This window comes from Pyrus communis, chromosome 17, assembly GCF_963583255.1.
Source record: "Pyrus communis chromosome 17, drPyrComm1.1, whole genome shotgun sequence".
Lineage (NCBI taxonomy): Eukaryota > Viridiplantae > Streptophyta > Magnoliopsida > Rosales > Rosaceae > Pyrus > Pyrus communis.
The window spans coordinates 10,378,482-10,522,660 of NC_084819.1; the positions used below are offsets into that span (position 1 = coordinate 10,378,482).

The 144,179-nt window shown below is 37.4% G+C and overlaps 8 protein-coding genes and 1 pseudogene across 10 annotated transcripts; 6 read left to right on the forward strand and 3 right to left on the reverse strand.

The window, feature by feature from the left end:
- Positions 1–9,144: 9,144 nt before the first annotated feature.
- Positions 9,145–12,894, forward strand: LOC137723533 (cytokinin riboside 5'-monophosphate phosphoribohydrolase LOG3-like). The gene is made up of 7 exons (XM_068462734.1): positions 9,145–9,267; positions 9,738–9,835; positions 9,944–9,974; positions 10,795–10,894; positions 12,070–12,140; positions 12,235–12,378; positions 12,513–12,894. Exons 1-7 carry the CDS (start codon positions 9,145–9,147, stop codon positions 12,603–12,605), a joined length of 660 nt encoding a protein of 219 aa, XP_068318835.1. The 3' UTR covers positions 12,606–12,894.
- A 1,924-nt stretch (positions 12,895–14,818) lies between these two features.
- Positions 14,819–17,670, reverse strand: LOC137721850 (BTB/POZ domain-containing protein At5g03250-like). Its single transcript, XM_068460874.1, has 4 exons — positions 17,612–17,670; positions 17,099–17,168; positions 15,685–16,908; positions 14,819–15,340 (listed from the first exon to the last, which is right to left on the reverse strand). Exons 1-4 carry the CDS (start codon positions 17,668–17,670, stop codon positions 14,819–14,821), a joined length of 1,875 nt encoding a protein of 624 aa, XP_068316975.1.
- Positions 17,671–31,638: 13,968 nt separating this feature from the next.
- LOC137721988 (uncharacterized) lies at positions 31,639–32,007 on the forward strand. The gene has a single exon (XM_068461000.1). It carries the CDS (start codon positions 31,639–31,641, stop codon positions 32,005–32,007), a length of 369 nt encoding a protein of 122 aa, XP_068317101.1.
- Positions 32,008–32,721: 714 nt separating this feature from the next.
- On the forward strand, positions 32,722–33,812 carry LOC137721989 (uncharacterized). Its single transcript, XM_068461001.1, has 2 exons — positions 32,722–33,271; positions 33,430–33,812. The coding sequence occupies exons 1-2, from the start codon at positions 32,722–32,724 to the stop codon at positions 33,810–33,812; spliced, it is 933 nt and encodes a 310-aa protein (XP_068317102.1).
- An 11,531-nt stretch (positions 33,813–45,343) lies between these two features.
- Positions 45,344–49,381, forward strand: LOC137722589 (auxin response factor 18-like). 2 transcript variants are annotated; one of them, XM_068461630.1, is made up of 4 exons: positions 45,344–46,074; positions 46,199–47,380; positions 47,925–48,841; positions 48,957–49,381. In XM_068461630.1, exons 2-4 carry the CDS (start codon positions 46,262–46,264, stop codon positions 49,030–49,032), a joined length of 2,112 nt encoding a protein of 703 aa, XP_068317731.1. In that variant the 5' UTR covers positions 45,344–46,074; positions 46,199–46,261; the 3' UTR covers positions 49,033–49,381. The 2 variants fall into 2 exon arrangements, with proteins under 2 accessions (XP_068317731.1, XP_068317732.1); XM_068461631.1 differs by having other exon boundaries at positions 48,963–49,381.
- A 23,432-nt stretch (positions 49,382–72,813) lies between these two features.
- Positions 72,814–74,680, reverse strand: LOC137723344 (ubiquitin-like protein 5). The gene is made up of 2 exons (XM_068462513.1): positions 74,354–74,680; positions 72,814–73,084 (listed from the first exon to the last, which is right to left on the reverse strand). The coding sequence occupies exon 1, from the start codon at positions 74,575–74,577 to the stop codon at positions 74,356–74,358; it is 222 nt and encodes a 73-aa protein (XP_068318614.1). The 5' UTR covers positions 74,578–74,680; the 3' UTR covers positions 72,814–73,084; positions 74,354–74,355.
- Positions 74,681–88,734: 14,054 nt separating this feature from the next.
- Positions 88,735–89,823, forward strand: LOC137722239 (uncharacterized; annotated as a pseudogene).
- Positions 89,824–103,460: 13,637 nt separating this feature from the next.
- Positions 103,461–105,780, reverse strand: LOC137723520 (uncharacterized). 2 transcript variants are annotated; one of them, XM_068462724.1, is made up of 4 exons: positions 105,551–105,780; positions 104,981–105,092; positions 104,438–104,509; positions 103,461–104,054 (listed from the first exon to the last, which is right to left on the reverse strand). In XM_068462724.1, exons 1-4 carry the CDS (start codon positions 105,682–105,684, stop codon positions 103,974–103,976), a joined length of 399 nt encoding a protein of 132 aa, XP_068318825.1. In that variant the 5' UTR covers positions 105,685–105,780; the 3' UTR covers positions 103,461–103,973. The 2 variants fall into 2 exon arrangements, with proteins under 2 accessions (XP_068318825.1, XP_068318824.1); XM_068462723.1 differs by having other exon boundaries at positions 104,024–104,149.
- Positions 105,781–130,116: 24,336 nt separating this feature from the next.
- Positions 130,117–134,120, forward strand: LOC137723095 (uncharacterized). The gene is made up of 4 exons (XM_068462253.1): positions 130,117–130,430; positions 130,634–130,772; positions 133,408–133,525; positions 133,638–134,120. The coding sequence occupies exons 1-4, from the start codon at positions 130,117–130,119 to the stop codon at positions 133,772–133,774; spliced, it is 708 nt and encodes a 235-aa protein (XP_068318354.1). The 3' UTR covers positions 133,775–134,120.
- The last annotated feature ends 10,059 nt before the right edge of the window (positions 134,121–144,179 follow it).

Genomic DNA, 144,179 nt, shown 5'->3' on the forward strand with positions numbered 1-144,179 from the left:
TAGCAATGCGATATAAGTAACAGTTGGAGAACACAGAGATATATAGTCTTAATAAAATGCCATAATTAGTACTAATGATTTTAGTGTATGTTTGTATGTGGGTGTGTGATATTCTAATCAATTATTTTTTTACTAACAAACACATAAAAACATGCCTTAAACGCGCATGCAAGCATGCACAAGGGTTATACATAGTATATTAGTATAAGCTCAATCCCCTACTAAGAATAGTAATTATGAGTTTATAATCTCCAAACATAGGGACTTATATAGGGAGGTGGGCAAAGAATTAAGTAGACAGACAAAAGAGAGAGGTGAACAGAAACAGGCAGAAAGGCCAATTTTGGGGATTAGGGCAAATACTAAAATGAAATATGGTGCTGCATATTATTTTAAGGGCATGGGTTCAGTTCCTGCAATCCTGACAATGAACAAAACTTAAAATATAAGCTTAACCTAATAATAGTTTTATGCAGCAAAAATTGCAAGCAGCCCACAAAATATGATCAGTAACAAATTAGCAAATGGAGTAACATTATAGAGGAAACTGTTTTTCTTTAGGGAATTGTTGTGTATATTTAAATTTTTGTAATGTTAGTAACAATTCTTTCTTTAACTCATACACGTTGCAAATTAATGCTGATCTTGATGAGTTGTGAATATAGATTACAAATTTTAATAAAAAAAACAATACAGTTAATGATTCAGATTTATAGTTTCACCTTATATTGCTATATAGTCTAGTAATAAATAACATTTTCCTATTTAGCAAATCAGTAATGTTCTATTGCCACAAGTATAAAGTTAGATAAATACTTATGATAATTCAGGTTTGGTCTAAATAACATAAGCATGTTATGCTTCTAAATAGTTAGTAAGAGAACACTTCTTTATTATAGAGTAACATTCTTATTCCATGATTAAGTTGTCAGATAAATACTTATGTCACAACAATACAGTCAATAGTTCAATTAGATTCACGATACAAAAGCATCTTATGTTGTGCATAATCTCGTAAGAGAACTCATTTTCCTTCAATTAATATAAAAATGTGGGTTTATGGAGAAGAAGATATTCTATGGGAGAAGAGGCAATGCAAATGGTGATATTAGTGTAGATCGATGCGTATTGGGGACAGCATGCTTGGAGAAGTGAAGGGGGAGGTGGAGGTGGAGGGGGTGGCGGAGCGTGGTGGATATAGGGAAGGGGAAGGAGCGCGTGAAAAGAAAATTGGAAATGTTTCCTATGCTTACAACAAGTGTGTCGAGTGAAGGAGGGTTGATGGGGGCACAAGCTGGTAGGTCATAACCCACTAATGTTTTTTATTCAATCATATATGCACAATGCTCCATATATTTATCCACCACCACCATTTGCTTCTGAAATTGCCCATACTTTTCTTGTTACCTCACATAAATATACGTAAATGTTAAAATGTCATAAAAATACAATTAAATTAGCCAGTGATGCCCATCTTGAATGGTTTAAATTAATATATACCCCCCTGTGGGATTGTCCCTTTTTTGGCTTTTTCCTAGGTTAAAAAATGGATGTTTGTCTGTGTTCTTAAAGTTATTATCTTGACTAAAATAAAAGAGAATGGCCGCTCGCTAGATTGTTGTTAATTAAATGAACACTAGTGGATGGTTTTTAAATTAGGTTGGCTTTATTGTTTTAACATCTTTGCATTTTTGCCTAATCTAGAGTGTGCGACATTATTGGCATTACTATTTATGGATGTTTTAATCTATTTGTTTGTCTTAAGGAATAGAGTAGTTAAAGGTATTTTTTTCAAAAGTTCTGGCATGTCATAAAGAATGATGTGGTGAATGCTATTAGTTCTTTTCTCACCTCCAAAAGGCTGCTACGGGAGGCTTGTTTCACTCACGTTGTCTTAATTCCTAAGGTGAATCAGCCGCAGGAGATGTCACAATTGCACCCGATTAGTTTATGTAATGTAATTTACAAGATTGGGGCAAAGGTGATTGCGAACCGATTGAAGAAATTTTTTGATACAATAATTTCTCCGCATCAGAGTGCTTTCGTCTTAGGGAGGTTGATTTCTGACAACACTTTGGTGGCATCGAAAATAGGCCATTTTCTTCATAATAAAAGGTGGGGCTAAGAGGTATCTTTTGCACTCAAGTTGGATCTCAATAAGGCGTATGATAGGGTGGAATGGGATTTTTTAGAAGCTATGATGTTGAAGTTGGGGTTTGACGGTAGATGGGTGGCGGTGGTGTTGATATGTGTGAAATCGGTTTCATACTCTTTTTTGGTCAATGGAGCAGCACGTGGGTATGTGGTGTCGTCTCGCGATCTTCGTCAGGGTGATCCTCTATCTTCCTATTTATTTCTCCTTTGCATTAAAGGTTTGTCAGCTCTTATTGAGCACAAGGAGCAGCGGGGAGTCATTAGCGGAATTCGGATTTGTGATGGCTCTCCTAGTATCCATCATTTGTTGTTTGTCGATGACAGTTTCTTGTTTGAAAAAGCCAAGTTGGAAGAGTGTTCAGAGCTCCAACATATTTTGGATGTGTTCTCCCAAGCGTCAGGGGAGGAAATAAATTTGGGGAAGAGTAGCATCGCATTTAGTGCTAATGTGCATGGCCAAGAGCAGTAAGGACTTGCCAATTTTTTGGGAGTCCAATTGGTGGAGCGGCATGAGCGTTATTTGGGCTTGCCTACATTTGTGGGTAAGAATAAACAACAAACATTTGCTTATATCATAGAAAGGGTTCATAAGAGGCTGAGTGGGTGGAAAATGAAGTGTTTAAGTAGGGCAGGAAGGGAGTTGTTTATGAAGGTGGTGCCTCAAGCATTGCCTACATATGCTATGAATTGTTTCCTTTTTTTGAAGACTTTTTGTGATGAGCTACATCAGCTAATGGCTCGGCTTTGGTGGAGGTAGTGATCTAGATTCGAGGAAAATTCATTGGAAGTCATGTGATAAGTTGTGTCTTGCTAAGTTGGAAGGTGGCATGGGGTTCTGGAATCTTTATGCGTTTAATTTGGCAGTATTGGTGAAATAAGGTTGGCGCATTATCTAATATCCGGAGTTGTTAACTGCAAGGTTGTTCAAAGCTAAATACTTTCCCCATACTTCCTTTTGGGATGCTCCGATTCCCTCATCTTCGTCTTATTGTTGGTTTAGCATTCTCAAGGCTAGAGTAGTTGTAGAGAAGGGTTCGAGATGGTTGATTGGAGATGGGACTTCGGTAAGGATATGGAAGGATATATGGGTGCCTAGACCCTCGTCTTTTCGTCCCATAACTCGTCCGCCTCCCACATTAAGTGAGTTTTTTGATGAGGAGGACATGGAACATATTTGTGCGCTACCTATTAGTTATTGCCTTCCTCCGGATAAGCTAATATGACACTATACCGGCAGGGGACATTTCACAGTCAAGAGTGCATATTGGGTTGCTTGGGACTATGTAAAACCACCATTCGTGAGTGTTTCTTCCTCAGCGTATAACGGTAATCCGTTTGCTCCGTTATGGAAAGCTATATGGAAGGCCAAAGTCCCGCCGAAAATGCGGAATATGGTATGGAGGACATGTCAAAACATTCTTCCGGCAAAAGAAAATTTGACTAAGAAATGAGTTCCTTCGGATTTGATGTGCGTTTTATGTAATGAAGAACCGAAGATAGTGATGCATGTTCGTAAAGATCGTCATTTTGCAAGAGCTACATCGTTTGCAACCCCATGCAGTTTTCTAGTTGATTATGTTCCTAGCGGATCTCTTAAGGAATGGTTTTATTGCTGCTACAAAATCACCATTCGATGTTCGACTTTATGTGTATGGTTGTCTAGCATCTATGGCAAGAAAGGAATGATCGAACTTGGAAGGGGAAACAAGGGTCTCCTGGAGGTGTTGCTCTGTGACAACCCATTCCGAGATTTACAGAACAAAAAGGGCATTTTTGTAATTTCACTAAGTTTGGGATATTTTTTTTGAAATGGGCTTGCTTTTTGGTGTTAAATGGTGTGCCCAAGGGGCCAACCCCTGATTTTGGTCCCCTGACTCTCCCCTCTACTAGCTTGCCACGTAGCAGTACCCCATCTCATTCTCTTTTTCCCCCTCCAAGTTAACACCCTCTCTCCCTCTCTCAGTTCACTCACACTCTCTTTCTCCCCCGATCTACACACACGCACCACTTTCACACACCCACTGGCAATGATTACAACATCACCACCACCGTCAAGCAGACTCTGTCTATCTCCCTCGTCTCTGTGAAGCTTGGTGAGACCGAAAACCCAGGCCCGGCGAACTCGTGGTGTTCAAGCCTGAAGTCCGGCCACTTTGGACCATTTCACGGCAAATCGAAGGTACAAACCTCTTCCGCTATCTTGTATCTTCCTTTTAATTGGTAGATTGTAGGTTAAGTCATCAAATTACCGTCGATCGGAGCTTGGGAGGCTTCAGCCTTCGTTCCCGACAAGAATCGGGTCAATCCACCCACACCCGGAGCCCAAGCCCTTTAGCCCAAAGCTTTGGGCCAGGCCTTCAAACCCAAGCCCATTAAAAACCCAAAACCCTCTTTGAACCCTACCCAAAGCCAGGCCTTCGGGTCGAGTTGACACGGGCCTTAAGCCCAATGAACCTAGGCCCAACCTTGCAGCCCGATTCCTTAGATTCAGGCCTTCAGGCCGCTCCAACCTGGGCCTCTAACCCATTGAACTCAAAGATAGACTCAAGCCCAAAACCCTTTAAGCCCCAACCCAACCTATTAAACTGGTCTGACCCAAACCCCAAGCCTATTTGACCCGACCCGTGACTCGACCCGATCTGACCTGTTAACTTCGATCAATGCTAATCGTTGACTTTGACCGTTGACTGGTCAACGTTGACTTTTTCGGGTTTGGGTCGGGATCCCTTATAGGCTAATTTTGACATCATGTATCCATTTCCAACATCCGTTTTCTGAAATTCAATCGTTATAGTAGAGTTTTATTGATTGGACCCTTTATATGCTTAGGTGCGTTTATTAACGGCGTTTCCGTCATTCCTATTTCGCATGGCTCTTCGACGACGGAGTATGGTGAGTGGACCCTTTCTAAAATGCATGTTTTAATAGTAGAAATGCATACATGAAAAGCATGATTTAGTGGTTAAGTTTTATGAGTAAATTAGATTTACATCTTATGATTATCATGCTTTACTGAGAATATTTTGGAATACCATACTTTATTGAACTTATGTTCTTTGTAGTATATATGATGGATGACTGTATACTATTTATGAACGTATTTTTACACTTCTTTGTAGTATATATGATGGATGACTATATGCTCTGAAGATGTTCTAGAGATATATGTATTTATGTTAGAAAGAGTATATTCAATGTTTTTGTGTTTATCTAGTGGTCAATGTTCTGCCTACGGGCGATGATACTTGTATATTGGCTTCGGCCGGGAGATATAGATGTTGATTTTGGGCCAGGAGATATAGTTGTTGGCTTCAGGCCGAGATATATAGTTGTTGGCTTTAGGTTGGAAGATATAGTTGCTGGCTTCGGGCCGGGAAATATAGTTATTGGTTTCGGGCCAAGAGATATTAGTACTACAGGCGACCATGACACCACTACTTAGCACACTATATAGGATATATGTTTTATGAAGGTTTTATGGCATGCTAGGGTTTTCGGAAAACCTATTACATATTATACTATTGAGTTTTCATAAAACTTTGGGGGTTAGTATGTTGATAACTGTTTCAGTATTATATATATATATATATATATATATATATATATATATCAACTTGGTCCACTCATGTTTGTTTTGCGCCCCCTCAGGATTTAGAATCAAGGCATACAATCTAGGCGTCAAGGCACTTCTACATCAGCATCTTCGAGTCCTCTCGGTGTAAGACCCATTCCTTTGTTCATTCAATTTTATATTTTTTTTCTTTTTAATGTTCTAGTTAGTTTTATGCTCTGAACAAGTTCCTAAGTTGCATATTCATTGTATTTTAATTTATAAGTATTTATTTATATTCGTTAATCTCATGCATCCTAACACGGCTTCGTCACCTTCGGGTGACAGCCAACACGTGCCTACCCTAGTGTTCGGGGAATGTCAGGGTCAGGCGTGTCATCCTCAGCAGGCCGTGGCCTGGTTGCAGGAATTCCAGGTTGCGGTAGATCTCACACCTGCTGCTCAGCAACCGTTCCCCCGAGTTGGGTATGGGGAAGGTAGTGGTGCAGGGCATGAAGGGGTGGCGAAGGATTTGGTGAGATTGAATGTGGATGGAGCAACTAAATTGCAGGAGCGGGTGGGGGGGCTGATGCGGTACTTCAAGATGTGCATGGATCTTTTGTGGTAGCATCGGCATGTTTTCTTCCCATGGTGTTGTCGGCCCTTCAAGCTGAATTGTTAGCGATTAAGTATGGAGTTGCACTGGCTCAAAAGCTTGGCTATCAGAAGGTTCAAGTTGAAAGTGACTCCTCCCAAGAAATTTCCATCATTAATACTTGTGTAGATCGTGCTTCAGCTATGGATTTGTTAGTGGGGGATGTCTTATATATTGCAAATTTTTTTACTGCTTCTATTTCCATTTCTAGGAATAATAATGGTATTGCTTATTGTTTGGAAAAGGTAGCATTGTCAATTGGGACAAGAGTAGTTTGGGTTAAAGAGCCTTCTAGCGTTATTCTGGATCTCCTCATCCAAGAAACTTTGTAATCTTTACAAGTTAATGATATCGTATTCTCTTCAAGGAAAAAAAAAATGGTATTCATGCCAAGAGAAATGCTAGTGGATGTTTTAATCTATTTGTTTGTCTGTCGAGCATGCCTTACGAGATTGTACCTTGGCGAGGGCAGTTCGGTTTCAAAGTTTGGGACTAAGGGTGGAGATGGACCACGGGCTTCCTCTAGTGCATTGGATCTATCGGTTATCTTTGCAGCTTCAGTCATCTGGTTTTGAATTTTGTTTGATGTTGATTTGGGCTCTTTGGAAGCAAAGGAATGATATGGTTTAGAACAGTATTTCGCTCCCACCACATAAGGTCATGCTAAGAACTAAGGGATGGTTGATTGAGTTTCATAAATGGCATAAGGGGGCTGCTAAAAAGGCTAGCCGAGAGTTGCAGCAGTGGCAGAAACCTAAAGTTGGTTGGGTCAAGTGCAATTTTGATGGACCATGGAGTCGAAATGGTAATTCGAGGGGGCTTCAGGGTGGTAATTCGTAATCATTTGGGGGGAGTTTTTGGCTACTTCTGTAGGTCCTATTGAGATGATACAATCTACATTTCATGCGGAATTGATTGCTCTTCGAAATGCAGTTTTATTGGTTAAAAATAATTGTCCTATTGGCTAGAAGATTATTTTTTAAGGAGACTCTAGCTTGATGCTCATGGCAATGAAGGATCAAGGGGAAGATTGCTCATCCTTGGGTCCTGTAATAAACGATGTTAGATTCATCCTCAAAGGGATGGCTCACTCGAGGTTTACCCATGTGCAGCGGGAGGGCAATCTGCAGCTCATTGTCTTGCTCGTATGGGCATTGGGAGTTCTCAAGAGTTTATGTGGTTTGAGGAGCCTCCGGATTTACTCCAAGATGTTTTAGTTGAAGAGGGAATGTAATTTTTTTATTGTTCAGCTGAGGATAGGTTACATTGTTGTGCAGGATACTTTTTTTCCCTTCAATCGGGTTGAAATCCCCGGCAAAGTTTTTATCGAGGACCAGTATGCACATTATCCTCAGGTTTGTACGTATTCTTTGTTGTTTAATGAATATCGTTCCGTTTCTCAAAAAAAAAAAAAAGTGAGATTGTTCATGGACTCTCCGCCGACTTTCCGTCACCTCATCTTTGTGGCACAATTCCCATGCCAATATTATAAAACAATGTGCCAAAAGAATGATGTGGCAAAGAGTCCATGAAGAGTCTTACTTTGTGAGAGTCTCCTTAATATTTCTCTTCATGCTAAATGTTGGACCATTTGCATATAATCCACATGATTTTTTAAATTAAAACAAGAATTTATATGACGTAAAGCATGATGTGGTGTTGGATAAAATTCCTCTAATTAAAAAGGTCAATATATACTCGCACGGAAAAGTTTTAATACAAAACTCACTCCCTCTCTCAATCATGTTAAACGCTTCCATAATCCTCATGCACGACATACATTATTGAGATTTAAGCTTAGTTTGGTATGGATGATTGGACTGAAACGGATAGATTATTATTTTCAATGTTCGTAGAAGGAAGAAATGAAAAAATTGTGTCCAATTTAGATATATTGGATTACTCATGAAAAGAAAAAAAAAAAAGTTTGTAATCCTAGAGACCAAACGAGGCCCTCCCATGATAATGATTTTAGGAATAATCGTTCTTCTCTAATTAGTTTCGTAGGTTAATGAACCGAGCATTATTGTCATTAATCTCAAAATGGGTTTTACACTTTACAAGGGGCGTTGCAGTAGCTATTGACTAATTTCCCATCGCTATGTAGTTGTATTCTTATCATAACATAAGAAAAGAGAAACGCAAGAATCGAACTTTAGTTGCATATGTGTGAGTCCTCTACACGTTGTAAGCTTCCAAGTTGTAACAAGTCAAACCCTTCAATCCTTGTGTATAAAGAACGACCTCTCTTGTATAGTTGATAGTTCAGTTCATTGACAATCTAATAGCACTCTCATTCTTTCTATTTTACTTTCAATTTTCAAACATTACTCCGGAGAAAAATAAAACAAAACAGATATTTCGTAAATAAAAAATTGGGACAACTTTATTTATGCCCTAATTTTTATGATCACGAAATCAACAAAGGGGTGACATTAAAAAATGTAAAAAAATCAAGAAAAACACAAATAAAAACAGAGTGGTCCACGCGTGCCAATGTTTGTAGTTGTGCACTTGTGTGTGTGTGTGTGTGTGTTTGCAAACGGTGTGAGCTTCAAGCGTGCTGAAGAGGCACTCACGTGCGAGGGGGGCTTATAAATACGCATGTAGAGAAACGGCACCACCAACACAAAGTTGGGAGGTTTTTCTGAGTTGAATTTTCTTTTTTCCTGGAACACAGAGGTCAGAAGCAAAACAGAGACAGAGGAACTGGCAAAAGGAAAAAGAAAAAGTTGTCTTAAATTATTCATTAGATTTTGTAAAGTGACTGAAAAAGTTGAGAGAAATGGAGATTGAGAGTGAAATGCAGCAGCAATCCAGGTTTAGGAGGATTTGTGTGTTTTGTGGGAGCAGCCAAGGGAAGAAGAGCAGCTACCAGGATGCTGCCATTGAGCTTGGCAAAGAACTGGTATATAACGATGGCTTCTTCTTCTTCTTTTTCTTTTGAAAGGCGATAGGATATTATACATTTAAATTTATCTAAACTACGTGGAGAGTGATTCGAACTTGGGTTTAGAGGGGAGAGCATATAGGTTCAAATACATTTTTATGCCGGTTTCTTGACGCATGGGTTCTTGGAAAAGTTTTTTGAATTTTTCGCTCATTTGGATTTGAATGTGATTTGTGAGCACGTTTTTGTGTTTGTTTCTTGTTTTGTGAGATGGGTTTTGCTTGGAATTAGCTGATCATCTTTGTGTTTTTGTAATGTTTTCATGTTAACTTGTTCTGTTTTTATTGGGACAACCACATTATGATTTTAACTTGTCTGTCGCTTGGGTCATGAGAGTTTTGGAGAAATTTTAGCAGACTGCATGCCAAAAAAATGTTGCTCTCTCTCTCTCTCTCTATAAACTCATAACTTGAACATTTTTGTTGAAGGTTTCAAGGAACATTGATCTGGTGTATGGAGGGGGCAGCATAGGACTGATGGGTTTGGTTTCACAAGCTGTTCATGATGGTGGTCGCCATGTCATTGGGTACTTTTATTTTATCAAATCTCAGATTATTAAAAGAAAAAAGGGATTAAGAAAGAATTATGGTTGGTTTAGTTCTGCATTGCGTACTGATTTCGTCTCCCCCTGCAGAGTTATTCCCAAGACGCTCATGCCTCGAGAGGTATGTTTCCTCCAGCCACATAAAAGTCTTTCAACTTTCCGGTTGCAAAGAATACAATATATATATATATATAAACACATTGTTATATGTGTGTATATTTATAGGGATTAAGATTAATGCTCTGTTCTTTCTTTTTAATCACTTGCTTTGCTCTGTTCTTTCTTTTTAGTCACTTGCTTTTCTCTTTTCTTCTAAGTGGGGATGATGTGAGCACTTTTAGCTACTGTTTTCTGGTTCATTTTGTTTTTCTCCCTTTTGGGTTTTGTTTTCTTGCTTTTGGGTTGTGTTATTTTCTGTTTGGCTCCCTAGAATTCTGTTTCTTCTTCAATGGATGCTTTGGTTGGGGAGGCTTATCCATTACACACTCGAGTACTTGGCACTAGCCCAATAACCCTAATAATAATACCCCACATTTCTGATTCTTTTGAGTTTCTAGTGTACTTCCGGTATCTTAGACTCCGGGCGGGTTACTGTTAGATCATTGGTTAAAAGATATAATTACCAAGACCTAACGGCCAAATCAGTCGAAGTATCAGACACTCCGAAGTTGTATAAAATATTCGTCATGCCGTGCTCACTTGAGCTATAAAGTAACTTTGCTTCTTGTGCTTTTCTGTCTTGGCATTTTCTATGTATCGAACTTTGTTTAGTCTTACATCTCAAAACTACTGGCTGGGGTTCAAATTTTTGCATTGAGTCCATCATTTCTGCAACTCATCATTCCGTTGCTGCACAAACCTACAAATCTCCCTCTCCCTTCTTTCTCTCTCTAATTGTTTAGTTTGTTTGTTTTGTCGTGTGCATTGATGCCATTTTGCAGATAACTGGTGAGACTGTGGGGGAAGTGAAGGCAGTTGCAGGCATGCATCAAAGAAAGGCAGAGATGGCTAAGCACTCGGATGCTTTTATTGCCTTGCCCGGTTAGTATAAGTCCTCAACCAATCTCTCTCTCTCTCTCTCTCACACACACACCAGAATTCTTAAACATATCAAAAAACGTACGGTCCTTCATGGCTTTAATTTTACCAATTTTAGCATGCAAGTCCACTTTTTAGTTCTTGTGAATAGTATTGAGACGGAAAATTTTACTATACAAAGTTCAATGGTACTGTCGTTGGATATGCAATGCATAACAGACGAGAACTTATATCAGGAAAACTCGAATTTAGACTAAAAGAGATCAAAACCCAACAAACAAAATTGGAAATAAGCGGAAGCTTTTTATCCTTCCCGAACTGAGTACATGACAAAACATTGAAGCACAAAGATTTGGCAAGAGAAAATGTAAAAAAAATGTTGATAATTTACTGTTGAAACAATCTGTGTTTTGTGGTATGAAAGCACCGATAGTTGACAATGTTGATTGAGATTGTGATTGTATAAATTTGTAAATTATGAAAAATTCCTCTAACACAAAACCCAAGAAACACCCTGATTAAGAGAGCAACTCATCAAAGAGTCCCCAGAGCATGACACGTCAACATCTTACACTGAAAATTATATACAGGCTTTCTGAGGAAATCTGCCTCTGCTTGTGCGGGTTAATATCCTGTTTAGCTAAATATAGTCGTTAGCTGTATATATTGACTTGCACCAATTGGGTTTGCCAACGAGCACCTGCACCTGCACCTGATGCTCACCACTTCCATTCATACACCGACATCCGGAGTTTTCCTTGCATTTGAGTTTGAATTTTCCTCGGTGTAAATTTTTAGTTTAGGATATCCGTCTTTAAAATAAATAATAAAAAAAAATCCCTCTGCAAGCATATGTTTTTGACAGTAAAAATGTAACAGTAAAAGTGTAAGTATTCATATTCCATGGTCAAAACATTACACCAAGGTTAAAAAGTCCAGACGGAACAAGTCGGTATTTTCGAATCTCTTTTTACCCTTTCCTTGTCCTTATCCTAGTACTAGTTGTCTTGTTTTGCCCCTCTATTCCGTGGGAGAGAATCTTACCTATCCCGATTGTTTCTTTTATTGTGCTTATCTCTTTCATTACGTACGTGTTAACTTGACTATTACCAATGGAAGACGTGTGTGAACTGTGAGGCTTCTGGGACTGCAAAAGCTGATTTAGTTTTTCGCTGCAGGTGGTTATGGAACTCTGGAAGAGTTACTTGAAGTCATCACATGGGCTCAGCTTGGAATTCATGACAAGCCAGTAATTCCCTTTTTTCTGCATTTTTATTACTAGTTGAACGTAAAACTCGTCAACTTTTTAGGCTTATCCACCTATCGTTCTTGTCTGTGTGCAGGTGGGATTGCTGAATGTCGATGGATACTACAATTCCTTGCTGTCGTTCATCGACAAGGCCGTGGAAGAGGGATTTGTTAGCCCGAGCGCACGCCACATAATTATATCGGCACCAACAGCCAAGGAGCTGGTGAAGAAACTGGAGGTAATTTCAAAACACTGTTTAAAATACTCTAATCTACGGGATAGAGAGGGATTCGAACTCTTATGCAAGGGGACGGGAGCACATCGCTTGGCTTGAAAATTTGTTTTGATGTTTAGTTACTTTCGGTGGTGCAGGATTATGTCCCGTGTCACGAAAGAGTTGCTCCAAAGTTGAATTGGGAGATAGAGCAGCTTGGCTACACACAAGAATATGACATCTCCAGGTGATATTATGGGCTTGCAAGGCAGGCATTCAACCGCTAAAGCACTAAAGCTTGTTGGAATTTTGGAAGTTGAAGAGGCTAATTTGTAGAACTCTAAATTTCAGATATGGGAATCTATTTTTTTGTTTTTGTTTTTCCAATGTAAATTATTGGAATTGACCTCACTATGTGAAGCTTCAATATTCTATGTTTGTGGAAGTTTCCTTCCCATTTCTTAACTTGTAAGTAACCGAACAGCACTTGAGGCTTTTGTGAACCTTCCCCTATATTAACTAATTTATACATTTATTGTTCAGCATATATGCTTTTGTTTTCACTTTGTTGTGTCTTACCGCAAGCAGTCTGTAACTCAAGCGATTAATACCATGTATCTCTGCATTCGGGGTACCGTGTTCAATTCTCCTCCCATAATATTGCTTGTATCAGTGAAATGAGCAAATGGGTTGACAATGCATTAACACGTTGTTGGAAAAACAGAACCAATGGTCCCATTTAGAAGGACTAACAAAGAAAGAAGGAAAGAAAGAGGTTGGCAATTGTTGTTTGCAGACACAGATAGAGTCCCATCTTTTCAAGCAATGCTTTTCTGCTAAGGTTGGGAAGCTAAGGCCAACACCAAGAGCCAACAAACCAAAGGTGTGAGTCATTTGTCAAGTAAATGTTTGATTGGAATTTGGAGGAAAGGGGGCCAATCTTGAGAAAAACAAAGGGGTTCCCTATGCTGTCGGACGAATGGGACAATGACATGTGACTTGTGGCCTATGGAGGGCCACTTGTTATGTACATAGAAAAGTAAAAGGCCAATTTTCTGGGACAGTTAGGACCCAGTTTCTTCTAGGTGCCTGTGGTTGATTCCACTAACTGTGTAAGATTCTTACTTGTGAAAAGGGGATATATTCTCGTGTCGCTCTATCATTGATTTAGTAATTTAACTAGTAATTGAAAATATATCTCTTTTTTTCTCTCACTCATTATGTGACCCTGCTATTTCATTTATCTCGCTCATCACGTAACTCTATATTTTATCTTTCTCACTCATCACAAGACACCATACATGTAACTAGAAATATAGTCCTCTCTCTCAATGGACACTCATCATGTGGCACCATGCATGTAATTGGAAACGTATCATTCTCTATAACTAATGTGACCATACTACCTCTCTTTCTATCTTAATCATCACGTAACTCTATTCTCCACTCTTTATCTCACTTACCAAATCACACCATACAGTAACAAGAATACAACTCTTTTTCTCTATTTCACTCGTCACGTGTAAGAGAGAGAGGTATATGTCCGATCACATCCAAAGCTCTTGTTGATTTGAGCCCTTGAGGGGTCAATTTTTGGAGTTTCTTGGTAGAGGTTCTTTTTCAAACTTCCAGTGTGAAAAATTCAAAGATGGGACAAAGAGAGATGGTGTTGATCAAACGATGGTGGAAACATTAGGAATAAGAGTAAAAGGACAAAACTCCTACACTGCAGTCCTATCTGTTATGATTTTGCCAATAGGCCCAAAGCTTTATTGAAAAAGAGGGAAACAAGTGTTCATTTTTTGAGAAAGTTTCTCAGACCCAGTTAGGCTGAAAATGTACGAGAAAATCTCCAGGAAATTCAATCTATGACACCAGTTCGAATAGGACATTATCGGATTCCATTTCTACAGTTGTAGCAAGGACTCATAGATGTAAATCGTGTGAACCTGTGAGACGTGACACGTGTGCTGGGTTGTCGTGACATGGTGCATTGACCAATTCTTCAATATTTCTTTTCCTTTTGAAGACGAAGAATTATGATTTTGATCCATATAGTTTGTACTTATCTTCTATTTCGGGCCTCATAGGTTAGAATAACGGATTAGACCATGCAATGTTTGCAGTTTACCGTGCTAGTATCGGCCCAACTCAAGCAAACTCAACTTATATGAGGTAGCGAATTTCTAACATTTACAGTAGAAGTGTGAATAATAAGACTCAAGGTCTAAATAAAAGATCTTATGAAATTAAATTCTTTTTAATTTCAGCCACCTATGTTCAACAAGGTAAATAATTTGATTGAATTGAATAACAACCTAACTTCTTCTAAACAATGCACCACTTAATCCAATTTACAGATGCAAGAGATTAAGCAACTTCTACCATTCAAGAAATAATGGAATATATTGAATAAAAAATTTAAAACAAAAATTAGGGCTTGAGGTTGAAAGAGAGCCACTCACTAGCTGTTTTCATGAGTTTGTTGTCCATTGCAGCATGATGTTGGTACCGGAATCCGATCTGTGGGCTTCGATTCTTTCGGATTGCAAGGCTCCAACTTTTTTCTAAAACCTAACCTTATGGGAAGGATGCTCCAACTTCTCTTGGTCTTGACCAGCTTCTGGAGCTCCTTCTTCATGCTTGAACACTCCCTTTGAAGCTCTAATACACGTTCCCTCATGTCATGATGATCGAAACCCACAGCTTGGTCTTGTGGAGCGTCCACTTGACCGGACACATCATTTTTGGCGGGGAGCCCAAGGTTTACGCTGGGATTTTGTGAGTTCTCAAGATTGTCAACAAAGAACCAGCCAGAAATTGACGTGCGGAGTCGAAGCTGTTCAAAGAAAAGGACTTGAACAATTACTCGAAGAGGTAATCTCTCGTTCTGAGCTGCATGCGTACTGGCTTCCAGAGAAAGCTTCTGGCAGTTCATGAGTCTGCAGAGTTGCTCCCTTTCAGCATCTGTAAGCCAAGGATGTGCCTGAGGTTGTGAAAAATGCAATGTTGTTAGCATGCATGATCAGGACACCAAAGTCGTAGAAAAATATTACCCCAACAATGTATGTTACGCCTGGTTATAGTAACATATTAGTAATGTCCTAGTTTAAAAATTGGGAATTTTTCGAGTACTGATGACGGTCACATATGGACCGGCTGATGTAAAATTTACAGTGAAATGCTATTCACAGAATTCTAGCTAAATAGAAATCTAACTTCAGAAACAAGAAACCAGCGACATTTTCGCCAAACTATATCTAAGGTGAAACTAAATATCATTATGTCATGAAGATAAGTTCATACGCCATGCACTTAAGTTTGATTTACCTTCAAGAAAACATCGATTGCATGATATATGCCATCATCCACCGGCCGGGCATATTCAGGGATGACAGCAGCAAGTGCCTGAAATTTTGGTAACTTCAAATTAACATCTGGCGCTACCTCGGCAAGGTATCCATCCACCAGACTGGCTACCATAGTAATAGGTGTCAGTGGATCAGTGCCAGTCATTAGTTGCCCCTCTTCGATTATGCATGGGGAAGATGATGCAAGTGAAGCCTGGTTTACCGACATGAAATGATCAAGAATCCTCTGAATGCAGTCTATGTCGTAAAGAGTCTCTACAGAATAGCCCATATTTGGTATGAGAAGATCTATGAGCACGGCTTGGTCCAACTGGGCACCTACCCTTTTCTCCAAATTTTCTCTGCATGACGGACTTGCATGTAAGATCATAGCCGTTCGTAGCAGCCTAAGGAGAAACTTGGAGGATGTGACTCCTTTCTTATGAGGAAGTAACCCCATGATATCTTCAAGTAGAGCCCTCTGGTCTGCCTCAGAAATGTTAGAAATGGTGGTGCCTGAGTTTACATAATTTGTGTCATGAAAGCTCGACTGTCTATTCATCAAGGGGAGATACTTTCTAACATAGAATATGAGAGAAGCGGCAATACTCTCAGGCCTCATTCCTTTCAATTCGACAGCTTGAATCAATCGCTTATAGAGAGGTAAGCTAAGTAAGGATGCATCTTCATACCACCAATCATCAGCGAGAGGTTGGGGCTTAGCATCATCAGAAGTTATTCCGTTCCATGATGCTGTTGGGTTCTTCATGTCATTTTCTCCTGATAATATAGGCCAACTGAATAACTTTGGATCTGCACAAGCTTTGATAGCCAAGGAATCAATGCATCGTGAAGCAATGTGGAGCTCTTCGGCATATTGTTGAACTTCTTCACATGTTTCAAGAGCTACTATGGAGTCTCTCCAATTGCTGAAGACTTCAGTAAGGAAAACCTCTGTTTGCACAATGAGATTTCCTTGTTCGTAATCTTCAGTCATTTGGAGGTATTCTGCTGCACATCTAAGGATGACTACGTTCATAGCAGTCAGTTCTATTTTGACGCCATAGCAGAATTTGGTTACAAGCTCAAATGCTTTAGCTCCCCCGGGCACACCATGAAGTTGCAAGGCACAAGAAGATCCTTCCTCACTAGAACACTCTTCGATAAGCCTCTCTAGTAGCCCACTTTTAGAAAGCAACGGAAACTGCAGTAATGGCCAACATGAGTACTAAAATGAGAGCATAGCTCGCACCCCAATAAAAGTCCGACTAAATAAGAAAATTACAAAACAAGTGTACACAGAGCAAATGGAAATCAATACAATGATGCGCGTGCACAAACACACACAAAATGTTATTGTTTTCAACTGGCAAGATATATCAAACAAAATGCACCTTGTGGAGGTGAAAAGACATTTCCCCAACTTGAATCACAACATCGCTCGGAAGCCCAGTTGTGCAAAGCCTGAATGAGAAACACAAATCAGATCCATATAAACATAACTTAAATCACCTAATATAGTCATAACTCAATAGCATTAATTATCACAGAATCAAATACATTGCAGGAGACCTCATAATAGTCCTCAAAAGAATCCATCCTTGCTAGTCTTTATACAAACCCCATGTGGTCGGTAGCTAGCAGGACTCTAATCCAATAAATGGGTTCACTTCACGTTCATATAAACAAAACCCGTAGCTACTTTCTGTTGCTAATGAATTCTCTATCAAGGGGGTTTCCAAATTATACGTAATTAACACATGCATATATAATCAAAGTACTAAACTTTCTTGCTTCTTACATATTACCGAGTACAACAAGCAAACACCAGATGGGCAATTTCTAGTTCATCGATTATATCCATTGGTTTGTAATAGTGCACCAGAGCATATGGAAAAAGGGGTTACCAAGTTTGGCCTTCGCGATGGAATGCTTCAGACTTAGCTCCAAGCTTCATGCAAGCCATGAGTTCTGGTGGTGGTTTTGTAAAATGGGCAAGCTTGGAATCATGAAATTATTAAGTGAAGCAAGAAATGCCGATCAGATAAAGACTTCGGTGAAAATGTGAGCGACAGTGAACGTGGCATGCTTATCATTTGTGGAAAATACTTTCAAAGTTTAGAGAGAGAGAGAGAGAAGTAGCGAGTCTAAAGCAAGAAGTGAAGGGGAGAAGGAAGCGGTTCAAACAGTTACAGTGGCTCCAACTGGGGTTGCGATTTAGACTCACTCTTGTTTCCCTTGTGTTTTGCTGTCACCTTCCTTTCCACTCCGACTCGGCTTTTCGCCACGTCTACAAATGTTCTCAGAAAAGGCCATAAGTTTTAGCTTGGGCTCCAAAAAACTGAATCCTCTTGAACCTAAGTTGTAACTGTTTGGACGTCATGGAAAAGTGTGAGTTGGGCTTGGGTTGGAATTTTTTGAACTTGTTAAATTTTGCCGTTAGGGTTCAGTTGATGCTATGTCCGCCTGTACTTTGTCAATCTCAAATAAAATCACACAGTACAGACAGACAGAGCTTCAACATATAACTTGTCCACACCCATAGCAAGGCTTTGAAATCTTACATGTCCACTGTTGTTCATCCGTTGATTAATAAAGAAATGGCTCAACTGCATTTTACATTCTTAATCAATTTAGGTGATTTTTCAAAATGAATCACGAAATATTAATTTTCTTACATTAAATCCTGAGGTTTTGGAATCATATCAATTTATATTATTCATCTATTTTATTGTATGAATCCATTAAACTGATGATGTGGCAGATGTGAGACTTGTTTCTAGGTTGTGTAGAAGCTACACTTATACCATTGGAACCAAATTATGTGATTGGTTATAGTTTTAGATATGAAGCATTGATTGAGGAGAAACCGAGAAGCCAAATCTGCATGATGACTAGTTTTGGTCTATATGGTACAAGTGTAATTTTCACGTTAACTCAAAAATTAGTCTCAAGCTTCTCACATCGTCATCGTAACGCAAAACCGAACAATCAAATGTATATATGGAAAAGAAAATATGTTATATGTATATATTTTAAAAATCTCATAAGGCAATGTGCAAATATTGAAACTCATGACATAATTTAAACAATCACTCCGAACCAAAATGTGTAAAATGTGATTAGCACTAAAAAACTGTTTCCTCAAAACAGTGTTACGTCTAATATTTGGCTAATGCATAAAATAAGGACATCTTTCTAGCTATTAGATTATGTATGTACACTAAAATATTTATCGCGCCATAAGTTTGTATAAAAGTCGCGTGTTTGATTCCTCTATCCCCAATATCATCAAGAAAAGACATACATAAGCACTGAAAATATTGTTGGATAGGTGATAGATCAGAGTAGGATATGTTCAACTTTCAGGATCCTCCGCTATAACTAAAAAAAAAAACCAAAAATTGTTATTTATACTCTAAAATCTCATTTTGCATTTTGAACTTTCTATAATTAAAAAAAATAAAAAATACATTTGTGATGAGAAGTATATAATAAAATTTTTAGAATGCTAATAATAGTTTCCAAAAACATTTACATTAGCAAATGCATATCGAAAAATAAGTTATAATAAAGAGAAAGACATATATGTGAGACGTATGATGAAACGGGTAGCAGGGATTTTCTCTTCTACTGAAAGAGTGAAGGCAGCACCTAGCTAGCTAAGTCATAGACTCATATATAGGTGCGTGGTAATAAAAGAAAATAACAAGACCAAAGTTCCTTGAAACGATTAAAAAAATGGAAGTTTGATTTGAGCATGGGGTGGTGTTGGTTTTGGGGATGGGAACCCAGAAAACCCCCATAACCCAGCAGTCCCGCCAGGCCAGCTCAAGAATTTACTATAAATAGCCGTTTCGTGGACCATTTATATGAGTCTTAATGCTAGCCCATTGTTATGTTTTTAAATTTAATTACTTGAGAAGCTTTTACGAATGTTACAAATCACATCATGTAATCAAGTGGCTGCGCCGGCATCGGCAGCCCAGCCGGCTCTGCATCCGCCTCCGCCAACCTGTTCTCCATGTGTGTGACTTTAATGTTGTCCCCAATTAATCCATATATATATATATATATATATATATATATGTATGTATGTATGTATGTATGTATGTGTGTATGTATATTTTAGTATATATATATGTATGTATGGTGTATATTATTCAAGTATATCTAAATCTATAGTCTTTATTAGTATGTTTGAGCAGCCTGCCTGCCTTTGAGTTTGAGGGCCACCTGCATTGCATGGAGAGGATGCGACTCTAAACTCTAAAGTCGTAAGATAAAATGCATGAAAGATGTGAGCCCTCCACTCACAACTCAGTGACCACTCTATTCATCCCACTAAGACAGTTTAGATGGTTGACCCACTCATTACTAATTAGGCTGCACTAATTAGACTTAAGTCTAAATTTGTTAGATTAATTACTGATATTGTCTACAAATTAGAATACAAAGTTAGAAACAACATAAATATATAAACAATAATGATCTTTGATATATAATCTTTATATGTTATTGTTTGGGCTCAAAATATTATTTTGGGCCGAGCCAGGGATTATTCTCGGCCCAATGGCATTTATCTAGAATTTTCTTGTGGACCGTCCAGTTAAGATCGGTCGAATCCTGTTGCGAAGAGGATTAGTTTAGATAAAGGGTGAAGTAGTCAATTCCTAGTGAAACAAGGAGTTTTGAAGCCAATGGTGCTTGGGATCAAGAGATGAATCTGGTTTGTTATGGAGTTTGGTTCAAAGTCCTATTGGAGCTAGGATTGGCAAAAATCTAATCAAATTGGGTTGAGGACATCTAATCCAAGTACGATTCTAACTCGGCCATGAAGGGGTTTGCTACTATAAATTGAGGAGGAAGTGCATCATTCAAGGCCACCAATCCAACACACAAATTGCCCTGTATAAAGCTTCTCAACAACCTAAGATTTTATCCTTCTCCCCTTTCTTCCGCCAACACATCTTCAGTTTGGGTAAACAGTACTGTGAAGGCAATCGGCAACATCTTCAGTTTGGATAAACAACACTGGAGCCATAGAATCAGCTGATCAAGAAGCACCTTCATTTTGGATAAACAACACTGCTTCGAGACCCACTGATTACCTATCCAAGTCTCAATCGACAAGGATTTTCGAGTCCTTATTGGTAGAGGTCATCTTATCAACCTTCTCGGCGAAATGAGGTGTTACAAGTTACTAGGCTCGGCATGTTGAATGCTGAGTTGTTTTATGATTGGATATTCACAAGTACACTTTAGAGTTCAGCATTCCGACGATCGAACCACATTTACTATCAAGACATACATCTATTTTGAGTATTTGTGTCCATATAGTCTAGTACCAATTCGGCGTGCTTACACTTTCACAAATATAATCAATGTGACTGAACCCGGCGCTAACGATTTGTGAATTTCATAGAACTAGCAACCTTATCTTCAGGTTGTAGAACCTATAGGCCAAGACACGTTCCTTCCTCGACTGCAGTCACAGGATCAAGAAGTCAGCAACGTGCCCAACGCCCTATCAACATATTTTACTCCCCGGTCGAACTCGGCGGACGAGTTGGCATGCCTTGCACACAACCGAATGACGTAGTTAGCTTATTAGTTACTTGACCTACGCGTCACGTAGGCTTGGTAGTTTTTAGGGTTAACAGTTACATATCCACCTAGCTAGTTTCGCAGATTTAGAATCATAATTAATTTTGTAGTGAACTAAGTCACATGTCTCCTCTTAAAAGATTAATGTGAGTTTAACTAATTCTAGTTTGAGTTTGAGTAAGTAGTGTAAGAACAAGTTTATGACTTCTTATCCAAGGAACATGAATTCATCCAATTGAATCACAACTTATACAAACCTTTTATTGAACATACTCAAGAACCAGAGCCTTAAAACATACCTGCATTATTCGATCCTGATGAAGAAGCCATTGCAGCTTCTATGCTCAAAACCTTTTCCTCTTTTGCGATAATAATAGCTCTTCTAATCAATAGGTCTTAGAACAAAATAAGCCACTGATCGCAAGAATAGTAGTTTAAGCTATATATAGTACTCCTCCGTCCATTCCCTGTTATAATTAAACTAGGATTCAAACTATACAAACCATAAAGAATTATGAGACCTTACAAAGTTCCAATACTAAGTTCTCTTCCAAAACCAATTTGAACTTTTCTCTCAATTCTGTTATCCTAAAACATTGAGGACAACCAAATGGCTTTAATCAAGACTTTTCCATATCAATCTCAAACATTATGACTAGCTCTATCATGTATATCATACTTATAATCTTACATTCTCCCACTTGAGTATGAAACACAACAACCAGTATTTAAGATTTATAGAAGTGATCACTAAGTTTTATTCATGCCACATTCATACTCACATACTATATATATAGTTATGCATTTCAAAGTAAGGAACTGAAGAACCTACTATGTACATTACAGAAACCATTCAACAATAGGAACTGAAGAACCTACTCTGTACATTACAGAAACCATTCAACAATCACTGCATATTCAATTTGCAATCAACACTTATGTGAACCAAAGTGCAGAGTACAAAAATATATAACTCCCACTTATGTGAAACAGCTCTCAACTCAATAGCATTAAGCTCTTAGTTAATGACTATATTCATTAACCAAATCGATATATCAATAATTCTAATAAGTATACATCAATCAAAATCACAAAATTGATTTTCTAGCAAACTTACTATTATTGAACAAAACTTGTTTTTTGGAACAATTGATCACATTATTGGAAGAGTTGAACACTTATTGAAAAACCAAAATAAGCTATAAAACTTGCTAAACAAATACTACCAACTTCAAACAAACAAACTACCTAATTGTGAAGACCTACTGCCTCAATACACTAATGAAACAACAATCTTCCAATTTTGGAGGCAGTTCATTCCCATTGTTCAAAAGACTCTGCAGCCCCTATATGTGTAACATGCTCTTTGTATACATTGTTTGGCAAGGCTTTAGTAAGAGGATTTACAATCATTGCACCAGTAAATAAGTACTGAATATCAATCTCCCCTTTCTTGACCATTTCTCTAACTTTAAGGAACTTCATATCCATTAACCTTGAAGTTGAAGTTCTTTTGTTATTCTTTGAGAAAAATATAACAGCATTGTTGTCGTAGAACATCTTTATAGGCCTTTTAACTGAATCCACATGCTTCATATCAGCAATCAAGTTTTTGAGCCAAACAACTTGCTTCATCCCCTCAAAACATGCTACAAACTTAGCTTCCATAGTTGAAGTTGACACTATAGTTTACTTAGTACTCTTCCATGACACAGCACCTCCACTTAGCTTAAAAATATATCCACCAATTGATTTTCTTTCATCCACATCCCCAACAAGATCAGAATTAGTAAATCCAATCAACTTTAATGAATCACTAGGCCCATAACTACTAACATAAACCTTTTAGTTCTATGTAAATATCTCAACACCTTCTTGGCTGCCACCCAGTGAGCTTCTCTAGGATTTGATTGAAATCTTCCCAAAAGTCCAACAATGAAAGCCAAATCAGGTCTAGTGCAGACATTAGCATACATAAGACTACCAACTAATGAAGCATACGGTTTCATCTTCATTAACTTAGTCTCAAGTTCATTCCTGGGACATTGATCTCGAGAAAACTTATCACCCTTATTCACTAGAACATCAGCCTTGTTGCAACTTTCCATGTTAAACCTGTTAAGTACCCTCTCTATGTGGCCTTTCTAAGATAAACCAAGGAATTTTTGTTTTCTATCTGTCACAATCTCAATTTCCAGAACATAATGAGCTTCCCCAAGATCCTTCATTTCAAAGTTTCAACTTAGCATGCTTTTAGTCTCTTTCAATAGTTGCACATCTAAACTTACAAACAAGATGTCATCAACATATAAGACAAGAAAAATGAACTTGGATCCCTTGAACTTAAGATAGATACAATCATCCATCCTGTTTTCAACAAATCCTTGTGAAGTAACTACCTGGTCAAATTTCAAAAACCATTGTCTTGAAGCCTTTTTTAAACCATAGATCAATTTGTTCAATTTGCAGACCACATCTTCTTTCCTCAGCATAGATTGATTTGTTCTCTTTGTCTTAAACACCCGATTGCTATCAACTACTTTAATGCTAACTAGTAACTTTACTAAAGACCAAACATTGTTTTTAGACATTGAATCAAGTTCTTCTGCCATTGCTTGTTGCTATAGAGCTACGTGAAGACTCTTCATAGCTTGCTAATAAGTCACAGGGTCATCTATATCACCATAATCAAATTCTGTCTCTTGGAGATACACATAGTCTTTTGAGATCACAAGTTTCTTGATTCTGTTGGACTTTCTTAGTTGTGGTTGACCAATCAAATTCTCAGTTATTTAAACATTGAGATTTTGATCCTGAATTCCCACTTGATTCTCAATACTTGTATGATCAGCATTTTCATTCTTAAGTTCTACCATGTTTACATCAAGGCCAGCAATTTCTAAGTGAGCCATTTGAAATACAAGTACCTGATTATAGCTTAGTTGAGAAGAATTATCTGATTGCACTATTTCCTCAAAATCGAATTTATCTTGAGTCATATCTGATATATCTTCATCCTCCAGAAAAATGGCATTATGAGTTTCTTGAATCCTTGTATATGCTTGTGTACAATAGAATTTGAAACCCTTTGACTTCTCTGAGTAGCTAATGAAATAACATGTAATTGTTTTAGAGTCTAGTCTATTTTCACTTGGATTGTAGAATTTTGCCTTTGCTATGCAACCCTATACATGGAAGTGATTGAAACTTGGTTTTCTCCCATAGCATAGTTCAAAAGGTGTCTTGGGTACAGACCTTGATGGCACTCGAATATAATTTGCAGTCTTCAATGCTTCTCTCCAAAGAAAGTTTGGAACCTTTGATCTTGAAATCATGATTCTCACCAACTCCATAAGAGTTCTATTTCTCATTTCTGCCACTCCATTATGTTGTGAGGTACCAGGAGTGGTATATTAAGTCACAATCCCTTGACTTTCAAGAAAATTAGCAAATGGACCCTTTTGTTGCCCTGCCTCTATATGCCTGCCAAAGTATTCCCCTCCCTTATCTGATATAACAATTTTAATCACATGATTTAACTATTTTTCAACTTCACTTTTAAAAACTTTGAAACATTCAAGGACTGCAAATTTCTCACAAATAAGGTAAATATAACTGAATCTTGATAAGTCATCTATGAAGTTCACAAAATAGGTGTTCCCATAAATGTTTTTGACAGGAAAAGGTCCACAAATATCTGTTTGAATGATTTCGAGCAAGCCTTGACTCCTTTTGGCATCTAACTTTCTAACATTAGTCATTTCGCCTTTGATGCAGTCAACACATTCTGTAGCAGTTTTATTGTCTATTGTAGGAATCAAGTTCAATTTAGATAATTGAAAAACTCTTTCTTTTGAAATATGTCCTACTCTTTTGTGCCAAAGTATGAAGGATTGATTAGAAGCATGCATCCTCTTAGTTGCAGTATTCAAAACATGCAGGTTTTCAAAATCCAAATTGCATTGTATTTTCCAAAAATGCTTTTCCGTGCAAATATCTTATTTTAAAAAACTTGACACATTCAACATCTCCCATAAAAACATAGCCTTGTTTAACCAGCTTTGATACAGAAACCAATTCCTCCTCATTTTGGGCATATATAACACATCATTTAGTTGCGTTGTAAAACCAGTGTCTAATTTCAATTTGACAGTGCCAATGGACTCAACAGACACTTTGGTTCCTTCCCCAACGAAAACATTAAAACTGTTTTGTCTTCCTTTGTTCTTTAAAATCATGCAAAGAATTAGTAACATGCACCTGTGCACCAGTATCAAACCACCAAGAGTTTGTGGGAACATCAACAAGATTTGACTCCTCACAAACATAGATATCAGTTCTACCCTTAGATCTCAGCCAATCCTTGAATATTTCACAGTCTTTTCTATAGTGACCTTTAGTTTTACAATGATGGCATCTAACTTTTTCAATATTTTTAGTTTTCACCTTAAATTTGTTAGACTGAGGAGTAAGAACCTTTAGCAGGCACAATAGATTTATCATAAAATTGGGTTTAGAAGTTTTACCAACATTTGTCTCCTCCTTCCCTTTGGCAACTTGGACAAAATTGATAGTTTCAGATTCCTTCCCCATCTATTATTTATGTCGGTTCTCTTCTTGCACACATTGAACAATGAGTTCATCAACAGTCCAAGTTTTATCTTGAGTATTATAGGACACATTTAGTTGACTAAATTTGAGCGGCGGTGCTTGGAGTATCCTGAACACAAGTTGTTTTTCTCCAATGTTAACTTCCATGGAGTTAAGTTTCTCAGCTACATCAGCCATCTTCATAATGTGATCTCTAATTGAACCTTCACCTTCAAACTTGTAAGAAGTCAAAAGGGACATATATTGAGCAATCTCAGCCTTCTCTGATTCTTTAAATATATTCTCAATGGCTTGGAGGTATCCTTGGCAAAAGCTGACTTCTTTATTCCACCACGCATAATGTTTGTCATACCACTTTCTATTATGGATAAAGCCACTTTGTTGGCCCTAGTCCATCTCAAGATCAATCTTCTCAGCCTTAGTGCTTTTGTCTGTCAAGGCCTCAGATTATGGATTGTCAAGGGTAATGTCATACTCATTTAGTATCAAAAGCAATTCAATCTCTATTCTCCACTTTTTGTAATTGCTTCCACCAATGAGTATTTGCACTGCTGCTACGTTGAGTGATTTTAGTGAAACTGCATTAGACAACAATGAAATCAGCACTATGAATCTCAATGATTCTTGATTCAGTCTTTTCACTACCAAATTTGTCCACTGAATCAACTTATTCATATATATGATCTTATTTTCAAAGACATGTATAGAGTAAGCAACCCAATGATATTCTATAATATCTGCAAAAAGGTCAACACAGATTGCACAATATACACACATACATATATACACACACACACACATGAATCAACAAGGCAACTATTGAAAGTTTTCAAGCCTCTTGTATCAGATATGCTAGCGAAAGCATTTTATAAAGACAATCTGTTCAATTCGAATTATAAATGAATATGAATCTTGTTAATATTTTAACCCCTTATCATGATCAAGGAATCAATTTCCAAAATTAAATTCATGTAAACTCAATCTAAACATTATGCAAAATTTGAAAGAATTCGAATTTCAAAATATATATACCTTTTCGCAGTTAGCTTCTAAGATTTGTCAATTTTAGCATCTATCTTGACTCAAAACTATGGTTTAGAGAAGCAACCAGGAAGAAATAGGACCATCGAAGATGATGAGGGAGAACCCTCTTCGAAGAACATGATGAAAACAAAATCCCAAATTTCCCAACAGTCAAATTTTAGCTATTTAAACATCTTACGATATGACACCATTTTGCAACTTATTTTTCCAACGGCTCTATGATGAAAACGACACTGTTTCAAATTAAAGGTTTTAAGAACCCTAAAAACTCAGTCTGAAAACCCAGCTAGTATGTTTTCATGCATTCCACTTTAATTTTAGTTGAATTCAATGGTTGAAACCTAATGGCTCTGATACCACATGTAAGAACAAGTTTATGACTTCTTATCCAAGGAACATGAATTCATCCAATTGAATCACAACTTATATAAACCTTTTATTGAACACACTCAAGAACCAAAGCCTTAAAACATACATACATTATTCGATCCTGATGAAGAAGCCATTGCAGCTTTTGTGCTCAAAACCTTCTCCTCTTTTGCGATAATAACAACTCCTTTAATCAATAGGTCTTGGAACAAAGTAAGCCAGTGATCTCAAGAGCAGTGGTTTAAGCTATATATAGTACTCCTCCGTCCATTCCCCATTAGAATTAGACTAGGATTCAAACTATACAAACCATAAAGAATTATGAGACCTTATAAAGTTCCAATACTAAGTTCTCTTCCAAAACCAATTTGAACTTTTCTCTCAATTCTGTTATCCTAAAACATTGAGGACAACCAAATGGCTTTAATCAAGACTTATCCATATAATCAAGGCTTTTCCATATCAATCTCAAACACTATGACTGGCTCTATCACGTATTTCATGCTCATAATCTTACAGGTAGAAGAAACAAATGATTCCTACTCCAAGGTCAAGTCAAGTTCTAACTATTTTCTCTTGAATTTGAGACCTAATTTTTAGGGACTGACAATCTTTTTTTCATAGTCAAGTTTATGATAACTCATATATTTCGTATATTTATATCATTAATTTTTAGTCTCTTTGTGATGTTTTCTAGTTAAACTGGTTGCGTTATATTCTATTTCTGTTAGTGTGTAGTTACATGTATTTTAAGAAGTGAAAATATAATGTGGAAAGAAGTTTTGTGGCCTCTTTTGAAATCCAAAAAAAGTTGTTCCGTGTTTTAAAGTCCAAATAAAGTTGTTGCTTGTTTTACAGTCCAAATAAAGAATCTAAGGTGAATATGGCTTGTTAGAAAACCTAGAGCATAATGGTAAAGGAATTGGGATTGCTAGCCCGATTTGGAGATATCAAATAATGCAAAAACGTGGAAAATAAAAGCTAAGTTGTTGGGATCTCTTTGGAATATCTTGTAGCCTCTTTTACCCCATAAAAACTTGTCTTTTAGCCACTTCTACATGCCCTTTTTATTCTGACCGAATTTCATTTTAACTTTGTTTGGATTTTTGAGCTACTTTAGTTTTCAAAACAAAAATCCAAATCAAACTGTTATTTTTATTGTTTAATTAGGTTTCACTTAAAGCTAGTAATCCATAGAGGTCTAATCCGTCCATGTGGTTTGAAGCTCTTACTTGTGCCACTATACTATCCTCATATTTGCACTCAGAAAGAACACAACAATTTAAACGTTTAATTTTGGTGTGGGACACTCTTTACCTTTCGATCGGGTAGAAATCTCTAACAAAGTTTTATCAAGGCCCAAAATAAAGCATACTACCCTCCTACTTGTACCTATTCATTCATCCTTATAATGAATATAGCGCTTTTCTCAAAAGCAAAAAAAAACAAAGAAAAAAAAAAGAAGAATTTAAACTAATCTAACAAAAAGGTGTTTATAAAAATAAGAAAACCTATAGACATAATTAACCCCAACTACGACTAAAAGAGAGATTCTTCATACCCTTAACGCTGACCAACATAAGGTAGCTTCTTATAGCAGCAAGTGGTGTTCTTCGTCTTAAAACTAAGCCTTTTGTTTTGATGGGCTCATTTTTTTTAGTTTGTCTGTTCTTTGCAATAATTTTAGAAACTTAAAATGAGTTCGATGTATTTTGTAGCCTCGCTATATGTAATTTTTGGTCAATTTGTTTGGTGGCTGGATAAGAGATTTCATATTTCGTTGGTTACACATGATTCTTCACCGGTAATTTCATATATGTAATTCGACTCACCTCAAAGGTTATGTTACACTAGTCAATGAAAAACAATTACTCCTATTTGGGGTCATGTTTGCTCTTAGTTGCAATCTTATAAGCAACCTATTATTTTATCAAATTACATACCGATCATTTTAATAATATTATTATATCGATCATTTTAAAAAAAAAAATTAAACTAATTCATAAAATGGTATTTGGAAAACGAAACCTTTTGTAAATATAAACAAATACACAATATAATGTCTTTTACCATTAAATGTATGTTATACATTACGTGATTTTCTTATTACAAGCGATATTTTACTCTAATTTATCTTAGAAAAGAAAAAAGTATGAAATCAAGACGCATGAATTGAAGAAGAAAACTTAGACGCCGAAAGACTCCATAAATTTGGAGTCTGAGGACGCAAGAAGGGCGTTGCCCAGGAGCGTAAGATAGCGCTCGATTAAAGCCACAACTGAGGTGGAGGAGACTAGCCTTGAGAGGTCTCCCAAGTCACCATGACGCTCATAATATGGAACTGTCAAGGTATTATGGGTGATCTGACAATTGACAACTTGTTGGAGCAAAATAGGCTCCACACCCCTGACATAGTGATCCTGCTTGAAACGAAAAACAAGAGCAATCATTATGAGTATCTAAAGAAAAAAAACTAGGAATGGAGTTTATGCATGCAGTGGAACTTAGAGGGATTGGAGGTGGTTTGTGTTTGTTCTGGAGAGATGTTTCACAAGTTCTCTTGGTGAAATATACTGATTTTATGATTACAGTTAAGGTGTGGGACGAGGGAAAAAATTGTCACTGGCGATTATTTGCCATCTATGCTAGTACGGACAAGAAAAAGAGGCAAGATCAATGGAAGGTACTTAGCAATCGGATCGAGAAAAAGAGTGATTTCTGTCTCCTAATAGGGGACTTTAATGACATAATGTGCAACAGTGAAAAATAAAGGGAAATCATAGATCAGTGGCTAGCATTAGGGATTTCAGGGATTTTGTGGCTCAAAATGAACTGTTGGACTTGGGTTACGAAGGCTACCAGTTCACTTGGCAGAACAACAGAGACTCCAAGCCTATTTAATAAAGACTTGATCGGGGCTTGGCAAGTTCGGGATGGCATGACCTATACCTGGACACAAAAATTTTGCATGTACCTTTGGAAGGTTCAGACCATTCAACATTGCTTCTTACCATGAAGAAGTCAAAGTAGTGGAAGGAAAGAAGGTTTATGTACAATGTGAGATAGGGCAAGCTAGCAGGGTGCCGCAACCTGGTGGCTAAAGATTGGAAGGAAGAGGTCGGGGGCTCTTATGCCTTTCGATTCTGCAAGAAGCTAAAGTCCGTCAAGAGAAGTCTCAATGGGTGGTATAGAAAGAGAGGTAGAAACTCTAAAAAAACCATTGATAAGCTGAAACATGAGTTAAGGGAGGCTTAGCAATCAAAGGGCTTTGCCTCGGTAGGGGTGCACCTAAAGGAGAGAGAGCTAAAGAAAGCGCACAAGAAGGAAGAGACTTTTTGACGGGTTAAATCGAGGGTTCAATGGCTTAACGAAGGTGACAAGAATACCAAATTTTTTCATGCACAAACGATGAAACAAAAAAGATCAAATAAGATAAGAGGCTTGGAGGATCCACATGGGGTATGGCACACGGGTGAAGAAGGGATTTGTTCGCTCGTGGTGGACTATTTCTCTGACCTATTTCAGTTCAGTAAGCCATGCCGAATTAATGAAATTGCGAGCAGTATGTAGACCAGAGTTACGCACGAAGACAATCTGTTATTGATGACTCTGGTAACAGATGGTGAAATTTAGGAGGCTGCTTTCCAAATCCTACCCACGAGCTCTAGGGCTGGATGCTTTCTCTGGGAATTCTTGTTAAGACCATTAGGAGGTGCTGGGGATGGATGTGATCAACACAGTCAAAGCCTTCTAGCATTTGGGTAAGCTCTTAAGGAAACTAAACCATACAAATTTGGTTCTCATTCTAAATGTGCTGTGTCTGAAGAACTTGTTGCAGTACTAGCTTATTATCTTATGTAACGTAAGCTATAAGGTCCTTGCTAAGGTGCTCACGAACAGACTAAAGGGGGTGATGCCAAAGGTGATTAGCGACAATCAATTGGCTTTTGTGGCTGGGAAGCATATACAAGATAATATTCTTGTAGTACATGAGATTTTGTACTCCCTTATGCATCAAACAAAGTAGGATATGGTAGGTATGGCATTAAAGTTGGACATGGCAAAGGCGTATAATCATGTAAAATGGGAATTCCTCTTAGTCATGATAGCTAAGCTAGGGTTCACTCCAATGTTTTGCAGTTGGATAAATGAGTGTATTTCATCTGTATCTTATAGTATTTTGGTGAACGGGAACCCAACGGGGTATATTTTGCCACAAAGAGGGCTGAGGCAGGGAAACCCTATTTCCCCATACCTATTTCTTCTTTGCACTTAAGGGTTCTCTGCCCTAATCTGGAACAGCATGGAGAGGGGTGCCCTCCACGGGGTGAGGGTAGTACCAAATGGGATACCTATTTCGCACTTATTCTTTGCGGATGACTCGGTATTATTCTGTGATGCAACTGTTGATGATACGCAAGGGGTAAGGGACATTCTAAACACTTATGCAGCTGGGTCGGGTCAGGGGATTAATATGACCAAGAACTCTATTTACTACGGGTCAAAGGTTAAGAAGCGGGATAAGAAAATTATTGAGCGAACTTTGAACATTCAAAGTAAGGTAGGTTTTGGGAAGTACCTTGGGCTTCAATCAGATTTTGGTTACTCAAAAAAGGCTATCTTCGAGGACGTCGAGGAACGGATTGAGACAAGGATGGAAGGATGGGCCTAGCAGTTTTTAAACTAAGCAGGGAAAGAAGTCCTTATAAAAGCAATGGCAATGGCTATGCCAAATCATGCTATAGGTTGCTTTAAGTTACCAATTGGGGTCTGTAAAGACATAGAGAAAGCTAGCCGAAGCTAGTGGTGGAGGGGAAATGAGCACCGTAAGGGGGTTTACTAGGCCTGCTGGGATCGTTTATTGAAGCAAAAACGCCAGAGGCAGAGGTTCAAAGATATCTAGTGTTTTAATCTGGCCTTCCTGGCTAAGATTAGGTGGCGACTGATCCTCAACCCAGAGTCCCTGCTAGCCAGTGTGATGAGGGATAAATACTATCCAGGAAAGACCTTAAGAAAGGCAACTGAGGGGCGAATGACATCTTGGGGTTGGAAGGGAATTCTAGAAGCACAAAAGGTGCTAGATAATGGCATGTTCTAGCGACTCAGGGATGAAACCAGTATAAATATAAGAGAATACCCTTGGTTCCCCAAGTCCACCACCTTCAATATCAGACCAAGGGAGAATTTGAACGCAAGTTTAGTTTGTGACTTGATTGATCTGGTCTCGCGAACATGTGACGTAGATCTGATTGAGGCGGGTTTCAATTGTGATGTGGCGACTGTGATTCAATGCATCCCGATTAGCTGGACAGGTTGTAGAGACAGGTTGGCTTGGTTCCACACCACAAACGAGATATGTTGAGTGAAATCAGGTTATGGGGTCGATATGGAGCTCATGGAGAACGAGGCTCTCGGGAGGAAATGGAGAGGATCGTCGAGTGAGAAGACAAAGCATAACCAGCTATGGAGAAGTATTTGGAGTCTGGATGTACCCAGCAAGATGAAATTTTTTATTTGGAAGTGTTGTAACCATGCGCTAGCGGTGAGAAGAAATCTTAAGCGACGGCACATGAGAGTTGATAATGTCTGTGGTGTATGCAGGCACGTGGATGAAATGGAGAATCGTCTTTTTTTCCACTGTGAGCTCAGCCATATTTTCTGGTTCTGCTCACCACTTCAACTCAATTCCTTTGAGTTGGAAAGATCTGACTTCTTACAAAGTTGGGAAAGATTCTGCAACAGAGTTATCGAATTGGAAAATGCAGTGGATATTTTGCAAGAATTCATCTTTGGCCTATGGCGGTTATGGAAAAACAGAAATGATGTGATTTTCAATGGAAGGTACCAACAGCCCATCGAGATTTTGGAGGCTTGGAAGAGGAATATCGCTGAATATAGAAATGTGAAGGAGCAAGGGAGGCAGGAGGCACGGCCAAGTGAGTGCACGATAGCCTTGGCAGTGGAAAGAAGAAAGGAACAATGGCAGAAATCGTGTTTTGGGGAGATAAAGATCAACACAGATGTGGCTTGGTGTAAGGACACACTGCGTTCCGGGTTGGGATAGGTGGCTCAAGATTTTGCTGCTTTGCTTCAGGGCGCGAGTGGCTCGGAGTACTGTGTTTCCACTCTACAGCTGTGGCGGAAGCGGCATCAATTAGGGAAGCACTCAAGTTTTGCTTGTTGCAAGATTTTAACGATGTGATTATCAAGTCTGATGCAAAAGCAATTGTCCAAATGATTAGGAATGAACTAGCCCAAGATTTTAGGCTTGAATGTATCCTTGGTGATATTGAGTCTCTTGCACGTAGGTTGCAGTTTGTGTCATTTGACTTTGTGCCTAGAGAGAGCAATCACGCTGCTCACTCGGTGGCCAAGTTTGTATTTAAGGAGGAAAGGGCTTATGTTTGGGATTGTATTGATCCTGAATTCTTGTTTAATATCTTGGCCGAAGATATTAATCTTTCTCTCAGAATTTAATATATTCTATCTTTGACAAAAATAAAAAAAATCAAAGACTCCACAAATTTTGGTCCCAAAATCACTTGCAGGTTTTTTAGCCTTTAATTTAGTTTCGACGTGGACCAACCTTCAAGTAGGCTTTCTATGCACGGCTACAATCACATTTTCCCTCCTCTTTCACCTTTTCCCCTAACTCCCCTTAAATTTGTTTCCTTTTGATACCGGCATTGCACGAATGTTGGTCCATACCCAAAGGACTGTGGGGGTCACAACACCATAAAAAAAACACAACCAGTGGGACCAAACCAACGTCGCCGATCTATCTATCCTCCTCCTCATCCAAGCCAAAAACGACGTCACGTTGACGATAAAGATTCTGACACGTGTTAGATTCTTCTGGCAGACCCATGAAAAAATAGAAAAAAATACAGTCAATGTCTGAAGCATTGCCTGCTCTTGTTGATGTTGTCTTGTAGCTGTCAAGTTAGCGTACACCAGTTGCAAATCTCACTCCTTCTCCCTCCTCACTCTTTATGGCCTCCGGTAAATCCCATTCTGGGATGCCAGTCATTAGCCAGTCATGACATGCCACGTCAGTATTTGGGTTAAGAATTGTTGTATAGAGTGACTATGTCTGCACGCTTTTTTTGTCTCTTATCTATTTATATTAATTTTTATCATTTAATTTTCTTTAATTTATTCAATTTAACGGAAAAAGAATTCAGAATTATGTTAAAGGTAAAACAATTGTATAAATAGCATTACCCGTCAAGATATATGTGGAAATAATCTCAATGAAATGTCTCCACGATTGATGGGACGGGATGAACTGATTTCAAATGGTGCAAGTGCTTTGTCCTTTAGTCAATTTAATGTCCGTGTTTTCAATATAGCCAATCTATTATTATATTTTAACATTGTTAGCTAATGTTTGTTAAAGAAAAAAACACCCTTAACTAATGTGATCCATTTTAAATCATTACAAAATTTAGTTATTAAGAAATACTACCAATTTGGTATGCATGTGCTTAGGAAAAAGTTTGAAATCTTGATGAATAAATTGTGGTTGTACACTTATATATATATATATATATATATATATGGGAACGATAGTTGATTCAATTTTGTAATTGTAATTGTAGTTACACACTTAAAGGAAATGACACTTCGGACTATTTCCTCTGATATATTCAAGAAGTTGATGTCAATTTTTAAATTTATCCATATTTTTTTGTACTAGGCTGACAAGTCAACAACAATATTCTGGTGTCCAGAAACTTTGCGTTAAAACCCTCTTAAAGAAGAAAAAGGAAAATGCTATCTATGTTCAATATGTTGCAGTATTTCCTTTTTATAGGCAAATCATTGTTTGATAAGTGTGTATTTTTCTTATATAAATGTGTCATCTTATAATTTATGGATAAGAAAGAATGACTTGATTTAAGAGTCAATCAGTGTTATTAAGATAAAAAATTTAAAAAAAAAAAAAAAAAAAAAAAGCAACCCATTTTCATTTTTGCAATGATTTTGTTATGTTGGTGTGTTAGATAGACATGGGTTAATTTGAACAGTTATGTTCTCTTAGACCTCATGGTTTAAGAAAAGTATAGCTATCCATCGTTCGATCTTAATTCAACAGTTGATGGTCATTAAATTTTTGTCGTTGCAACCATTACATTAAAATCAAACGATAAAGTACTACAATTTTCTTGAATCTTAGAGTTTAAGAAATCGAGACTCTAGAGTTAAATGCGTTATGTCGGTCATAAATCGCAACTGAGGGACAAAAAAAACCCACCTAAAATGGACTTGTGACATATAATATATGGTGTTATAGGGTTACAACTTTATTGATGCAAAACATTAAAAATGTGGGGAAGTGGAGAGGATGGAATGAGCTGTGAAGCTCTGGTTTTGTAAATTTGGTACCCCCAACCACTTTCTTCTTGCAATTATGTAATTGGCCTTGGGTTGGTAGGTCCCCAATAGAGGTCATGTTTTTGGTTAGGAGGTCTCTGTCTTATGGTGTTTGAAACATTGGTCCATCACAACTAGTGATCGTGGCCCTAGTTTACAACATAATAACTACCAAAACGAAAGTTAAGAAAAAAGAAATACAAATATTATGTAATGGGGTTGTACGTCTTGTCATAATCGGGTCGTCTTGGAGGTGATAAATCGAAGGGACTTCTCCCACTCGATAGTGATCACTCAAAGGTAACAAGACTAGTTCTTCCTACCAAGTGATTGATGGCTCATAGTTTCACATAAACCATATGATGTCATAGTTTCATACAAATGATATGATTTTTCCAATAGACCATTAACTCACCCACAACAAAAGGCGGAGCTACAACTTCGCCCCCTAGGCAGTAGTTTAACCGAATGTTGGGAAATTTTTGTTCTTTAAAGCGCGCGTGCGCACACGCCTATACATACTTCTTGGTTTTTTAACATTTTGATATAAATAAATAAAAAATTATTTCCCTCACACCTTTGTTCTTTCTATGCACATTTTTGTTTGTGACTTGATTTTGGATTGAACAATTAAATAAAAAAATCAAGGGATATAAGTAAACATGGTCAAATATCAAGGACAGATCCACATAGGGACCTGGGGGGTCCCAGGACCCGTCGGCAATCTTAAATCGCTGCTAGAAATTTTCCAGGGACCCCTCGTACTCGAGCATGAGGTTTGTGCAGGTTGGAGGTTGCAGTGGTTGTCTTCTTCTCAGAGAAGATGACCGCGCACGGAGAAGAAAGAAAATATGGACCCTTCCAGCCTCTCTCCTCCTTGCTTCTGCCATGGTCTCATCCATCGGTGCCACCCACTTCTCCTCCAACCTTTCTTTGTTGTCTGGCAGGGCAGTACATAAGCCCAAATTTCCCCAAATTATTTCAACCACCCTAGTAATTTTTCTTATGGGTGAAATTTCCTACACAAGGTTAGTAAGATGGATATGATCTTTCATGGGTTGGTGAAATTTGGGGGTGGAGCTGCCATGGGGAAGGAGAATGGGAAGGGAGGCGGTTGGTGGAGGTATGGCAGCTGTGTTCTTAGTGAGAGAGAAGGTAGATGTTTGGAAACTAGTAAAAGAGAAAATTGGTGTGTTTGGTTAGAAAGATAGTGGGAGTTTGGGGAGAGTTTTATTTGACCGGTGTTTTAAATTTAGTAGTCCATATTAAATAATCAATAACTTAGGTACTCCGTAGTAACTTATGAAACCTCGTAATGGACGCTTGAATTATGATTTTATAATTTGTAATATTGTTTTGCATATGATTTTTTACCTTTATTATTGGGACCTCCCGAGTTTAAAATCCTAGATCCGCCACTGTCAAATATCATAGTGTAGGAAGTTTGCTTTTTACCAATGCATTATGGGTTCGATCTCCCTCATCCCCTAAATTATGTAATGGTTTTGTACATTCTACCCTCCTCGTAATAATAATAAATTTAAAAAAAAATATGGGTGTACAGAAAGAAAAAAGGGTGCAAGGTAATCATTTCCCTTTATATAATATAATGTTAGGTTTTTAATATTTTTCTTAGTTCAACTAGTCTTAGATATGTACACTCTTCTATTTTTAGTATTACTCAAAGTTAGTAAGAAACGAGATGGGTATTATACATGAAAAATACATACATATATTATTTGACAATTTTACTAATAATACTATGAAAGATTTGGCCATAATTCAAAATTTTAATATTTATATATATTTTAATAATTGGTTAAAAATACAAGTAAAATACATAAATTTTATATGTGTTAATGAAAATTGTGCGAAATCACATGTAGTAAACGTGAAATTACATGTATAATCATCTATTTTTAGTATTACAAATTTCTTTTCATAACAGTATAAATTTATAAAATTTGGCTAAATGATCAAGAAGTTTAATTACTAGCAATGGTTTTTGGTGTTTAAAATTAACGAGAGGTCCTAAGTTTGAAATGCTATGTGCATGTTTATTTTTTTCAATTTTTACAAATTTTTGTTTGGTTTTTAATTTATTTACTAGCTAGTAGCTATGTGGGTTGCTATTTTTAAATATCTGTTCCAATTCAAGTCTAATCTTCAACAAAAAATAATGTGTAGACTAAATTTTTAGACCAAATTTGCAAATGATATTACGTATCATCAAAATGTTTAATTTAGTGTTCATTCATTACTTATACATAACCTTAAAGACTCAAAAACATTAATAATTTTTTAGTCTTATACTGATGAGGTTAGTAAATAAGAAAAAACAACTCACGATTTATACAAAAACACTTTAAAAATTCAGATGGAAAACAAAACTCATATTCTATCTACTTGAAAGCCCGAAAGTTTTTTAGTTTCATTCTCTTGATACAAAATAAATTAATTATTCCGTATTTCTAAACTATTGAGTTTGAAGTGTTTTTCTAAATATAATTTTATCAATGTTTTACGTATGAAAACAAATATTTTTTTTTTATATGAAATGAGGACACATTTTTTTACGTCGCTCCAAGCTTCAAAAATCTCTGGACCGACCATGATAACGTGACGTACGCCCATTTATAATACGTTGGGGTTTTAGAAGTGTGCAAGTTAAGAAATCATTGAAACGTGTACAACCAACGAAAGTGTTTTTGACAAAAACGTATGTACGTGTACGCATATCATATGCAAACCTACTTATTAGCTATTACCTATTAAAGAATAGTCATATTTTCCTAATTAATATGCATATTAATTGCATCTTTGATGTTTAACAAATTTAATTAGGGAATTATTATTAGCATTCCAAAAATCTCATTTGGCACTCCAAACTTTCTATTATTAGAAAGAAAAACACACTTGTGAGAGAGTGTAAAATTAGATTTTTGGAGTGCTAATAACAATTTCCTTTAATTAATGTATTCCTTTTTGTTTTTTTTTTTTTTTGGTCAAACAAAAGATTTTGTTAAATTAGATTTTAAATTAATCACCAATGAGATTTGAACTCATACCGTCATACAAGGGCTTAATATTTTTCCACCACTGTGGTAAATGGTTTCTTCGGAAGCCTTAGTTTTGTTGAATTATATAGCAAAAAGTTCCCCCACTCATAATAAAATTTCTAGTTCTATCCTTGCTAACGACAAATATATATCGGCATCTTCGAATCTATATATCAAATTTAAGAACTCATCCAACTAAGTAGAGATAAAAGTGCCTCTGATGAACTAATCATATGTTTTTAATTTCAAGATCTTGAGATAGGTAATTACCCATGTATCTATATGGATGGTTAGGGTTTGAAAGTCGAGATCTTTTTTTATTTATTTTTAACAAACGATATTATCTACACTAAAGGAAAGGGGTGGGCTTAGCCTTACCATGAGCTAACAATAATGTAGTTCAAATTCGCCTTTGGCGAGAATTAAACCTAAGACCTCTCACTTACAAATGAAGAAGAATATCACTAGACCGTAGTACTAAGTGACTTGTAAGTCGAGATATTGAGATAGGTAATTTACCCTTGGTCTTCTCTACGTAAATTGAAAAGTACGTGTTAGTGTGAGACAAAGATCGCACTTCATCTTAGGGTTAGTTTAGGGTTGTTGTGTTGTGAAAAGAAAAAAAAAAAAAAAAAAGCGTTGTTTTCAAAAGCAGGAGTAGAGTTGCTTTTGTTTTTTGCTATTTTGGACTTATGATTTTGACAAAAAAACATTTCTTTTTTCATTTACCAAACACAATTTTAGCCCAACTTTTTAAAAGAGCTGCATTTAAAATAATTTCAACAACACCAAACCAGCCATTAGTCATTTGTTTCTTCTTTGTTCAAACGAAGCTTATATATTAACAAGGATGCAACTAAGTTTTCACAATTCATTCAAACCCTCATAGAAAATATAACTGAAAGGGTTCATTAATTCTACATTAACTTTGTATTAGTGACATCTGAATTTGATTTGCACAAGCCAATTAATGGACTTAATTGGAAAAATTGAGAGACTTTCGATATTGGAAAGTGTTGTAAGATCACAATTAAAGACCACTTGTATTGATGTTCATGGATTTAAGTGAACTGGCATTGTCTTGTCCATTCAATCCACCGCCCCCTAAAAAAAAAAAAAAAAAAAAAAAAAGTCTTAACATAAATGACACATTTAGAGCCCTTTTTAAGATTAATTAATGCCCCTTTTTCATTTAAAGTTGCTTGAAAAAGTAACGCACATTTAATCATATAGACGTGGTATATAGTATTTAGATTAAGTGTTATTTTCTCACCTCCATTGTCTTATTTTCTCACTCACTTTTAATCAATTACAAGTTTGTGTATTTGTAAAATGACCAATAAGGACCTTAAAAGATATATAAAAATAATAGGTTGAGCACAAAAAGATAACAGGAGCCCCAACTTACATTGGGTCATAAAGGAATGAACAATATTAAGCCGAATTCACACAAAAGACATAGAGGATGATGACAGAAAAAAATTCTGAAACGAAAAAATGTGGATGCTTATTCCAACTAGAAGGTGCAAAGCTAGCAACTGATGATGGTTGAATACTGATGGCAATTATTGGAGTGCATAATCACACAACAGCAGCAGAGCATTTAGAGGGTCATTCATGGTAGATTATTGTCGCAGGAGGCTTCATTGTTGGGAAAATAGATTTTTTATTTTTTAGGAATAATAGCGGGTGGGAAAACAACATATTAGAGGTTATTTTAGGAATAATAGTTGGTCAAGAAATAACATTTTAATTTTTTAACTTTTTATGATGAGTGAGATTATAATATTGGTGGAGAAATATGACAATGGGTGGATCTAGTAGCTCTCTTTTGAGTAGTGCACGATTAGATTTTTGAAGTGTCAATAATAGGTATCTTGTCAACGTTAGCACTTCAAATATTAAATTGTGCACCCCCAACTTTTTTCTAATTGAAAAAAAAAAATTTTATAAGCAGTGCACACGATTAAATTTTTGGAGTGCCAATAATAGATCTCTTGACAATTTAGCAGTGTTCTTTTCAATAGTGCGATAATGTAACTTAATCTAAATTACACGTTAAAACGAGGCCTTGTGTTATAATTTATCAATATCGCTTGCATATAAAATAATAGTTAAATATAAGAAGAATAATTTGAACCTGAGTATTTAGTGGAGATGCACTTTAACAGCTTGGTTGCGCTCACATATGCAATTTAGCAATGTTTAGGTTCACTAGCCTTGGTTGTTGATTTAACCAAATTCAACAGCTCAGTGTTTGTCTGTCAAGGTAGTACTGTTAGGGGTGTTTTTCGGAAGAATTGGATTGAAAATTACGTATTATATTTCTTACCCAAAATTTCAAAGTCATACTGTATATTCTGTTAAATACTAGGTTTATTATTTGGCTTCTCTTGTCAAAAAATTGTAAATGTTACCACACATACTCATAATTTAGAGTTAAGGTACAATGCTGATATGGGATTTTTGCTGGAATTAATTCGTCAAAGCACCTGCCATCTTCACTATAAAAGGTTTGAATCATACATTTGCATATGCAAGTCAAGCTTATATTTCCAGAATCCTTTTGTCTAGTGTAGTCGTCTAGTCAGAATTTTCGTCTGTTTTTCCAACTTTCTGGGCACACAAAATAAGGATAGCACACATGGGCCATCTGACACTTTTTCCCGTGCATTGATCTCTCAACCTTGATCTGGAAATGTCTCTTTGGCTCATGACACAAGTCTCCTTGTTACTTTGTCTAAAACATCCATATATTCCATTATAAGGGTTTTCATGGTCTCATTTGGTTTTGGTTAGGATTTTCCATTTTCAAGAAAATAGTGCATTTAGTCTAGAGCTACCTCTTAAAGCTTCCAAACCGAAACCCTAGCTACAAAACCATCTCATGCACAAATACCCAATCATTGCATATTAGGGTTGCATTGTATTCATGGTTTTGTGTTAAGTTCTTAGTCTAATCTTCAAAGTTTCATATCTTTCTTAGACTAAGCATTTGAATTCATGTTAGGTTCTTCTTCAACTGTTTGACTAGAGAACTTGACTAGTCGTTGAATCCTCATTTCATGAGCACATCATAACATCATATCATTTCATTGATCGTGTTGATCTCGGTGCCACAAGGTGATGAGCTTAGGAGGAGATGGCACTTCGTGAAGACCGAAGGAGTCCATCTCGTGTAAGGCAAGGTTGCACAAAGGTAAAGCTGCTCCTTAGATAAGGTTTAGGAATTGAGATTTGTGTGGATCTTTGTATGAGCCGTTGTTTACACTAGTGGATTGAACTCAGTGGAGAGTCCCCAGTTTTTTAACCCAGAGATGGGTTTTCCGGCCAAAAACTTTCTTGTGTTCAATACTTTGCAAGTTACCTTTATGTCCAAATAATCATCGTTAGAGTTAAACTTTATAGGGTGTGCTAGTATTGACACTTTGTTAACTAAGTAAACTTAACTTAAGAACAAAGGCTAAAACAATAACTGGAGTTCATTCGTCTTGCTTTAGCATTATTAGTTTACTTGGTTTATATGCTTGTGGCTATCTAACAACATGTACTTAGTTGACTAGTTCATTTGACTAGTCAGTACAGTTGCTTCTAAGTTTTTATTGTACGGTATTCCACCTGGTACTAATTTCATGTTTTATTTTAGAAATTTCAGAATCGGAGTGACTCGGAAATTTTATAACATAATTCAGAAATTCATGTATTTTACAAGTTTTTTAATATTCTTGCTTTTTTATTACCAAACCAGTATGATTATAGATTTTAACATATAGAAGTATGTTTAATATAAAAACATTGAACAAAATATATCTAAAACTAACACTAAAATACAAAAGTTGATAACAAAATACAAAATTTGAGTACGTAACAATAAGAAATTGTAATTTTTTGAGGAATATTTTTAATCAGAATAAGTTCGGAACAATTTTAAAAAATTTAGATGGAAAATTTGGGACGTTCAACGTGGGTATCCAACTAGAAGGCAACCCATACCAAGAGGTAAATTCCACTATGCCTATCTCAATAGAACGAGGTTTCAATGAGTTATTGAAATGGCTAAATGCATTCTGATTCCGTTCCTAATTTTCAAAACATATTCAGATCCACAATTTTCACGTTCAGATTCGAAAATTTTAACCCATTCCAACTTGCACCTTTGAGTATAGTTTAATATTATTCTTCTTCATTTGTAAGTGAAATGAATCTAGTTCGATTCTAATGGATGATGAGTTCGATACTCAATTCTCCCTCCATTTTCTCCTCCGCACACCCACCCTTAATTCCCTTTCCCTATACATTCCACCTAAACCTTCAACACCTCCAGCCTGTGATGTTTCACACACAAGTGCAACCCACCTTCACCTCCCTAAGTCAAAACCCAAGTCACCGCGCGATCTAACTCAGGCCAACTCAGCCAGCTTGCCCCTTGATCACACCCAGATGTAAGGGAGTGAACCCATCGCAATCCAACACCAAACCCAGATCTGGGTTGACCCGCACCAGATTTTCACCATCTCCACTGACCCTTTTATCGCCGCCAGGTGAAGAGGCGAAAAGCCGTGAGAGTCCAGCTCGGCGGCGAGTTCGAGGTTCCGACTCAGCAACTCTTTGGCAAAGCAAAGTGCCCCATAAGCTATGAAGTGGAGATGGTGTGTGGAGAAGGTGTGCAGAGGAGGGTTAGAAAAGGGAGGGAGAAGAAGAAGATGTTCAAATGAGGAGGCGGTGACAAAAGTTGGGTGGGTGGATTAAGCGGATTGTTGGGTGCGTGGGGTGCGGCGAGGGGTAGAGACTGGTTGGGCGATGTCGACTGACATTTTGAATTTGCATGTATGGGTGGTGGTCAAGAAGGGAGGGACAGTTGGGGGTTGATGAAGAACGGCTTTTTTTTTCATTTTATTTTTATTTTTTTTGTAATTTTGTAATTTTTTTAATTTTTAATATCCATGTGGGACTCTTATTGACATGTAGCGCCTAGTCGTTGTCCACTTAGGCACCACGTCATCAGTTAACGGAAAACTTAACAGTCAAACTAACGGATGTATGAGACTGTCCCAAAATTAACACTTTAGGTATGACTCTGAGACAAAAAAAACTTCATGTACCAAATGTTAAAAACCACGAAACTTAAGGATAGTAAACTGAAATTTACCCAAAAATAAACAAGTAACGTGTGTCATTGACTAAACGAAATTGCAACCTTTGACCATAGATGGAGTTTGGACTCTAACCATAATTAGGTGTGAACAAGTGCCTTGCCTTGATTTTACAGCAAAACAAACTGCAAGGCGAACACTTAACCCACACTCGCGAGACTTTGGATTCGAATTTCTCGCGGGACACGGAAATCCATGTCCTTCTAATCACAAAAAATTATTAAAACGCTTAAAATAATCACCCACTGTTTGATTGCTCGGAGCGGAATTAAAAAAATAGTAATTAATTGGTGGGAATAGAATAAGAGGAAAGATTATAAAAGTATGGTTTCCTTAAATCTTTGTTGTTTTGCTGGCTTCCCAAGATACACACTGTTTCTTCAGATCCGAAGAAAAAGGTAACAAATATGAAATTGTATTAAAAATTTGATTTTAATTTTGTTAGCTTTGCTCCAACAAAAATATATAAGGTAATTATTTACTGTTCACTTGTTACTGTTGGTAGAGTCTTAGACTGAAAACAATTTAATCAATCTAACAACACATATTCTTAGGAAATAATAAAAACGAGATTGATTTCACATACAAGAAATATTGTAATATTTTAGTATATTTGAACATGGTGTATTGATACAACACGTAAAACACGCTGCTTGCACACGGGCATCATAACTGATAGTCAAAATGTCAAATTTTAAATAGTGAATTTCAGATCAAATTTACGTGTAAAAGTTACCAAATAAGTGCGTCCAACACACCATGTCATCATGTCACTTTTTAGATAAATTTAATGTGCGAGCGATATAACGTGTCATGATTATGTAATGGATGAATGAAACCCATAACATATAGACACGTCTTAACGTTGATGTTATAGCGCCAAATTCCAAGTGTGAGATATTAGACCAAGTATACGGTACACGAGTAAAAGTCATTGATTAAGTCTCACATACCAGCACATAAACATATGTCATTTTTTAGTTAAATTTTACTTGCGAGTTATACAACGTGGCATGATGATACTATGCATAAAACATATCATATATAGCGCATGATAATCCCAATATCTAAATGTTAAATTCTAAATAGTTGCCACCAAACCAAGCACACTAATACAACGATGACTATAGGTCAAATTTTACGCGGTAAAATCCAGTCCAAGTATACGTTCATACGCTACCGAGTAAATTCGACACACCACGCCATCCGTGAGGCGTACCGACGGAATACGGCAGGTAAGTTTGAAAAGGGCAAAATATTTTTTATTGAATTTACCAATCGTGGTAAATGCTTTTGACAAGAACAGTGACACTGACTACAACCGCTTCACATTTGCAGCAAGTTAGTAACAGTTGAAACTTTTGTGTTTATATATTTTCATTTATTTATTTTATTTGTTTTTGGTGTTTTATTTGCTGAGTGAGCTTTTGGACTGTTGCAGAATCCGAAAGGTTGCTCTGTTCTCTCTCCCTCTCTCTCCTCCTTCTGTCTCTCTCTCTGTCTGTCTATGGCTTTTTATCTTCTTCTGTGTTGGCCAAACAGTCGTTGGTGATTGAAATCTCTCAAACCAACAAAGACGACGAAGATTCCTGAAAGATTTTCGACGCCGACGATTCTCCTTCCTCTTTTCCGTCGGAGGCTTTTTCTTCTGTGAACTTCCCGGCCGCTCGGGAGGAGCTCCGGGCTCTCGATTTTCGCCGGACTTGGAAAGTAGTGCCTCGACCTTCGCCGCAGATCTTCAATTTTTCTCCGACGGCTGAGCTTCTGAGGGCTCTGGGGATTGGAATTTCCAGAAGAGTAGAGTGCTTCTCCAGTTTTTTAGTCTGAGTTTTTGTTTTTTGGGATTTTTGGCTGAAAAAAAACTGGTGGGTTTAGACTGATTCAGTCAGGAGAGAGATTAGGGTTTGGGTATTGGGAATTCAGTGTTGAATTGAAGCTGCTTGTGATTAGGGTTTTGTAGGTGGGTTTAATGGCGTGCCAGAGCAATTGAACCCCTCTGATTTTTCTGATTTAAGGAAAAAAAAAAAAAAAGGATTTGAACTTTGAAGTCCAAGTTTGGTTGTTGGGAAAATTTGATTTTGTGAATATTTCTTAGAGAAAACGTGGCAAGAAAGAAGCTTTTCGGGTTCGAATTCATGCCTTCTTTATAAGGTAAGAAATTTATGAAATGCAGTTCATTTATTAGATTGATTGTTTCTGTATTGTTGTTGTTTGTATGGTTTGATTGAATTCTGTGAGTAGGATGCCTAATTTGTGTGGTTAATGTGGTTTGCAGCATTTACCGAGAGCAGGAAGGAAAGGGTTTTGCAAATTTTGTTTATTTATTTGAAGAGTTGATATGATTACGTTTATGGATTCAAAAGAGAAATTGAAGGAGGCGGATAGGTGCTTAGATCCACAGCTATGGCATGCCTGCGCCGGCGGCATGGTTCAAATGCCACTGGTGAATGCGAAGGTCTTCTACTTCCCTCAGGGCCATGCTGAGCATGCCTGTGGACCTGTTGATTTCAGGAATTGCCCAAGAGTTCCTCCCTATATACTTTGCCAGGTTGCCGCCATTAAGTTCATGGCCGATCCTGAGACTGATGAGGTTTATGCCAAGATTAGGTTGGTTCCTTTGAATGGGGGCGAGGCGGGCTACGAGGATGATGGAATTGGAGGGCTTAATGGGTCTGAAACGCCGGATAAACCCGCCTCATTTGCAAAAACATTGACGCAATCCGATGCAAACAATGGTGGTGGGTTCTCTGTTCCGAGATATTGTGCAGAAACCATCTTTCCGCGATTGGATTACTCTGCCGATCCCCCTGTTCAGACAATTCTTGCTAAGGATGTTCATGGTGAAACTTGGAAGTTTAAGCACATTTACAGGGGGACCCCTAGGCGGCATCTATTGACCACGGGGTGGAGTACCTTTGTGAACCACAAGAAGCTTGTTTCTGGGGACTCAATTGTGTTTTTGAGGGCAGAGAACGGTGATCTCTGTGTCGGGATTCGTCGAGCAAAGAGGGGAAGTGGAAGTGGACCAGAGTCATCTTCAGGGTGGAATCCAATGGGTGGGAATTGTACTGTGCCATATGGTGGATTCTCGGCGTTTTTGAGGGAGGATGAGAACAAACTAATGAGAAATGGCAATGGTAATAGCTCTAATTCGAATGGAAGTCTAGTGGGTAAGGGGAAAGTCGGGCCTGAATCTGTTTCTGAAGCTGCAACACTTGCTGCAAATGGACAGCCCTTTGAGGTTGTTTACTACCCTAGAGCAAGTACCCCAGAATTCTGTGTGAAGGCCTCATTGGTGAAAGCAGCATTGCAGATCCGGTGGTGCCCTGGAATGCGATTCAAGATGGCCTTTGAAACTGAGGATTCTTCCCGGATAAGTTGGTTCATGGGAACTATATCCTCTGTTCAGGTTGCTGAGCCTTTGCGCTGGCCCGAGTCACCTTGGAGGCTTCTCCAGGTACTACTACTCTCTAATTATCGTGCTCTAGTTTCGTTTATAATTTTTAATTTACTTTATCTATCTTCCCTAGTAGGCCTGATTTTCTTAGTCTGAGCACATTATGTTTCATCGACAATTTTCCGATCAGAATTACGAAACACACCTGCATACTGTGCCATAAAACATTGGTTCTTTGATCTTCATTTGCATTTCTTTTCTCAACTCCTTTCAATTCACTTCGCCATATGATTACTCTGTTACAGTATAATCTGCGTTTATTCGAGCTTAGTAGTTTTTAGGTTCCTGTTTATACTTTCGTAGTTGCAATTTCTTTGGTGTTCCAGGTTCAGTTTTCATTTTCTACTCTATACCTACTAGCTAATTTTGATCAATTGTGCTCTTTCCTGGCCAATTACATCTGGGAAGAGCCATGGTTTTTGGCAGCTAAACATTCAAGAAGTTCATTTCCATAGTATGGTTGGGACTGTTGGGTACTTTGAACACACAGTAGGAGTGTTTTTCTCTTTAATTTCCTTTGGTTTTCTGAAATCTTGTGTTGCAGGTTACCTGGGATGAACCCGATTTACTTCAAAATGTGAAACGCGTTAGCCCATGGTTGGTAGAGTTGGTATCCAACGTACCCGCGATCCATCTGACACCTTTCTCACTGCCAAGAAAGAAGATGAGACTACCTCAATACCCAGATTTCCCTTTTGAAGGCCAACTTCCAATGCCGACTTTTTCCGGCAACCTCCTTGGACCCAGCAGCCCCTTTGGTTGTCTGCCCGACAAAACTCCTGCTGGCATGCAGGGAGCCAGGCATGCTCATTATGGTCTATCCTCATCAGATATGCACCTCAATAAACTGCACACAGGTCTATTTCCGGCTGGTTTCCCGCCACTTGATCATGCTGCTGCACCCACTAAATTCACCAATAACATGGTGATTCATAAGCCTACTATAAGCGAGAATGTTTCATGCTTATTGACTATGTCACATTTTACCCCGACGTCAAAGAAACCTGATGATTTAAAGCCACCGCAGCTCATACTCTTTGGTCAGCCAATACTTACTGAGCAGCAGATCTCTCTGAGCAGCTCTGGCGATACAGTCTCACCAGTTCTTACTGGAAATAGTTCATCCGATGGGAATGCAGATAGAATGGTAAATCATTCTGATAATTCTGGATCTGCACTTCACCGACAAAGTGTACAAGAGCGCTCATCTTGTGAAGGTTTCCAATGGTACAAGGATACTCGAAATGAAACCGAACTAAGTCTGGAAACTGGTCACTGTAAAGTCTTCATGGAATCAGAAGACATAGGTCGCACTCTTGACCTTTCACTTCTGGGGTCTTATGATGAATTGTACAGAAAACTGGCAGATATGTTTGGCATAGACAATTCTGAGACACTGAACCATGTGCTCTATCGAGATGGTACTGGTGCAGTTAAACACATTGGAGATGAACCTTTCAGGTACGGACAATTCCCATTGAATCGTGTAATGGCTCCGAAGGACGGAGGTCCTTGTCCTTTTAATTATCAAATGAGTGGTTAGTAAGGTAATATATTGATCAAATTATTGTTGAAGTTGCAGTGACTTCATGAAAACGGCAAGGAGATTGACGATTCTAATAGATTCAGGCAGCAACAACGTAGGAATGTAAGGAAAGAATTAAGCCTCGATTCAATTGTACAGCCGGGGATAAATCCTTTGTTCGCCATGCTGACCTTTTACCGCTCTTGAAGTTGTTGGAGAAGCCGCTCTGATTCAATTTTTGAGCCTTCATCAGTTTGTTGGTTGTCTTTTTTTTTTCTTTGAGGTTGCTTCTTTGCAGCCAGATCCTGTTTGTAGGATTTGGTATATGTGTTTAAAAGGCTTTACAAATGAATGAAGTCTTCTAAGAAGGCAGTTTAAATTAAGTGGAAAATGTACATCAAATTTGTGTAGAAAGCAAACTCTGTTTTGCCTCATTTGCTTGGCCTTTCTTACTTGGACGCGTTTTTTTGTTTGTATTTTCCCTTCTTATGTTAATACCTAATCCATTGAAGATGTAATGTAGGCATCACAAATTGCAAGTATTTACTTCCTACTTGATGGATCAAGATTATAAGATGTTTACTTATTACAATATTATTTTCGATGTTTCGTAGCTTTGAGTGGTATGAAAAATGATTGGTTGAGTTAAAACAGTTGGGGAAATCAAATCTAACAGCTAAAACATTCGTAGTATTGAATGTTATGTAGAATTGCAGTCACACATTACTTTTTAGGCGTTTTGTACTTTCTTGAATTGATTTTGAATCCCCTTCTCTTTAAGGGAGAATCTGCATCATTATATACTTATAAATACAATATGTCTCCTCATGAGTGAGAGATAGAGTTAAAAGCGTATAAACATGTGAGGGGATTGAATTCTCTCCCTATTCAAATACTCAAATGTCATTACCGACCAAAGAATTTCTACAATACACCGATGTACTAATGTTTGATCAACTAAATCGAGATTTTCAAAGAGTGCATGATTGTACATTCCACATTTTCGCCAATGAGAAAAGGATCCCGAACTTCTGGCTCAAAACTAGTATATTTTGAAAGAGGCGGCTTCGCATCACAGAGAAAAAGATGGGTTTAATTAGTTTTGTGCATGACTAAGGAAAGGAGTTGGTCAAGGGTCTAATCAACAATTTTCAAGTGGATTTTGACCTAATTCTTCTCATAATCCTCTCATTTGTTAATTGAAATCAAATGTTTTACACGATAACAAATTCTCAGAGATTATATTAATAACCAAACAAGAAGAAGCTTTATTTATCACAGTACTATTAGAGTTCAGATTTCAGAGATAATCTTAACTTAACTAATTAAAGCATGAAAGTAAATTAATTGTCTCGATATTTGATGCCACAAAGTGAGGTATTACTTATTCCTAGTAATTATTATTAATATTAATCTACCAACTAATTAGGCGAGCAATTTTTTTAATTTATGGGGATTTTAAAACAAAATAATAGTCAAGGAGAAAGTCAATAAGTAATACGTGGGGATAAACAAAACAAGCAGCAAAGGTGCTGGAAGGCAGAAGGAACAAACAAACAAAAAACACATTCTGTCTGGTTAACCTAATCTGCCGCACGTGAGAACTCGGCGGTGGCCCACACGGCGTCTGTTAAATAACGCAACGTCAGCTCCGAAAGGGATGCATTTGCCCGTGTTGCGCCGTTTCGTTGACCGCGCTTTTTTCCTCTGTTTTCACAAATCACAAGTTTTTATTTTTATTTTTGTTTCTTTTTTTTGTTGTTGACATTTTCAAGGATCTTTGAATAGATTATTATTAAGTCAGATTAGTAACATCACGTAAGTCGGATTAGTAATACCATGTGACACATATTGTTAGAACACCAAATCACATACACAAATACTATTAGGGATTTTGGCATTTTGCATGTTAAGTAGTTAAAACACTGATAAAATCATAGAGTTACCGTCGTACTTAAAATTTTTAAGTGGTTTGAGATATCAGTAACTAACAGCAAATCAGTGATGGTCCAGCGCACCGACTTGTCGAGTTGGACTCACTACAAATATATTGGTAAAATTAATTCAATTTGGCAATGGTGTAAATTGAAGAGTTAGTTTTATATACCATATTTATGGAGACAATCGTGCAACTAAATCGTTTTCGTATAAATTAATAGGAGGACCAAACACAGAAAAATTTCAGATATATAGACAAGTCTTTGGTAGACCCAACCCAACATAAAACCTGTCTTTTGATAGTATTGTTGAAAGTGTCAAATTTGGGATCTTTCCACCATTTTAATCTCATCCCATTACCACTTAACTTGTATTATCTAGAGTTTTTGTAATATCCAAACAGAAAATTAGGATCCTTAGCATCTTTTTAATACTTTTTAGATCAAACATTGATTCTATTTTAAGGTTTAATTAAGCCGCCTTAAACAATAGCCACGTTAGCATTTTTATATTTACTTAAATTACATATCATTATTGTATTTTTTTTTTAAATTAAAATGCTAAATATTGAATTCCAAATATATCATTTTACGCTGATATTTCTTTGTACATGACCTTTATTTTAGGAAGTAGTTTCTGGTTTGTTGAATTTGATGAGAATGTGGATTTCTTCTCCCACGTTTGATTTTGTGATCTCCATTTTTGAATCTTGAATGGGTTTATCCAATTCAATTAGTGGTTGTTTTCACAATTTTATCTTGTTATCATTTGAGATAATTAGATGTATATGTGATCGATTATTCTACTGTTTCACTCTCTGCTTTCAGCAGCTTGACGTTGGTACGTTGAGCAGGTTTCATCAAGATTCTATACTGTTTCAGGTTTTATCAAGAAGGTTGTGGAGAGGGTTTTTTATTCTGCAATTTTTTGGGGGACATATTTTTTGAATTTTGAAATTCAAAGATAGATGATATGTACCTCATTAGTTTTCCAAATTGCAAATAAAGATGATATGTATCCCATTAATTTTTCAGGTTTTGTAGGCACTCTCTTTCTATTTGGAATGGAGTTGGAACGTTGGAATCCCTCCTGAAGTTGCCCCATTTTTTGCAGCTACGTATCTGGAAAAAGAAAAAAAGAAAAAATGGCAAAAAAGTTGGAGGAAGTCAAAGAGCAAAAATTGCCCCGAGCTGTTTGTGATCAACCAAAGAAGCCTGAATCAACTATGCTTGCTGCTGCAATATAATCTTGCTGTGATATTGTTGTTATAGTTTAGTTTAGTACGGATAAGGAGTTAGAGACTTATATTGAATTGTAATTCGTGTATGTCTGGATTAGGAGTATACAAAAATCTGTTCTTCATTGTATCTTTCAGTTTGTTCTTTGATCTTTTTTTTTTTTTTTTTTTTTTTTGTTGAAAATAAATATAAACATACCGATAATATATAAACGTACCAAGAAGATATATAAAGTAACGTACTAAATTTGTTTTTTTTTTTAAATAAATATAAATGTACCGGAAAATATATCAATGTACCAAATGCATACGAAAAAGAAATATGAACATACCAAATATGTACCAAGAAGAAATATACGTATCAAACTTTATATGTGATAACCCGTCCCTAATTCTACGATTTTATAAATTTTTAAAAATTATGAATTGACGAAAAACACCCCTAGTGGAAGGATTGTTGACTTTCGTTGACCGCCATTATATGACGCATATGAGCTATTATTTTATCGTATTCTTGAAGTTCTTGACGTTATGAACGCGTAGGCACAAGCAGAAGAGGATTTGGAGTTACGAGTAAAATTTTATAGAACTACGAACGTGAAGGGTATTTTGGTAATTTCACGTCGCGGGGATATTTTCTGTTTTGTCTTTTGTGACATTGCATTGTGCAGTAGTGGGGCCCACAATCCATTCTCTCCCCATTCCCCCGTGTCCCCTATCTCTCGGACCTCACCCCCTCTTAAATTTTTTCAAAAGTCCCTCAACTCGCTTCACCACTCAATGGTTGCCACCTCACCTTCTTCCCCTAACCCTCTCATCTCTCATCTCTGTCTCTCTTGGTGAATCACCACCGAGACACCACAACCACACAAACCTTTCGCCATACCGACGAACTCTAGACCATCACACCACCGGACTATTATTAGCTCATCCTTACAAACTTAACCCCAAGTTTGGGTTACTGGAATCGAGCCTTGGAGCTCAAATGGAGCTCTGTTTTGGATATGGATTCCCGGCGAGTTTCCATGAATCCCGACCAAGGTAAGCATTAGGACATCTCTTCCCACTTACCCTTCTCATTGTCAATGAACGATCTCAAGGTTTGGATGCTTTTTGTTAGGGTTAGAAGTTGTTTAGATAAAGAGGATGATTTTCCAGATTTCTAGAAAATTTGGGTCCGTGGCCATCCGACCATTTTCAAACAAAATTTTTGTCAACACGGACCACGATTGAGCTTCCAATAGGTATAGGCATGTTCTCTACATTTCTAACTTGAAAATGACTTTTGAACCATCGAATTTGGTTAAGTATCGAGCTAGAAATTTGCTTTCTCTACATTTCTAACTTCAAAATATATTTTGAATCATAGAATTTGGTTAAGTATCAAGCTAGAAATTAGCTTTGAAAGTTAGGAAGAAAATATGGGAAAATTTTGGCCTCGCGAGGAAGGCAAGTACCATTGTACTCGCAGGCGCGTGGGCGCATGTGAGGGAGCCACCACAAGTGGCACATGCGGCGCATGGGTGCCAATGCAGCCACCTCGTAGTGACGGTGCGTGGAGGAGCCTAAGGTCCCTCCTTAGGTTTCTCGAAGTGCCAGACCCGAATCCGCCCTTCATTTTCTGAAATTCAACCATTTTAAAATAGTTTCTTTACTAGCCGTATTTTGTACAAAAACGTGTTTATATGTTAGTATGTTATGTATTTACAAAAATGGTTTTGTTTCTAGGCGAAATGCATCACAAGGACTCTTAATGTTATGAGGCGGGTTCGACTCAAACACATGATCTATGAGTTGGTCTTTAATTTTAAATATTACATATTATTTAGTTTCCAATTATATATTTTACAATGAATTTCCTACGCATTCCTAGATTAGACTAATGCTTATAAAAATTAGTGAAATAACGGAAAATTAGGAAATTATCAAAAATCCCACGGGATGCACAGGTATGCATACTTTTATGGGGTTTTAATTACAGCCATGAGTAATATCTTATTTATTACTATTATGTCGATGTGAATTATCGAATTATTGTGGCACGACCATATTTATGTTATCTGCTTATCGTTTACTGCACCGGTGTTAGTACTTGTCTGGGCCAGGACTAGTCTTTCACGTCTATGTGCACATCGTACCGTACGCTCACTTTGGATTCATTGTAGGTGACAGTCCTGTCCTAGATTGATGTAGGCAATTATAACTCATACGTGATGCGCATAGCGCTAGTCTTTATGTGATTATAGTACTAGAGCATATATCATTGTTACACCCAGTCATGTTCATGTCAGAATACCTTTATATGAACTCGTGTGTCAGCATGTGTCGACGAGCACTCGATATGAAATGTTTGCTTATGCGAGATTATGTGATTATGGATATCATGAGCTTATTTACGAGATATTGTGTCGTAATGAATTCTTGAGATATTGCAGGCTAAGGTAAGTATTTTCTTACGATACGTAGTATGTATATTTTGGAAACTATACTTGTTTTACAGCGAGGGGTTATTATGTTTTCGAAAAGGCTTTTACAAAGCTTTATTTTTAGGCCCATTCACCCTTATTTTTCGCCCCTCCAGGTTTTAGTAGCTGAGCTTTCGTATTGACGAGGATTCGTGGAAAATCTTGATATTAGAGATTACCTTCAATGGTATAATTCTTAATGCATTATACTGTACTTTACTTATGCTTTGACATCACGTGTGAAATGTGTTCATTCCCGCTCATAAGCGCACTCTTATACTTAGGCACTTTTAGGTTTAAATTTACTTACATTTTCCACATCACTACACTTTATGGCTTTGTCACCCTTCTGGTGTCGGCTAGCACAACTTGATTCGGAGTTGAGGTGGACATTTCGGGTCGGGGTGTGTCAGTTTGGTATTAGAGCATAAGTTTGGGCAGTGTTGCGTTCATCACACGCGTGATGTAAGCATTCTCAGTTCTTAAGCCTAATTTTTGAACCTTGCCACCTCGTCAAGCATGAAAAATGTGTTATCTTTTTCTAAGTTTTGAGTAATTTAGGGGACTTATTGACATTCTAAAACATCGTTTTGGCGGATGCCTTTAGACATTGAATGAAGAAATCGCCTACCGAGGAAAGTTCCGATTTGAAATGAGCTGTTGGCTTTGACACAGGGCTAATGTATTGGTAATTGTGCGCCATCGAAGATTTACCTATCAATCCCATCACTATTCTTTTGCCATATCATTAACAAACCTTTCGAGATAGGACGCTACAATTAGTTTTGATTCATTGGCAGTACCCATTAGTATATCACCTATTAGAATTCCTACGAAATTTTACTTCCGTCAAAATTTCTAGAAATGTCTCAATTGATAATGTGGTGCTAAAGTGCTAGCACTCGATGGAAGAACATCTGGGGAACAATCACCTTTGGTTCCCGACTGTATTAATCCTTCGAGCATAAGTATAATTTCGGATCTTCAGGAGGAAAATTCTACTCTGTTAAATTTCATTTCGAAGTAAATTATTAGCAATTTCCATTCATACCTTAGAACACTTCAACCAACACTAGTTCCCAAATTCCTTTCGATGTTGTACTCGTCATTTTGATGAGTATGGGTTGTTATACCTTCGGGTAGCAGAAATCCCAGAAGCAGTAACTAATTTTCCCTAGAATCAACAAAACCAACTCATAGGACCAAATCATTACCAATCATCCGAAAACATCCACCCGAGTGGGCTCTAACCTGTAATCAGCCTGTGGTGGCGCTACTAATTGACGACAATGTCTGATATCCAGAAGCTGTCAACCAGTATTCAGACGGTATAATTTCTGATACCGAACATAAGTACTAGTATCTGAGAGTGATACCTTTATGCCAGAATGTCGGTTTACAGTTTCAGGGTAACGAACAATATCAAAATATTAAAAGTATCATAAATGCGTTAATTAGCGACGTGACTGATAGACTGATTAACAACAACTACCTGAGTCGAAGAAATTTAAATCGTGGAAACTTAGGAGCAAGCCTTTTAGGAGGACAGTAAACTTGCAGTTGTATTAATTATTTTACCATCTAGGCAACAAGAACATTCTCGACTGTTCATCTTTGTGGTCACTTCCACCGACAAACATTAGAATTGAAGCACGAGTTAATTTTCCATTGTAAGATTAATTTGAGTATCGAGAAAGCCATGAAGACTTATTAGTGTGTATTGTAGAGAAAGGAAGCAGTATTGTACGTTCCGAAGACGCATACCTTTGGCATCAATTCTCAAATTTGACCTAGGATATTACCAAATGGTGAAGTGAAATACACTATCAATCCACTTTCTCGTGCTACACCAATTTTCCTTGTGTCTTTTCGAACAACTCCTACATCATTGAGAGAACTTAGTTACAAAAGCTTACCGATTAGAATTTATTCAACCAAACACCTTATCTAGGGAACCTCAAAACCTGTTCGCGAAGACGAAAGACTAAACGTTAGGATCGTGCTTAGATTTTAGTAACTCAATCAGGTGATGATTAAAACCATTAACCCATACTTCGAATTGATGGTCTACCTGACCAACTTTTGGAACTCGAGTTTTCTTCCGTAGCCTGTCGAAATCGTAATGGTCTTACCGATGACTTACTCACTTACCCTAGCAACGAGAGCAAATTTTCTAAACATTGCCAGTCAGCTTTATACCAAATCCTCAAATATTACCTTCGTTTAGATTGGTACTCTTCTTGGGAGACGTGATCTCAGTAGACAATATTCTTTTCTTTTTCTCAAAAGATTATAGCGGAAGAAAGTTAGAATTCTCTTAAAGTGTTGTGAAATTCGAGATATCTTTGGTCTTGTCGATTTTATTGACAGTTTGTTAGCAATTTCTCAACTATAGCGTTTTTCCCTACTTGTCGATCGAGGAAAGTTAATTTAGTTGTGATTCGTGTTCTTTGGATGTTTCGGCTGTGTAGAGGCAGCATGATGGAGTATCGCTTATATTTCTAAACGTTTAGAACTGTTTGAAATGAACCATCTTATTCATGACCTAGAGTCAACAGTTGTCACCTTCAATTGAAAACCGAATAACATTCCTTTGTGGAGAAACGTTTCCAAAAATCTTTACCAATCTTAACTTTCTTAAATACATCTTCATTTGAAATAAGCCAAATTTTTTACAATGATGATGGAAGAACCAGATCAACGTCTACACTTGCACTATCATGTATTACCCTGGTTGTGCAGACGTAATTACTATTACAACAGGAAAAGACATATCTACCCTTGAACATCTTTACGTTGTCCTATCCCATTCTAGTCGGGATTCACAAGTATCGATTTGACGTTACTTACAAATGATCAAGAATTGTTTGAGTGGTTATGATCATTTCTTGCATCCAAATGAAGATGGGGAAAAATCACCATAAGCTTCTGGTACGAGGCATCTCGTACATGTGAAGAATATGATAATGTTCGATGATTACTGACCGACTTGACAAGTCAACTCACCTTCTGTTGGTCCAGAGGGACTACGTTTAGACCACTTGGTAAAATTCCTCATTCTTGAAATTATTAGATTTTTTGACGTTTCGATCGGCATCTACTCTGATTGTGATTCCATATTCACCCCCTCTATGTCGGAAGGCATTCCAGTCAACCTTGAGTACATGTCTACCCTACTGAACTTCGTATTGCTTTTGAAGCAGACGAATCATTTAGGAAAATTGCTCGGACATCTAATTTTAGTTTTGAACATTAACGCTTTAATCAACCAACAAATGCTCTACTAAATAAATTTTAGCATTGGTGATTAAGTCTTCTAGAAGCTACTATTGTAGCGAGATGTCATGCATTCACTCCAGTTACCTCGCATTCTAGATTTGATGGACTTGTATGACTATCAAATTCTTAAGTGTTATTTTAGCCTTCTTGACATAGTTTTCGTTAAATCCGAGAGAAATTCACTATGAATCTACTTATTGAGATGTTGCGAACCATATTGTTCAGCTACATGGTGTGCATGTCACTATTGTATCTCACTGTGATGCGCGTTTCACTTCCAAGTCTGGGGAAGTCTTCTTGAAGACTATGTGTACTAAGTTTATCTCCAATACCACATTTTCACCCTCAGACTAACGGCCAGTCAGAACGAATTATCTAGACCTTGGTGGATATGTTGCGTTTATTCGTTCTACAGTTTTAGTATGATTATGACTGACACCTATCTCTGTTAGAGTTGCGTGTAACCACGGTTACAATTTTCAATTTTGGTTATGACACTGTTTGAGACGTTGTATGAAGATTTCATGCATAGCACATGATGGACTGAGGAGTATTACGAACAAGTATTTGAATAATCGAGATTACAATTTAGGAAATTGTGTGCTAGTTGCGTTGTCGCCCGAGAAGGTAGTACTTGAGCGTGGTCAAGGTGCTAATCAGACGATTTATATGTATGTTGAGGGGCAATATGGTAATATTGCACCCTCGTGAATTTGTGATAATCGAGACAACAGTGCATTGTTGGTATTACGGGCTGCAGACCGTAATATTGATAACTTATTCATTGGATTCGTTAAGCAAGTGGGCAAGTAAGTCCGTTAAGCTAGTATTTTTATTTATTTATGGTTTGGGCTTAACCTAAAGATATTACACACTTATCTTCAGAGTACGTGACGCAACGAGTGCGTAGGTGAAAAATATTCTATGTTCAGTTTTAATTTCAGTACAATTATTTTAACTTTATGAAATTATATATGTATTTTGACAGGAAGTTAGTGTACATATATAATACTTTTGACTCTATGTTTTTATAAGAAGTATTATATTATAGTATTGTATTGAAGGAAAAGGAAAGTATGAGTTCTGAGGCAAGAAAGAGGAATCATTACAATCCGATCACGACGGAATGGCATCATCTTTTATGCAACTGCTTTAACTGGATATCTTCTTTGCGTATATTTTTCTTCTTTCTTTTTACTATTTTATGTATAGCAAAGGATTTCAAATTTTGGGGAAGAAATTTTTTTAAGGTGGGTAGATTGTGACAACCTGTCCCTAATTCTACGTTTTTATAAATTTAAAAAAAAAAAAAGTGAATTGACAAAAACGCCCCAGTGGTAAGATTGTTGACTTTCGTTGACTGGCATTACATGACACGTATGAGCTATTATTTTATCATATTCTCGAAGTACTTGACATTACAAACACGTAGGTGTAAGCAGAAGCAGATTTGGAGGTTCTTAGGTTTCTCGATGTGCTAGACCCGAATCCGCCCTCTGTTTTTCAAAATTCGATAGTTTTAAAATAGTTTTTTTTATTAGCCATACTTTGCATGAAAATGCATTTATACATTAGTACGTTATGTATTTACAAAAATGGTTTCTTTTCTAGGCTATACGCATCGCAAGGACTCTCGATGCTACAAGGCGGGTTCGACGCGATGACATGATCTGTGAGTGGGTCTTTACTTTTAAATATTATATATTTATTTAGTTTCCAATTATACATTTGAAAATGAATTTCCTACGCATGCCTAGATTAGACTAATGCTTATAAGAATTAGCGAAATAACGAAAAATTATGAAATTATCAGAAATCCTACGGGATACATAAGTGTGCATACTTTATGGGGTTTTAATGACAGCCATGAATAATATCTTATTTATTACTATTATGTCAATATGAATTATCGAATTACTGTGGCACGACTATATTTATGTTATCTGCTCATCGTTTGCTACATCGGTGTTAGTACTCGCTTAGGCCAGGGCCAGTCTTGCACGTGCATGTGCATATTGCACTGTACGCTCACTTTGGATTCATTGTAGGTGTCGGTCCTGTCCTAGATTGTTGTAGGCAATTAGGACTCGTTTGTGATGTGCATAGCGCCAGTTTTCACGTGATTGTAGTACTAGAGCGTATATCATTGTTACACCTAGTTCTGTTCATGTTAGAATACCTCTACATGAACTTGTGTGTCAGCATATGTTGATGAGCACTCGATATGATATGTTTGCTTATGCGAGATTATATGATTATGGACGTCATGCGCTTATTTACGAGATATTGTGCCGTAATGAATTCTTGAGATATTGCAGGCAACGGTAACTATTTTCTTACTATACATAGTATGCATATTTTGGAAACTATACTTGTTTTACAGCGAGGGGTTATTATGTTTTCGAAAAGGTTTTTACAAAGCTTTATTTTTAAACTCACTCACCCTTGTTTTTCGCCCCTTCTGGTTTTAGTAGCTGAGCTTTCGTATCAACGATGATTCGTGGCAAATCTTGGTATTGGAGATTACCTTCGATGCTATAATTCTCAATCCACTATACTGTGCCTTACTTATACTTTGACATCACGTGTGAAATTGGTTCATTCCCGCTTGACAAGTGCACTCTTAAACTTAAGCACTTTTAGGTTTAATTTACTTACATTTTCCACATCACTATACTTTATGGTTTTGTCACTCTCTTAGTGTCGGCTAGCACAACTCGATTTGGAGTCCAGGAAGACATTCAGGGTAGGGGTGTGTCATTATATATAGAGACCAAAACTTTCACTATATTTCAAGGAACTCCATTAGTTTTAAACATATCAAGGAGAGACAAAAATATAAAAACAATTAAAGCCCAGCCTAAAAACATGGAAACAATATTTTAAAATATCAGCTATACCTCTAAGGCTTTCGGATTGTTAATACAACCTAACCCTCACAACTCCAACAAAATTAATGTGTCTCATAAACTCAACGCATCCTCAACTATTTCTGTAGAATCTGTTTTGAAACTATATGGAGAGTCAGTTTGTATTATTTCTTACTAGAATAAATCAACATATCCTTGCCTATTTTTGCAGAATCAGTTCAACCCGTCTTCGACCATTTTTGCAAAATCAGTTCAACCTGTCCTCGACTATTTTTGCGGAATTAGTTTAACCCCGTCTTTGACCTTTTTTTACATAATTAGTTCAACATGTCCTCGACCATTTTTGTAGAATCAGTTCAACTCGTCTTCAACCATTTTTTGCAGAATCAGTTCTACCTGTCGTCTACGATTGTTGTAGAATAAGTTCAACCCATCTTTGATAATTTTTGCAAAATCAGTTCAACCTATCATCGACCATTTTTGCGTTTTCAACAATTTTTGTAGAATTAGTTCAACCCATCTTTGATCATTTTTGTAGAATCAGTTAAACGAATCAGTTCAACCTGTCTTTGACCATTTTTGCAGAATCAGTTCAACCCGTCTTCGACCATTGTTGTAGAATCAGTTCAACCCCTCTTAGACCATTTTTGCAAAATCAGTTCAACCCATGCTCGACCATTTTTACATCTTTAATCATTTTTGCAGAATCAATTCAACCCGTTTGCGATCATTGTTGTAGAATCAATTCAACCTATTTACGACCATTTTTGCATAATCAATTTCAAATACATTTATAATCAGTTTTGTATACTTTTTTTCATAGAATCATTTGGTATAGTTGTAGTAGAATCAGTTTGTGTATTTTCAACAAAACTACATATATGATATTAGTCCAACCCGTCATCAATCAAATTATACTTTCACAACACAAGAAAACTACGGACTCACGCTATAAACTAAAAATGAGCTGCAATTTATTCTGACTTAAAATGAATTAAACAACTTTATAGAAAAAAAACTACAAATGTTTTTCTTGGGTAATTTACTTTCAAATTTCTCTACACTAATTAAAGAATTAATGATAATTTCAAACAAATCTACTTCCATGAAATGAAAACTATTTATTTGAAAATTAAATACCTGAAAAATGGACGCACTATTTTCTATATTCAATCAGACAAACCATTTCTTTTTTTTTGTTTATCTTTAAAAAAATAAAAATAAAAAAGAAGAATGAAGAATGCAATACAAGACAAAAGAATGATAGAAGCTGCAGAAGTAAATAGCAAAAGGTGGATGTTGCTGCTGCAGCGCGTGTCCCATAAAAAGAAGAAGCAGCGGTCCAACCGTAAATTCCTCAACACGATCAGGTTATTAATGTTTTCTAAAAAAATATGAACTGTGATTTGCCAAAGCATAAATTTTTGAAAAATATTTGCTGGTGATAAAACGTAAAAGTAGTCTAGCAGATGAGTAGAGAGAGAAGGAAAAATCGGACAATATTTATGGAAAGAGAGAGAATAGAGCAAGAGATGAAGGAGATAGAAGTGTGAAAAGACTTTACCATTATAAAGGATATTTTGGTCACTTACACTGAAAAGAAAAAATGTCAATGATATCATCTTCCACATTTATTAACTTTTGTCTTTCTTTGAAATGTTTAAAACGTGTTGTCTCAATATATAATTAAGTATTAAAAATATACTTTATATGTAATTTTTTTTCTATATTAAATATAATGGCAAGTTGTGTTCATGTGTAATTTGAAAGACTTTTTATTGAAATTAAATTCTACAATATTTATCTACAAGATTTTAGAAGTTTTGATGTATTATCTATGAATTAAAAGGTATATATATTTATATATAGCAAGTTGAGTAATTTTACATTATAAAAGAGACTACTTCTAATGCATGTGACACCTAAATTGTAAGAAGATGTTTAATTAAAATTCTAAAATGCATGAATGTTTAATCTCAAAATTTTAAAAGCTGGCTTCTACATCAAAACTTCCCTAATCCAAATTGCTCATAAAATATCCCACTTTTTACAGATTGGGCCTTTTGACATCTTAAAGTCGAGATAAAGAGAGATGTTATTAGCGATCTGAAAAAATTAATAAATTGCCACAAATAGATATTGATTTCAAGTAAAAGTTATCAACTACCGTAATAGTGTTTCATTTATAAGTTTGTTTATTATAAAAAGAAAATAAAAAGGCTACATTTTACTGTAATAAAAGATTAATATAATAAGTACATATAAGTCATATATATATATATATATATGTATTTTTATTTAAAAAAAAATAAGTGTAATAAGTTTATAGATCAAAGTTAAATAGCAAAAAATAGCTCATCCAAGTGATGAATTGCTATGGTGTTTAGATAATCTCTAAAAAGATGTCAAATTTTAAACATCAGATTTAAATTTCACAACCTATGTAGCACTTTGATGTTTTTTGAAGTTTTGCTTTATATCCGAAATATCAAATTAAACTATTAAATTGATATATTCGATTTGAAGCTCCTGTCAAATTTTCCAGTAAGGATGAAGGCTGTCAATTATGTTATGCCACACTAGATTTGTTTTTTTCAGTTGAAAAACACTGTTGCTGTATTTTTTAACTGTTAATGTTTATTTAGACATCTTCTTTGAAAATATTCTTGTAGTCTTTTTCATGAACTCATTGTGTTACATGTTTAAATGTTTTTAGCCCATTGTTATGGGCACTAAATGTCAAAATCCAAGGGCTAATGCCTAATGTATCATATTACCATAGGGGGAAAGCAATGCAAATAGTAAAAAAAAACCGGTGGTCAAAGCACGAACAGAGAGAGAGGAAAAGCAGCAGCATTGTTTGTTTTATTTTATTTTGTGCATGCATCATGCATGCTTAACTCTCTTTGTTCTGAGAACCCGCTTTCCATCACCATCCATGGTGGCTGCTCACGCTGTTGCTTCACACGCCGTTTTGCATGGTGATATTTTTTGGTGGGATGTTTTTGTTTCTGAGTATTTTTTAATATTCTAGCCAAAGATGTAAGCGTTTAAATTAAAATTTTTACCCGCGTTCCCATCACCATCCATGGTGGCTGCTCACGCTGTTGCTTCACATGCTGTTTTGCATGGTGATATTTTTTGGTTCCGAGTATTTTTTAATATTCTAACCGAAGATGTAAGTGTTTAAATTAAAATTTAATAAAGTTTATCTTTTGACCAAAAAAAAAAAAAATCGATTACTTAAACTAACAAAATCACAGTCATCATTAATTTCATAAACAATTAATTAATTATTTCACGTGCCATGAGATATTGAGAGATATGAGATATGAGATGATAAGAAATGAATTCTCGTCCTATTTACAAGACTATTACGTTAAGGGAGCGCACAGAAGTATTGCAGAAAGAATTCAAAAGTGGGTTTTCTTTTGAGAGATCCAAGGAACGGAAAAGTGCCACTCTACAAGGAACAACTACTTCGTCACCATTCAATCAATGACCATTCACTATCCTGCCTCAAGTCTCTCTTATTATATAATAACATTTAATTTATTGTTACGGTCATTCTACCACGCATACATATACTGTTCATCTTATAAACGTTAAAATTTGTAAAAGTGTCTGGGAGCGTCTGATTGTGACAATATACTAATGTTTAGGATTGTTGCATCCTATAACTACCCTTTTCTCTATTTTTTGGTTGAAAATAAACTAAGCAATTTCAATGAAAGAGGAATGCCAGTACAAGTACATCAAATTAGCCTAATAAGGTGATGATAGCCAAACTTCAAGTAGCAAAAATGCAGAAATAAAAATGCCCTAATCCTCAACCCATCACCTCGCCAACGACCACATAAATAGTCGTCCGAAGAAAACCAACTCCGCATTGAATTCGATGAAGGTATCGCAATGCAAAACAAAACAACTTGCAACAAGGAAAAAGCCCAAACCAAAATTTGCCACCAAAACCGCTACACTAGAGGAGAAGAGCCAACATATCTAAACCACGAACACAAGCTCCTGCAAGTAAAACTAAAACCCAAAACAAAAGAGAAGGGAATGGGGCTAAGGGGGCATTTGAAACGCCCTCGCTTTGGGCAAAGCCGCAGCATACTTGGACCCAATTTCCGTCTAATTAGCCTCATGCGGAGGCGACTGATTGTAACAATATACTAATGTTTCGTCCCTTCCTCCTTTTTCTGGCTTTATTAATTGTCCACCTCCTTTCCTGTTTAGGGTTTAGTTTAGCAGCTTTCACCACCCCTTTCGTCAATATAAACTTTTGCTTTTGCAGTTTACCCGATTCATTTTCTTTTCTATTTTTGACTAGCACAAAGGTTGACGTTCTTAGTCTTCAAGTAATTGCACGTATTTAAAATTTATTCTAGTAATGTGGATTTGACAAAAGAGTACGTAAGTCAAAAAAATATAATGACATTGAAAGAAAAACTAATAAACGACAATTGGCAACTAATCTGTTAATGAATCTTGTGAATGAATGAATGAATAATATACATGAACTCGAGTAAAATGCACAACAATTTCATGTAGTAATAAGTAGAGAATTCAACATCCCACCAACTGCAAAGAAAATAAAAATATCTAAGTTGTTGTTTCCGTTCAGATGATTAATGGGTTTGAAAATTTTGTTATTTTATCTAGACTGGTGGCTACTGCAAGTAATTAATTTGACGTTCTGGATAAAACATAGGCGTGCAACTCAATCAAAATAAAAAAGATGAGGGTTTAGGGTCTTCTCACCAGAACTTAGACATCATCATCAGCAATATAGTACCACAATTGTCAAAGTCTATACTCAAACGACAATTTTATAGAGTTCATCATGTTATTATTTAGTCAAATGAGTGTTAGGCGGCTAACCCATTAAAGCCACCTCTTAGTCCTTTTTTTTATTTTATTTTTTTATTTTTATTATTATTATTTTTTTAATTTTACATAACTCTTTAGTTGTAATAATTAATTCAAATAAAATGAATAGATTTGAAAGCATCCGAATGTTACTTTCAATTTAATTAGCCAACAAATTAAAAATATAAACTTAAAACTAATAAATTCTTGAGGAAGTTTTATTTAGCCTCTTCAGTTGGAGATAGTATATGATATGACCTGACATTATTTATGTAAAAATAATTTTTTGTACAGTTATATTCTAGACGGGATTATATTTAACTTTTTTTGGTTGAAGTTGATCTTACAGTGTAAGTTATGGGCCCGCCATACCTGAAATTTTCTCCTCTTCCATCTACCCCCTTCCTTCTAGAGTTTGTGGTTATGGTCCCTATCGTGTCCGTGTTGTTTTATTATCACCAGACCAGAAGGAAAGTCTCCTCCTCCAAAAACAACAGATATTCTGATGACGTGGCATACAAATCCACGCCCGTGTGGATGGTCCCACAGTTTTTAGCCGCCTTGCGTTTCATGGTTGGTTGCCAAATCATCGAGCGTTTCGACTCTTGGCCGACATCCAAACGTACACGTGCTCGCAGTGATAGCGACGTGTCGTTTTACATTTGGAATGTTTGCCTTCTGGGCTAATATATTTGGATATATGAGGTTGGACAAATGATTGTAGCTTGTTGGGCCAATGTACTTGAAACGTGGCCCTACCATTTGAATTCCTACATCCTTTTTGCTGCAACCAATTGGATAAATTACATTTTACTCCCTTAGATTTGAAGTCGATTTCAATTCCTTACAACATCTTTAAAACATTTCAATTTCATACATCCGTTAGAAAATCTGTTAAGTAAACCGTTAAGTGATGACATGGCAAATATAGGGTCCGCATTTATGCTGACATGGTTGTCACATTTGTGTCACGTGGCTAAAAATTAATAAAATATTTAAAATATTAAAATAATTATTTAAAGAAAAGTTAAAAAAAAAATACAAATCCCCTTCTTCCCTAGATCCCCACTAATGCCCACCATTTCACCCCCCATCACCCACCCCTTCCTCCATTCCCCATCCCCCATCACTCGCAATGGCATCTAACTGACATGAAGGGAAGGCAATGGCATCAGATTCAGTAGCTCGAACCTTGCAACTGAGGAAAGACTCAGTGACAAAACGGTGGGTGATATTCTCACCCGCCAAAGCCAAACGACTTTCCGACTTCAAATCCAAGTCCCCCATCAACCCCAACTCCGACCAACAACAACAGTGCCCCTTCTGCATCGGCCACAAGCACGAATGCGTTCTCGAAGTTTTCCGGCTCCCGCCCGATAACCCCGACTGGACAATCCAGGTCATCCAGAACCTCTACCCTGCCTTTAGCAAACACATGGACGTTGTCTGTAAGATCCCACATCGCCCAGGGGAGTGATCCTTATATTTATATTCCCATCTCTACCTAGCACGAGGCTTTTTGGGAGCTCACTGGCTTCGGGTTCCATGGGAATTCCGAAGTTAAGCGAGTAGCGTGCGAGAGCAATCCTATGATGGGTGACCCACTGGGAAATTCTCATGTGAGTTCTTATAAACAAAACCGTGAGGGCGTGGTCGGGGCCCACAACAAACAATATCGTGCTACGGTGGTGGAGCGGGCCTAGGATGTGAAGGGGGCCTGGGCAGAGTGTGACAATTTGGTATTAGAGCCAATCCTTAGCCGAATGTGTGCCGACGAGGACGTCGGGCCCCTGAGGGGGCTGGATTGTAAGATCCCACATCGCCCAGGGGAATGATCCTTATATGTATATTCCCATCCCTACCTAGCACGAGGCCTTTTGGAAACCCACTGGCTTCGGGTTCCATGGGAACTCCGAAGTTAAGCGAGTAACGCGCAAGAGCAATCCCATAATAGGCGACCCACTGGGAAGTTCTCGTGTGAGTTCCCAGAAACAAAACCATAAGGGCGTGGTCGGGGCCCACAACAGACAATATCGTGATGGTGGCGGAGCGGGCCCGTGATATGGGGGACCCCGGGTTAGGATGTGACATCGTCTCTACTTAAGATCTGTTACACCAGAACTCCAATTGGGTGATGGGGGATGGGGAAGAAGGGCATCTGGTTTTTTTTTTTTTTGAACTTTTCTTTAAATAATTATTTTAATATTTTAAATATTTTATTAAGTTTTTAGCCACATGGCACAAATGTGGCAGCACTTCAGCACAAATGGGGACCCTATATTTGCCACGTCCTCACTTAACGGTTTACTTAACATATTTTCTAACGGAGGTATGAAATTGAAATAAAATGATAAGTAAATGTGTGAAATTGAAATAAAATGATAAATAAATGTATGGAATTGGAATGTTTTAAAGATGTTGTAAGGAATTGAAATCGACTTCAAACCTGAGGGGGGTAAAATGTAATTTACCCAATTTTTTTTTGGGAAACTTTCATGAAAAGGGCTAGAGCTAAGTTTATTTTAATAAAAAAAACCATGCTATAACTTTATTTAATTAAAAAAAACTTAAATTTTAATAAAAATGACAAAAGAACTTAAATTTTAATGAAAAAGACATAATTTTAATATTAAAAAATTAAAAAAAATCTCACAAACTGTTTACGAAACTTACTACACTGTTTACGAAACTTACTTCACTATTTATGAAACTTAACGTGTATCATTCCTTTCTTTCTCCTCTCCACAATGTCGCTTCTTCAAGGGCCACAAATCTCTGTCCACACACACAAGGGCCTAAGTACTGTCGAAGACCACATGGGAATAGCAGCCAAGTCCCACCACTCGGAGTGGTCTACTGGTATCCCAAACGGCCTGGGAAAATCTGGTAGCAAGCGGAAGAAACCCGAGGTGATCATCAGGATGCTCAAATGTTATAATACCCATTAGAAAATTGGGAACCAGAGAAGCTATAACCATCATAAGGCTCTCTATCATCCGATCCAAATTTCCCCAGATAATAAGAGTAATTGCAACCAAGAATGGGAATCCAAATTTCCCCAGATAATAAGAGTAATTGCAACCAAGAATGGGAATAAAGAGAGTAAATTGGAAATGATGAACACCATAATATCCATCATTGTAGACCACCTGGGAATATTTACCATCCTTGTAGTCCTTTCTGTTGAAGAACCAGTCAGAGATCTTCAACTGAAGGGGGGGTTGCCATAATAGTTAACAGATTGTCAAGCTCGGTAGCAGATAGCTCACCAGCCTTTTTGTTCATGTCAACATCGACCTTCTTGTAGATGATGTTGATGAAACATTTACCAATACCCTTGATGGAGGTAATGGTGAAACATGATCTTCTACTTTCCATCTACGTTGGTATTCAACACACGCATAATATGCTGCAACTCTTCATCTGCGAATTGCAATGAGAGACATGGTTGCAACCTTAGGGTTTGACAGCTTTTCTCTCTCTCTAACTCTACGTGCGTGTGTGTGAGTTGCTGTTAGAAAAACTGGAAACTATTGTTTGGGCCATTTTAATTGAATTGGTTTAATATTGGGCTTTGTTCTAACCATTAAATAAAGTTAGTATATGACTTTTGGTTAACATTCAAATTTTCAAGCCTTTATCATTAGTTTTTTTTTTTTTTTTTTAAGTACAATATATTTTACATTAAGGGGAGGGAAAGTTCGGATAAACCAAACAATATGCAACCTAATTTGGTACGAATTCGCTATTTATGAGATTTGAATTTAAGACCACTCATTTACAAATAAAGAGAACTACCACTAGTCCGTAATATTGAGTGGCCCCTACAAGCAAACTTTTTTTTTGTCAAAACAAATTTTAATTTTTGGGGGTCTTTTGGTTTTTCATTTCCTTCTCAACTTTTTGGAAAAGATGTATTCTAAGAGAAGAAATCGATAGACAAACAGAAGAAGGAACACCAAATATGTTTTTAAACGTAACGAAATTAAAATTAAAAAGCAATAGACTTCGTCATCTCTGTTTTAAACTTTTACGTCATTTCCATTTCGCATTTTCATTTTACGAATTTCCCGCATTGGGATAAGAGTCACGAGAGGCATCAAATAGAGCGAAGACTGATTAAGAAGATTGAATTACTCATGCGTCACAAAGAAAACTTAAGAAAACTTATCCATTCCAATTCCCTCCACAATAGTAAGATCAATTAAGAATGACTTTCCCTCCAAATAAAAAATCATTCATTGTCCATTAAATATGTAAATGTGTACCTTGAACTTGGGAGTTATCCAAGCCAATCCAATTTTGAAGACCAAAGAAGGCCGATATGATTTTGGAGGCAACATGTAGGGGTGGGTTCGGTACGATTACCATATCAAAACCCTTGTACCAATTACCGTACCACGCTTTCGGTTTGGCAAAATCTATTACCATTACCATACAAAACTTTCGATATACCGAAGTTTGGTATTGCCAAATAGTTTGGTTGACATGGTATGACAATGGTAATTGTGACTTTGTTTTGGGACAAAAATCCGTTTTTATTTTTTTAATCCAATTCAAGGGAAAAACCTTTTTTTGTACCTTTATCTCATACATTGTAGCCTAAATTCATCTATTATTTATCATTCACAATTCACACACACAATAATTCAAACGATGCATCAAGATTCATGATGAAAATTAAGCTTACAATCCAAATAGAAGTTACGAATCAAAACAAATAGAAGTTAACAATCCAAATAGAAGTTAAAGTTTCAAACCAAATGAAAGTAAAAATCATTGATCAATTCTTCAAGCTTGAGATGTCAAAGCTTTTGGAGAAGGCATTGAACTTGTAGAAGATTGAGCTTGTGTCAAACTTACATTACAAACAAAGAAAACATATTAGTAGCAAGAAGAATTAAAGTTGAAAACCATTTGATAACCAATTTACTAAAAAGTTTAAAGCATGTCTTATTTGTTTTCACTACTTCCATTTCCTTGTAAAATTGAGGCATATCTTTCGTTGGTTCCTTGTAGAAGTTTACTTCATCCGTCCTAAGCCAATCATTAGTACACACTAGTGTCTCTACCATTTTAGGAGTCAAGGATGACCTAAAAGGGTCCACAACCCTCCTCCCTAGGCTAAATACATTTTCACTCGCAACTGTAGAAGTGAGGATTGCAAAGATATCCTTGGCTATTTGTGAAAGAATTGGGAACTCTTTTGTGTTTGATTTCCACCAACTCAAGAGATCAAATGCACTAACAACAATGCTAATATAAGTAGGGTTTTATTTTCAAATTATTGAAATATTATAAAAATGTGTTATATAACTATATATTATATTATATTTTCGATATGGTACGGTAATACTGTAGTAATGGTATCCATTACCAATACTGTACCATAAAATTTTGGTATGGTACAATACCATACCATACCATTACCGATTGGCATACAAAATTTGGCACAAAGTCGGTATGGCACGGTAATTTGGCAAAAAAAAATCCAAAGGGCGAATAAGATAACAGCCTATTAGCAGCAAAGCTTAAGCTAAACCCCATCAACCTGATTGAATAATACCAACTCAAAACCTCAAACATTCAATATATTGTTTATTTCTTCAAACTTTACATGAGAATGACACAAAGTGCAAACACACACACACGCGCGCGCACACACACACACACATATATATATATGTGTGTGTGTGTAGGGTGAAGTGCCAATTTAGTCTTTAAATTATTATGTCAGTGAAAATTAAGTCTCTAAATTAGGGCTGGTTCGGGCCCAATTTTGAAGGGACTTGACCAAACCCAGGTTTAAAAGAAATGGATCGGGTTGGGACAGGTACAATACATTTTAATATAGGACCTAGACCTAACCTGGCCCGTTTTAGGCTAGGTCCAAGGTTCTTTTTTCTTTTTTTTTTCTTTTTTTTTTCCCCTCTTCTTCTTCTTCGTCGACCTAGTAAAGAGCGCTCGGAATCAGCCGAGTCGCACCAGATTGGGTAGTCACTAGTCGAGTTTGGAGCCTCGCGCCTTCCATCTTCTCTGATCTGCAACAAGCCATCTTTGTCTTCTTCGATTTGCAACAAGCCATCTTCATCTTCTCCTATATGCACGAAGCTATTTTCATCTTCTCTGATCTACAACAAGCCATCTTCGTGATGTCGTGACTTGTGTGGTGGCAGCTGTGATGTCAACACAGTCAATTCGAGGGGTGGGAGGGAGGGAGAAAGAGAACCCTAAAGTTCTCTAAGTCTGGCATGTTGTCGAGGACTCAAGGAGGACAATTGAGGTTGTTGGGCCGACTTGGTGGTCGCCAGGGCCCAAACTCGAGACGGCGGGTGATGTTGGGGGTGGTGGAGGAAATGACTGACGAAAAGTTACAGAGTGTGGGTGGAAGAACCGTGGAAGAGACGACGCACATGAGAGAGAATATATCGAGGACTCGAGTAACAGACAGAGATGAGACCTAGGGTAAAACTAACAGTTAATAGGGTCTGCGATGATGATGGGGTAGTGATGGTCGCAACAGCAGTGATGGGTGACGGTGGGGAATTGGTGGTGGTTTGCGTTTGATGATGTCGGCGAGAGAGATAGAAGTGGGAAAAGATGAGTTGAGTGGGAAAGAAGGCTAGGACCACTAGGTCAATTGAAGAAGAGAAACAAATCCCATCTAAATTCCATTCATTCCATTTTAGAAACGAGCCAAGCCAAGGCCTCGTGCTTCTATAGATTTGGACTCGCCCCACCCTGTTTTTCCTTAAAAAAAAATTAAACTCGACTCGTATCCGCCCTGACCCGCAGTTCCTAGACTTATTTGCTCACCCCTACTCTAAATTATTTTTTCGGTAATTAAGTCTCTAAATTCATTAAAATTGCTAATTTCATCCCCACTATTACATTCAAAGCTATTTTATTCAATTTTTCGTAAACTTAAGTCACTTGACACACTTTAGAGTGTAATACTGTTTTTTTCTTGCCTATAAGCCTTTAACATTTCATATAGGTTTGCAAATCTAACATCTAATTACCCTCCAAAGTTGACTCCATACACTGTTTCTTCATGTAAAATTACCAATCTACCCTCTAATGTGTATCACCTGCAAATAATACGATTTAAATTGACGAAAAATTGAATATAATAGCTTCGAATATAATATTAAGGATGTAATTAACAGATTTTTATAATTCATGGGCTGATTTTTTTGAAAAAATAGTTTAGGGACCTAATTTTCACTCAAGTGATAATTCCCAGATTAAATTAACAGTTCACCCATAAATATTTATATATAAATACTGGTTCACCGTATCACAATCGCAAACCGTCATTACTGATTACTGAGACTGAATGTATGTCAACACAGTTACACAAATGTATATGCAGTTAATACTTGTATGTATGTAGCCAAATAGCTTTAGGAAACACAAGACTCTACACCATTCTACACTTTGAAATACATGCAGCCACTTCTTATAGAGACTAAACGCCAATCCCACCGCCAGTGCGTTGTAATAAGACCAGAACACCTGAAAGCACACACAAACTTCTATGTTAATGTTCTGAAACTTCCAAATTAGGGAGAAGGAAACTTGGTATGCACCTTCATCAATGGCAGAAGCTGCCTTGATGGTATGATGGAAAATTATCTACCAATTAGTATATATGCATTATTCATTAACAACTGCTAAGTGATGTTGGCTTTTCACTTGGTTTAAGATAACTAAAAACATTTGAAGAACAACTGAATAGCGTTTCTGGATCACAAAAACCCCTGTTTAGTGCCTCCTGAAGAGGCACCAAGAAAGCACTTGGATTTTAATAAACATGTTGTGCTTGAAGAAAATTAAAGAAAGAAAAAAACACTTGTGAGAAGCCTCACAAGTGCTTTCTGCAAAAGCATTCTCAACCAGGCACTAAGATACAACTTGAGGATTCTCTATTTTCCAATTAAAAGAGATGGTACAAGTTCCATCAATTTGGCCAAAAATGGGTCAGTGCTGCTAGACATGGATATTGACTCGGTGGGTACTGTTTCACATGGACACTTAAGTTTGTTTGAGATACCCATGTTGGGCAAAACAAGACTCCAGCATTGCATGGAATGCATGCCACAAGCCGATATTCATCGAAGGTTGGTTGATTTCCAACATCTAAATGACAGAAAACCGGCACTCTTAACTAAGTCCATCCACGGATCAAGCCTATTTCATTCGTCCATTTAATTAACAGTTAAACACAACAGAAGCCCCAACCAAGCCTCGCTCTTTGGTCCTATTAAGGTCTGTCCGCTGGTTTTATATAGGGACGAACTGGACTTGCAGGGCTAGTCATGCCTAAAGAGGCACAAACCTAATTGCCTTTGTCCTACTAGCTAAGAGTTCATAAAAAAAAAAACCCCTACAGAGCATCACTTCACTATGTCAGAGTCATAGAAAGTTAAAAACTAGTACCAATTGAAAATCGACGAGGATATTAACCAACACAAGAAACCCCTAAAACTCAAAAAATTCAATTCATCCAACAATTCTAAAACCCTAACAAACAATCGAATTGCCCCAAATTGAGTAAAATTAATAACTTATAGCATAATAAAAGATGAAATTTCAAAGATTATACCCAAGCCCTTAGTTCTAATAATTGAAATTCGACAAGGAAACTAACTCATATAATAAACCCTAAAACTTAACCCAATTAACCCAACAAATCACAAACCGTGAAAACCAACATAATCTCCGTGAAAACTAACACAATTTCCCCCAAATATCTGAAATTGCAGAGAGATTTCAATTCCCAACCTTCAGTTGTAGTAGAGCTCGAGGCCCATGCCGTCATGAATCTCGTAGTCCTTGAGAGTGATGTGATCCTTGTAGACGTTGTACCACTTCTGGATCCGAATCTTTTCGGAGCGGGTGCCCGTCTGAGCCGCCACCAGCTTCTTCAGGTCGCCGATGGTGTCATCCTCGTTGCACTTCACCTTCACCTTCTTTCCCAGACGGTCGTTTAGTACCACCTCGATCATCTTCTACTCTTCGAATTTCAATCGATTGCCCAAATCAAAAACCCTGATCGATCGTGCAGCGAGAAATTTGGGAGACTTACAGTGAATAACGGAGGGATTCTGATAGATATTTGCTTACAGGGCCTTTTTGCTCTTTTTATTATCTTCATGCCTCGCCGACAACAAAAGTCTACGAGTTTACTTTTCTTTACAAATCCTAGTCTTTCTTGGGCCGTTTGTTTCACCTTCGGAGGTGGGATGGAGCTAAATTACTAATGTGGTCCTATGTTTGGTATCACAAGCATTAAGTTTAATGAGATTACAAAGAGTTCGCTTGAATTATCTCCTTTGCTAGGAGTTCTTAGCGAGAATCCCCAAATTTCACCACTCTTAAGACCCTCCCGCGAGAGAGAGAATCGTTGCTCATCTTGCGAGAGAGAGAGAGAGAGAGAGAGAGAGAGAGAGTGTGTGTGTGTGTGTGTGTTGTAGCACATCTTGTTCGCTCCTCGCCCTGCTCGCTCCTTGCCCTGCTCCCTTATCATCGTCCTCCTCACCCTCATTTGCGTTCTGCTCGCCCTCATCTGCTCCTCGTCTGGTAAATTTCTTATCCGATGATTTATTTCTTTGATTTTGTTTTGCAAATCGTAATATTACTGGGCTTTGTTCAATTTCGTTGTTTTGGGCTCGAGAAATTTTCAATAATAGACCTCTGCACTTGAAAAAATTAGGGTTTTTATTTTTAGGTTCAAATTGAGATTAGAATTTGGGGTTTTCAAATTTCTACTTTTCTGCATTCTAACTATTGTTTCTTCATATGACCAACACCTCCTGGTAGGGCTGGCATTTTGAACCCGACTCGTTAAAACTAGTATTTGGGTGAGTGCTTAACGGGTTGGGTTGTTAATGGGTTAACCCGTTAGTCACCCGTTAAGTAACGGGTCATTTTGGGTCAACTCGCGAAACCTGTTAGCACCCGTTAACATCCGTTAAGAAGGACTTTTGTGTAATTTCATAGTTGGAATAGAAAACCTAGCTCTCTCTGTTCTCTCACGTTCAAACCCAGACTGAGTGGCTGCCGTTCTCTCCCTCATATTCTTCCTCAAAGTTGGCTGCCATTCACTAAGTTCTGCCACCCTCTCCGGTAAGTTCCGATTCCCTTTCACCTCTTCTTCCATGGCGATTACTTTTCGTTTTTGCAGATTATATTTTTCATTTAATTTTCTCAGTTTTTGCTTGAGTTTGGTTTGAGGTGGTACTCTTCAGATGAACTTCGAATTAATTTGGAATTAGTTGATTTGTGTTTGATGATTTCGATTGCGATTGTGCTTTTGTTGTGCAAATGGTGCCTTCTGTGTGTGATTGTGCTTTTGTTCTCTTCCTTCGTAAGTTAGATAGAGAGAGATCTTCCCACTTCTCCATCCCATCACACACTCGATTCATACACACACACACACACATACATACATTATTCTTCTATCATGGGTTTGATGGCGATTGAGGAGGAGAAGCAGGCGGCGGCCAAGCCTTTCAATGAATTGGGTTTTGATTAAAATACGTGTTCTGTTTTGGCATTGAGAGGGGGAAAAAAGGTCATTGCTTTTCTCTTTTGCTTTCCCTTTTTAGTTCCTTTATTTATTGCTTATTGTTTAGAAATGTATGAAATTTTTGGAAGTGTTAGTGCTATATTTCTGTGAAGTCAATCATTAATTCACTCTAGGTTGAGAGGTGTTCGTGTATGGGTGTTCCTTACTTTTTAACCCATTTTCTCATACTTATTGTTATTTATCATCGGTTTTCGTTTATGGTTAATGTAGATGGATAATGATGAAGAGAACATTGAGGTTATGGAAATGTCAACATTCAATCTAACAGATACGCAAGGTACAACAAGTGCACCAAGTCCTTCAAAGAGAAAGGCTAAAGGTATACGAGTAGGTAAGATACGTCAAAAGAGATCTCGTGTTTGGACTTTGTTTGAAGAATTGCCTATTGGTCCTGATAATAAACAACAGGCGAAATGTAAAAATTGTGGGATAGTTTACATATGTGATAGTAACTGTGGGATGAAAAACCTGTTGAATCATATGGATTCGTGTAGTAAATCTTGGTGATGTTGAATACGGCATTGCCCCATGACGTATAGCTATGCTTCACATTTTGTAAAACCCTTATGGAGTTCTATTAATTAGTTGATTGTAGTTTGAGATATATATATATATATATATATATATATATATATATGTATGTATGTATATGTAAAATGCATCTTGGTGATGTATATACCTTAGTTATGAGACTCAACTGCTGAACATAGTCTTTACCGAGATGTATTCTGAACAGTTAAGTAGTAACTCTGGGGCTCGATACCAACGAGTTACAACATATTCTGTCATGAAATATGTCTCTGATGTAGTTCTTGCCAGCCCAAAGTCACAAATCTTAAGGTCACAATTTGCATTGAGAAGCAGGTTACTTGGTTTTAGGTCGTAGTGCAAAACATTTGCAGAGTGTATGTACTTCAATCCCCGTAGATATATATATATATATATATATATATATATATATAATGTTTGTAATTTTGGGTAAAAGATGTGTAATTTGTATTGGAATGCAAAATGTAAAAAAAAACAAAAACAAAAAAAATTGTTAACGAGTGACTTATTAGGCTTAACGGGTTGGGTTCAGGTGATCCGTTAGCTTAACAGGTTGGGTTCGGGTGACCCGTTAAATTAACGGGTCGAGTTCAACTCGACCGAAACCCAATAAACCCGACCCGTTTACAGGTCTACCTCATGGTCTCTAATATTTGTCATGAAGTGGATTTGATATAAATTTCAAAAGACGAGATCCCTTGCACCCTTAACTTTCCCTGATCGGTTGAGGTGGGGTTGAGTTTCATATTCGACTTCAGCTTCGCTTATAGTCATGCTATGTTCTCTCCTTTTCCTTGGCTTTAATGGAGCATGTTCTTATTGGTTCTTTGTTGTTGTTGCCTCTGCATCTGGCTCGTTTTATTTTCTAAAAGCTTAAGTCTATAGTGGTTGTTTTTTTATCATTTTTTTTCCAAATTGGAAATGCTACTTGTAGAGCCAAAAATAATCAAGAAAATTATGGAGGCGACATGTGGACATTTGGGGTAAAAAGACAAAATTACCCTTGAGGCACATCAAGATTCCCACGCACGTGCAACGGACAATAACAGCTTAATCAAGGTCAAATGTGATCAAAATGATATTCTTTTAAACCCTCTCATCACTCCTCATCAAATCCTCACCCACAAGGTAACTCCCAATTATCCTTTTCAAATTGGGATTAATTGCCAAAATTAATTGATTAATATTATTTCACATAATATCTTGTAATCAATCCCACAAATCAACCAAATGTGGTCGGTCCCAATTCTCTTAATAGGGCCGGCCACACCCCTATATATAGCCATTCATTTTCTCCAAAACCTAAGTCCATTCTTCGCCTAAAATTCTCTAAACACCTTATCTCTCAAATTCTAACTTTGGCATCGGAGGTTTTTCGGCCAAAGCCTCCCTATTCATCGTGGACGCATGAGGCTCTTGGCCTTGACCTTAGGTGTTAATTTTTTTGCAGGTGCATTTTCGTCTAAGAAGAAGAAGGCGGAAATTTGCATCGACAAATTGGTGCTTTCAATGAGAGTCTTGATTTACACACTTGTAAAAGACTCTCGCATTCAAGGTTTCTAATTTTTTGTTCATTCGTAGATTTTTCGTACCTTCTTATTTCTAGAATTTTTTATACAAAAATTCTTTAAATAAACGTAAAAGAAAAGTACAATGACAATAAATTCAGAAACCACGACGAACGGAAGTTCCAACGTTCAAGAATTTGGACCACGGCGATCCACGAGGCTTAATGTGACGACGAGTGGAGTGGCACCACCCCCATAGGGCACCACTGTAGCAGCCACCATGATGGCCACCACAGCAACAACCATCATGGCCACCTTTGGCAAGCCTACAACTCATGAAAAGGAAGCAAGCCTAGCGCCTACACTCATCGCACGTGGCCCAACCCACGCCAGCTATCTGACCCACTCCAATGATCCGACCCGCTCTCACGACCCAATTTGAGATCCAGCCCACTCACGTGGTGTCCCAAGCAGCCCAAACTAGTCCAAGATCGGTTCAACTGTCCCGACTCCAAATTCATGGGTTGACAATTGAACCAAGGGTATTTTTACCCTATTTCTTAGTAGATTTGACATTTCACAACTCAAATCTCGCACCCGAAGTCTACTACCATTCCACTACTCATGGATACACATTCCGTCCAAGCTCTTCCAACCCAAATGGAGAACAACATTTGTCTCGACAAGTCATAGAGTTGACAAGCGCCCTTGCACAGCGGACGACCTTGGTGAATCAGGTTTTGCAGCACACTGAGATGTAACGTGCCCCAAACGAGGTGTCTTGGAGTAGGATAAGGGCAGACAAAGAACCTCTTAAACAGTGTCTTAGCAAGCAACCACCAATCGAGCTTTCTGGCAGTGTATCCTCGTCTTAACGCGTGGAGGAGTGTGCACTTTCAGTTAGGCCCACGGACGAGCATACACTCACAGTTGGGACCATATTTTGATAACCAACTTGAGTAACCTTCCAAGCGAAGTGTTCATTTACGGCTAGGTCCGCAAGGAATATCATCCACCTCACATTGGAGCAGGCAGCACAACGGATGGAGAAAAGCAGTTACTCAGTCTGGCTCAAGTTCAACCAGTAGTTTGCGAGGAATTTCCTTGTCTGCTAGGAACGAACCACATACACCGCCATCGCGACATAGACGAGTCGAGCACATAGAAGAGCAGCCTAGACTAGTAGGTCACGACTGGGGGTAGCCAAGAGATCCGCTACCCCAACAAAGGAAAATTCAGGAAGAAGTAGAGAGGTTTCTGACCTAGCAATTGTGCGATTTTCAACGCAACGAGGTCATTGACGAGGCACTATGACAGGTCATGACCAACATAAGCATGTCACCCTTCACGGATAAGATCGAGCAAGCAGAGTCTCCATGCAAGTTCATCATGCCATATTTCATATCCTTCAAAGGAGATTGAAACCCAAAGAGACACTTGAAGCACTACCGAAGCATAATGGTCCTTTATCGGAACAAGATGCTCTTATGTGCAAGATGTTCACCACCACTTTACAAGGCGATGCGCAAGATTGATTCTACACCCTGCCGCCATAATCCATCTAGAGTTTCAATAATCTTTCTTTGGTTTTCACCAAGGAGTATTCATCCTACCGCTCAATAGTAGAAGTTCGACCACTTGTTCAACATGAAGATGAACCTAAAGGAGTCGCTTCAAGACTATGTGAAGAGGTTCAAAGTAGAGAAGGCAAAGATAGTCAGATGCAACGACTCGATAGCTAGTATAGTCTTCCAAAAATGACTCCTAGCAGACCACCTGCTGTTTGAAAAATTGATCATGAAAGAAGATCTTACTTTGGCAAACTATTTTGCTTTGGCAAAGAAGCATGCACTTTGGGACGAGGCTCGCCGATGCACAGTTAAGGCAAATTCGAGCGATCTTGAATATAAAGTCTTCCACTACTCTGAAGGAGATTCAAGGTCTGACCAGGCGAGCAGCCATACTCAACCGTTTACCCTTGCAGTTCACCGATCAACGTGAGCCTTTTTTTCAACTCAATAAAAAAAGGTGCAACAAGACGAATATAACGACAAGTGCGAGAAAACATTCAAAGACTTGAAGAAGTACCTAACATCACGTCCCTACTATCAAAATCGAAAGCAGCGGATGACTTATTTACATGCTTTATAGTATTTGAAGTAGCAATAAGCTCTACCCTCATATGAGAAGAGCTAGAGGCCCGACTACCTGTATTCCACAATTAAAAAGCTCTTCTCGATGAGGAAACCAGCTACCAGAAATTCAAAAGCTAACTTTGGCAACAATTGTTACAACACATAAGCTTAAGTTATACCTTCAGACTCAAGCAGTCATCATCATGATGAACTACTCCGCCCAAACCAAACGCACGATGATAAAGGCGCAGACACTGGCGGATAAAAAGTTTTCTGACGAATGCAACAACTCAGCCCAAAAGGTGCGCCAAGGGCAGACGAACACTAGAATGACACACTTGGAAACAAGTTTTGTCCTCGTTACCCCAAAAGATTCTACATAAGAGCAACATGTACCGGCAGTTGAGCATCACCTCTTGCTACGATCACATGGCCCCAACCGACCCTCACTCCATAAATAAACTCTAGAGTGGCCCAATACCGATAATTGAGCATCTCCTGCTACGTGTAACATAGCCCCAGCTCTATGACTCCCTATTGCGCCTTCACGCTTAGCCTAATGACACAATAGAGCGACCTAACGACGCCTCGAAGGCAACCAAGCACGTCTTAGCCACTCCTGCTTCACCCGATGGAAACTTTTGGCATTTGCACATTGACGACACATCCATCTACAAGGGCTCGGAAGCAGGCATGGTTCTTGTCACCCCAGATGGTTCGATACTTGAGCAGGTAATCACTTAAGGCTTCAAAGCATCCAACAATGAAGCAGAGCACGGGGCCCTACTAGCAGGCTATCGAATAGCAAAAAACTTGGCGGTGAAAAAGCTTACAATCCATTTTGATTCCCAGCTAATCACCAGTCAGACTACTAAGGAGTACACGACAAAACATCCGAAGATGGCGCAATACTTAAAGAAGGTACAAAAGCAAATTGAGGCGTTTCAGACTTACACCCTCATTTAAGTTTCGCTGGCAGACAATGCCCATGCGGACACACTAGCCGGCCTAGGCTTCTCCGTTGATCACTAACTTAAACGCTCTTTAACAATGAAGTATCTTGATAAGCCAAGCATAGAGGTGGAGCCAACAGCCAAGGTGTCACAGGTTAGTATAACTCCAAACTGGCAAGATTCCATTATAGACTACTTGGTCAATGGCACACTCTCTATGGAAAGATTGGAGTCTAGAAAGCTTCAAACAATAGTAGCACGCTACTACATGTGGAACGACATTCTCGTCCGAAGATCCTACGTTGGACCACATCTCCGCTGCCTAACATATCCTGACAACCTAAAGGTTCTAAGCTCAATCCACGAAGGCGTTTGTGGAAATCATTCCGAAGGCCGATCCTTAACGTAGAAGGCTCTTAATGCAAGCTACTACTGGCCTACTATGCATTAAGATGTTAACGAGTTAGAACAAAAGTGCGACTGCTGCCAATGCTACAAGCCTATACTAGCACTACATGCCAGTGAACTACACCTGCAGACGAGTCTTTGGCCATTCATGTAGTGGGCAATCGATTTGGTAGGGCCAATGCCGCTCACTACTAGGGACAAATGCATGATGATCAAACTTAGATGGACATAGAATGCTTCATATAGAGGAACATCATTTATCGATTTGGCATCCCTCAATCCATCGTCATAGACAACATCCCTTAATTTGTAGGCAAAGATTTGGTGATGTTCTTCCAAAAATATGGCATCAAGCAGTACATGTCCACACCAAGGTATCCCCAAGGCAATGGGCAAGCAGAAGCATCTAACAAGACGATTCTCGACTACCTTAAGAAATTCCTCTCTGATAAGAAGGGAAAATGGCCAGACGAACTTCCCGGATGTCTATGGGCGTATCGCACAACCAAATGACGAGTAACCGATGAGACTCTTTTCTCTTTGGTATTTGGTTCAGAAGCAATCATTCATCCCAATGTCATCGTGCCAAGTATTAGCACTCTATTGCCAAGCATCGAGCAGAACAAAAAGGAGATGGCCACAAACTTAGATCTGGCAGAGGAGAAATGCGAGAAAGTCATCATCACATCACAACCTACCAGCAGCAGCTCCTCTCAAACTACAACAAAATGGCTAAGATCCGGCAGTTCTAACTTGGAGATCTAGTCCTCAGAAAAGCCTTCATCACTGCCTGTAAAGAAGGCTCCAAAAATATGGATCTTATTTGGGATGGTCCGTACAAGATCAGTATAGTAGGCAGTAAGCATAGTTACACCTTCACCACCTTGAATGACGAAAAGATCGAAAATTAGTGAAACACCTACAATCTGAGAAAGCACTATGCATGACCCCACTACATCAAAGCCCGAAGACTCAGGTAGCTCAACGGGCATCACCTCGCAAGCTGACGACTATCCAATTGTTATGTAGTTCCTACCTTACAGCTAAGTTTTTGTTCGTTTCACTCATTTTTCAATAAGGAATTCAGAAGTAATCTACAACTTGGCTCGACTGCATGCTTACAATAACTAATCACTCATGCACTTCAAAAGAAGATCACGCCCTTCTTAGGGAATTTTCCCAAGAATTGCACCCCTTAGGGACTAACCATGTTCTCCAGTGCGATAGGGTAAACCAATTCCCCGACACCTATTTGGGTATGCTCTTCAGTGCAAGAGGATAAACTAATTGCTCTCCAGTACGAGAAGGTAAACTAATTTCTCTCCAAAGGTGAACAACACTTAGCCCCCGACGAACGTTTTGGCACAAATTTCGGCACTAGGGGCACGACGGAACTTTTACGCTGAGTCCTATCAATAATCGTACTAGCCACCTTTGGCACGACAGACATCACTGGCTTAGATCCCCCTTAGAAGAAGTCAAGTCAATCACATGCTTATCAGTAACAAACGAACCCCTTACGAGCAGTAGAGGAAGTATTTAGCTTTTTCTCAGTCCGCATCTCTTGAGCAGGTGGGGAAGATCTCTTTTTTCCACCTTCATTTGGAGCAGGTTCCACGAAATCAATCAGACAAGCTAATGCATCCGCCTTGATCCTCTTCATCTCATTTCTCAGGAGCAGCCCACCTTTCTCCTGGCAAAAATGACTCACTAGCTAACGCCATTCACTGTACTCGGCAGGGGAGTTCAACCCATGATGGCTTTTCCCTTATTTTTTTCTCTTAGACCAGTAGGTAGGAGGCTAGCATGCCCAATATTCCAGTAGCCCATGAAGCCTGTGACCTCCTCATTTCTCTCAATTGTCGACCAGGCTCGCGTCAGGTCCAAGATCCCAAAGGACATGAACCATACGACTCGTCTAGCATTGCGCCCCAACGCCTCAATCTGTGGCCCCAACCGCATAGCTGCCCTTGGCTTTAGCCAAGCAGAGCAGCCTAAGTATTGGTCCTTGCCACAACACCTCATCGGCCTATGCCGAGCCGACTCTTGGCCCCTGCCAGCTGACGTGCCACACCACCTCGACGGTTGCCTCGCGACAGCACTATCCAACAAGATGACAAGGAAAATCAATTTTTCTTACCTTGGTGCGGCATGGAGAAGACAAAGAAAGTAACAAAAGACGATGATTTGCACGGCAAGTGTAGAAGATTGCTAGGGGAGGGGGAACAAATATCGTCTAGCTTTCTCTCTCTTGTAGGGTAGAATAAATTGCTCTTTAAAGTTGACTTAATCATCTACTTAAGGTAGACTTAAATAGACTTTAGAATTAATTTATTTCCCTTTCCTAGAAGGATCTAATTTCCTACATCAAAATAGGAAACAATCTTATGTTTCCTAAAACAAAAGAAGATCTAGCAGCCCAATAGGTGTGGGGGCAATTATGGAGCCAAAAATAATCAAGAAAATTATGGAGGCGACACGTAGACTTTTGGGGTAAAAAGATAAAATTACCCCTTGAGGCACATCAGGATTCCCACGCATGTGCAATAGACAATAACAACTCAATCGAGGTCAAAGGTGATCAAAATGGTATTCTTTTAAACCCTTTCATCACCCCTCATCAAATCCTCACCCACAAGGTAACTCCCAATTATCCCTTTCAAATTAAGATTAATTGTCAAAATCAATTGATTAATTTTCTAATTAATTGATTAACTGCCAAAATGATTGCACGCTATTATTTCACATAATATCTTGTAATCAATCCCACAAATCAACCAAATGTGGCCGGTCCCAATTCTCCTAATAGGGTTGGCCACACCCCTATATATAGCCACTCATTTTCTCCAAAACCTAAGTTCATTCTTCTCCTAAAATTCTCTAAACACTTTCTCAAATTCTAAATTTGGCATCAGAGGTTCTTCGGCCAAAGCCCCTCCCCATTCATCGTGGGTGCATAAGGCTCTTGTCCTTGACCTTAGGTGTTAATTGTTTTGCAGGTGCATTTTCGTCCAAGAAGAAGAAGGTGGAAATTTGCATCCACACTACTGCTTCTTATTGTGTTTGGTGTTCTCTTGGTGAAGGAAAATGATGGTTTTAGTTTGTATTTTTAGTTTTCTTCCTTTTACTAGTCAGGTCTTGTTTCCTATTAAAACAATAAAATAAAATAAAAAAAGTGAGAGAAGTTGTTAATTTTTGTCTTTCCTACTTTATTTTCTGACCATGACACCAAGGTGTAAAGAAAATTTAGAAATGAAGAGATCATATTTGTAATCAATGAATGCAGTACAATAGATATGTTTAAGTAGTAGCCATGAATGTCAATGAATAACCTACAAGTTAGCTGTAGAAGTTGACACAAAAAAAAAAAAAAAAAAAAAAAAAAAAAAAAAACTTGATAAATGAAATCAACTAGATTAGCTCAATGGAGCCCTCAAATAGCAAAGCCAAATCTACTAATAGCTCAATCATCCCTCAACATAAAGCCTACAACAATGACAATAACATTCTTACTTACAATACATTAAATTGATATATTTAATAGTGAGACACTATCATGTTTTGTCATTTGGACAAATCTGACATCAGAATACGACTTTTTAGTGATCTCTCTAACATTAATTATCATGTCAAGTCTAAGCACCAGATTCTTAATCAAGTATTTGAGAATCCAATCATAAAATTCCAATAAAAAGTTACATACCAATTGCTATACATTTCTTGATGATTTTTTCCTTACGAGATATGTAAAAATAGAGTTGCATGCCGCATGTAAGTTAGCATTCAAGGCCATGGGTCTGAGTTCTTGACAAATGAAGATACTTAACTCTACTCTATTTTATTTTCCTTGCTACTGTTTAATGTTTTATTTTTGTTGTTGCTGTTTGATGTTTTTGTTCTCTTTATATCATGAATTCTTTTGATCTAGTTCATTTTATAACATAATTACTTATTTTGTCAATGCCCTTAATAACAGTGATATTATATATTATATATCATGTCATCATTTTTTTTTCTTTCCATTTTTTAATAGTTAGAATAGATATGGATCGAATGAAGCTCTTATTGATCTTATTGTTAGAGATGCTTCTTTTAGAGACAATTTGCATTTGTACGATTCTTGTGTTGATGATGCTAGACCCGCTTTGACTAAATGTTCACTTGCTAGACGAGAGATTAGTTTGTGTTATCTGAATGATATATAGTGATACTGAATGCGTCAACAAATTGAGAATGGATGGAAGGACTTTTGGTATATTATGTGACTTACTTCGTCAAGATGAGATAGTTAAAAAGGATGGTTTGGTGTTTTTGGAAGAGCAGGTGTGTATGACCTTACAAATACTAGCACATCATATTAAGAATTGTAATATTGATTTTAGAAGTCGGAAGAGGCTATAAGTAGGTATTTCAATAGTGTGTTAAAATGAATTTTGCGATTACGAGGTATTGTACCAAAAGCCCCTCAACCTGTGCCTAGTGATTCTACAGATCATAAGAGGCGATGTTTTAAGGTAAGTTGATAATTTTTTTCATTTTCCCTAAACTCTAACTAGATGTTCCCTTTGTATAAATTAACAAAAGCTTATTTTTTGTTTAAAATTTCTTGGGAGCACTAGATGGAACGCACGTTGATGTGCATGTACTTGAAATTGACAAACCAAGATACCGAATAAGAAATGATCGAGTCACAACTGATGTGTTAAGTGTGTTGAGTGGATATGTAGTTCATATATGTGTTTCCGGGGTGGGAGGGCTTCACATCAGACCCTAGAGTGCTACATGATGCAATTACTAGGCCCAACGAGTTAAAGATACCAACGGGTAAGACTATTAGTTAGTCTCAAATTTATAAGTTAGGTCTCGTTTAGTTTGTGAACTATAAAATACTAATAGGGTCTGTTTCTTTTGGTTATTAGGTTATTATTAATTTATAACCTTGTAGATGGTGGTTACACAAATGGTGAAGGATTCCTTGCACCATATAGAGGAATACCTTATCATTTATCTGAATGGAAGGGACAAACACCTTCCAATAATAAAGTGTATTTTAACATGAAGCATTCTAAGGTGAGGAATGTAATTTAACGCTGGCTTGATAAAAGGAAGGTGGGCGACATTAAGGAGTCTTTATTTCTATCCGATAAGGACACATGGTCGAATAACTACAACTTGTTGTATACTATAGTTTGGACCCAAATTTACAATATCGGCTCAAGCTATCGAGACCGTTAGATTAGTGGGTTCTAGACTGTCGGGTTTCGTATTTTTCTAGAAGATAATTGAAATGGCGATGGGGTGTGATCAGACGGTTGTTGAAGAGATAAGAATAAGAATGAAAGAATATTATTTTTATTTTCTCATCTAACCAAAACAACAATTTGCATGCAGACGTGGAATATTTGTTAGATAAGGGAATAAGGAAAATAAAGATGAGAATATGGAGTCAAGGGATGGAATTGCATGCAGACATAGGAGTCTAGGTTTGAGATGATGCGGTTTCATTAATGGGTGGTATAATTTAAATTGACTTGGAATTAATGGACGGGGTTGTGGCACGTGGCTTTGTCTTGGGATTTGGTGATTATATTTCATCAGTTATAATTACTTTTCAGGGTTTAAGTTGGTGAAAGAATCATCATGCATGCATGTAGTATTCGTCAGGAGAAATATACATGATGGATTTGATTGATGAGGTGATTGCACGGAGATAAACTTGTGGTGACGTAGTAAGTTTTGGATATAGGGATAGGCGTTAGCCTATGGCATGGATCAGCTTCACTAGTTTGAGTTGCACAGGAACTCTACGTAATCATCAAGCTGTGCCAAGGTAAATATGTTCTATAAATATAGAAGCATGAACGACTCATGAGCGCTCTCCAATTCAACACACAAATTGCCCTGCGCAAACCTTTGCTTTACGTGAAACCTCTCAACAACCTTGAGATTTTTGTTTTCTTTTTTAGCCAACACATCTTCAGTTTGGATAAACAGCACTGTGAAGGCACTGTTGCCGTAAAATCAGTCGACCGTGAAGCACCTTTAGTTTGGATAAACAGTACTGCGTCGAGATCGACTGATTACCTATCCAAGTCTCGGTCGAGAAGGATTTTCGAATCCTTATTGGCGGAGGTCATCTCATTAGCCTTCTCGGCGAAGTGAGGTGTTACAGATTACTAGGCTCGGCACATTGAACGCTGAGTTGTTTTATGATTGGGTATTCACAAGTAAGTTTTAGAGTTCGGCATTCTGATGGCCGAACCACATTCACCATCAAGACATACATCTCTTTTGAGTACTTATGTCTATATAGTTTGGTATCGGTTTGGCGTGCTTATACTCTTACGAATATAATCACTGTAACCGAACCTGGCGCCGACGATATGTGAACTTCGCAAGACTAGCAGCCTTGTCTTCAAGCTCTAGAACCTGAAGGCCAAGATGTGTTCCTTCCTCGGCTGCAGTTGCAAGATCAAGAAGTCAACAACGCACTCAACGCAACATCAACACATTTTACTCCTGGACCGAGCTCGGCCAACGAGTTGGCACGCCCCGCATCAACTGAAAGACGTAGTTAGCTCATTAGTTACTCGGCCTACGCACCACGTAGGCTTGGTAGTTTTTAGGGTCAACAACTACACAATCTTATTAGGCAACAGATGTCTATAGATCTAATGGAGAATTTGCCAATAATAGAAGATGGCCAAAATACGAAAAAAGGTGAATATATTGGTACTGTTGGAGCATCTGACCAGTGGATTGCAAAGACGAATGTCATGGCTTGGGAAATGTGTTAATGATAACTTTTTATTTTAGTTATCCTATTTTTATGCATATGCTTGATATTATGCAAAATGATTTGATTGCAAAATATTGAACGTAATTCATTTTAGTGATTGAATATTATGCAAAATGATTGGATTACAAATCATTGAATGTAATTTGTTTGTATTGATTGGACCTTATGCAAGTTGATTCGTATTATTGTGCTTTAGTACTTTCAAATATTTGTTGTTTAGGTATGGGTAGTGACAATAATCTGAATATTGCTCAAGAGTCGAAAGGAAAAAGGTGTAAATGGGAAGTATTTGAGGAAGAAGCATTGTTATCCGTTCTTGAGGATTTTGTTACTAGGAAGCACTGGTGTTACACAACCTATGCTTTTAAACAAGGTACGTTGAGTGAAGTTGCGAAAGCTGTCAATGTTTTATATCCTAATGCGAATATAAATGCAAGTTCACATATTGAGTCAAAGTTGAAGAAATGGAGAAAAAACTTATAGTTTAGTCCTTGACTTGATGAACACAAGTGGATTTGCATAGAATGATGTCAAAAAGTGCATTGAAGTTGACAGTGATGAAGCATGGCAAACTTATATGCATGTTCATATCCTATATTATTTACCAATTAGTTATATTCTTGTAGAGATATTTTTGACATATGCTAAATTTTAATATTGCTATTTTGATATAATCTTAGAAAAATAAAGATGATGAGGGATGGAGAAGCAAACTTTTTTCACTGATAAATTTGCATATATATATTTAGAAAGGATCGTGCTACAAATAATGTTGTCGAGGCCCCTGCTGAAATGATAGAGGAGCAAAGCCAAGTGATATTGGAGTTGCAAAATGATGTTTCTCCAGTGGGTACCAGCAAAGCCAACAAAGCAACCAATTTGTAACTAGTCAAAGAAAGAGAAAAAAAGGTATGGGAAGTTCAAATGATGGAAACTGTTGATATAATTTTGGATCACTTGATATTCTTCACCTTTCTGGATCACTTGATATACTTTTGGATGCGGAACTTCTTGATACCACCCCAACTTAATCCCAGACAAGTTTCACAGCCTCAGTTTGTGCATTAACACCAGAGACTCTGGTTTACCGATCCCTACCTGCCGCCCTCTGACACCAAAATTTTGTATAAAACATGTGGTGGGTCAACAAATTTAGAGAAATCGCACACTTCAAATACATCGCTATAACACATGTATGCAAAAAAAGACACCTATCTAGGGACACTCATTTTTATGTGATGTGAAAATTAACTTGACACACAAATTAAACCCTATTTGTGACAATTGTAGTAGTTATGTAAGTAGGGATCATTCTAGACCAGGGATTAACAAGGGATGCTAATCAATACAAATAAGACTCAAAAACACTAAACTAGACTCTATAGACTCTAAACTAACTTTAGACACTTAAAACAACAACAAACACTCAAAAAGACTCAATTCTAGACCCAGCAAGTGATTTTGACGAAAATAAGACTCAACTTGACTCAAAAGACTAAAGAAAACAAATTTTGACTCAAATAACAAAACTAAATGAAAGGGGGATTGTTTTTGACGAATTTAAAACTTAAAACAAAAACTTTGTAAAAACGAAATTAGGTGAATTAAATGGGTGAAAGGCTAGTTAGAGGGTCCTTCTCCACACATGACATATGCATATAAACCAATTTCTAGTTATTATTCCTTTAGACTATTAATGACAACGCCCCAAGTTAGTTGCGTCGCACAACTAACCAACAAATTTTCCTTATTTCATTGAATTAGATGGAATACGCATCGCAACCAAATTATCTTTCTCAAGTCCTTTATATGAAACGCATAATAAAGATACAAATCAAAAGTCATTAAGTTTTGTGAAAACCATAAGCATTGACAAGGCATTCATCACTATGAAACGCATGAGACTCATGCCAAGGATTTACTTAACACGATTGTGACTAGCAACCTCCACTACTTGTGAATATAAGTGAATAACTATTACGTGAGACCCCCTTATACTCTAGCATCAAATTCATGCATGCAAATTAAGTGTCGACCACCAACCCACATACATAAACAAGTTTTAATAACTTAGATAAGCAAATCACATTCATGCCTTAAGAAACAATAACGGGATATAATCAATTCATATAAAACATATAATCATGGCTTCAAATTCACCTCTAACTAAAAAGAAATTAGTTCCACATGTTCATCATAATTGAAAACCAAATTAATATAAACATTGAACTAAAACTAAGGATAGAATACACCTAAAAACGCTCCACACTCCAATGGCAGATTTCGAACCCTCCTTGGATGGCAGATTGCATAAGTCTTCTTCTCCTTCCTTCCTTGCTTGCGGCACTAGGGTGGTGTAGGGTGAATTGTGGTGTTTGATGGCTGAAAGTATGAATGAATGAATGAGTGAATGGATGGATTGAATGGTGCGGCATAGGGTTTTATTTATAGGCTAATTTATGCACAATTTCTGAAGGAAAAGGATTGCACAATCCAATGGGAAAAGGGTTAAGTCTTTGTAGAAACCAAAAGGGAAAGGGATAGGGAATTTTCGCCAGAAATTAAGGGCTTCTAGAAACTAGGTATTTTTTGGCAGAATTTAGACTTTTAGAAGGGATAAAGGGCAGATTTCTGGACCTAAATGGATAAGGACTCATGGCATAGGTGTAGGAAAGGGATTACAACTCCTAAACCTCCAAGGAATGGCCTATATGCGGCATACAAATGGTTTATGCTTCTAGAATCTGAGTTTAAGTGTTTAAATGCATAACTAATCCCTCCTAAATAGCTATATTTAAGGCACAGCCTGATTTGCATAGGATAAGATAGGATAATGTTAGAGTTAGGAAAGGATAAGGTTGGTTAGGATAGGATAAGATAAGGTTGGATAAGGTTCCTTATTTCTTGCTGTTTCCTTATCTTATTTGCATTTGGACTCCTTTCTCCAGATTTTTAGCCTTTCCTAGCCCTTCTTGACTTCAATTTCGTCCATCCTCTTTGCTCCATGGTTAAGTTATCCAATCCATGCCCAAAACTGCTCCATTTAGCTTCAAAATGCCCTTTCTTGCTCCTTTTGCCATTAGGACCTAAAAACATACGAAAATAGCTTAAAAGACTAAAATAAATAGTAATTAACTCACTAAATGCAAGGAAGCAACATAACTAAGTAGCATAAATATGCTCCTATCAAATTCCCCCACACTTAGCTTTTGCTAGTCCTCGAGCAAAACGAAATAAACAAAACTAACAAAACACAATCTAGACCTTCCAATATGCACCTTAGGGATTTCCAATGAACATGACACATTAAAGAACACCACATACATAGATTTTAGTTATCCCTACCCTTGAGCATATACTTAACCATAGTTACCACACACTAGCTCCCATTTAATCAATTAAAACATGATTTTGAATGTAGTAACATGCCTTAGAGAATCCCCCAATTCCTCACTGGATACACTCTATTTTCACATAGATTTTCTGACTACACTCCCTACACTAGGTATATGTGAGAAGATTGTTGTAAATATGTAAACTAATACTCACATATGTCATAACAAAGAAGGCAATTTCCGGAATTATTAACATGTATATGATCTCATGAATGGAATGCCACTACTTAGACACAAGAACCAGGGATACCATATGCTCAAACCAATTTTAAACTCCACATATTGAAACACATAACAATCAAGATCGAAGTCTTAGGGTTGTAACTGGGCTAAGGTATTGGTTAGCAAAGAAAGGTAAGGATAAACAAAAGTTCTTAAAGCAATAATAAGCAAATTAATGAAATAAACACTTAGAATTCACTTTTGAATGCAGAAATCAACTTTGAACACCAAAGGAACGATTCACACAAAACTTAGGGTCAAATTCAAACTTTTGGACCCTTTCTTCAACAATCAACACTTGTGAGTTCATTCTCACTTATTTTCAACTCTTTTTTCTTTCTTTTTTTCTTCTTTTTCTTCTTTTTCATGTTTTTTTTTTCCCCGTGCCCTAATCTTTTTCTTTGGCACACCAACCATACAACTTCATGGATTCCCAACGAAAATCCCTTCCCCCACACTTGTTTTTCCGCAAATTGTAGATCAAAAGGAATTCCCTCTAAGTCATGCTTTCCTATCCTTTAAGAACAAGGGTATGGATAGTCCTAATCTAGACTAGGTAAGGATTATGTGGGCTAACAAAGACAATAGGCTAACAAAGGCTCAAAGGGGTTAACATACAATACATATGCAAAGGGTAAGGCTTTTTGGCTCTGGTTTTAACTAAACAACTTCATCTTGTTTTATGTTACGCACTCAATTTTATGCTTTGAATGAAATGGCCATGAGTTCTAGTATTTGGAACTATAGTGATGAAACGCATTCTAAGTAGTAACCAAGCAAAGAATGATGAGATCATGCAACGACTTTAGAAAACAAGAAATCAAGATTAATAACTCTCCAAAAAATGTTTAGGCTCAAGTCTCCCAGGGTTGTAGCGTTAGTTTGAGTTTCTTCCTTCAAGCATGTTACAAAAACTGATTTTTTTCCTTTATGATTACATGTGAATTTGTAAATGTCAACTACAACTAAGCATAAACCAAAGAGCATATCAAACTTCCATCCATGTTTGTAACTTTCTTTAATAGTCATGCAATTAAAAACCAAATCCTCATCATTGTGTTGGAAGGTATCCTAAGACACAAAAAAACATAAAAATAAAAACGACTCTAAAAACAACTCTTTTTTGGGGTTTTAAAACACTCTTTTTCGATTTTTTTTTCTTTCAAATTTTCGGATTTTCTATTTAAGACACATAAAAATACTTCAAAACACTTAAAAACAGTGAATAACAACTTTAGAAGTGATAGGTGATAAAATCCCATGAAAATCATGCCAAAATAGCTTGTTTACCCCCCCCCCCCCCCCCCACACACACACACACACTTAAACCAAACATTGTCCTCAATGTTTTAAGCATAGACTCACAAACAAACAAACAAACAAATAACACAACTAACAAACATGACAATCATGGCAAAGTAAAAGCAATAAAGAGTAGGGTTTAGGAACGCAAATCTGGTTATGGAGTGTTGGAGATTCCTAGGTCTTCTTTATTTGAATGCATGGGTCGCCTCCCAAGAAGCGCTTGCTTTAACGTCTTCCAGCCGGACAATCCTTCCTCTTAAGCTTCATTTGGGCCCACAGCATGGAATTGATCTTTGAATGGGAGGTGATACTTGAGATGATCCGGTAATGGTTTAAATTCTAGAGTGGGTGCCTGAATCATTAACAACATATTAGTATAAAACAAAATTGAAATTCGGGGAGGTGGCTTACCTGTGTGCTCCGACATGAACTCAAGAATAAACACCCCTTCGAAAGTTGTAGGACTAGAAAATTCAACTAGATTTGGTGTTTTGAGAGTTATGACTTGTCCCGTGTCATAAAATCCAGCTTCTTTGGGAATTGTTGTCTCAAGTATATCCTCTTTAATGAATTCTAGACATTCCCCAGCCACTTCTTGCTCTTGATTCTTTGGAAATGATTCGAAGATGACTTTCTCACCCTCTTCTTCCTTGGATTGCATGATCTTGCAAGGAATAGGGACATTTGGAGGAACGGGGTTAGAAATAATTAAATTTGGAACAACCTTACCTGAATTGGATGGCGTAGGAGCAATAGGTGCCTACGGCAAAGGTGTTTCCACCCTTGCCGTGGGTTGGGTGTGTTCCTCTTCCTCAAATTGCAATCTTTCATATTCCTTGTAATTTGATTTTGATGGTTTAGGGTTTTTTCCAACCTCCTTGCTACTTCTCAAGATGATTTCCTTGGCAGTTTCAAATCCTCCCTTCAGATTTGCAATGGTTGAACTAGGGAGTTTGCCTTGGTCTCGAAATTGTCCTACGAACTCTGCTATCTGCCCAATTTGCTTTTCCAAGTCATCCAACCTTTTGTCTTGATTTTGCATTGCTTTATTTTGATTTTCTTGCCACTGAGACAAATTGGTGAGTAACTTAATAAGCGTATCATTATACAAAGACGTACCTGAATTTGTTTGGGCATGTTGTGGTGGCTGCATAGGTGTTGTATATAACTCCTCATATGGCTGCCAATATTCTCCTTGTTAAGCCTCCTTGACTTGATTTTGTGAGCCATGCGCCAAAGAAATTAATTCATTAGGAATTTGATTATAATCTATTGACGAACCTGAGTTTGGTTGGGCATATTGTATATGAGGTTGTGGTGGCTGCATAGGCGTTGAATAGAACTCCTTGTATAGCTGCCAATATCCTTTGTGTTCAACTTGTTAAAATTCCCACCACATAGAGTTTGAATGATCACTCCAATCTCTTTGTGCACATTGATTTGCTTGATATTCTTGACTATAAGAAGCAACAAATGTACGGACACTTTGCATTGTGGACCCTTCGGCATACTGTGATAACTGACAAGTAAGATTCGCTATTTGAGCTTGAAGATTAGCAATTGCCATGTCTTGCTTCTCTAGTACCTAAAATCAAAGAAATAAAACTAAATCAAATATCAAAAGAAAAATAAACAAACAAACAGAGGGATTAGCAATTTTACTAATCCCCGGCAATGGCGCCAAAATTTGATGTGAAAATTAACTTGACACACAAATTAAACCCTATTTGTGACAATTGTAGTAGATATGTAAGTAGGGATCGTTCTAGACCGGGGATTAACTAGGGATGCTAATCAATACAAATAAGACTCAAAAACACTAAACTAGACCCTATAGACTCTAAACTAACTTTAGACACTTAAAACAGCAACAAACACTCAAAAAGACTCAATTCTAGACCCAACAAGTGATTTTGACGAAAATAAGACTCAACTTGACTCAAAAGACTAAAAGAAAATAGATTTTGACTAAAATAACAAGACTAAATGAAAGGGGATTGTTTTTGACGAATTTAAAACTTAAAACAAAAACTTTGTAGAAAACACTTTGTAAAAACGAAATTAGGTGAATTAAATAGGTGAAAGGCTAGTTAGAGGGTCATTCTCCACACATGACATATGCATATAAACTAATTTCCAGTTATTATTCCTTGAGACTATGAATGACAACGCCCCAAGTTAGTTGCATCGCACAACTAACCATCAAATTTTCCTTATTTCATTGAATTAGATGGAATACGCATCGCAACCAAATTATCTTTCTCAAGTCCTTTATATGAAACACATAATAAAGATACCTATCAAAAGTCATTAAGTTTTGTGAAAACCATAAGCATTGACAAGGCATTCATCACTATGAAACGCATGAGACTCATACAAAGGATTTACTTAACACGATTGTGACTAGCAACCTCCACTACTTGTGAATATAAGTGAATACCTATTACGTGAGACCCCCCTTATACTCTAGCATCAAATTCATGCATGCAAATTAAGTGTCGACCACCAACCCACATACATAAACAAGTTTTAATAACTTAGGTAAGCAAATCACATTCATGCCTTAAGAAACAATAACTAGATATAATCAATTCATATAAAACATATAATCATGGCTTCAAATTCACCTCTAACTAAAAAGAAATTAGTTCCACATGTTCATCATAATTGAAAACCAAATTAATATAAACATTGAACTAAAACTAAGGATAGAATACACCTAGACACGCTCCACACTCCAATGGCAGATTTCGAACCCTCCTTGGATGGCAGATTGCACAAGTCTTCTTCTCCTTCCTTCCTTGCTTGCGGCACTAGGGTGGTGTAGGGTGAATTGTGGTGTTTGATGGCTGAAAGTATGAATGAATGAATGAGTGAATAGATGGATTGAATGGTGCGGCATAAGGTTTTATTTATAGGCTAATTTATGCACAATTTCTGAAGGAAAAGGATTGCACAATCCAATGGGAAAAGGGTTAAGTCTTTGTAGAAACCAAAAGGGAAAGGGATAGGGAATTTTCGCCAGAAATTAAGGGCTTCTAGAAACTATGTATTTTTTGGCAAAATTTAGACTTCGAGAAGGGATAAAGGGCAGATTTCTGGACCTAAATGGATAAGGACTCATGGCATAGGTGTAGGAAAGGGATTACAACTCCTAAACCTCCAAGGAATGGCCTATATGCGGCATACAAAGGGTTTATGCTTCTAGAATCTGAGTTTAAGTGTTTAAATGCATAACTAATCCCTCCTAAATAGCTATATTTAAGGCACAACCTGATTTGGATAGGATAAGATAGGATAATGTTAGAGTTAGGAAAGGATAAGGTTGGTTAGGATATGATAAGATAAGGTTGGATAAGGTTCCTTATTTCTTGCTATTTCCTCATCTTCTTTGCATTTGGACTCCTTTCTCCAGATTTTTAGCCTTTCCTAGCCCTTTCTTGACTTCAATTTCGTCCATCCTCTTTGCTCCATGGTTAAGCTATCCAATCCATGTCCAAAACTGCTCCATTTAGCTTCAAAATGCCCTTTCTTGCTCCTTTTGCTATTAGGACCTAAAAACATACGAAAATAGCTTAAAACACTAAAATAAATAGTAATTAAGTCACTAAATGCAAGGAAACAACATAACTAAGTAGCATAAATATGCTCTTATCATTATGCACAAAAAAATTAGTGTCCTTTTTTGCCATTTGAGACGCTGCCTTCATTTCTAGGATAGATATATATCTGTTTTTCATTCATTTGTTCACGAAATGCTTTGTGAATATGTACCTGTGTAAATGTTTGGAAGTAGAAAAGTATATTTATTGCATCAGAGTGCATTGAGTCCCATCGTTCCAGACCTAAATCTGTCCATTCACAAGCTTACAAATATACGGGTGTTTCTTTTCGTACCGATCACATTTTCTCTTACATCTGCTGCTGCGTGAGCTTCTGCTGGAATTACCATTCTCATTGCCAATGATCGTAACAAATGTGGTTTCAACCATTGCAAAAGGTATGAGACTGCCACAGCTATGGCTTTTATCAGCTGGTTAGCTGTGTCACCATCGTTTCGTTAAACTTCTGGTCGCTTGCTTCACGGTGAAACACTGATAGGGAAGAATATTCATCAGTGATTAGAGCCTTCTGATGTTCTCAACTTTTGGCCTCTTTGGTGTGGAGACATCTCTGCCAAAAACCAGAAAGCTTTTAGGCCTTTTTATTCAAACCAAAGAGCGATGATTGTGCTTCTACAGGTTAATTGTTGGATTGCCCTTATTTTGTACATAGAAATATTTTGGCAGAGTATTATTGAGATGATAATAGCCTTTAACATGGAGATGTGTACAAATTTTGGATATTTTTTTTACTATGAAATCTTTTTTCGGCATTGTTGGTTTCTTGCAATGCGTTTTACAATTGTATGGTTTGTAAAAGTCCATAAAACATACAATTCTTTCACTCATTGCCTAGCAAGTGCCTGAGAGATACAAAATGTTGCCTATGTGATCCATTTACCTTAAACTTGCTTTAAAACTTCCTAGGGCTCTATATAAGCACTGAAAGCAACATTAGAAAATCTGCGGGCAAGATCGAGATCCCCTGGTGCATTCCATGATGAACGAAAATGACTCGCATGCAATGGGATACACCTCTTTTCTTCCTTCCCGCTTCTTCTCCTCATTTTTGATGTCTGAGAAAGGAAGAGAAGGGTTATATCTAGATTGCATGAAAGATTCTCTAGAAATATTTATGGTAATGTTAGGGAGGCTAAATTTAGAATTTAGAGTAATGCTATGGAGGCCAAATTTTTTAAACCAAATTGCAAATCAATTGAGAGGAACATGTTCGTAGCCGTTGGATCAAATTTCAACAGCACGGATCCCTAGACTTAGTGGATTAGGAGGAAGGGATCCGGAGAGGATCTAGTTCCTAAATTTATAGACAAAATTTTACAAATTAAAGGACATGGAAGTTGATGATTGTTTTATTACTTAAATATTGATAAACGTACTTATTCTTATTAGTGACACGTCATTTAGTTTACAAATTTAGTCTCCCTAATATTACCCAAATTTTTATATAAAAGTTGTGCGGATAATTATGTAATTAGCTATTAAGGGTAGTGTTTTTATTTTCACGTTTTCTCATGGAATTAAGGGTTGAAATGCAACAGGTGTGATAGAAGTCAAGTTGGCAAAATACAATCATTAGCTTTTGTTTCAATTGATAACGTAATCTAATTCATGAATTACATGTTGAAGCCGAATTTACATGGTTTATGAAAGCATTTTTCAGGTTAAGGACCAAATTATTCTACTTCCCTATCAATTGGTAATTGTAGCTTAAAGGAATTTTTACCGCCTATAAAAGTAGGGATAAAAACACTTAAAAATACTTGCAAGAGTATAAAGTTGTCGTAGTATAGTAGCTCAAGCAACATCATTTTTCACAATGATTGAATGAATAATTTGTGTTTAAAACCAACTCTTAATTATTTATTTAAAACAAAGTTTGAAAAATATTGATTTTAGAATTTAAAATAATAAAAACGAATTTAAACTAAAAACAATTAAATAAGTCAACTAAAAACTAATTTAAAGAAAATCAATTTGTAAAAGCCCTAGGGTTCATCCTTCACCTTAGAAATCCTACGTAGTTCTTCCAATTATTTATGAATTACACATGCATATTTTGAAGGTTACGCTTTCAAAATATATATCCTACTTGGAACCTCCAACATATAACGTATATCTAACATGCAACCCGTCCGGACCTTCGGATCAAATATGAACATGAAAGACTTATTATGCTTTATGAAAATCATTTGAAAAATCATGCAACCCTTAAGACGTGGTGTTCATCCTAAGTGAAATTACAATTATTAACCACAAGAAGCTAGCACTAATTTCAGGGAACCTTCAGACCAAAATTGCATCAAATTACTTTTCTAAATATCCTAATAGTCGCGAATCACTAAGACACTTAGATAGTTTAAAATATATTCTACCTGTATAACCAATAAATTAATACTAAGAATAGGGTAAAATATATGGTATAATATGGACTCATCAGTGGCAAACTTAGAGAAAGAATGAAAACTGTTTGAGAATGAATCTTATATTATGTGAGCTTATAAGTAGTTGGGTTACACCCTCGCTTTTATCCCTGTAGACATATTGTGTTCTTCTCGTTCCAGAAAAGGAATATGACATCCCTAGTGTGAATTATCAAGATCTTTCGAGTGCTTTTGAAGTATTTGAGGGACTCTCGGTCAGTCAGTCATGGTTTCATAAATCTTCTACGGCCGTTATCAACTCTCTTTACTATTGTTCGATGCCGCCATTCTCAAAAAGGGTGAAGATATATACCGTTATTTGGTCTGCCGTTTCTTCTCTCTTCCATTTTCAAATGTTAATCTTGTGTTAATCACACCTAAAAATGGAGATATAAGCTAGCATAAGAGTTAAGCACTTACAAATAAAAAAATAAAAAATAAAAAAATAAAAAAAATAAAAAACGATATAGATGTTCTTAGAAAAATGCACTTCGTTGCCGGTTACAATTATATGTTTTGGACTTAACGTGCGTCTTTATTATTTGTCAACCATTTTTTCATTGCACAACTTAATTCTCACGGTGTAGAAATCAAATATATATGTATGGGCTTCATGTACTCTATTAACCTAGAAAATGCTTTCATAAACAATGGAAATTGGTTTTAACATGGAATTCATGAGCTATGATTACTTTATCCTTTTGAAACAAAAGCGAATAGTTGCATTTTGCCAATCGACTTGTCTTCTTTCACACCTATTACATTTCAACCCTCAATTCCATGAAAAAAAAAACTATTTTTCATTTTTTAATATTATGATAAATGCTTTAATTGATTTAACTGAATACATAATTATCTGCATCAAACTCTCACTAAAGTAGTTCCAAAGAAACATTCATACAACAAGGATATACGTTATTTGTGAGAAATAGCAGATGAAAGGATATAGCCATTCATGTTACTTTCTTCAAGTGCCATAGTTACTGCTCTCATAGTTGCTGTGTTATTATCATAAACGCTGACGCTAAACTCTAGAACTAAAATAACTTATCCGCGACGCGGATATACCCCTTTTGTCCTTTCCTCTGCTTTTTCTCACAGATAATGGATAATCTCCTTTACATGAAAGTTTCTTTAGAACTACTTTAGGAAGAGTTTTGATGCGGATAATCATGTAATCCGTAAAGCATCTATGATTAGTGTTAAAAAAATGACAAAAGGGTTGGTCTTTGCTCAAGGAATTGTGGTTTGAAATGCAATAGGTAATGAAAAGAAAGACCAGTCGATTGGCAAAATACAATCAGTAGCTGAAAGTTCTAGGATGGTACTAGTTTAACCTAGAGGGGGTGAATAGGTTCCAACTTAAAAATCCAATTCAATTTTCAATTTAATTTTCAGTTCTCAAATTAAATTCACATTCACATCACATATCAAACTATCATACTCATATGCAATTAAAACGATAAATAAAAAATGCACAAGGATGTAGGATTTAAGGAGGCAAAACCCACCACTGGGAAAATCCTCGGGCTCCCAAGCCAGGACAAACACTAAGAGAAATAAGTACAGAAAGACTTACAAAACTCATCAGCTAAACACGCATACTAGTAGGCAGTTTTGTCTCCGCGCTTTGCTACTCGATCTCTCTTCAGTCTTCGAGTAGAAGTGGCATGACACTAACGCAGCCGTCAATCACTGTCTCCTCGAACTTTGCAAGATACTAACTCAATCATGCAAAATGTATGTAATGAAATGATTTTTGGAAATCAACCAATTATGAAAATCACAAGGCACATTTTCATAATTGATTTCAATTGAAGCGCATGAAAAATCAGTGAACAAAAACTAATATTTTCTTTGAAAAACACTTGGCAATAAACTGATTTTTCTGAAACGAAAAATAACTCTCATTGCACTTAGGGCTGCTAACAAACGTTTGCTTTCAAATGATATATCATGTGTTAAAAGCAAACTAAAAAACACTCTGATTCATCAAGATGAAAATATAAACCGACTTAACCCAAGGGCATGCGTCACATGAATTTTCTATCTGTTTAATGCATTGCTGCTAGTGTTTATATCATACGGAAACAACCTAAATGCATGTGCAGCAGCAGTAGGAAAAACTCTAAACTGATCTAATGCATGCGGCAAACAAAACATAAAAACATATTCACTTGGTGCTGATGCTCAGTTAACCAGTCTGTGTTATGCGGCAGCACCCAACCAGGTAACTAGGACTTCTATTTATATGTGCAGCAGCTAGACTCTCTTATCCCTATCATATACGCGTGAGCCACAAGCCTAATAAGACCTAATCACTTACCAGTTAAGATATAATGAGATAACTAGGTGAAGGGATATATATGCAAAACCCGAGACATTAACATCAAGTTAAATTCTTAAAAGTAAAACAAGGTTATGCGGCAAGACTAGGATCCCAAAGGTATATATGCATATATATGCTAGGGTTTTAAGCTGACTTAAAATTATGGGCTTAAACTAAAGCATAGTTAAACTAAATGGCCCATTGAATGCAAATTTAGACTATATGAATATGCATGCCAAATTTACCTGAGTGAATGTCTCTGAAAACGTTTATCATTTTGTGATCGAGAGCATGTGAGACAAACTTAGACTAAAATAATTACAACTGAAAACAAGCACTAGTCTAAGATTACAGACTCAGGCGTTTTGTTTAGGAATAGCCAATTTTATCCTAACAGTAGCTTTTTCTTCAAGGGGATAAAGTAATCACAATCCATGAATTCCACGTTGAAACCAATTTTCCATGGTTTATGGAAGCAATTTTTAGGTAAGTGACCAAATAATTATGCTTCCATCTCCTCAATTATTCTTAAAAGAAGTAAATTAAGCCCAAACATATATATTAGATTTCGACACCATACGGTAAGTTGTGCAATGAAAAAATTTCATGGACAATGGTTGATGAATAAGAACATCGTAAATTGAGTTGTTTAAGGAATATAATTATAATCGGTAATGGAGTGCATTTTTCTAAGATTCATATCTTCTTTTTGGTAAGCGTTTAACTCTTATGTTAGACTATACCTCCATTTGTGCGTGTGATTAACACGAGAATAGTGTTATAAGTGTAAGAGAGAAGAAGTGGCAAGCAATATAACGGTATATATCTTCTCCTTTTTTGCGAATGGCGGCATAGAGCAATAATCATGACAGTTGGTAACGGCGGTGTAAGGTTTGAGAAACCACGACTAGCATGCTCTTCGAGCACCTTGACCATTGCTATATATAGGTATCAACCCTTGCTGTTTTCTTGAACAATTTGTCCCAAAGAGAGGTAAGGGTTTGAGAGCTTGAGGGTTGGAGCACTATGTCTAATAAGGAAGCTGAGGAGGAAAGAAGGCTATCTCAGTGTGCAAGGACTTAATGGAAAAATAGTAAAACAGGTAAGAGTGTGCAACGCATCTTAAATCCCTAATCTATATTTAACCTTCTTCGTAAATCGGTATTAGCCAGATAATTACCGCTTCGAGCATCCTTAATACTCAGTTTAATCTCTGTTTTTCGGTTTGATGAACTGATTCAGATGATGGACACCAGGAGCAGACTGTCTAAGCGACGAAAGGTCTCCCCAGCAAGATCACTTATTAGCTAATTTCGATTAGTTCATTGTTTAAATCTTACTTAATTATGTGCATGCTAAATCTGCAATGCAATTAAATTCTTGTTTCTCTTTGCTATACATGACAGATTCTACAACTGCTCCTGCCCCAGAAAGTCAACAGGAGGACAATGAAGTGTTTGTGCTGACAATAACAAGATTTCTCCATGACCTGAGAACTAACCCTGCAGAACCCGACGGCTCCACAACCCCCGGCGATCGAAACTAGTTCTCTTCCTGTAGGGAAAGATTGCAGGAGGGGTACGATTATCTTAAGTAGTAATTGTAATGCCTGTCCACACAAACTCTTTATCCAGTTTTTATTCTCTTTACCAACAAAAAAAATGGGAAAATTACTATTAGTATATAACAATAACAGAAATTTGAAATAAAAAGCCATACGAACAAAGACAATCGGACATCTGATATTTCACGCTTTCAATCAAATGAATTACAGGCTCTGAAAAACCATGGGATCTATAACAAGAAGGAATTTTACGAGGAAAGGAAAATGGTACATTTGAGGTTGAACAATTTACAATGGTTCCTGAGCATAAAGATAAGTAAGGTGCAAACTGGAAAAATCATTGTATATTTAGTAGAAGAAACGCAGTCATTACCCGAATACCTCAGTTTCCTGGAAAGCAGCATGGATTAAGATCTGTAAGGGGGCACATGCATCTCGTCCAAAAATATGTGTTTCATGGTTTAAGTAACCACTGAAGCTAAAAACTTTCCAACTGGTGTTCTTAAGGGGTGTGTTGAGACCGAGAGTACATGAATTGGACAAAACGAAAAATGCGGTGACTTTGATTATTTTGAATCATTTGACCCTTGATGATATAATAACCTATTGAACGCTGCACTTCAGCTTCTCAGCCTCAAGCTCCTGTTTCAAGGCTTTCATCCGTTCGACTAAGGCCATATTTTCCTGGGAAATATTTTCAGGACTTTTAAGAAAAGGAAGGATTCAAACCTAAGGGAACTTTCAAACACACTACACCAGCACATCATTGTCCATCTGAACTGATAAGGGAAAAGAGAGAGACAAAACTTTGATGTAACGTTAAAATCCGCAGTTAATACACATTATTTGGGTTCAGATCATATTTGATTTCTAACAATCGGTATTTAATAATACGAGCAAGCCATCCTCAGCATGGTTTCTAATGAGCTCCTTAACATGGTTTACTAAAGGGTGCATAAAGGTAGATGACATTGAAAGAAGATAAACGTTTGGGTGGAAAAAGAATGAAGTTATGAAACATTACAAGAACTTTTGTACAAGTCTTTTACTGAAAAGAAAGGGGTCACCTTTTGTAGTTTCAACAATTTCTGGTTGACAGTAGCGGCATTTCCATCACCCTCCCCAAATGATCCCGTTATCTGTAAGGAAGACAAACAATTAATTGATCTGCAGAGGGATGATCATGACAGGCACAGAAACTTCTTAGTTACATCCCAAGATTATGTCGTTCGACTGATCATTTTAACTCAAGGATGCCCTTTCAAAGATTGAACCCAAACCCACTTTGACAGGAATATAGGGAAATAGAGTGATAGCACCCATAGTTTAGTTTTTCCAAAGTGGGTTTAATTATCTTTCGATGCAGAGATCATTTTCAAAGACTAATCTTGCTTTGACAATCCTTACTATTCTAAGCATGCAATCACACTCTCCAAAAATAATACGAAAACTAATTTCCCACAACAATGAGTTTATATTAACTCCAATCAGATTAGTGTATAACAATGACAACTTACAATCAATACCAGCATTAAACACACAAATGAAAACTCTAATTGTTGAAAGAGTTATGCAAATAAATTTAAAGAAAGGAAGAATATGACGCGAACCTGTTTGAGTTGATTCATACACTTGGTAGCCTTTTCGGCTTCTTCATCGTATTTCAGCCTCCACTCAGCAGATTCATCCATTGCTTCCCTATTCGCAAGGTCAAACTGCCGCCTACAAGATTTCGATAGAAAGAGCATATAAAATTGAGTGACAAACTCTCTAAAACAAAATTAGAAACAGAAATAACAAGTAAACTCCCACATACAACTAAACCCCAAAATCCCATAGAAATAAAAATAAACCCAGTTCATTCCATGGAAACATTATTAACATTCGTGCCATATGAAGCTCTGAAAATTAAAGTGTACATGTGAGATCATATAACAATAAGACCGAGTATGAACCATATGAGCCAAAACACAATGTTGGAATTTCTCATCAATCACTAATGGAAAGTAAAATCTAAGAACTTGGGCTTAATTTAATTGAGGTATATCTAATGGGAATTCATTCATTCATTCATTCATTCATTCATTCCATCATTCATGGAATCCGCAAAACTATGAACCCTTGAGAACAAATTTGAGATTTGCAGTAGAAAAAGATGAGATGGGAAGCAAACAGCAAACCTGAGGAGCTCGGATTCATCGGAAGAAATGGAGTAGTCGATGGTCCATAGCCGCAAGTAGACGGCGATTCCTAGAAACATGACCAGCACCAAACCCACCAGTATTTTCTTGCTCCCTCTACTACCACCCCCCATTTTTTTTTAATTTTATTCTCTCTCTCAGTTGCTCAAGCTTCTGCAACTTCTCTACAGGCTTCGGCCATCAAAGACGATCTAACGGGTCGGTTAAGAACCCGGGCCTCAATTACTTCACAGTGGATCCAACAACATAAATTCGACTTTATGCTACTTCTTCTTTCGGCCTAAACTTTTAATTAGGATTTTTCTTATTCGCGCAGTTTAATGATCATTTTTACTTGTAAGTAAGAGATTTATATTTTATTTTCGTTAAAAATGAATTTAAACCTTATTATTGCTAATCTATTGTAAAGATAAGCTGACTCTCCATAGTTTAGATAATGTTGTTTGTTCATAAAAAAAAAAAAAAAAAAACTATACAAATGATACTAGGGAAAGGATGAAATCAAACTCGCCTTTGGTGCATAATTTAAGTGTACATAATAAAATTGAAATTGTGGTTTATTCACTCTGCGTTTAGATAGAGTGTTGGCATTTTTCATTGAATATTGAAAATTAAGAAACAGTTTTTAAGTACACAAAAGTTTAAGGTACAAGTTGATTAGAGCATGCCACACCGAAAGTACTGTTTGTAAATATAAGTAGGGTTCAATGTAAGAAGGGTAAGAGGCTACATTAGCCTCACGTGGGTGATGAATATAATTTTTCCCCTCTAGTAATAAGAGAGTAACTTAAATAGAACAAGTTCACCATTAGATGACATCTTTATTTAATGATGCAATGTATTTGAAGAGAAATTTAATTATTACCTTGTATATAATTAGACCGGATGCCATAGTAACAATGACACACCCCGACCGAGATCAGGGCATGCTGGCCGTCACGTGGAAGTGACGTAACCATGTGCACAGTGCGGAAGCAAAAATAAAATAAAATAAAATAATAATAATAATAATAAAAGTACGAATAAATAAAAACCAGCTATACACAAAGTAAGAACATACATGTGCAAGCAGAAGTGTGAAAAACAAAGTTTAGAGCACGGAAGACCTAATGCAGTCCGGGAGAAACAACACTACATAAACACACCCAAAGGTAGTCCTACACTGGTGATAATTTGTCAGATATTCCGGGAAAGTCCTCTGGGGAGCCACCACAAGTGCTAGCCAACTAGAACCTGGAAGGGCGCAAAACAGAAAGCGTGAGTGGGCAAAAACAAAGCTTTTCAAAAACCATTTCATAAACACAGTTCTAACCCCTCGCCGTAAAACCTGTATACTTCCCAGAAAATAGAATATATATATATATATATATATATATAAATCATGCTCAGAAATATGCCATGCCAAATGCCTCGAAATAAAATGCAAGTACTCAAGTGATGCCAAACAATGCCATGTAATCTGTCAGCCGGAGTCACCTAACGTGACCTGTACGGCTGAATCTAAAGCTCAAATCTCCAACTCACTAACTATACCTACACACGAGTCGAAACCACCTAAAGTGGTCTGTACGACAGGATTGGGTGTATAATAAGTACGCTCAAGTGCTACGATCACGTGAAGATTGGACGAATAATCGCGGGTCACCTACGAGTCGGAACCACCTAAAGTGGTCTGTACAACAGGACTTACACCTAACTTGGATCCAAGATGAGCGTGTGGTGCGGGAGGTGAACATCACGTGAAGGATTATGCCCAACTCTGGGCGGGAGCACTAACACCGGGGGTGCAGTTTATGAGCTCTCTATGCATCTCAAATCACTATTGAACATAAACATAAACCATAACTTACCTGGCACTTACTTGTATGTCCACAGCACCAACACACACACACACATATATATATATATTTATGCAACTAATAATGCATAAACAAACGGCAAACATAATGCATGGCATATAAACGTATAAACGTTTCATTTCACTTTCTGGGAAAAACATATGTATATAGGTATATACAGAAAACCAAAAGCCCACTCACTAGTATGTAGAAGGGTCGTAACCCCCTTGCCTCGAGTGATCGCGCTCGTCCTCGGGATAGGTCTCACCTATATGCGAAACAACTATAAATACGTTAATTTTAAAGCACATAACCAACCATATGAAATAACTTCTCATACAATACTCAAATGGAGTGTATGAACACACCAACGTGATCTACTCAACCTCAGGAACATCCCCATATTTTTGAAATAATTTTTCGACGCCGCAAGCGCCCCCACGCGCCGGCCAAGGCACGGCCACACGCGCCGCCCACGCGTGTGTGAGAAGATAGCTTTATATCCACAAGTAGAATCAACTAGTGTGATTAAAGCTACTCGGCTACTTCTCAATGCCATTGAAGTCCTAAAACAGAAGCTAGAAGCAGTGCACCTTTCTGAGGATATTATAAAAGTTGATTTTTCCTTGGGCATGTTGCTTTCAACAACAATTGGAACTTGAGAAATCCATGTAGGTCCCAAAAAGTGCACTCATCCCTCCTTGAAGAAGAGTTCAGTGTGCAGGCCTGCCCAAGGGTGATGAAGGTCATTGAGTAAACAGCGCATAGCGGAAATCCCCTCACCATTCTCGCATAAGGATTGGATTCGAGTAACTTTAGGTGCCATTGAGGACTTTGAGAAGAAGATTAGATGAAACGTTGGAATTAAGGGGCAAGAATTGAAGAACTGAGAAGGCAAGAACGTACTGGAATTTCTGGAAGTTCGAAGGCTTGAAATGGTTAAGGTGCTTTGCTGAAGAGGTTAAGTGAGGATTATATAATAAGTGGTTATTTAACGGTGGAATTCGTGGGTTAATGCAAAGGTCTTAGTTAACAAACGGTTGCCTTAAATGGTGCAAGTCCCGAGAGAAGGCGTGCAACGGCTATTTAATCATTATTAGCGCCTGGGTTGCAACCTTAACAATGATTAAATGGGGCACTGTTTGAGTTAATATTTGAACATTGGGTTGCAAGTGTGTGGAAGCCAAGAGATACCAACTAAAGGGAGAGTTGCCCGAAGCCCAAGTATCAAGCCCAGAGACAAATTGGCGTCTTCCCATTAATGCATAAGCCATGTGCCTATGATTTAAATGTCAAGTGATGGGGATTAACTCACAATCAGTCAAAAATCACTTTTCAGTGGGAATACAAGTAAAAAGTTGATGACTTACTACCCTCCAAGTGCTTTCGGGAAAAAGCAAAGTCACTGCAGTCGAGCTAATTTGCCTATAAAATGAGGAATAAGCCCCAGAGACAAGGACACTCAACCAATCAAACAAACAAACATACAAACTCTACTTTCAAGCCAGATTTACATCTAAAAGCTATAATTAGCCTAGATCTCAATCATTTCCAGGATATCTCCTTCACAAAAGCTATCTTTTGTCTTGCTTAGAAGCTCTGCTATCACCCCTAGTGGCCTAGTATCGATTCCCTTGTGTAAACTAGTTTACCATCCATCCCTTTTTAGCATGGAAACCTCTATAAACTCAAAGAAAAGTGATTGCAAGAGGTTCAACCTTGCCAGACAAGGTGAAATCTTGCCCGAATCTCTTTGTTTGCCGTCTGAATTTGTAGATCTATTACTTAATGCATTCTCCAGTATGTATTCAAGTCATATCCGCCTATTTTCCTACTTTAAAAGTCTTATTTGTATCTGGATCTGGTCAGTTTAATGGATATGCTTTTATTTAAAACCAATCAAAAACCAAACAGATGACTTAAGGGCTCTGGACTCCCCTCATTCAAATATACAAGACTATGAACTAAAAGTCCTTGGTCACAAGGCAAGAAAAAGAACTTAATATGGACTTAACCCATCTACAACAATCATTTGATAACAAGAAGTCGGAGTAACTTGGGGCACAAGTAATTGACTAAACACAATCTTGTTCTACATCTGCTATACTGAGATAACAGTGGCACGCCTAGCACTTAGTTAGTTTTGATTGCGAGCCTCAAGGCCTACACCTAAGGCCCCACAAATGCACCTTTCAAAACTAACTATGTCCTCTTCTTGCAGCACATCAGCAAACAAGAGCCCAACTACACATCCAAAGTGCCAATCCTTTGAGGAGCTGTGCTGAGAGCCGAGGAACCTTCTCCGGAGAAACCTTCGCCCGAACAAGACTTACGTAGATAGGCGATGGAAAATGTTAGACGACGTTGTTTGCTTCCAAGATAAGTTTTACCTTGTTAACAGAAGAACATTCTTGTCGTTTCATCTTACCCGTCGGTCCTACATGAAGGTAAGTGATTGCAACACCCAAAAAACCAGAGGATCCTTGCTTCAAGACATATCTCGTGAATTCAAATGAGGAAAAATTGTTGATGGTTCAAAGATATATTTGAGATTTTGAAGATGGAACACGCGAGACGACGAAATTTAAAGTTTTCAAATTGGATTACGCTAAACGTAAGTGGATTGCGATGGACACCTTATGTGATGAGGCACTGTTTTTGGGTGACAATTATTCAGTATGTGTGTGTTGGCTTCAAAGCTTCCAGAATGTCAAGCGAATTGTATATACTACAATCACGATACTGATCGTATGAGCCTTGATGTCGGGCCTTATGGACTGGTGTGTATAACATCATCACAGGACAAGATATTTCAAAGTCATACACCAAAGATGTTATGGCCTTTGTAAAGAACAGCCGAAAACCTCCAATATGGATTGTGCCAACTTTGCAGTTGTAAAAAAATTGCTTTGCTTACCCTATCACTGGAAGCTTTTTATATATCGTTCCAATTTTATCGGATGTTCCCGAAAGGACCACTGTAAGCTTTTTATATATCGTTTCAATTTTATCGGATGTTCCTGAAGGGATCACTGGAAGCTTTTTAGGACTCTGCTTTTTTTTTGGCTTTCTTATTTTGTTGCTGTAGACATACAACTCCACTAATTGGAATTTGATTTTACTTTTATATTGGTTGGTTGTATATACTATTTTGTGACTTAGCCCTATATACTATTCAGAATTATTACTAAAAGTATATAATCATTCTAATTTCCCGTCTTCCAGTAACATCTCTATCTCCATCTCCATCTCCATCGCCTATCCATGTCTTCGTTGGAGGTATCGTTTTAGTCCTCTCCTTTCATCAAAATGACTTGCCCTAAACTCAACAATAAAAAAAATTACGAAAAAGAAATGCACAACAACAATAATCATGTTGCAAACAGCATACAACACACCTACAGATAACAGGAATAGAAAAAGATGGAAAGCTAAAAACATACTAGACAACTATAAATTCGTTAGCATAATCTCCGTCCTTGAAATTAGTCGCCATGTCTTGAATACATGTAAACCAATGCTAATCGAGCTTTCTATAACTACACTACTACATATAGAGAAAATCATGTCCGTTTTTATACTTCTATGTTTTCTGTCATTGGTTGAGAGGAGCGGCGGTCACTCAAATAAGCATGAGAAGAATTATAGAAGGAGATGACAGGGTAAAGAAGTCTATTGATCAATTGAGAAAAACAGAGGTGGTGGACCGGTGGTGACTGAACACTCCCCCTTGCGAGTGCCTCTCTCTTCATTTGCTCTATTCGTCGTATTGAGTTGCTATCGTAGTTTTACAACTTGGCGTCTTAACTGTTAAGTCCTTTTCTGAACTATAGCTAAACAGACCACTGATTAAATTTATCACTGCATAATCATTCAACCTCATCGACCATGCACTTTGTTCAGGTGCCATAAGTGCTGTAAATTATGCTTTTGTAGTTTATAGTGTTACCATCCATTGTTTCTTACTACACCAAGACATCATGTCATCCAAGACTGAATAAGTACATTTCATATTAGTTGACTGATCCATTTTGTGATTCTAGAATAATCAGCATCATAGGAACAGTTCGAGCCCATGCCGTGATGCAAGGGCAACACTCCTCTCCACCACTATGGTAGAGGGCCACTTGCATTTGGCAAAAGAGATGAAAAGTAATGGTGGAAAGATTCGAGTTTGCCCAATTAGGGAGTGATGCAATTCACGTAGAAGCTGCAGAAAATAGGAAGGGATATAACCACGCACAAGATAAAAGAAAGAGAATAGGAAGGGCCATATTTTCCAGGAAAATACTTTCAGGACTTGTCAGAAAACGAAGGATTCAAACCTAAGGGAACCTTCAAACACACTACCCTAGCACATCATTGTCTATCAGAACCAATAAAGGAGGAAGAGTGAGAGAGAAAACTTTGATGCAACATCAAAATCTGCAGTAATGAAACAATTAAGAGGAAAAAGAATGAAGTTATGAAACATTACAAAGAACTTTTGTATTAAGTCTTTTACTGAAAAGAAGGGGTTCACCTTTTGTAGATTCAACAATTACTGGTTGACGGTAGCAGCATTTCCATCATCCTCCCCAAACCATCCTTTTATCTGTTAGGAAGACAAATGATTAATTGATATGCAGAGGGATGATCATGACAGGCACAGAAACTTATTAGTTACACGCTGGGATTATGTTGTTCGACTGATCCATGCGTTAAAATGTCATTTAACTCAAGCATATGCCCTTCTAAAGATTGGACCCAAACTCAATTCGGCAGGGATATAGGGAAATAGAGTGATAGCACCCATATGATAGGAGCATATTTAGGCGACTTAGTTGGCTTGTTCTTGTGCATTTACGTTGTTATGTCTTAGTTCTTTAAGTCTTTTAAGTCATTTTCGTATGTTTTCAGGTTCTAAGGGCTAAAGGAGCAAAGAAGTGCATTTTGGAGCCTTTTGGAGAACTTTTGGGCTAAGGATGGATAGCTTATGCTTGGAGCCAAAGTGTTGGACGAAATTGAAGACCAAGTGAGCCTAGAATCGAAGGAAGAAGGAGGAATCAAGAATTGGAAACCAGTTTTCATTATGAGGAGTTTCTATTTTTGAAAGGTTTCCAATTGTGCAAGTTTCTAAATAATGTTGGTTGCCTAAATCACATATTCTAGAAGCCCTATGATGCGTGCTTTATACGCACACAAATTAAACCCTCTTTTTGACAATTGTAGTATAAGTATAAGTAGGGATCGTTCTGGACCGGGGATTAGGAGGGATTGTTAATCACTTGGATTTGACTAAAAAACATAAAAACAAAGTTAAAAACGTTCACAAAGACTCAAAGGACTCAAAACAAGTTCAAAAGACTCAAAACTGCCTAAAAACACTAACTAGGCAGTTTCTGACCTTAAACCCAATGTTGGACGAATTTAAGATTATGGCTTGATTCAAACGTAAAATAACAATATAAAACACTATACTAGACTCAAAGAATGCAAAACTAAACTTTAAAACACTAAAACAAACCAAAAGACTCAAAACAACACAAACACACTCAAATCTGCCTAAAAACCACTTTCTGGGCAGATTTGAGCACAAACACAAATTTGGACGAATTTGTGTAACAAAATGACTCAAAACTCTTATAAACACAAACTAAGACACTTTCTAACTAAATTAGACAATAAAGTAAAGGGGGATTTTAATTTGACGAAAATTGAAATAACGAAACAAGTTTAATAAACTAGACAGAATGTAAATATGAATGCGATGAAAATGAATGGATGAATGCTAGCTAGAAGGTTCTTCTCCACACATGTTACACTTGCATAATAAAATGATTTCCAATTGCATTTCAATAAACCATGAATTCTCAACACCCCAAGTTAACCGTGATGCACTAATTAACCTTCAAATCTTCCTAACGTTATTGAATTGGATGGGTTAGCGCATACAACAATTCAAAACATTCCCCACAAGTCCCCTACATGATTGCATAATAGAGATACAAGCAAGAATCATTACGCTCTATGAAAATTATAAGTGTTGACGAGGCATTCGTTACTATGGAATACGCATGAAACTTATGCCAAGAATTCGTTTAACGCGATTGTTTATAAGCAACCTCCACTACTTGTGAATATAAGTTCGTAACTATTAGGTGAAACTCACTTATATTCTAGCGTCATATTCATGCATGAAAATTAAGCGTGCACTCTCAATAAACATACATAAATAAGTTATCAATCAAACGGTTAAACAAATTGAATCACAACTTATGAAACGCAATTAGAAGTAATCAAATCAAAATGTAAGCATAAACATATATTTCGAATTTCCTCATAACTTTGAAATCAAAGAAACACCTAAATATTCCAACAACTCAAACTTGAATTGTATGAACGTTTAGGCACTCTTCTCTTCCATTCCTCATACGTACAAAACAAAGAGTATTGAAATTAAACATTGAAATCAAAGAAACACCTAAACATTCCAACAACTCAAACTTGAATTGTATGAACGTTTAGGCACTCTTCTCTTCCTCTTCGTTGTAGCACAAGGTCTAAGGATAGTTTGATGGTGTGAATGGTTTGGGGAGTGGTGAAAATGGAAGGATGGTGTTTGGATTGTAAGGGAGAGCACGGCAAGGGTGTTTGATGTCTACATTCTGAAAATGGAAGAAGTGTATGGAATGGGTGAATTTCTGGCACAAAGGCCTTATTTCTGTGGTGAATGGATCCCCCCCTTTGTGGCTGCAATGAAGGGTTATTTATAGGTGAAATGGGGGGAACATGACAGCTAGGAGGGTGGTGGAAATCTGGAATGGTGATGGGAGATGCATGTGGCTGATTTATGCATGTGATTAAAGGGTGGAAATGCATGTGCTTTGAATAAGTGGCTGCATGTGCAAGGGGACAATTTGGAAATGAGATGTGAAAGCATGTGTTGCCTGCAATGATGAAATGGATGGGAGTGCATGTGGCTTAATTAATTAAAGGGAGTGCATGTGCAATGTTTTAAAGGATGGAATGCATGTGAATATGATGGAAATCTGATGGGAATGGGAGATGCATGTGCTGATTTATGCATGTGATTAAAGGGTGGGATGATGATGAATGCATGTGAATTATTTATGAAGAGTGAATGCATGTGGATTAAAAAGAGAGAATGTGGTGTAATGATGAAGTGGAATAAGTGCATGTGGATGTGGCTGATTTGATTTATGGAAGATGCATGTGGATTAAAGATGAGTGAATGATTATGGGTGCATGTGGATGAATGTGCATGTGCAAGGTTGTTGTTGTGATAAGTGATAAGTGTATGGTTATGATAAGTGTATGATATGATAAGTGAATGATATGATAAGTGAATGATATGATAAGTGGATGATAAGATAAGTGAATGATATGATAAGTGGATGATAAGATAAGTGAATGATATGATAAGTGGGAGTGTGGCTGAAATGAATGAGTGGAATGTTGGAATGTTATGCACGGCTAAGGATATAGGAAAGGTTTAAATGTCCTAAAACTAAAGGGAACAAGGTTCCAACACTTTGGTCTTCAATTAGGTCTTCAATTTCGTCCAACACTTTGGCTCCAAGCATAAGCTATCCATCCTAAGCCCAAAAGTGCTCCAAAAGTCTCCAAAATGCATCTTTTTGCTCCTTTAGCCCTTTGGACCTACAAACACACGAAAATAGCTTAAAGTACTAAAATAACTAAAGAAACATAACGTAAATGCACGAGAACAAGCCATTTAAGTCGCATGAATATGCTCCTATCACCCTAGACATGTCCTAAATTGTGCCGCACCTTACCTTCCTTTTCTCTCCCAAAATCTGCAAGATTATGTCACAATCCCTTTCTTAAAAGTCTTAGCCGCACCTATACATTCCCTTTCACTCAAAATCTGCAAGTTTTGCACTTTCCCTTTCCTTTCCTCCCTTTTTCCGCAAGACTTAGCCCTTTTCCCCTAATTCCTGATTTCAACTACCTATTCTAAAGGGATTTAACTTAATTCCTGATTCTTAGAATTGATTTGGGGAATTAAACACTTACTTATTTCTTAAAAGCCTTGCCGTGCACCTCCCTTGACCTTTCCTCTTCCTTGCCGTGCAAGGGAGATAGTTCTTTCCTATTTCCTTGCATTAAAACACATTCCTTTTGTGTTTTATGCATTGCCGCAGCTTTTAGGGAGGTTCCCTTAATTTTCTGATTTGATTTCCTATTTCTAAAAGCTTTTGACTTAAATTCTGATTACCTAAATAACCTAGGGTTTTAATTCCTGAAATCCTATTAATAAACCTCCTTGTTGCAGCCACAAATTATTCATTCATTCACCATTCACGCCAGAAATTCATCCCTTCCCTCTAACACATCCATACTTCACCATTCTCCATATTTTCTGCCCAAAACCAACCCTTGGCGTCCCTTACATCCATCCCAAACCTAAATCCATCATTCTACATCATCCATAAACCCCTAAACTCACCAAAACCCTTGTGCCGCAGCAATTAGGAGAGGAAGGAGGCCTTGAACGTTTCATGCTTGCAGATTGGAGCGTTCTTAGGTGTACTTCGTTCTTGTTTTCAATGTTTACTTTGTTATTACTTTCTGAGTTTGCTGTAATCATGAGTGGCTAAACCCCTAATTAGTTAGGGGAAAGTTTGAAGCCATGAACATGTTTGAGATATGAATTGATTTCTTCCAATTGTGATTTGTTAAGTTGCGATTGCAATTCAATTATCTGTTTTATTCAAAACTTGTTTTTGTATGTTGATTAAGGATGCATACTTAGTTTTCATGCATGAACTTGATGCTAGTTTATAAACGAGTTTCACCTAATCGTCACAAGTTTATAAACATGAGTAGTGAAGGTTGCTAGTCACAACCGCGTTAATTGAATTCTTGGCAAGAGTATCATGCATTCATAGTTACAATTGCCTCGTCAACCCTTATGATTTTCATGGAGCATAATGATCTCTCACTGTATCTCTTCTATGCATTCATGTTGAGGACCGTTGGAGAATGATTTGAATTGTCGCATGCATCATCCAATTCAATGACATAAGGAAATTTGAGGGTTAATTAGTGCATCACGGTTAACTTGGGGTGTTGAGCATCATAGTTAATGAAAAGCAATTGGAAAATCGATTCATATACAAATGTGTCATGTGTGGAGAATGGACCTCTAACTAATCCATCCATCATCTTGTTTCCAAAAATTCGTTTTACAATCTGCCTAGTTTTATAACTTGTTTTGTTATTTCAATTTTCGTCAAATCAAAACACCCCTTTACTTTCTTGTTCTATAGTGTTTAGAATATGTTTAGTTTGTGTTTTAAAGTGTTTTGAATCAACCTATAATCTTAAATTCGTCCGAAATTGTGTTCAAGGTCAGAAACTGCCTAGTTAGTGTTTTTAGGCAGTTTTGAGTCTTTTGAACTTGTTTTGAGTCCTTTGAGTCTTTGTGAACGTTTTTAACTTTGTTTTTATGTTTTTAAGTCAGTTTAGAGGCTTTAGCAAGCCCTCCTAATCCCCGGTCCAGAACGATCCCTACTTGCATCCTTACTACAATTTGACAACAAGAGGGTTAATTTGTGTGCTTAACTATTTTCACATCAAATTTTGGCGCCGTTGCCGGGGATTAGCAACTTTGCGAATCCCTCGTTAATTCTTTTATTTTTTTTTCATATATTTTCGTTTTAGTTACTGACCTTATTTTTGTTGTTGTTTCTAGGTCCTAGTTTATGACTAAGAGTTCAAAACCTGTTCGTGAGCACATCCTTGACTTTGACGACGATTTTGAGCGGACCTTGAGGAAGCAAAAGAATCAACAAAACCCTAACCCACCGTCTCCTAGCTCTACATCTGAGTTTGACGAAGGAGGTAAGGAAGGAGAGGCCACGACACAGTTTGTGGAGGAAGTACAAACCATGGTCATGGACAATCGAACCATCAAAGAGCTCTCTGCCTCAGGTATAGACAATGTCGTTCCTTTATGCATACAATACCCCGCGGCGGCTCAAGGTAAGACGGACGAATTTGAACTTAAGTCTAGTTTATTACATCATATTCCTAAATTTCATGGGCTATCCATGGAAGATCCTAACAAACATCTTAAGGAATTTGAAGTAGTTTGCTCAAGTATGACACCCATCAACGTGGATGGGAGTATTTTGAAGACGAAGGCCTTTCCATTTTCTCTCGTGGACAAGGCCAAAGATTGGTTATATGAATTGGCCCCCGGAACTGTTAATTCTTGGGAAAGTATGAAACGTGCATTCTTAGAGAAATTCTTTCCCACTGCAAAGATCATTCTCTTGAGGAAATGAATTAGTGGCATCCAACAAAATCAAGGTGAGTCGTTTCCATCTTATTATGAATGTTTTAAATCACTTGTTGCTTCATGTCCACAGCACCAAATGAAGGAAGAGTTGCTCCTACAATATTTCTATGAAGGCCTTCTACCAATCGAACGTCAAATGCTAGATTCCTCGACGGGAGGAGCTTTGGTAGATAAAACACCCATGGCAGCCAAGGCACTCATTGCAACCCGTGCATTAAATGCACAACAATACGAAGGCGTGGGACAAAGGGATAACCCACGGCCACAAGTGAATGAGGTAAGTTCTTTATCCGATATTCAATTTCAATTAGCTAATCTTACTTCTATTGTGTCTCAGATGGCCGAAGGTATGAAGATCCAAGGACCAATGGTGTGTGGAGTATGTTCTATTCAAGGACATGTTTCTGACAAGTGTCCTCAACTTATTAAGAATGGTGGATGGGAGGCCGCGAATGCAATTGGATTTCAAAGCCAAAATCAACCAAGGAACGATCCATATTCCAACACCTACAATCCCGGTTAGAGAGATCACCCAAACTTCAAGTGGAGGGAGCCACAACAACCCCAATCACAAGGAGGCTTTAGGCAACAACCTCCGGGCGTCTACAACAAGCCATACACACCCACACAAGCACCTCCACAATCTGCCCAAACAAGTTCAGGTAACACTTTAGACAATGATACACTTCTTAAATTACTAACTAACTTGTCTCAGGGGCAAGAAAATCAAGTCAAGGCAATGCAAAACAATGACAAAAGGGTGGATCATTTGGAGAAACAAATTGGGCAGATTGCAGATTTTGTAGGGAAATTCCGAGACCAAGGCCAACTCCTTAGTTCTACCATTCCAAATCCAAAAGGAGGGTTCGAAAGTGCAAAAGCCATAGTATTGAGAAGTGGAAAAGAAGTTGGGGCAGGTTCTTCATCAAAAACAGGTCACAAAGAGGATGAAAAACTGCACTTTGAAGAGGGGGAAGCAACCAAACCCACGACAAGGGTGGAACTCCCTTTGCCGCCAGTTTCTAGTGACCCTAAACCATCCAATCTGTCTAATAAAGGTAAGAATGTGTCAAATTCAGTTCCTACTAATGTTTTTCCTTCGAATGTTCCTTTTCCTAGTAGGTTCATGCAAACGAAGAAGAAGGAAGCTGAAAAAGACATTCTTGAGACATTTAGGAAAGTTCAAGTTAACATACCCCTTTTGGATGCAATCAAGCAAGTTCCACGCTATGCCAAGTTTTTGAAGGAGTTGTGCACCACTAGGAAGAGGATTTCGACCAAGGAGGTTGCTAAGGTAAGTGAAAATATCTTCGCCATCTTGCAACGAAAACTACCCCCAAAATGCAAAAATCCAGGTAGTTTTACAATTCCTTGTGTCATTGGTAATATTCGATTTTGAATCTGCCATGCTAGACTTAGGTGCCTCTATAAATGTTATGCCATACTCAATTTATGCATCTATGAACTTAGGAGCATTGAAAAATGATGGTGTAATCATACAATTGGCCGATAGATCTAACGCCTATCCAAAGGGAGTTTTGGAAGATGTTTTAGTGCAGGTTAATCATTTAATCTTCCCGGCGGATTTCTATGTTCTTGACATGGATGAATCGGATCATGCCACTTCATTACCCATCCTCCTTGGAAGGCCATTCATGAAAACGGCCCGGACCAAGATTGACGTGTTTAACGGAACTTTGTCCATGGAATTTGATGGGGAAGTTATTAATTTCAATCTTTTTTATTCTATTAAGTACCCTAGTGAGGACCATTCATGTTTCTCTATTGATATAATTGATTCTTTGGCACAGGGATATCTTGACGATTTGAATGATGATGCGCTTGAAAAAGCCATTACAAGAGGCATGGAACACAACAACGAGGAGTTAACACCTAGGCTAACCCACAACACACCTAAAGCACACTATGCCGTGCCTCATAGTGAGGAAGTTAGGGAGATGGTTGCTGCCCTTGAGTTGTTGCCTACGCATGATGGTAAGTTTCCTAATCGTGAGTCAATTCCTATTTTGACTAACAAGTTGCTTCCGTCCATCATTCAGGCACCCGTCCTCGAACTAAAACCATTACCAAGCCATTTGAAGTATATTTTCTTGGGAGAAAATGAGACCCTACCTGCCATTATCTCCTCATCCCTCACGGCCCAAGAAGAGGAGAAACTAGTCCACGTTTTGAAAGAATTCAAATCTGCCCTAGGATGGACATTGGCCGATATCAAAGGTATAAGCCCTACAACGTGCATGCATCACATATTCCTTGAGGAGGGGGCCAAACCAACTAGAGAGGCTCAACGCCGTCTTAACCCTCCGATGATGGAAGTTGTGAAAAAGGAGATAATCAAACTTCTAGATTGTGGAGTCATCTATCCAATCTCGGATAGTAAGTGGGTTTCACCTATCCAATGTGTGCCTAAGAAATCCGGAGTGACTGTGGTTGCAAATGCCGAGAATGAGCTTGTTCCTATGCACATTCAAACTGGTTGGAGGGTGTGCATCGACTATAGGAAGATAAATGCCACCACAAGGAATGACCACTTCCCATTGTCGTTCATTGACCAAATGCTTGAAAGGTTAGCGGGTTATGCTTTCTATTGTTTTCTTGATGTTTACTCTGGTTATAATCAAATTGTCATAGCACCCGAGGACCAAGAAAAAACAACTTTCACATGCCCTTTTGGTACATTTGCATATCTTCGCATGCCTTTTGATTTATGTAATGCACCTGCCACATTTCAAAAATGCATGATGAGCATATTTTCTGATTATGTTGAGAAAATCATTGAAGTTTTTATGGATGATTTCAGCGTTTTTGGTAATTCTTTTGATGGTTGCTTGCATAATCTTAGTTTGATTCTAAAACGTTGCGTTGAAACTAACCTTGTTCTTAATTGGGAAAAGTGTCATTTCATGGTTAAACAAGGCATAGTATTAGGTCATATTATCTCTGAGAACGGCATTGAAGTTGATAAATCCAAAATAGATCTTGTACGTCACTTACCCTCTCCGACTTCGGTTAGAGAGGTTCGTTCTTTTCTTGGCCATGCAGGATTCTATCGTAGGTTTATCAAAGATTTCTCAAAAGTTGCACAACCTCTTTGCCGTCTCCTACAAAAAGAAGTGGCGTTTGAATTCACCAAGGAGTGCACGGCTTCATTCAATCAACTCAATGAGTTGTTGACCACGGCACCAATCATTGTTCCACCTGATTGGAGCCTTCCTTTTGAGTTAATGTGTGACGCATCTGATTATGCTCTAGGGGCTGTTTTAGGGCAAAGGAAAGACAAGAGGCCGCATGTCATCTACTATGCCTCACGGACGTTGAATGATGCCCAACTAAATTATTCCACAACCGAAAAAGAACTCTTGGCTATTGTATTTGCATTAGATAAGTTTAGATCATATCTTCTTGGTACTAAAGTAATTGTTTTCACTGACCATGCAGCCTTGAAGTATCTTCTCACCAAAAAGGAGGCCAAGCCAAGACTCATTCGTTGGATGCTCCTACTTCAAGAGTTCGATCTTGAAATTCGAGACAAGAAAGGGTGTGAAAACGTGGTGGCTAACCACCTAAGTAGAATGGTGCATGAGGAAGAGTCCACCCCCATTTTAGAAACGTTTCCGGATGAGCAACTTCTATCCATTCAGGTAAGTACCCCTTAGTATGCCGATTTGGTCAATTATTTGGTATCTAGGCACGTTCCTAGCACCCTAAACAAATTCCAACATGATAAACTTTAAAAGGATGCTAGATTTTATGTTTGGGATAACCCATACTTGTCGAAACATTGCCCAGATCAGATTATAAGGAGATGTGTGCATGAATCAGATTTTCATTCAATTTTAAGTTTTTGTCACACATATGCTAGTGGGGGTCATTTTGGCACCCAAATGACAGCTTTAAAAGTTCTTGAATGTGGTTTTTATTGGCCTACTTTGTTTAAAGATGCAAGAACCTTTCGTTTAGCTTGTGATAAGTGTTAAAGAACAGGTAACATAGGGCCTAAGGACCAAATGCCGCATCAATCTCTTTCCTTTGTGGAAATTTTTGATGTTTGGGGTATCGATTTCATGGGCCCTTTTCCTCCATCTTTTGGTTTCACTTACATCTTGCTAGCTGTCGATTATGTTTCCAAATGGGTGGAAGCCAAAGCCACCCGTACTAACGATTCTAAGGTTGTTGCAGATTTTGTGAAATCTAATATTTTTGCTAGGTTTGGGATGCCACGAGTTTTAATCAGTTATGGGGGTTCTCACTTTTGTAACCTCACCATTGAAGCTTTGCTCAAGAAGTACAACGTTACACATAAGGTTTCAACACCTTATCACCCTCAAACTAATGGGCAAGTTAAGGTTTCAAATAGGGAGATCAAACAAGTCCTTGAGAAAACCGTGGGACCCTCAAGAAGAGATTGGAGTTTGCGCTTGGACGATGCATTGTGGGCCTATCGTACGGCTTACAAAACTCCCCTTGGCATGTCACCTTTTCGGCTTATATATGGTAAGCCATGTCATTTGCCCATTGAGTTAGAGCACAAGGCACATTGGGCTGTGAAAACCTTCAATTTGGACATAGACGCTGCTGCAGTTCATAGGAAGCTCCAATTAGATGAACTTGAGGAGATTAGGAACGAGGTTTACGAGAATGCTCGCATCTACAAGGACAAGACGAAGGTTTATCATGATAAGATGCTTCGTACCAAAACGTTCTCCAAAGGGCAAAAAGTGTTACTTTTTGATTCAAGACTTCGGTTATTCCCTGGTAAGTTACGTTCTAAATGGATTGGACCTCTTGTTGTTACTAATGTTTTTCCTCATGGTGCAGTCCAAGTCCAAAGCTTAAAAAGTGGCCACGAGTTCAAGGTAAATGGGCATCGATTGAAGCCTTATTACACTTTGTTTGAGGAGCATGTCGTGGAGGAAACACCCCTCCATGCCTTGGCTTCCCCTGATGCTTGATGGAGGTGTTCGTCCGGCTGCACGACGTTAAAGCAAGCACTATGTGGGAGGCAACCCATCCATTCAACAAAGGAAGCCCTAGGAATCCCCCAAATTCCAGATTTGCGTTCCTCAACCCTTCTCTTTGTTGTTGTTTCTAATCTGCCATGTTATGTTGTTTAGTTGCTGTTTGTGTGTTTACTTGTGTTTTGTGTGAATTTATGTTTAAAACATTGAGGACAATGTTTAATTTAAGTGTGGGGGGTCAACTAAGTATATTTGATGCAAATTCGTGGGATTTTATCACCCATAACTTCAAGTGTTGTTCCTTGCTGTTTTAAAGTGTTTTTAAGCTGTTTTGGAGTGTTTTAGTGTGTTTTGTTTTATAACTCCGAAAATCACATAAAAATTTGAAAAACATGTTTTGAAACGCCTAAAAAGAGTGTTTTGAGTCGTTTTTGTGTGTTTGCGTCTTAGGGTACCTTCCAACACAATGATGAAGATTTGGTTTGTAATTGCATGACTGTTAAAAAGAGTTATAAACATGGAGAGAAGTTGATTTACTCTTGGTATATGCTTAGTTATGGTTATAATATATGACTTCACATGCAATCATAAAAGAAAAATTCGTTTTTGTAACATGCTTGAAGGAAGGAACTCAAACAAACGCTACAACCTTGTGAGACTTGAACCTAAACGTTATTTGGAGAGTTAAAATCTGTGCATTATTGTTTTCTAAAGTCGTTGCATGGTCTCATTATTCTTTGCTTGGTTACTACTTAGAAGGCGTTTCATCATATAGTTCCAAATGCTAGAACTCATGCCCATTTCATTTGAAGCATGTTATTGATTTACATAACACATATTCAAGAAGAAGTTGTGTAGTGACCACCACCAAAGCCAAATTGCCGTGTATCCTACTTCATTATATGTTTAAGTTAACCCCGTTGAGCCTTGTCTAGCCTTTATTCTTTGTTAACCCACATTATCCTCACCTAGCCTAGTTTAGGACAGTCCACACCCTTGTTCTTAAAAGATAGTGAGCATGACTTAAATGAATTCCTTTTGAGTTACATTATGCAAGAAAATGAGTGTGGGGGAGGGAATGTTTGTTCTTAAGTTTATATGTATGTTTTGAGATTCAAAAGAAAAGAAAAAGTTGTGAAAAACGTATGAAAAAGAAAAACAGAAAAGAAAAGAAAGAAAGAAAGGAAAAAGAGCTTGAAAAGATGTAAGAATGAGCGATGAAGTGTTGAATGTTGAAGAAAGGGTCCAAAACACCAAATCTAGCTCTAAATTATCTAAATTCTCCCTTTTTGTTCAAACGTTGAGTTTTTATTCAAAAGTGAATTCTAAGTTGATTCAAATGCTTTGCTCACTATTTCTTTAAGAACCTTCGTTTTCCATATCCCTTCTTTGTTAGCCAAACACCCCAAGCCCCATTACAACCCTTGACTTCAATCTTGAGTGTTATGTGTTTCAATTTGTGGAGTTTGAACTTGGTATGAGCATATGGTGTCACTGGTTCTCGCATCTAAATAGTAGCATTCCATTCATGAGATCATATCTAAACATGCTTATTAACTCCAGAAATTGCTTTCTTTGTGATACATATATGTGAGTGTTCGTTTTCATGTTTACATCAATCTTCTCACATATAACTAGATGAGGGTGTGTAGTTAGAAAATCTGAGTGAAAATTGAGTGCATATCTTGTAAGGAATTGAGCAAATTCTCTAAGGCATGTTACTACATTCAAAACATGGTTTTAAATGCTTAATTGTGAACTAGTATGTGGTGACTATGATTAAGAATGTCCTTAAGTGGGAAGATGACTAAAATCTGTGGAGATAATGAATTTTAACATGTCATGTGAATTGGAAATCCCTGAGGCAAATGTTGGAAGGTTTAGGTTGTGTTTTGCTCGTTTTGTCTAGTTTCGTGTTCTTTTGGTTGTTTTGTTTTGCTCGAGGACTAGCAAAAGCTAAGTGTGGGGGAATTTGATAGGAGCATATTTAGGCGACTTAGTTGGCTTGTTCTTGTGCATTTACGTTGTTATTTCTTAGTTCTTTAAGTCTTTTAAGCCATTTTCGTATGTTTTCAGGTTCTAAGGGCTAAAGGAGCAAAGAAGTGCATTTTGGAGCCTTTTGGAACACTTTTGGGCTAATGATGGATAGCTTATGCTTGGAGCCAAAGTGTTGGACGAAATTGAAGACCAAGTGAGCCTAGAATCGAAGGAAGAAGGAGGAATCAAGAATTGGAAACCAGTTTCCATTATGAGGAGTTTCTATTTTTGAAAGGTTTCCAATTGTGCAAGTTTCTAAATAATGTTGGTTGCCTAAATCACATATTCTAGAAGCCCTAGACATGTCCTAAATTGTGCCGCACCTTACCTTCCTTTTCTCTCCCAAAATCTGCAAGATTATGTCACAATCCCTTTCTTAAAAGTCTTAGCTGCACCTATACATTCCCTTTCACTCAAAATCTGCAAGTTTTGCACTTTCCCTTTCCTTTCCTCCCTTTTGCCGCAAGACTTAGCCCTTTTCCCCTAATTCCTGATTTCAACTACCTATTCTAAAGGGATTTAACTTAATTCCTGATTCTTAGAATTGATTTGGGGAATTAAACACTTACTTATTTCTTAAAAGCCTTGCCGTGCACCTCCCTTGACCTTTCCTCTTCCTTGCCGTGCAAGGGAGATAGTTCTTTCCTATTTCCTTGCATTAAAACACATTCCTTTTGTGTTTTATGCATTGCCGCAGCTTTTAGGGAGGTTCCCTTAATTTTCTGATTTGATTTCCTATTTCTAAAAGCTTTTGACTTAAATTCTGATTACCTAAATAACCTAGGGTTTTAATTCCTGAAATCCTATTAATAAACCTCCTTGTTGCAGCCACAAATTATTCATTCATTCACCATTCACGCCAGAAATTCATCCCTTCCCTCTAACATATCCATACTTCACCATTCTCCATATTTTCTGCCCAAAACCAACCCTTGCCGTCCCTTACATCCATCCCAAACCTAAATCCATCATTCTACATCATCCATAAACCCCTAAACTCACCAAAACCCTTGTGCCGCAGCAATTAGGAGAGGAAGGAGGCCTTGAACGTTTCATGCTTGCAGATTGGAGCGTTCTTAGGTGTACTTCGTTCTTGTTTTCAATGTTTACTTTGTTATTACTTTCTGAGTTTGCTGTAATCATGAGTGGCTAAACCCCTAATTAGTTAGGGGAAAGTTTGAAGCCATGAACATGTTTGAGATATGAATTGATTTCTTCCAATTGTGATTTGTTAAGTTGTGATTGCAATTCAATTATCTGTTTTATTCAAAACTTGTTTTTGTATGTTGATTAAGGATGCATACTTAGTTTTCATGCATGAACTTGATGCTAGTTTATAAACGAGTTTCGCCTAATCGTCACAAGTTTATAAACATGAGTAGTGAAGGTTGCTAGTCACAACCGCACTAATTGAATTCTTGGCAAGAGTATCATGCATTCATAGTTACAATTGCCTCGTCAACACTTATGATTTTCATGGAGCATAATGATCTCTCACTGTATCTCTTCTATGCATTCATGTTGAGGACCGTTGGAGAATGATTTGAATTGTCGCATGCATCATCCAATTCAATGACATAAGGAAATTTGAGGGTTAATTAGTGCATCATGGTTAACTTGGGGTGTTGAGCATCATAGTTAATGAAAAGCACTTGGAAAATCGATTAATATACAAATGTGTCATGTGTGGAGAATGGACCTCTAACTAATCCATCCATCATCTTGTTTCCAAAAATTCGTTTTACAATCTGCCTAGTTTTATAACTTGTTTTGTTATTTCAATTTTCGTCAAATCAAAACCCCCCTTTACTTTCTTGTTCTATAGTGTTTAGAATATGTTTAGTTTGTGTTTTAAAGTGTTTTGAATCAACCTATAATCTTAAATTCGTCCAAAATTGTGTTCAATGTCAGAAACTGCCTAGTTAGTGTTTTTAGGCAGTTTTGAGTCTTTTGAACTTGTTTTGAGTCCTTTGAGTCTTTGTGAACGTTTTTAACTTTGTTTTTATGTTTTTAAGTCAGTTTAGAGGTTTTAGCAAGCCCTCCTAATCCCCGGTCCAGAACAATCCCTACTTGTATCCTTACTACAATTTGACAACAAGAGGGTTAATTTGTGTGCTTAACTATTTTCACATCACCATACTTGGTTTTTCCAAAGTGGTTTTAATTGTCTTTCTATACAGATTTCATTTTCAAAGACTATTCTTTCTTTCACAATCCTTACTGTTCTAAGCATGCAATGACACAGTCCAAAATTCATACGAAAACTAATTTTCCACAATAATAAGTTTATATTAACTCCAATCTGATTATAGGAAAACGGATGATATGTACAGGGAAAATTTGCAGACAACTGACAACACCATTAAGAATGATCATGACAACTGCACATTTATCTTGTTTAAAATACCTTAATCGCATAGCAATTAAATGAGGTCAACTGATTTCTTAGTGTGATTAGACAAATTGAAGAGTAATTATCGGATAATTAATGATATGCCAATTAATTATCGGATCTTGTAATCAAAATGCTAATTAAATACATACATACATACATATATGTAGAGTTAAGGATCTTAATTATAAAAACGGAGCAAGAAAATAATATTTCATACCCACCTTGATTGCTTGATCCATTTTGGGAAGGAGAATGTTTGGATTGGAAACCTAACTCTTTCTTTCCTCTTCATTCTTCTCGGTTTTTTTGGTAACTATTTTCTAATATCGGATTAAATGAGAAACATATACGTGAGAGGGTTTGAGGGCACTGTGGTAGTGCTACTACTACTTGGTATGCACGTAAAGCCATCTCCAACCGTTCTCGCCAGAGGGCCGAAAATAACCTTTAATGATATGAAAACCGTCTCCAACTGAGGGCTAGGCCAAAGGGTTGTGGGCCCCACTGGGCCAAAAAAGGAGATAAGGGCCAACCGATTGGCCTAAAGGAGCCAACTAGATAGCCCGGGGCCAGGCCATAAATTTGAAACCAACAGCTAGCTGACGTCAGTTACTGTTGGATTTGAATTAATTTTTTTTTTTTTGGGGGCCAAAATTTAAAAAACAATATTTATAGGCCGAGAAAGGTATGATTAATTCAATGTTAGGGTGTTCCTTTTATAGGCCTGTTTGCTTGCTTAATTCTTTCCCACGGCCGATGTGGGACTATCTCAAACTAAGTTGTACTAGTAATTGGACATTTAAATTAAAAAATTAATTTAACATACAACTGTTAATCGTCGCAAGTAGACATGAAAACGGCACCAATTACTACGACGAAGTAAGTGTTTTCATAATTTATTTTAAATATTTAATTATATTACATTTAATTTGTTGTAGTTGTAGTTTTTAAATTTAAATAATAAATTACGTTTGGCCTTATGGCTCAATGGCCCCTTCGGTTAGGGATGGTTTTTATCACATGACTATGTTTGGCCTATGGCCCTCTGACCCCTCGGTTGGAGATGGTAAGAAATATGACCATGCACTGCTCGTTAAAATATTAATTTCTTGGAGGGCTATAGGGCTAACACGAGCTATCTAGCCCTTCGGTTGAAGATGGTCTAAGGTGCCACTGGAGCGCTGAACACGTGTCAGCATCAAGATACATCACTCAATACAATCATGATCTCTACCACGTGGCTTTGTTTTTCCCTTTCTTCCTTCTATTCATGATTCAAATTTTGAAAACTAACCAAACTTTGAATCATGAATTGAATTTTAACCAACCTTCATAATTTATTATCATTCTAACCAAAATTTGACATAAAACTACTAAAATACCCTTTTTAACTAAAATAATTGCAAAACTATGAAGTTTTTTCCCTTAGAAAAATACCTTCACTCGTAGGCACTTGCATCAGAAGCTCCAAAACTGCTTCAATTGGGTTACTCTTACACTGCTCTGCAGCTTCTCTCACTAAAACGGCTTTAAAACCTGTCAGCACAAATAGGTCCTCCTCCAGAAACCAAAATTGGAGCTTGAAATTTTCAAATGGGTACTCGCCGTTGAGAAGAAGGAAGAAAATCATAGCTTTGCATTGAAACCAGATGAGGCCACTAGGCCTTTCCTTGAATCTGTGCTACTTAAAGAGGTTGTTATTAATTTAGGCGTGAAAGTATTTTTAGGGAAACTAAACAAAAGAGAAGATATAGTTTTGTAATTATTTTACTTAAGAAAAGGTGTTGTAGTATTTTCATGTCAAATTTTGGTTAGAATTATAATAAATTATAAAGGTTGGTTAAAATTCTATTCATGGTTCAAATTTTGGCTAGTTTTCCACATTTTTCGTTATTTAATTAATTTCCATGCTCTTTGTTTTTGGCTTATTATATTAACACTCCACAAATTGTTAAATAAACCTTACATACTTAATACACCCCACATTTGCTTTTTCACTTAAAAATTATCTTAATACACTCCACTTACTTTCCCATAATACCCCCACACCCCACATTCTCAATATACATCTTATATTTTGTACATACACCCCACATTTTCTTTACACCCCACATTTCTCAAATCTTATAACACTCATTTTTAATTTTCATGAATTGAATCTAACCATTTGAACGTTTAGTTTGCCGAAAGATTTCAAATCATCTGAAAGTTTAGTTTGCCGAATGATTTCAAAATAATGCTTTGAAATCATCTTAGCATAGATTGAAATCATCTTATTAACGCATGCTAATTCGAAAAACACAAGTGATCCTTATTCAACTTCTAAATACAATGTTGGACCTATTATATGGCCTGGAGATTCTGCCTCAGTTCCTAAGGGATGGGACATCCCGACAAATGGCAAAAGATTGAGAGTAGGAGTTCCTGTGGAGAATGGTTATCCTCAATTTGTAAAAGTTGTATATGACTCTAGCACTAATACGACTGATGTTACTGGGTACGCAAGATTAATATGAATCCTAAAAAATGAATATGAATATAGAAGTTTAAATAAGGCAACAAAAGCAAGATTAAATAATTATTGATGTCATCGAAATCACTAAAACAATGAAAAATATGAAGTCTTACCTCATGTGAAGTTTCCGAAACATTGATTTCATGTTCCATTCGTCGAAAATAATTTTTCTCAATCAACATGTTTGTAGTTTCATTGGTTATGGTTTTGTTCAACAATGCAGAATGGGAGGGTTTTGATCGTTAACAAGATAAATAATACGCTAAAAGTGATTTGGGATGTATTTATAAATTTTTATTTTTTTAAAACTTAATAAGGTTAAAATTGTCATTGCATAATGGGGTATATAACTCATTTAATATTAAATTTTAATATAGGTGCATTTAACATTTTGCCGGTGTTACTATAAAAACCCTTGTTTTTTATTTTTTTCCAACACTGAAGCGTCGAAATGGCCCTTCTCTCTCTGCCCCCTATCTTTCTCTCTAGCTCGGACGGACTCCGTCCACTTCTCTCGTTGTTCTCTCCGGTCTCTCTCTCTCTCTTCCACCAAGCCCGTCAGAGTTTGTCAGAGGTGCCAATTATTCCCCACTATCTGTTTTGTAACAGAATACCAGTTAACAGAATCTCCCCCCTACCCGCCGCCGCCTCCGCTATCTCAGAGCCGCCCTCATTTTCGTTTGAATCTGAATCCTCCTCTTCCATTGCTCCGTCGCCCCAACCGTCACAACCTCTGCCGTCTCACCCGCTCTCAATTATCATCAGGTACTACTCTCACTCATCTCCTTAATCTCTCCGTCCATTGATTTACGCACACATGTATGTATAGATTACGCAAATGATATTTAGATTAATGAGCTCAGATTTTCAGAATTGTTTTGAATTGCGGAAGGCCCCGATTGTTTGGGTTTGCAATTGCCGCTGAGCTTGTGTATTTTATGCCTCTGTGAGTTTCTGAGCTGATGCAGTTGTTCGTATTGTATCTGGATGCAAGCGGAGGCGGCTACGGTTGGGAAGGTTAGGCACAGAAGATTGGTGAGGGAAATGAGAGGCTGTTGGTGGCACAATGCATGCCTAATCATACTCTCTCTAAGTACCTCTTTCCCTGTATGTTTCTATCTCTCTTGATACCTATAAAAACTTGAATCTTGCTAATTTCCTCCAGAAGCCTCATGTCGTTGCAACATATTGTATAATGTAGTTTTCCTTTAATCATTCTTCTAGTTGTAACTTGTAACTTGTAACTTAATGCAAATGCTTGGGGAAGTGAAGTGATCACCAATCGTGAGTCAGCATATTCATCTGTGTCCAAGGACTCTCACTAGGCATTTAGCTGTAAATACCATCCTTTTTCTGGTATGAATTCTGCGTAACTTACATGGTCTTTAATTCTGTCCTAGTTTTTGTAAGGAATCTGGATATGGGTTTGGTTTTGAGTAATCTGGCATCAATTAGATGGGTTTTTGAGCAATAACGGATTAATTTGGTCTTTTCTGGTTTTTGTGTTTAGTGTATCTTTGGGATATCTGTGATGTAGTTTGTTGTTAGTACCAAAATAAAATTTAGTGGATTTCAAGGGTAGTTTAAACAAAACAAATGTGCAGTTGTCATGATCATTCTTAATGGTGTTGTCAGTTGTCTGCAAATTTTCCCTGTACATATCATCTGTTTTCCTATAATCTGATTGGAGTTAATATAAACTTATTATTGTGGAAAATTAGTTTCTGTATGAATTTTGGACTCTGTTATTGCATGCTTAGAACAGTAGAGATTGTCAAAGAAAGATTAGTCTTTGAAAATGAAATCTGCATCAAAAGACAATTAAAACCACCTTGGAAAAACCAAGTATGGGTGCTATCACTCTATTTCCCTATATCCCTGCTGAAGAGGGTTTGGGTTCAATCTTTGGAAGGGCATCCTTGAGTTAAAGGACTTGTTAATGAATGGATTAGTCGAACGACATAATCTTGGCATGTAACTAATGAGTTTTTCCTCTGCATATCAATTAATCATTTGTCTTCCTTACAGATAAAGGGTTCGTTTGGGGAGGGTGATGGCAATGCTGCTACCGTCAACTAGAAATTGTTGAATCTACAAAAGTTGGTCCCTTTCATTTCAGTAAAAGACTTGATACAAAAGTTCTTGTAATGTTTCATAACTTCATTCTTTTTCCTCTCAAGCATTTCATAACTGCAGATTTTGATGTTGCATCAAAGTTTTATCTCTCTCTTCTCCTTTATTGGTTCTGATAGACAATGATGTGCTAGGGTCAGCATGTTCATCTGTGTCCAAGGACTCTCACTAGTCATTTAGCTGTAAATACAATCCTTTTTCTGGAATGAATTCTGCTTAACTTAGGCCCTCTCACGTATATATTTCTCATTTAATTCGATATTAGAAAATAGTTACCACGTAACCAAGTAGTAGTAGCACTACCACAGTGCCCTCAGACCTTCTCATGTATATATTTCTCATTTAATTTGATATTAGAAAATAGTTACCAAAAAAAAGGAGAACTAGGAAGAGGAAAGAAAGAGTTAGGGTTTCCAATCCAAACATTCTCCTTCCCAAAATGGATCAAGCAATCAAGATGGGTATGAAATATTATTTTCTTGCTCCGTTTTTATAATTAAGATCCCTAACTCTATATATATAATGTATATTTAATTAGCATTTCGATTACAAGATCCGATAATTAATTAGCATAACATTAATTATCCGATAATTACTTTTCAATTTGTCTAGTCGCACTACGAAATCAGTTGACCTCATTAAATCTAATTGCTATGCGATTAAGGTATTTTCGCTAAATTCTCTAGATCCATGTCATGCAATTTCCTTTCCTAATATGTTAATTAATGATTATAGTTCTACCTCTTAATTTCTTGCTTAATTTTATCTCTTAATTTTAATTTTATTACTTATTATTAACATAGAGATTAGCGAAATCACTATAATTCCTAATAATAATAATAATTAATAAAATTAAAATTAAGAGATAAAATTAAGCAAGAAATTAAGAGGTAGAACTATAATCAATAATTAACATATTAAGAAAGGAAATTGCATGCCATGGATCTAGGGAATTTAGCAAAAATACTTTAATTGCATAACAATTAGATGAGGCCAACTGATTTCTTAGTGCGATTAGACAAATTGAAGAGTAATTATCAGATAATTAATGATATGCTAATTAATTATCGGATCTTGTAATCAAAATGCTAATTAAATATACATTATATATAGAGAGTTAGGGATCTTAATTATAAAAACGGAGAAAGAAAATAATATTTCATACCCATCTTGATTGATTGATCCATTTTGGAACGACAATGTTTGGATTGGAAACCCTAACTCTTTCTTTCCTCTTCCTTCTCCTCTTTTTTGGTAATTATTTTCTAATATCGGATTAAATGAGAAATATATGCGTGAGAGGGTCTGAGGGCATTTTATCATAAATTTAACAAGGAAAGAATCGTGTTGACCTAATTTTATCTCTTAATTTTAATTTTATTAGATATTATTATTATTATTAGGAATTATAGTGATTTCACTAATCTCTATGTTAATTCCCTCTAGCATTATATTTGCTAATTTTCTGATTAGATGCATGCATGATCACAGAAACCCAATTAGGCCGCCATTCCTTATTTCATCATCCTTTTTATGCCCATTCATTAATTCTCGACATCATGTACTTAATTCCTTCATTCCTGTATCTGCTCTTGACACCCGAGCAAAGCATAAGAAGTTTGCCAATAAGTTTCAAGAAATATACTGCCCGATGTGTAACAAGAAATTTCACACCAAGAGTGGCTTCCTCATACACCAAACATCTCACAAGAAATACTACAAAGCGTGTCCGTTCTGTAAACTCTGGCTTGCCACCAAATTTGTTGTTAGTTTGGTTTTTTAAGTATTTCATATAATTGATATTTTTATAACTTTGACTGATCTGTGTTGCGGCTGCAGGGGAAAACTTGCCCTCAAGCCACCTCTTGCTTCTTGTGATCATGATGACTCTGATGAGGCTGCTGCTGAAGCTACTGTTGGTCATGATGGTTAAGAAGGGGAACAAGTGGATGGCTAGTTCTTGTGTTTCCTTCTGAAGAATGCATGGTATCTCACACTACTGGGTTTGCTGCAATTCATCTTTGAACAAATAACTAGCTTTCCTTACACTCACTCTACATATTGGTGTGGTGGTCTCTTGGTTTTGAAGAACCCTTTATAAAGTTGATCTCACTATTTAATTTCCAGTTGATCTCACTAGTTAATGTGTATGTCACTAGTTGGTCACCTTGGTTTGGGATATTCGTTTTATAAATTTTTTCGTATGAATGTTGTGTTTGCATTTTTGAAACATAGTCAATTGAGTGATTTAGCCTTCATATTTTTGAAGCCGAATGAATTTGGTTGATGGGTGAATTGGGTTACCATATACCTTAAAAGCTAGCGTTGTTGTTGTCGTCGTCGTCGTCGTCGTCTACATGTGGGGTTGGAATGAAAATTAAGTTCATGTGTGGGTTGAACTAGCACAGTTTGTGTTGTTATTTGGACTCAGTGTTAGCTTTCCCCTCTATTGGTGGCTTGCACTATTCTAAAAATCTCCACTTAGCACTGTCTAGGTCCACCTAGGTGTTAGGCGGTTGGCCAACACTTCGATTTGTTCCTAGACGTTTAAAAATTAAGAAAGAGCGCTTATAGGTCTGCCTAGAGGTTCGCTAGCCCACCTAGACCCGTCTACGTTGCGACTCTTACCTAAACATAAAATGGATAACTTTTATTTGGGATTTTAGTTTTTCAATAAATTCCAAGAGACTTGTTAAATACTCGGATAGACACTCATTATATCCTTGTGTCTCATATTTTCAACATATTCTAATACTTTATAATTTATATGTCATTCTATTTTGTACTTTATGTACTCCAATACAATTATGTATTTATTTACATGTTATATAATAAATTTAATTAAAATTATAAAAAGTCGCCTAGGCCTCTACCTACTGCGACTACCGCCTAGTACCTTTGAGAACCTTAGTGACTTGGGCACATTGTTTTGAGCCTTAAATGAAATTATCTTTGTAGGGTAATTTTGGAATTTAAAAAAGATGCCTAAAAATGGGAATGACTATGTTGACAAGGAATCAGTCATCGAACCTTAATAAAAATGATTAAGAATTGTGTGGAGTCAAACATAATCAAGAAAATCACGGAGACAACACATGAATTTTTGGGTTAAGAAGATCAAATTACCCTTGAGGCACACCGAGATTCCTATGTGCATGCAACGGACAATAACGGCTCAATCAAGGTTAAAGGTGATCAATTTATGAAACATGCTACATCTTACGGGATGCACATGTATGCTTATAATCTTTGATGCCATAACTATATCTACGGCTATGAATGTTATTATGTTGATTAGAATTACTGTATCATTATGGCATGCTTATATTCATGTAGTTTGCTCATCATTGTGGCACCCCGGTGTTAGTGCTTGCCCCGAGCCAGGGCCAGTCCTTCATGTGTATGTTCACCTCTCGCATCGCACACTTACCTTGGATCCAAGTAGGTGCCAGTCCTGTCATACAGGTCGCATTAGGCGACTCCGACTCGTAGGTGACCGCGATTATCGCTAGTCTTCACGTGATCGTAGTATAGAGCGTATATTATGATTACACCCAGTCCTGTCGTACAGGTCGCATTAGGCGACTCCGACTCGTCTGCTAGCATAGATTGATAAGCAATATGTTAGTTGTACAAGTCACATTAGGTGACTCCGACTGGTATGCTAGCATAGATTGTTGTGCACCTGATTTTACTTATAGTACTATTGAGATTTGGTGATTTTGGGATGTCATGCCTTATTTATGTTTTGCAGGCTATGGTAAGTATTTTCATACTATACGTAGTATGTATGTTTCGGAAACTATACATGTTTTACGGCGAGGGGTTATAACGTTTTCAAAGGTTACCCTTGTTCTTTGCCCTTCCAGGTTTTAGCAGCTGAACTTTTGTATCGACGAAGATTATTGGCAAGTCTCAGTATAGGTGGCTACCTTTGAGGGTATAATCCTTATCCTGTCTTACTATACTTACTTATGCTCTGTCATCACGTATGAAATGGGTTCATTCTCGCTCACAGCGAACTCTTATGTTTAGGCACTTTTAGGTTTAAATTTATTCACATTTTCCACATCACTACATTTTATAGCTTCATCACCTTCCAGGTGTCGGCTAGCACAGCTCGATTCGGAGTCCTAGTGGACATTCTGCGTTGGGGTGTGTCAATTTGGTATCATAGCATAAGTTTGGGCAGTATTGCATTCATCACACACTTGATGTAAGCATTCTCGATTCTTGAGCCTAAATGTCGAATTTTGCCACCTCGTCGACTACGAAAACCGTGTTAGGTTTTCCTAAGTTTTGGGTGGATTAGGCGACTTATTGACATTCGAGAAAATCACTTTCGCAACTACCTCTAAACTTTAAGTGAAGAATTTCCCTGCCAAGGAAAGATGCATATTTGTGACAAGTTATAGGCCCTAAAGCAGGGCAACTATATCGGTAGTTGTGTATCATGGGAAATTTGGTCACCAATTCCCATCTAGTCATTCCTTCCAACCCTTTTGAGAATGAGAACCAGAAATAGTTTTGATTCCTTGATGGTACCCATTAGTATACCACTTTTTAGAATTCTTAGGAAGCTTTACTTTTCGTCGAAATCTCTGGAAATTTCTTGTGCGACATTGTGGTGCTAAAAGGGTAGCACTCGGTGGAGGAGCACCTGGGGGATAGCCACTTTTAGTCCCTGATAGCATTAATCTCCTTAAACACACTAGTTCAAATTCCGGATCTCTAGGAGGAAGGTCGAATCTCTTTAGACATGTTCTGAAGTACGTATTAGCAATTTCTTTTTCCAGCCTTAGGGCATCTCAACCAATACTGGTTCTTAGAGTTTATTCGATGTTGTACTCGTCATTTCGATGAGCATAGGTACAGGTGTACGAGTTGTTACACCTATGGTTAGCAGAAATCCCCGAAGTAGTGAGTACTTTCCTTAAAATTATGAAACCACTTCATAGGGTCACTTCCTAACTAATCGTCCGAAACCATTTACTCGAGCGGGCTCTAATCTGTAATTAGCCTACGGTGGCACTACTAATTGGGATTATTATCTAATATCTTGGAACTGTCAACCAGTATTCAGACGGTATGATTTTTGATACCAGACTATGCCAGAATGCTGGCTTACAGTTTCAGGGTAACAAACAATATCAAAAATATCGTATATGTGTTAATTAGCAGCGCGACTGATAGAATGATTAACAGTGATTACCTGAGCCGAAGAAACTAAATCATGGAAATTGAGGAGCAAGTTTTGTATTAGGGCAGTAAACTCATAGTTGTTTTTACCTTATCACCTATCTAGGTAAACCTAACCTCTCTGACTAGTCACCTTTCCGATCACTTTCATAGGTCGACAGTAGAATCGAAGTGTGAGTTAATTTTTCACTGTTAGAGTGAATTGAGTATAGAGAAATCTGTGAGGACCTTTTAGTTCGCGTTGTAATGAAAGGAAGTAGTATGGTACGTCTGAGAACGTACACCTCTGGCGTCATATTCCAAAATTTTATCTGCAATATCACCAAATGGTGGAGTGAAGTACATCATCAACCAACTTCCTAGTATTACACCAATTTTCCTTACTTCATATTGAACGTTTCTGATGTCATTGCGAAACTTAGTTACAAAGTTTACCAATTAGGAATTTACCTACCAAGGGCTAAATATTTTATCTTGGGAACCTTAAACTTATCTGCAAAGGCAAAAAATTGAATCTTAGGATCGTACATAAATTTTAGCAACTTAATCGGGTGACGATTAAAACCGTTAACCCATATTTCAGATTGATGGTCTACCCGACCACCTTTGGAACTCGAGTTTTCTCCTGTAGCTTGTTGAATTCATAATGGTCTTATCAATGACTTTCTCACCTATTCTAGTAACAAGATTAAATTCCCTAATCACCAACAATCAGCTTTATACCAAATTGTTCAACCGTTAACCTTGATTAAGTTGGTACTTTTCTTGGGAGACGTGATCTCAGTAAACAATATTCTTTTCTTCTTCCCAAAAAGAGTTTAGTGGAAGAAGGTTGAAATTCTCACAAAGTACAGTGAAATTCGAGATATCTTTGGTCTTGTCGATTTTATCGACATTTGGTTAGCGATTTTTTTACTATAGTGTCTTACCTCACTCGCGACCGAGGAAAGTTAGTTTAGTTGAGATGTTGAATATGAATAAAGTTTATGACAACCGAACTGTTGTCTCACCTCACCTCTGTTTTACACCTTTCGATGACATTGATCACTTAGAAATCCATGATGATGGAGTATCGCTTATATTTTTCAACAGTTAGAATTGTTCGAAATGAACCATCTTATTGATGATCAAGAGTCAACAGTATCATTTTTCATTTGAAAACCGAATGGTATTTTTCGGTGGAGAAACATGTCCAAGACCTTTATCGATCTTAGACATTTCAAATACATCCTCATTTGAAATAGGTTAAATTTTTTACAGTGCCAGTGGAAGAACCAAATTAACGTCTACGATTGCACTGTCATGTATCACCTCGGTTGTGCAAAAAGACATTATTTACCCTTGAAATACTTTCAACTTGCCTTATTCCATTTTAGTTAGAATTCACGAGCATTGGTTTAACGTTACTTACAAATCATCAAGAAATCGTTCAAGTGGTTATAATCACTTCCTATATCCAAATGCAACTATGGAAATATCACCATAGACTCTAGGTACGAGGTATCTTGCACATGTCTAGATTATGGTGATGTTTTGGGTGATTATCGACCGACTTGACAAGTCAGCTTACCTTCTATTAGTCTAGGGAGACTACATTCTTGATCACTTGGTAAAATTACCCATTCTTGAATTTATCGGATTTTTTGGCATTTCGATCATTATCTACTCTGACGATGATTCCATATTCACCCGTTTGTGCTGGAAGACATTCCAGTCAACCTTAGGTACATGACTACCTTATTGCACTTCGTATTGTTTATAGGACAGTCAGATCATCTAAAAGAATTATTCAGACATTGAAAGTTTAGTTGTGACCATTAATTTCTCAATCACCCAACAAACACTCTGCTAAACGAATCTTTACTATGGGTGATTGAATATTCCAAAAGCTACCATTGTAGTAAGATGTCATGCTTTAATTTCTGTTACCTTGTATTCTAGATTAGATGGACTTGATTTGACTCTCAAATTCTTAAGTGTTCATTCAGCCTTTTCGGTGTAATTTTTCGCTAAACCTGAGTGGAGATTCATAACGAAGCTGCTCGCTAAGACATTGTGAACTATGTTGTTTGACTGCATGGTATATTTGTCACTATTGTACCTCACCATGATGCATATTTTACTTCTAAGTATTAGGAAATTTTCTTGAAGGCCATGTGTATTGAGTTTCGTCACATACCACATTCCACCTTCAGACTAACAGTTAGTCTGAACGAACTATCCGGACCTTAGAGAACATATTGCTTTTGTATGTTTTATAGTTTTAGCCAGTTATGTAGACATCTAGCTCTACTTATGTTGTGTTCGACGATAGTTATTATTCTGGTTTGACTATAATACTATTTGAGCCGTGGTATAGAGATTTTACGCACAGTACATGATTGATAGGTAAATATTACGAACATGTTTTTGAATGATAGAGATTACGATATAGAAAATCGTATAATATCGACGATGTGGCCCGAGAGGGTAGTATGTGAGCGCAGTCAAGGCGCTAATCAGACGATGTAGGTGTCTTTCCCAATGAGGGGCAAGACGGTAATATTGCACCGTCGGGAATTATTTACTTGCTTATCGTGACAATGGTGAGTTGTCGATATCGCAGGTTGCAGACTGTAATATTGATAACTTATTTGTTGGGTTCGTTAAGCAAGTGGATAGACAGGTCCGTTTACGTTAGTATAATTATTTATTTATTTATTATATATTTACCTATTTATTGTTTGGGCTGAGCCCAAAGATACTGTATACATACCTCCAGAGTATGTGATGCTACAAGTGCGTAGATAAAAATTTTCTATGCTCAGTTTCGATTTCAGTACAACTATTTCTACGTTATTACATATATGTATTTGGACATTATGCTTTTATACGTCTATTTTTGACCCTATGTTTTTATAAAAGTATTATATTTTGGCATTGTACTAAAGAGAAGGAAAGTTTGAGTTTGGAGTCATGTAAGAGGAATCACTGCACTCCGATCGCGATGGAAAGGCATTCTCTATTATGCAACCGCTCTACCATGATATCTTTTCTACATATTTATTTTCTGATGTCTTTTCACAATTTTTGAACAATAAATGATTTCAAATTTTAGGGACGAAATTTTTTTAAGGTGGGTAGATTGTGACAACCCATCCCTAGTTCTACGATTTTATAAATTTTTAAAATGTGAATTTACAAAAATGCCCTAGAGGCGAGGGTATTGACTTTCGTTGACCAATGTATACTGAGATGTACAAAATATTCTTTTAGCACATTCTTGCAGTACTCAACGATACAAACTCATAGGCGCAAGCGGAATCGAAATTAGGGCTACAGTTAATGTTTTAAGGAGCTACGAATCTAAAAGTATTTTTGAAGAAATCACTATTTTAATTATATTATACTATTTTATACTACTAAATTGTTATGCCACATGTGTGTGGTTGAGAGGGGAAAAGAAAGGAATTGGGGAAGAGGAGAAACAAAGGAAAAGGGATTGGGCATAGCTGCCCAATCGGAGAAAAGGAAAGGGATATGAGGAACAAATTAGGAGAAGAGGGAGGAGAGTCTGACCAATCAAGAGGGAGAACAGGAGGGAAAAGAGAGAAGGAGAAGAGGAGGGAACCCAAACCGGGTCTCCCTTGACCCGTGCAACCTGACCTAGCGGGAGCTATGGGAATCGATGGTTTCCCGGCCAATTTCCGACGAATTAAGCCAAACCACCCCCTGGAAACCATCACACGACCTCCACTTTTCCATTTTCATCCATTAATTGGTGGATTTTAGGTCTAGGGTTCATGAATTTGCACTGGTGGGTTCGTGGGTATCACAATGGCAATCCGCCCATTTCCAAAGAGTTTTCCATCAACAACCACCCCTAATAGACTTCCCACAACCCTAGGAACAAGGCCTAAGCATTGGATGAGGCGATGGAGCTTTGGATTAGACGAATCGAGGCACACCAATTCTACGGTTCTAGCGGGTTCGTCGCGATTTGAATTTTTTCCCAGATAAATTGAACTTGGTCATAGGTATAAAACTTACTCTACTCATTGAGATATTTATTTCTGTAAAATTTGAGAATTTTTGGAATTAGTTGAATTTTCCGATGAATCGGGGTAGCCGACCACCACATGCGGCGGCGCGTGGGCTGAGACCCCACCTGCCTTTCCTAGATTAATTTGCTTACTCTGATTTCATATGCGATGTTTGATTGACGAAATCTCGTCGTAAGACTAGAGTTTTGATAGAGACTGCCACTTGGATATTAAATGAATCAACAATCCGACCGTTGGATCGCCACCTAACTTTAATACGTTATAGTACATAATATTTTAGGACCATAAGAACTTATAGATTAGGAATCCGACGTACAGGTCTTTCCGAATTAGATTTGTAAATTCATAAAGTAAAACGTCGGCAGCCACTTAATTTTAGCAATTGGCGGAAATCCGACTGTTGGATCATTCTGAAACTTTAGGATGTTGGTCTAGAAGCTTATTGAAACTCTTGGGATGTTGCGGATTGAAAATTTAAGGTGCAGATCTTCCGGATCAAGTTATGTAGGGTTGTGGATCCTAACGTTGACCTTTGACCAGCGGTTGACTTTTGGTCAATGGGTTCCAAATCATTCTAAAACGTCCTTGGGGATGTGTTTTATGTAACTTACATGTTCTATTGTTAAAAATTCTGAGACGTTATTTGAAATTGTTTCTAGACAACAATCGTTCATGACGCCTCGATATTCATGCTAGGGAGTTGTAGCACGGACTTCAGGTGAGCAGGTATTTTCCTTTTTATAGTGTGTGTGTATATATATATATATATATAATATATATATATATATGATTGATAGTTTCCAATTATGCATTTGAAAAAGAATTTGTTACGTAGGCCTGGATTAGTAATAGGTCAGTCGTACAGGTCGCATTAGGCGACTATGACTCGTGTGCTAGCATAGATTGGTGAGCAATACGTCAGTCGTACAGGTCGCATTAGGCGACTATGACTGGTGTGCTAGCATAGGTTGTTGAGCACCTGATTTTACTTATATTACTGTTGAGATTTGGTGATTTTGGGATGTCATGCCTTATTTACTTTTTGCATGCTACGGTAAGTATTTTCATACTATACGTAGTATGTATGTTTTGGAAACTATACATGTTTTACAGCGAGGGGTTATAACATTTTCAAAGGTTTTTATTAAAACTTTATTTTCAGGGCCACTTACCCTTGTTTTTCGCCCCTTCAGAATTTAGCAGCTAAACTTTTGTATCGACGAGGATTCTTGGCACGTCTCAGTATAGGTGGCTACCTTTGAGGGTATAATCCTTATCATGTCTTACTGTACTTTACTTATGCTCTATCATCACGTGTGAAATGGGTTCATTCCCGCTCATAGCGCACTCTTATGTTTAGGCACTTTTATGTTTAAATTTATTCACATTTTCCACATCACTACACTTTATGGCTTCGTCACCTTCCAAGTGTTAGCCAACACAACTCGATTTGGAGTCCCAGTGGACATTCCAGGTTAGGGTGTGTCAACAGCCCACACCTTTTATTATTACTAGCCTTCATGCATGCGCTCATGCGCGTGCAGAAGGCATTTTTTGAATCACGGCATGCTACACATGACTTACATGTTTTAAATGTATTTATATGCGTAAATGGACAAAAGGAAAGTCAAATATTTGAAGTAAATGAATAATCTTAGATTATGCTAGAAGAAACCCCTCATAAACCAATTAAAGTAGCTGAATTCACATAATAAAATCAATCTCTATAGAATTTACATTAAGAATAGAGAAAACAATATTTAATAAACAATTGATTGAATCACATTATTGCTAGCCCATTGTGAGGCTAAGCCCACCCCTCCCCCTTAGTGTATATAACATCGTTTGTTAAAAAAATAATCATTTGACAACTAATTTAATCACATTATTATCTGTGTGCAAAAGACCTTTTTTATAACTGGCATTACACGCCTCTTCATATGTTTATTGTCACATCCCGACCCGGGGCGGATCACTTCCCTAGGCCCACTCCACCACCGTAGCACAATGTTGTCTGCTTTGGGCTTACCATTCCCTCAAGGTTTTGCTTTTGGGAACTCACGAGAAACTTCCCAGTAGGTCACCCATCATGGGATTCCTCTAGCCCCCTTTTCGCTTAACTTCAGAGTTCCTACAGAACCCGAAGCCAGTGAGCTCCCAAAAGACCTCGTGCTAGGTAGGGATGGGACTATACATTTAAGGATCACTACTCTGGCTCCTCACAGATGATTATTTGAATTTGAATATTGAAATTATGAGGTATTCTAAAATATTGTGACATCCCACATCGCCCAGGGGAGTGATCCTTAAATGTATATTCCTATCCCTACCTAGCACGAGGCCTTTTGGGAGTTCACTGGCTTCGGGTTCCATGGGAATCCGAAGTTAAGCGAGTAGCGCGCGAGAGCATTCCTAGGATGGGTGACCCATCGGGAAGTTCTCGTGTAAGTTCCCAAAAACAAAACCTTGAGGGCGGGGTCGGGGCCCAAAGAGGACAATATCTTGCTATGGTGGTGGAGCGGGTTCGGGTTGTGGTGGGGGCCCAGGTTGGGATGTGACAATTTGGTATCAGAGCCTAACCCTGGTCGCATGTGTGCTGACGATGACGTCGGGCCCCTAAGGGGGGTGGATTGTGACATCCCACATCGCACAGGGAAGTGATCCTTAAATGTATATTCTCGTCCCTACCTAGCATGAGGCCTTTTGGGAGCTCAGTGGCTTTGGGTTCCATAGGAACTTCGAAGTTAAGCGAGAAGGGGGCTAGAGCAATCCCATGATGGGTGACCTACTGGGAAGTTGCTCGTGAGTTCCCAAAAACAAAACTGTGAGGGAATGGTAAGCCCAAAGCAGACAATATTGCCCTACGGTGGTGGAGTGGGCCCAGGGAAATGATCCGCCCTGGGCTGGGATGTGACATTTTGAATGTGTTTAAAAATAGAGAAAATAATATTTAATAAACAACTTATTGAATCACATTATTGCTAACCTATTGTGAGGCTAAGCCCACCCCACCTCCCCCTTAGTGTAGATAATATTATTTGTTAAAAGGAAAAGAAAAAACAATCATTTGACAACTAATTTAATCACATTATTATCCGCGTGTGAAAGACCTTTTTTATAATCGGCATTACACGCTTCT

Excerpts from the sequence above, each read along its gene's own strand:
- LOC137721850 (XM_068460874.1), bottom strand. The coding sequence starts at position 17,670 with ATGGCTTGCATGAAGCTTGGAGCTAAGTCTGAAGCATTCCATCGCGAA. Across the intron at positions 17,169-17,611 it reads CATCGCGAAGGCCAAACTTG|GCTTTGCACAACTGGGCTTC; the intron begins GTAACCCCTTTT and ends TTTCTCATTCAG. Across the intron at positions 16,909-17,098 it reads TGTCTTTTCACCTCCACAAG|TTTCCGTTGCTTTCTAAAAG; the intron begins GTGCATTTTGTT and ends CCATTACTGCAG.
- LOC137723520 (XM_068462723.1), bottom strand. The coding sequence starts at position 105,684 with ATGGGGGGTGGTAGTAGAGGGAGCAAGAAAATACTGGTGGGTTTGGTG. Across the intron at positions 105,093-105,550 it reads GATGAATCCGAGCTCCTCAG|GCGGCAGTTTGACCTTGCGA; the intron begins GTTTGCTGTTTG and ends GAAATCTTGTAG. Across the intron at positions 104,510-104,980 it reads GTATGAATCAACTCAAACAG|ATAACGGGATCATTTGGGGA; the intron begins GTTCGCGTCATA and ends TCTTCCTTACAG.
- LOC137721988 (XM_068461000.1), top strand. The coding sequence starts at position 31,639 with ATGGAGAGGGGTGCCCTCCACGGGGTGAGGGTAGTACCAAATGGGATA.
- LOC137723533 (XM_068462734.1), top strand. The coding sequence starts at position 9,145 with ATGGAGATTGAGAGTGAAATGCAGCAGCAATCCAGGTTTAGGAGGATT. Across the intron at positions 12,141-12,234 it reads TTGGAATTCATGACAAGCCA|GTGGGATTGCTGAATGTCGA; the intron begins GTAATTCCCTTT and ends GTCTGTGTGCAG. Across the intron at positions 12,379-12,512 it reads AGCTGGTGAAGAAACTGGAG|GATTATGTCCCGTGTCACGA; the intron begins GTAATTTCAAAA and ends TCGGTGGTGCAG.
- LOC137723095 (XM_068462253.1), top strand. The coding sequence starts at position 130,117 with ATGGCCCTTCTCTCTCTGCCCCCTATCTTTCTCTCTAGCTCGGACGGA. Across the intron at positions 130,431-130,633 it reads CCGCTCTCAATTATCATCAG|TTGTTCGTATTGTATCTGGA; the intron begins GTACTACTCTCA and ends GAGCTGATGCAG. Across the intron at positions 130,773-133,407 it reads CTCTAAGTACCTCTTTCCCT|CATAAGAAGTTTGCCAATAA; the intron begins GTATGTTTCTAT and ends ACCCGAGCAAAG.
- LOC137722589 (XM_068461630.1), top strand. The coding sequence starts at position 46,262 with ATGATTACGTTTATGGATTCAAAAGAGAAATTGAAGGAGGCGGATAGG. Across the intron at positions 47,381-47,924 it reads CACCTTGGAGGCTTCTCCAG|GTTACCTGGGATGAACCCGA; the intron begins GTACTACTACTC and ends CTTGTGTTGCAG. Across the intron at positions 48,842-48,956 it reads ATTGGAGATGAACCTTTCAG|TTGCAGTGACTTCATGAAAA; the intron begins GTACGGACAATT and ends TTATTGTTGAAG.
- LOC137721989 (XM_068461001.1), top strand. The coding sequence starts at position 32,722 with ATGGAGCTCATGGAGAACGAGGCTCTCGGGAGGAAATGGAGAGGATCG. Across the intron at positions 33,272-33,429 it reads GAGGCAGGAGGCACGGCCAA|GGCGCGAGTGGCTCGGAGTA; the intron begins GTGAGTGCACGA and ends GCTTTGCTTCAG.
- LOC137723344 (XM_068462513.1), bottom strand. The coding sequence starts at position 74,577 with ATGATCGAGGTGGTACTAAACGACCGTCTGGGAAAGAAGGTGAAGGTG.